General features: G+C 41.9%; 1 protein-coding gene across 15 annotated transcripts; it reads left to right on the top strand.

Annotated features, from left to right (window-relative positions):
- Positions 1 to 9,981: 9,981 nt before the first annotated feature.
- Positions 9,982 to 104,906, top strand: adgrb1a (adhesion G protein-coupled receptor B1a). 15 transcript variants are annotated; one of them, XM_084027911.1, is made up of 31 exons: positions 9,985 to 10,795; positions 37,318 to 37,476; positions 38,222 to 38,326; positions 40,630 to 40,797; positions 41,192 to 41,371; positions 41,819 to 41,983; positions 43,390 to 43,554; positions 43,677 to 43,778; positions 43,885 to 43,991; positions 44,160 to 44,354; positions 45,660 to 45,728; positions 48,071 to 48,179; positions 51,178 to 51,321; positions 57,998 to 58,073; positions 60,777 to 60,879; positions 61,000 to 61,043; positions 73,244 to 73,370; positions 81,773 to 81,876; positions 82,577 to 82,679; positions 82,775 to 82,925; positions 83,013 to 83,082; positions 83,377 to 83,443; positions 85,183 to 85,268; positions 86,880 to 86,939; positions 96,682 to 96,853; positions 97,501 to 97,596; positions 97,701 to 97,740; positions 99,208 to 99,869; positions 101,012 to 101,047; positions 101,272 to 101,430; positions 103,108 to 104,906. In XM_084027911.1, exons 1-31 carry the CDS (start codon positions 10,027 to 10,029, stop codon positions 103,300 to 103,302), a joined length of 4,788 nt encoding a protein of 1,595 aa, XP_083884037.1. In that variant the 5' UTR covers positions 9,985 to 10,026; the 3' UTR covers positions 103,303 to 104,906. The 15 variants fall into 15 exon arrangements, with proteins under 15 accessions (XP_083884028.1, XP_083884037.1, XP_083884032.1 ...); XM_084027898.1 differs by having other exon boundaries at positions 9,986 to 10,795; positions 41,207 to 41,371; XM_084027907.1 differs by lacking the exon at positions 86,880 to 86,939 and adding an exon at positions 92,437 to 92,535 and having other exon boundaries at positions 9,986 to 10,795.
- Positions 104,907 to 105,120: the final 214 nt, after the last annotated feature.

Genomic DNA, 105,120 nt, shown 5'->3' with positions numbered 1-105,120 from the left:
CACACACACGGAGGCACATGCATCATGGCTCTTTCTTCACCACAGTGACCGCAGCCATGAGTGTTGGACGTGAGACACTCGTGCTGTTTGCTCACACATAGCGTCATAAAGTCGCACATAATCATGAACGCTCATCTCGTCGTCGCTTCTCGTGCATGGAATAATTGTAGTGCTGCAACAACTAATCAATTGAATCGATTTAAGTCGATAGTAAAAATAGTCTGAATGATGAATTCAATCATCGATCAGCGCTAGGGGCTGTGGCAACATCTCCGTGGGGGCAGTAAAGCAGCCAATGAGGTGGCTTATATAGCTCACATGGAGAATCACAGGCTATGACGCCTTCCCGTTAGGTTCAGACAGCTACCTACCTATTTTCTCTCTGTTCTCTGATGAATCGTTGCAGCAGGGCCCCTGATAATAAAGCTAACGCATGATAAAGCTAACTCCTATATTGATTCATCACGGAACAAAGAGAAAACAGGGGGAAGGCATTTTTGTCTGTAATTGTACGTTTTCACATCAATCTGTGCGACACAGGGAACTAATAGAAAATGTCACAGTTCTAATCCCAAACGTTGCAAATGTTACCCAGTCACAATTTAGGTGAATGACATCAGCTGACGGGAAGTAAACATGCCAGCTCACCTGTTCTGCTGACACGGAAAATTACGTAACGATAGAATATTTATTTGGAATTATTCCTGTTATTTGTCAGTGACGATCTAAAGTCAATCCTGTATTTATTCAAGACAGAAACGTGAGTAATATCTGATCAAATATAATAATAATATTAAAACAACTGTATTCATCAAATAGCATAAAGCTCATTACAAGGCAATGCATTATACACAGAGTCTGTACAGTAAACCTAAAAATAGACGTGTTCAATTCCACCCATGGTGCTTTAGTGGCTCGAGTGTTCCGGTGTCGTAAACAAGGCTGATGTGTGTTTGCTGTCGACACCCCACACTGCAGGCTTTGACTGATACAGACTAGCAGTAGAGTGATGTTTCTGCTCCACTAGCTTGAGGATCACTGTGTCAGTCTGTCAGTCTCTCTGTCTGTCCAACACTTCAGTCCCGAGCGAGGCAAAAATGAAAACAGACAACTTACCAGACTGTGGTGAAATTGACAGATTCTTAATTTCATGAATAATGTCTTTGGGGACCTCTTTGGTATCTTCACCAAGCCAACACAAGAGTAATGTCAATCTAATGGGAAGATTGGCAAATTTTTTTGCTCCGAAGAGGATGGATACCTTCCATTTTGACTCCGTCTTCAGGACCACATGTCAACCTAATGGATTTTCAAGAAGTTTGCTGAGCATATTCTTAGTCCCAGACCCTCTGGCGCTTTCTCTAGCGCCATTAATTACAATTCCTGCTGGGGAAATGGGAGCTGATGTAGCCTCTTCCATCTAACATGGGGCCCCCTCAACATCTCATTGGAGTTTGTTTCAGCTTATCATGTTCTTGGTTGTGTCATTCAAATTAAAAAAAATAAGCGACTCTGTTCCTCTCTGTCTCCACTTTGAGGAAATACAATTAAGTCTAATGTCTTTCAGTTGGGATATAGTGAAATGATTGAAAATGTTCTAAAAATAATATTTTGTCCTGTCTTTTCTCCACTGTAAAATGTATCAAATTATTTTTTTTCTGAGGAAGGGTATGCATCAAAATGCATATAACATATGAAAGAGAAACATAAATGTATTTTTGTCTTAAATAACAGCAACACATAATACAATAGAAGCTGCTCTGAAGTGTGGTGGTTCATCAGCTGATACTTGTGTTTCTATTGGCAGACGGCAGCAGGTTGAACGGGCCTTTTCTGGGTGGTTATTGTTTTTTTAATAATTTCAGCTCATCGCAGGCACCTCTTGTCACCAATATCACTGGTGGTCTGGGTGGTTTTATTTCCCCGCTGTAGAGCCCTCTTGTCCAGGGCCGTGCACATCCCGTACTACTACTACTACTACTACTACTACTACTACTACTTTAGACAATCCCTAAAAAGTGTGTGTGTGTGCTTGTGCGAGATTTCTAATCTGTTTACAATCCCTCCAGCAGCAATTTGTTTTTCTTCTGTCATATTTTGATACATTTAAAGGAGTTCTAAAATTCCTCACTGTTAATATCCAGTGCACATTTTTCCTGTAGTTGGCTATTTGTCACTTAATGCCCCCCTTCACACACTTCTACCCATGTTTCAACCTGATACAGGACACCGTTTTGAATGTTTGTTCTTGATGTATGATGGTAAGCGGCCCCATTTCTTTTGATAGACATGACCAGTCTTTTGCTATTGATGTACTGTAATCGTACTCTGCATCTTGTTTCAAACCGTTGTCTTGTTTACATGAACTGTACCTTTGCTTTACCATCCTTTGCAGTCTACCGTGTCAACTGCATGATAGTTTGTTCACACTTTATATTTAGCCAAACAATTTTACACCATGGGCAATAATAAACTTGGCGTTTGCTGGATGGAGAAGCAGCAAAATGTACTTTAGACACATACAGAAATCAATAGCAGTTTAAGTGTACACTGTATTTAGAATATTTTTTGACAGAGAACTGAGCTGAAAGTGTTACAAATGAAGTCTGATGGCTTTCAAGAGAACAAGACAAGTTTAAGTGGAGTTCCCCATCAGACAGAGCTTTCTAACAAGGTGATACTATTCCAAATATACTGTACACTTAAACTGACATTGATTTTTCTTTGGTGAGCCTTTCTTTTAGGTGGCTAAAATACGTCTTGCTGGTTCTCTGGATAAAAGCCTCATACAATCCCAAACTATACAACATTAGCTAGCAAAAAACTGTATTCTTTTGTATTTCTATTCGGAAAGCCATTTGAGTGTTGTTTATGGGTTATTGTCTCTTTCATGCTAGGCAAGACAGCTTTGCTTGCAGTTTTTTTGGGCTGTAAAGTTAATTCCTCTCCTCACACACGTCTACGAAGCCTACGGGTTCTGTTTGACTGAGGAGAGGATGCATGGGAACAAACCCCTTCTTAGCCAAGGAACAGAATGTTTGAATTTGGAACTACACATACATTAATTTCTTGTACAGACCATTACTGTTCATCACTTTATCTTAAGTCAGTTATCATCAATTAAACATTCCCCACTTCCACTCTGAAGCTTCCCATTGGGCTCTGTGGGATGTGTAATGAAACCTTTATCCAAATAACGGTGAGCATCTTTGCGTGTGTGTGTGTGTGTGTGTATTTTGTCTTCCCTCTGCTTATTAGGAAGACTTTGACATTTACCACGGTAAACACATTCATCAGCAGAGACAGATGATTATCTGTTTCATTTTGGAGCCTTGTGAGACGTGGTGGGTTTTGTTGTTGCAGCCATCTCGGTGCAGCTGTAGCAGCAGTTTGTCGAGAAAAGGCTCCGCTGAGTTTCCTCCATTAACCCTCCGATCTCGGGTCAGTCCAGGACTGGGGAAGAGGAGGAGAACGGGTGGAGGACAGTTGTCACGCAAGAGGAATAACACTTCATGTTAACCATCATTTATGAACAGTAAACTGATAGTTAATTACAGTTGAGATGAGAGAGTTATTTTACAGTTGACGAATAATAAAACAATTTCAGTTGGTGTAATACGAAATAATTGGTTAGCAAATAATATCTTCTTTCATAACCGATATAAGACGATTCAATTCTGATGAACTATTTTACAGTTTAATATTACACACATTATATCATTATATATATACAACATTTAATATTTAATCAGAACAATTTACAGTAACAACAAATTAAGCATCACTAATAATAACTTAAACAAAAGTAATTACAATGTAATTGTTTGTTACTGGGAAAATAAATTAACTACATTTTAATAAGCTATCAATTTAGTATAAATTAATGATGGTTATAATCTACAGCTTCAAATGCTAAGGAGAGGTTCTTCAGAGCCTTCTTTCTTATTTCATTGAGCAAAGTGGACCATCCTTTACAAAAGGAAGGAGATAACGGCGTCCCACTATTCCCTGCAGGCAGGTAACACACCCATGGGTGGATAACTGAATTGGCCTTCTGAGCCTATAAATAAAGCTGCTTGAAAAAAATAACATCTGTCTGCCATCGAGTTAGAGCAGTGTGATCCTCCTTAAAGTCCTTCTAAACTCTGATCCATGACTTAGCTTCAAACACACAATACTAACTACTTCTAAGTCCTACGTTCTGTTGGCAAAGTGTCCCTCGTTTTGGACATACTCAACGCATTAATACATTTTCAATGTTTTGCTGTCATTACTCTTCAACCGTTCAAAGTCTCTAGACGGTGCATTTTCATTACTGTTATGCAGTAACAGTGCTGCTGGGCACGGAGCTCTCCACCTGCTGCCGGAGCTTCGTAGGATGTAAAGAGGCCAGATCTGGGTCCGTCTGTCACTGCTGGAGGCCCCGCTGGAGTGCCTGGTTAATATGCATGAATAGTCAGTCATTTTAAAATGAAACATTGTTGACTTCTGGGTGAAAGTGTGTTTGTTTGACCCATCCATCCACCCCAAACCACTTCGTACAACATTCGATCTAACTTGTGCTAACGACCTGTGGGGTTCACCCACAAGACGAGCTCAGTTGCCGCGTCTTCAGTGACAAGAAATAGTATGCAACCTTCAAATACCAGTGACGGTGATCTTCAACGCAATAAAAGGGAATGCTATCTAATTTGCAATCAAAATCACCAGCAGCAGCACCAGTAATACTTATAAATTAAATAATCCTTCTTGCTGCAAAATCCTTGTAGCAATCTCTCTCCTTCATTGGCTAATTAAAAAAAAAGTTATACTGTATGCACACTACATATATAATGAGAAATGACACAAATCTCACACTCAAAAACGTAGAAAGAGTCGATCACAGCAGTATTCAAGTGATGAAGGTTAAAGTTATTTCATGAGGTTACATATCTTTTGTCACCTTCCAAGGTCATTGTTAGTGCATCCTGAAGAGAATATCATTCCGGTGATCATGTGGAGAAGAGTGATGTGCTCCAACATATCTATTTTGAAACAAAAAGCTAATCTCTTCCATCATTCCCCCCCTTTTTCCCCCATTTCTCCCCCCGTGTTTTTGATTGCTCACTCCAGCATCATGTGGACGGACCGAATAGCCTCTGCGATCAATGTCCAACCTCGCCAACTGCTGTAACTGATGTCTCTGTCAAAGAATTTGATGACACAGAGGAGCAATTATACGCAATTTGTACTTCAGAGAGGGAGCGCGTGTGCGTCTCGCAGCCCTGTGGCTTTCTGCCTTGTAGTTTCTGAGGGCCGAGAATGGCAGCGGGTCCCTGTGTTACTCCGCTAATCAGCCTGTAATCCCCGTGCTGCCGATGTGAGAAGTGATGCTCCATGCGACTCTATCATTTTCTCATCAGTGTTTTCTTTGTCTCCGGCTCTATCGCTCTCTCCCTCTACATCTCCGTCTGAGGGGACTGTTGCTTCTCCGTGATTGGGCCATTGTTCCGACTCGCTCACAGAGCCAGCCTGTTGGCCATGTTTACATGGATCCATGCTTCTAGGCTGCTGGCTAATGCAACACCTTTGTTCTTTTAATTGCTTGCTGTTTGAGCCACGGGCTAAAAGGAATGAATAATTCCACAGCGACAAAATACTAAAAATGTCCACCCAGTGAGGAACTTCCTCACTCTGAATATGAATGTGCTCAGGCCGCCCCGGTGTGTGCTGCAGCTCCATTTATCAAACATATAACAAATGCTACCGCTATGCTCTCGATATCAATGAATTTATAAACGCAATCATTCGCTAAACGTCGCCAGGAAAACTGCATTGAATGATTTGTTAGCAGGGCAGATTTGGTGGGAGCTGAATGTCCCCCCAAGGCACGCTGCTGCTGAAGCGTTGAAATGGTTCATTGTGAAACACGGGCTGGCGATGAAGTCGGATGAAGTCGCCTCGTCACTGTTTGCCTTCAGCTCTGCTGTTAGCGGCTCTTCATCCCTCCGTTTTTCACGATGAGTCACGAGTTTTAGTCACAAGCACCTTTTAATACTTTTCATAGGTTAAATATTCTGAACATTTTAAGGCAACACTGAATTGCAACCTTTCTGAGCTCAGCTGCCTGTTACACGATAGAGACGACCTCTAGTGGCGCATGCTGGTCATTACAACACATCACATCATAGAAGCATCATAGAAACGCAGCATCGAAATCTAAAAATACCATGGTATCCCGAAATACCACCCAGGCCTGCTGACATCCATGATTTTAAATATACAACACAGATTTATGAATGCAATGCTGCCACTCTTGTCGAATTCTGTGCTCCATCTAGAAAAGCCGGTGCTCAGTGTTATTTTGTGAGCCGGGATCCTGCAGCATCCCTCTGAGCCCGATAGCCTTTCAACAACCGTAATACAGCATGTACAAGCAGAGATTCAAAGAGTTGCATTGATTAATTGACAGGGAACATCAAGTGTAATCTTCAGGTCAGATTTCATTCAGCAGACTGCCAGCTGTGTCTCAAACCTCTCCTCTCACTGCCATATCCAATTCTCCTCTGCTGCAGAGTATGAGAGTGTTAATAGCTGCTGTCCATCTCTTAGCATCGGAAAACACGATGGATCGATGGAGGACGGTGGGGGTCTCTGTGTGTGGGGGGGTTATGGGGTACGCATTAAGGCGTGGTGGGGGGGCAGTGCTCCGTGTTAGTAATAAGTGGAGGCGTGACATGAACGGGAACCTCCGATTGAGCGCTGCGTGCTGTGTGATCAGACTCCCTCTCGGCAGGTTAAGAGGAGGAGGAGGTCCGGAGATAAATGAGGCAGAGCTGTCAATATAGAGCGGCTCTTTATCCTCCGTTAAAGCTCTATTCATTTCATTACTGTCAGACTTGTCTGGTGAAAGAGGCCTAGGTAGTTTCCCCAGGGCACTTTTTGGTGCGAGGTGAAGTGCAGAGCGCTGCCAGGATGAGACAGATGCAACGCGAGGCAAACTGAGACACAAAGAGACGGACTGAATGTACCTAAACAAAAAGCCTGACGGTCCCAAGTGATATTATGACTTTGCCATAGCTTAGGATTCTACGAATTGACCCTGTTGAGTTAAACCAGGGGTTATTTCAGCTCCACACAGGGGGTGCGCCATTGTTGTAAGGCAACATGTTCACTACATGTATCTTAATCCAACGTAACCTCCTGGTTCTGAAAAGTGAAGTTAATGCAGAAGTGCCTTGAACTTGCATTCTTCCTCTGTGTCCAACTGTATGGAAAATGAAAATGACCCTACTTCACACTTTGATTTATTACCTCAGTAAACCTTTTTTGTGGTTGGTGTCAGTGTGGTGTCCAAAATATTTTTTTCTAGCTTTTTAAAGAAGGAAACTGCCATAACATATATGTTTTGGAATTCATTTTTGGAACAGGTGCAACCCACAGTACAAAGAAACAATAGAATAAAGACCAGAAATCACAATGATGATGATTTTAGCTATGTGAGCTTCTGGAGCTGACTGAAGTAGCGTCCTGGAGTAAAAGAAGAAGCTCTTGTTGAGAAGGCCAGATGCACAGTTTGATTAAAGTTTGCTTAATTAAGTTTGTTTGGAAAGAAACTTCATTGTGTGGAGACGATACAGTACTTTCCCCTAAAGGCTGGTGTGTTATTGGTTCTGACGAATTGTCTTTCACTCCATCTGATCTACACAGAAACGTGCTGCACACATGCTCGGTTTCTGTCAGGCCTGCAGATCTTTATGATTGATCAGTGGGAGGCTCCGCTGTGCTGTAGTTCTCTCCATCTGGAATCTATATCTGGCAGCTAGACAGGGATCAGTGGAGCCTGTTGTCAAATCTCTGCCACATTCGCCTTGTTGTTATTTGAATTTGTGGCCAGGTGGAACTAATCATAGGAGTTAGTTCAGCCTGGCTAAAAGACTTCATATTTTTTTTAACAAGGAGCCCAGACTCTTCAAGAAGTGGATAATAGACTCCAATTGGCTTGTAATTAGGCCATCTTACAACACATTACGTCTCATTTACATGCTCACTTTTCCTGGCTGTTATTTGATAGAATTCATGCCTTGCTTCCAGGAGGCAGTTTTTTCCAGCTTGTCTGCTGTTTGAAATAATATTTAAGGGGGATTGGTCTGCTCACTGTTGCATGCATTATAAATATTTGTTGGCTACCATATGTTTGGTTAGTCAGAAGGACCACCACCAGTATTTTTAGGCTCAACAGGATGTTAGCATTGACCATTTGATTATTGCAGAAAATAAGCCCTGGGGCTAAACAAATAAACTTGCCTTGAAAAAACACAATTTATTTTATAGCATCCCAAACAGGACTCACATCTGTCTTTAGCCAATATCCTCTTAATGATCTTAAATTAGGTAATCATAAATCATAATGTCCCCTTCCATGAACAACGGATTAATCCATTTTTAAAATAGCAATATTGTTTTTTCTTACAATGTAGTTCCTGTATTTTTAACTTCACTATCATGATAAAGAGCGATACATCTTTTTAAAGTAACCAATGATGGCGATCCAAAAAACAGTCATTAATGCAGCTTTAAATCAAATAAATACATGCTATTTTAATGTTGAAGTTCAGTGTATTGTCAAACTATCTCATTAGCATCACTTTGCCAAAAACGTAGTCGTGGTGAATAATTGAAGGTTGCGTTACAGCCTGCTTCTCATACTGTTCTGTTCACCGTCATTCACTAAACATCCCATTGGCAGACGTCCGTGTAAATAAACAAGCATCTTTTGTTTTTCATACAATCACTTTAACAGCCCACGTCAATGTCTCTAAAAAGTGTTAATTTCATGTCAGCCCACTCTGCAGAAAACTATACAATTATAATTACAAGGAAACAGATTGAGGATTTTATACTAGAAGGATGGAAAAAAAAGAAAACACCTTCAACATGAAGGTATATTATTTAGTCACATTGTCGGTTGCTGTTTGGAAACACAGCATTCAAACTTTGTTCACACACAAACAGGTAAAATGTACATTTTTAGGAGCAGTGGGCTGCTGTAAAGAACCCAGGGAGCTCAAGGACACTTGGACCAGTGGACCATAAGAGCCGGGGATTCAACCGGCAGCCTTGTGTCCTCCTTTCAACACCCCATCCACCGAGCCACAGCCGCACAATCCATACCAATCAATCTCATCCTGGAACTATTTTCCCCCGTCATGGCTTTTCAATAAAGACACATTGATTATACCAACTGAGAATAGCAAAGCAGCATATAATGTGAATGAGTGTCATAGAAAAAAAAAAGACAAAATACACCGCTATCACCTCATGAGTGTGAATTTCAAGGCAAAACATCAGCTAATCGTTTTGGCTTTGAAAAACAAAATCATAGAGGACTATTGATCACGGCATTGTCCGTATCTCATCCCTGACGGAGTGGAGTAATGAATGGCTGCAGGTGTTGGCTTTTGTAATTAATAGTCTTATCATTGGAGACATTAATGAGCTGGCAGATGAAATATGGGAGCGGATATGTGGGGAAAACTGTCGTCTCTAAAGAGAAGACCCAAACTGAACTTGGGCCATGGAGAAAAAGTTAACTAAAGCGTTTGATCTCCGGGGTCCCCGAGTCACTGCAGTTACTCTCAGTTTACACAGTGTTGGCACAAGGTTGAGGGCTGCTGAACATTAGGTTAAGGCTACAAAACTACTTGGCCTGGGGTAGGGGAAACAGACGTTTCATGGTTGAAAATCCTGTATTTGCTTGACCCTGTTGACTCCTGTTTTGACCCTGCAATGCTTTGTTTTAGCACACATATTTCTCTACGATGGCTGGATGATATGCAAAGTCTAAATTATATCTTGTCTCTTCCTTTTCACAGGTTCTTGTGAATCTGGGGGTCGACTGACACAGCCATGGACCGATTGCTGGATCTTTGAGAGCAACCTTCCTCCCCCTCCTTTTCCTCTTCCCCCTGCTCCTCCTTCTCCTCTTCTGTTCCCTCGCACAGCTGGAAGTTGAGTCCTCCAGAGCCAGAAGCCAGTCATCAACCTATGATACCTTCTCCTTCCCTTCATCTGCAAACCATGACGTGCGTCATTTCTCGGATTCCTGGCCGGTCTAGGTGGCCTCTCCCAGCGCTGCTCTTGTATTTTGCCCCTCTGCTGCTGATGGAGGGCTGTTGCCGAGCAGCTCCCTCAGGCCCAGAGTCTGACTCGTGCTCCACCTTAGTCCAGAGCCGCTTTTTTGGCTTCTTCCTGTCATCGTCAGTGTTCTCCGCCATGCCTTGCTCCTGGACCCTACAGAACCCTGATCCTCGGCGTTACACCATCTTCCTAAAGGTCACCAAACCCATCGAGGACTGTGTGCCATTGCAGCACCGGACCTTTCAATATGACTCCTTCCTGGAGACGACGCGCACCTACCTGGGCATGGAGAGCTTTGATGAGGTGGTGAGGCTGTGTGATGCGTCTGCTCCGGTGGCCTTCCTAGAGGCCGGGAAGCAGTTCCTCCAAATAAGGAAGGGACCTCCTCGGGCGGGAAAAGCCATCACGGATGGCGACGGGGATTTCAAAACAGAGTACCTGGTGGTGGGAAAGCGCAACCCCAGCATGGCGGCCTGTCAGATGCTTTGCCAGTGGCTGGAGGACTGTCTGGCCTCCAGTACGTCCAACAGGCCCTGTGGCATCATGCAGACCCCGTGTTTGTGCTGGGCGCCACCACCGCAGCTCAGCGAAGGGGATAGCTGTAATCACAATGGAGTTTACCTGGAAAACTGTTTACCCAGCGTGAAAGAGAGTGGCAGAAATGCCGAGATAAATGGTGAGTAGGAAAGCTTTTATAATCATTGAACTGCAAAAAAAGTTGACCTGTAAAACAACATATCTGCTCACGAGATTACATCATGGTTCATATATAAATTGCAAAGCCCATTTCCAAAGTGCTGAGATGAACAACCGTCTCTGTTTCGCTGTAAAACAAGACGAGCCTGGCTTTCAACAGACAGAAAATAGATTTATTCGTGTTTTGTGCAACCTCAGAAGGTCACCCTTGGAGTTTTAGCAGGCTCTCAGCAAAATGACAGAGGAATTGCGTCTTCAGTAGCAATCAAGCCAGTAAAAATGTGTATGATTTGTGAAAAGCGAGGATAATTGTGTGACATTGGCTCGAAAGCAAGTAGAGTGATTCGGCTGAAGTAGGCGAGAGAAGGAGGGATGGAAAGAGCCAAATGGAAGGTTTAAGGTTTCGTCTGATGGAAGCGAGCTCTGTGACCTTGCCAGGTCGGCCTCCACGGTCCGGGGAGGGACACTTGATCGGCCTCTGGGAAGCCTGTGGAAACGGAGGAGAAGCAAGTGCTGATATTGGATAGCTCTAGGGATGCTCCGAAAGGGAGGGAGGGGAGGGGTTGATGTAAAGAGACAAAAGAGGAAGATAGAAGGAGAGAGGCGGTGGAATAAGGGCCTGTGGCTTGAGGTCTAATTGTCTGCTGCTCGATCCCAGGCCCCCCTCCCTTTTCCTCGGTAGACAGGATGCGCCCTGACATCTCTATCCTGGCTTCATCAGGACCGTGGCCAGAGGGATGCAACATTTCTCGGCTCCCCTTTCTTCCCCTAACCTTCCCACCATCTAACTCTCCCTCCTTCCCTCCTGCCTCTCTCAGTTGCTTCCTCTGATCACCCTGTGGTCTTATTCTCTCAGTCGTCCTCCTCCTCCTCCTCCTCTTCTGAGCCACCGTCATTGCCTCCCCGTCTTTCCCTCCCCAGGCTGATAGTGGGCTGATACTGAGCCAGTCGTGGGAAGCCAACCAAGCAGAGAAGATGTTGCGGTGGGTATCTCCTGCCTGATCCACCTCCAGTCTCCTGAGTGGCTAATATCCCCTCGCCGTCCCAGCCTCCTCTCCGCTAGTTATGGCACTTATGTAATCCCGCTTATGGTGCTCGACAGCGGGGTGTGGGCTGTTTGTGCCTTAAGGTGTGAAAAAAATATACATATATATATATATATACACACACCATCCACTGTTGGCCTGTGTGGAGATAGAAAGAGAGGCACGCATTACGGCTTTTCTTCTCCCTCTTTGTGCTTCAACCCACACGATCTCTAAGATGATAATCCTGGGTTCTGAGCGACTATGGAACCTTATGATGAGCTCAAATGGAAGAGGCAAGCAGTCAGTGAATATTTGGCTGGATGGGTGACTGGGTGGATTGAATTGGTGGATGAAGATAAAAAAAAAAGAGGATGGGGAGACGTAATGGATTCAGTGTGGAAATAGGTCAGGGAGCCAGGCAGTTATGGCCCGCTGTGCAGCGATGAGGGGAATAGAGGGGTGATAGTTGTGAGCGATGGATAAAGGAAAGACAATACAGAGACTAAAGGGACAGTGTGTGTGTGTGTGTGTGTGTGTGTGTGTGTGTGTGTGTGTGTGTGTGGAGCGGAATGAAGGAGAGTTCACATGCTCAGAGGGGGAGTTGTCTCAGGGTGGACTGGTCTTGATGAGGATAGATGCCAGGGTCAGGCAGTACGCAGCTGGACCCGTTTGGTCTCGGCACCTTCAGTGGCCCAGGAGTTCATAGATTACGGTTTGTCTCCCAGATTCCTTCACAGAGGGACTAAGGGGTCCCGCCCGGAAGCAGATAGAGTGGGAAGACCTTCTGTCAGGACACTAGCTCTGCTCATGGACATGGATGTGGACTTTTTCTCCTTATGGCTAGTGCGCAAGCTTTGCCTATTACTGTCCAGTGTACCCGAAGCATAAAAGTTAATGGAAATGCAACTTAGAAAAGGCAATTTTCTTTGTCCATGCAGCTTATCACTGAAAGGGCTGAGAAAGGTTTGATTCAATGGAAGGTTTGTATTAAAACCGCCATTTGCAGAATTTGAAAGCTTTTCTCTGGTGCCCTTCAGAGGTGGCTCAATAATCAGAACGAATTGCCACTTTGTTTTATTCAGCCTGATGTCATTTTAGCCAATTTCTTGCCCCAGTATTCCTAGTTATAGTTCTATATTGGACGATCTGCACATCAAAGTATACCTTCGGTGTCAATGTTCATTGCCACTGCAGAAAGTATTTTTGCTCTTTATTTGGCGAGGTGCATGGTAGAGAATATTAAATCCGGGCTGCTTGGAGAACAGACCTGCACTTATAAATGTGTTTTTATCAAAAGTAGCAGCGGTCTTTCCCTAACCTCAACCAAGCGCCTTTGTACTTCCGATCAATCCCTGACCTGAACCACACAGTACTTGTTATGCAAGGATATTACACAAAGTACCTTTGGGTACTTGCTGATAGCAAGCACCAATATAAATACTTAATAATACCAATACAATTACTTTGAAATCATGTCTATATTCATCTGATGTTCTTAACTTTCTGACTAACAAATAAAATAATATATAGCTATGAAGAGCTCATGTTATGGTAATGGAAAAACAATGATTTATTGATTCAGATGAATACCCATTAATGAAACCATAGGAGTATTATAGTACATTTCTGCTTGTGTCCATGGCTATGCACGCAGTGGTACCAGGTGCAGTTGTATAGGAGTAGCTTACAAGGAGAAGCACATCTTCCCAGTATCAGATCGATAACTGATACTGGTATTGGCATCAGTACATCCTTAAAAAATCGTTGTTTTGGAACATTTGTTTTACAGATGTGTCCAAAACTGTCATTTATTTCTGGCAGTTGCTTTGGGTTCTCGGTTTGAGAAGGGGTTGGTTTTGTTCAATCAATAATCCCTGTCAAAAAGTGTATTGTTTGATGCGACGATGTACGAAGATGGAATGGCAGTATAGTACAGTATAGTTGTGTATCTCCTTTTTTTAATACATTTCAGCCCCGTCAGGATGGGATGAGGGCCCTGTGTGCCTACGGGTGAATGACTAGATTAAATTGACCCTCAGATTGATGTGACCGATGTTACCCTTCTTAAATGACTCCAAATGAAATGATCCAAAATCAGACAGTGCCCAGTGAGTGTGGTTGACCTCTGGTATGACACGTATGGTACAGCTTGATTATCTGTTTTCCCGTGTCAATCGGATGATCGATAGGATATGCTTAACCTGTACTGATTCCACGTGACCTTTCGATCAAGTTTAAATGATCAAAGGATGCGTCAAGGGATTTGTTGCTGTTTTTATCTGTGGTTTAAATTAAGAGTCTCATTGTCTGTAAAACCAAAGACTTTTGGGTGAAAAATATATAAAGTAAATGTTGTCACAAAAAACTTAAAATGAGAAATTAGCATTTTAAAGCAGCATCATAGAAATGCCAGAAATAAACCAGCCTTAATGTGATAATTGCATCAGAGCAGGAGAGGCGGGGTTTTATACATCCACGGCTCCCTATGTGAACACAGTGAGAAATCTTTAACCTTTAAGTTGAGAGGACTGGTGATTTCAGGGCTATTTTTGGAATGTTCTGACATTCAAATGGTCAAAGTTAAAGGTGTTGTGGAAAAAAAAAACATTGGCTCTCAGTAGCTTCAGTTATTGTCCATGGAAATCCATAGACCTCCAGTGTGTGCATCGGCACGGACGGGCGTGATTTATGTCACAAAAATGTGGCGTGGCACGGAGCAGGAAAGGACAGCCCTCTGTGGACAGCAGGGGAGGCAGTGAGTGATTAAAGGATGGACGAGAGAGATGCGAGGAGATGAGAAAACGCATGACTCAATCTGAACGGAAGAGACACGTTTGTGATCGCTGGGAGAAAGTGCCAGAGATGAACAACAAAGTGAACCGAAGGTGAACGATGCAGCTTACCCACAATGCCGTAGGACCACCTGTGCTGTGACCTTGGTGGCGCATCATGCAGTCTCACGTTTGGCTTTGCACTCATTTTCAAGTGTGAATTATTTGAGAGCTCGGAAAATAACCAAGCAAGGAAACAGAGTCCCAGACAGACTCGCTGCAAAAAAATAAAACAACAACTAATGAAAACATTTATATGTTGGTATGAGACAACTAAAGACCCTGAATTAGCCGACATCATTCAAAGTCGGCATTTCTAGACAAGCTTTGGCTGATTTTAAAAGCTCCTCCAAATGTGGTGTGGAAGGACTGAATTTGTGCACTGGTATGAGTGGTGGCTGGTGACTCAAGGACAGGAGGAAAAACAACCCACGGCATCATGTTATCTGTGTTGAGTTATCTCACTTATTTTGCACCTCCGTCTTATTTAAGGGCTCAGTGCTGCTTGATATATAGGATCTCATGTTCCTGATTTGTGTATGTCATATATGGGGGTCTTACCTTGGTTTATGATTTTTCATGATATTCATTTTTATAAATCTTTTAACATGGAAAGCACTTTGTGCTTCATCTTATTTTTACTACACTGCTAAAATAAGCAGTAAAACTATAGCTTACATGATTTATTAAAAACAATCAGTGGGGGCTCTGAATCCGCATGAACCTTGTGGGTGTCACGTGAGTAAAAGCCTGTCATTAAAGCAGTTTAGGTCATAGGGTGTACCATACATACGGTTTAATTCCAATGGAGAACTAGTTAAATTAACTATACCGAAAGCTGGTCTGCTGGTCAAGATGCAGAAGCAATTGATTGAGACCATAAACCCATGTTTACAATTACAATTTCTCATAGAATTCTATACAGCATTGCAACCAAACGAGTCACCCCCTGTTGGCCATTAGAAATAATGCAAGATTAAGGCACTTGGCTTCAACTTTCAGAAGCAAGGTTTGCTGCCTTGGTGACCGAGTGACTCTGGCACAGTGAATGTGAGTGAGTGTCGGTGAGTGGATATATAAAATGGAGGGTTAGAGGGAACTGTCTTTGCTTTCTGTCTGTTTGTTTTGCAGCTCCGTTGTTTGCTATAATTACTGGTGTTTGAACAAGCAGAGATGATCTTGTCTGGTCCGACAAAACTGTCTACTCACCACACGGTATAGATATTGATTTTTCTCTAGTTGTTTTGGACCCTCCGGGAACATTTTCTTCCATGAAGCCCTGAGGATTCCCTTCGTAATTTTTTGTTTCAGAGCTTTCCTTCCTTTGCTTTCATTTTTTTTTTTTTTAAACCAGATTCTAATTCCTGGTTGAAACTGCGCCACTCCTAGAAGTGACAGACTTCAAATAGAGGTGTTTGAATCAGTTCCTGAGCAGCATTTCTGTCAGGGAGAGTAACTCCCTTTGGACGTGGACTTTAGGTCTTTATTAGGGGTGTAACGGTACATGTATTTGTATTGAACCGTTTCGGTACGGGGTGCTCGGTTCGGAACGGAGGCGTACCGAACGAGTTTCCATACGGACATATTAAGTAGAGGACCGCATGTGTGGAGGATGCTGCAGCCGCACATGCAGCTACTTTATGCTAATCAGAGGCACCGGGCTCGACTCGCTGCCTCGGGAACGCTCGCGAACGCTCGCAAAAATCTGTTGTTTGAAGGAGAGCGCCTGTCAATCATCATCTAGTGGCAGCCCACCAAGCGTACAATACTGGGAAGCGGCGCGTCCACTCGCGTTTAAAATTGCCCCTGTGGACACGTACCTTAATGCCGCTAGCGTTGGCAACAAGCCAGAGTTGGAGGACCCTCCCGCGACATTAAGGTCTCCCGTTTGGGAACACTTCGGCTTCCCGGTGAGATACAAACAGGGACAAAGAGAGGTTGATAAAACCAAAGCGGTTTGCCGACATTGTTCATGTGAGGTCGGGTATATTTCTGGCAACACGTCAAACCTGTTGACGCATTTGAAACGGCACCACCCCCACGTGAACATCGCTACAACGAGGAGAAAGACGAGCGTAACTTTAGTGCAAACACAGCTCCCCACCGCGTTTAAACCGCCTCTCCCTGCCCTGTTCAATTTTGCACCATCAGATGGAGAAAATATTTGTTTTTAAAGAAACAGTCTGTTATTTTTATTTATTTTTAGTCTGAGCCTTATTCATGTTATTTAATCTGAGCAACAACTTGAAACTGTTTAGTGTTGCAACTGTTCAATTTTGCACATCAGATGGAGAAAATATATTTTTTAAAGAAACAGTCTGTTATTTTTATTTATTTTTATTTTTTAAATAAATATTTTAAATACTTGTATTTATATTTTTGAGCAGCATTCTAGCTCCAGTGCATGTTCCTACTGTTAAAAGCACAAAAGTAATAAACAACTAGCACATTTATATTTTGCATTTTGTTTTCTTACTGTACCGAAAATGAACCGAACCGTGACCTCAAAACCGAGGTACGTACCGAACCGAGATTTTTGTGTACCGTTACACCCCTAGTCTTTATACATGGACAACAAACTGTATAACACACTAAAGTAAAGGTTACACCCGCCAAGTGTGAAGTAGATCTGATGAGCGCTGAGATATGTGAAGAACACACAGACAGAGATTCCTTTCTTTAAAGTTTGATAAAAAAAGTTGTATAATGGTATCAAATTTTTGGACGTATTGACCTCTGACCTCATGCATAATTCTAATTCTGTAAGTTTAACGGCAGGGATTCATTGTCAGTCCACCAGAGAGCACTGGCAGGTTTATGTTTCCCCCAGTAAAATGTTTTAAGTACATTTTTTAAAGACTGTACACCCAGCCGGCCTCAGACCAGCTGGGCAACCATTTTGCTAATAGTCCTGACGGCTGTGGAACAAGAATAGCTGCGTATGTTTAATAAACTGACGGCGAGGGAAATAGGACTTGAAACTTTCCTTTTGAGCTTTAGCTGTGCTGCCTCCACTGGTCCAGTCACTTCTCTTTATGCCACAACAGCGTTGAGATACATCATTTCACAACTTAGATCATCATCTACTCAGTGCCGCCTGACATACTGGTTTTGGTGGAAGGGAGAAATAAAGGAATCCTAAAAAAAATCTCAAATAAAAAATAGACTGATACGCGGTCCAAAAAAGTGACAGCGGTTGGAAGAAAGAAGGGAGAAATACTCATAAACCCTCCTGACTTGCACTTTTTTTGCCCGGTTGCTGGCAGCAGGCTGCGGGTTGAGGAAGATGAATGCGAGCGCCGTGTCTCTCCCTGCAAGCCTCTGCCTGGCCTGACCGCATCGCTGCTCAACTAAGGGATTTTCAAGCCGCCTCCACACGGAGCGCTGAGGAATCCGAAAGCAAGTCTAATGCATTAGCTCCTCTCCACAGTCCTGCATGCACACACATACACACTGTATACACACACAGAAGACATGTCACAGCAGAAGATGACACACACACACACACACACACAGTGATGCAACCACGCACTGATCCCTCGTGACTGAGTGTGGGTGGCTGACCGAGGGAGAGAATAAAGCTGATTTTGTGTGTTAGCATGTGGAGAGAGAGCGAGGCGTGGTGCAAACCACAGGGGGCGCCGTGTGGGCAGGAGTCAACTGAAGAGAGATGGCGTTCTTTAGCTGGTGGTGAAGCGATTGCTCCGGGCGCAGGGATCTCCAACTGTCTGTTTGAGAAGTTTTTCCTCTGGAGCTTGTTGTTTTTTGGAACAGAGGCGGGCGAAAACAATCAGCTAATGTGTCCCGCGTGTGGTCAGGACACGTTCCTCTCACCAATAATCAGTGTAATTATTAGCAAACGCTGGCTGTGATTGCGAGTATCGCAGTTATTTCTCTCCAAGTCGAATCAATCTGATTCCGACACGTGCCAAGTTCCAGCAATGCACCGTGGGTACACTTTTAAAAAGAAGGAGTCGTCTTGTGGCATTTGGCACCATTACTGCTTTGCTGCTGTTTAAGGAGCTGCTTGATTAGAATAAGAACTGCATCTTCACCAAGCATGACTACGCCTGTGTCACATGTCGCGTGTGTTTTGGTGATAAAACGTGGTTTGGAGACCTCATCAAGGATTCCTCCAGGTGAAGACTCTGACTCAAAGGGTCCCGATTAAAACACAGCAGCAAGGTGTAAGAACAGGAGGACAGTGATATGATAATGTGAGTAGCCTGTAGAATTTGGAAGCTTATTCAATTTTCTGTGTGGTAATTACAATTTTTCATCTGCATAACACAGAATGTGTCTCCACACCGTGTCTCTGTGGCCTTGAGGCAACTTTTCTCTCCTGCTGATGGTTGGTTTATCCACCCAGCAGCTTCCTGGGTTAGAGTAGCCAGTTTCTGAGGCTGTTGTCAAGAAAAGTTGTTGCTACGACAACAAGTGAAAGCTCCTGCTAGCATTTACCCCAACTGTCCGATCAATAAACACCCATAAGATGACAATTCGGACCATATAAAATTAACCAACAATAACCATGTTGGTTGTTAGCACCGTAATAAAGTCGCAAATTAGCGACTATAAACTAGCAAATATGCGACTTTATAAAGTTGCAAATACGCTAGTTTTAAAGTAGCAAATTTGCGACTTTTTTTCTATATTGCCCACCTCCCTTGGCTCCGTTTTCCCCCCCCCTACAGTGGCTGTAATACGCCGTCATAGTTCCCCTCTTTATTAGTAGGATGAAACGTATTTGGATATAATGTCAGCTCTGTGGCTGCTGAGCTGATCTGCTGCCTTTCAACAGAATCATGACAAAGTGATCTTATGATCATAAAATGATTTAGCTACAGTTATAACTCTGTTTCAAGCACCACTTGAAAGTAGCATGATAGTTACAGGAACATAAAGTTTTTCACGAGGCTGCTTAGGGTGATGGGAAAACCAAATAAATTACTTCTTTAGTGGAACGTTGACACTGCAGAATAATGCATATTATGTCCTTGTTCCTTGCATGACCACTTAAGATCTCTTTAGAGTATTGCGGTGTGTTCTCATTGGGCTTCATATCTGCATCACTGATGCATTTTGCATCAGAAATTGCTGTTCTCAGACTGAATCGAACCACATCGACGTTGCAGCACTCATTTTAGTAATGAGCTGATGTCTGTTTGTGATACAAGTTTCAGATTTAAACGTCAGGGGGTAACTATTTAAAACAGAATTCAACATTACATAACTTTAACGTTGTTAAAATGTACTTTAACAACTTACTCAGTGTAAGCTTGGAAGACATCTTTCTGCGGTACCCTCCAGGCCGACTATTAAGACTCAAAATGTCCCAACAGCATGGTGTGTATATGCCTGCAGCACTTATCAATATCCTTTCATATCCAGACAGATCTGTAGTGTGTTTCAGACCTTTGGAGACACAACATGAAAAGCACCCACTTTCACTGTTACCCGCCAATTGAATGGCTGTTATCAGGAGTTATTGCTTTCATTCTATTGCTTCTGACGGGGGAAACCTGCATCCACCATGTTCTGAAAGTGAAACTTGACATTGGTAATTGTTTAGGTTTAGCCAACAAAATAACTTTGGGATGTTGAGCTTGTTGTTTGGGTTCAAGTACTAGAAGTGTTTTTGTTTGAATTCACATGTTTGTTGCAACCCGGCTGTTCGAAACTCACGCCAAGGCGTCGTTATGTGACGAGTTTAAAAGTGAATGTGTTGGATATCATTTTTATTATAGCGTTGTCCTTTTATATTCCTGTCAGTGTTAAACCATGTGAATAAATGATAACAGTCCTCTGAACCTACAAGGAGGCGTTGCAGGCTCCTTCTCAACCATATCTATGAAGCTGATGACCACTGACGACGCCCACTCAATTGGCTGATGTCATTTAGAGCAGATGGGAAGAGGCAACATTATATAAAAAAAAGATTGGAAATTAAGTTTAAACTGCCATATGAGCAGCATGGCTTCAGATTGGATTCTCTTTAATTCCGGCCCCTCGGGATGAACTGTAATAACTTCGGTGAACCCTTAACTTTGCAGCTAGTGCCATCCTCGGGTCAAAATTTCAACTTGTTCAGAAGTTGTTAGCATGCTTATGTTAGCATTCAGTTCAATCCACTGCTCTGTACACAAGTCCATCCTCAGACAGCTGCTAGCATGGCTGTAGTGCTTTTCATAATCGAGATTGGTGATTCAATACCTGGCCTTTGAATGTGAGTGAATGAGTTATTATGGGTAAATATTGACTGGATGTAGTGTAAAGGGCCTTGAGAGGTTGAAAAGACTAAAACAAGTATACAATACAGGATGGATGAATATTCCGGTGTGATTAATCAGTGAGTACGTTGATTGTTGTGTGCAGATTTTTGCCATTTTAAACGGTCTGCCTATAAAGTACGAGAGCCGAGAACGACGGTGGATTTGTAACCAATATGGTGTTGGTGAATTTAGCTTCCGTCAAGTTTGAATGAAGAGTGTTTTATGATGAACTCTAAAGGACATTAACGTCTTATTTTCATGAAGGCTGGAAACATGAATTTTACAAGTCGTACGACTGTATTTGTTCTGTTTAGTTAGGAGAAGAGGGGTGGGGATGTTTCCTCTCTGCATTTTCCGCTGCCTCAGGCACGCCTGCGCAAATAAATTGCCCAATTACCGGTTGACGGTCTGACAGTGGCCATTTGGGAAATGTCGTACGCATGTCACGTACTACAGCATCACCAGTTGGGCAGGTTGTAAAATGTTAACCAAGCAGAGTGCCTAGCGGAGACATTTAGTGCCTCAGCCTGTATACGAAAGCAGTGGAAAACTGAGAAAAACAGCCTGTGGTTAAGGTTAGAGAATTAGCTGACACTCCCAGCCACTGCACAAGCAAGCGACTTAGCATTTTAAAACAGTCGGCCACTGAGGTTTCTGGCCTTTACCGGCTACACCTGTTCCCCGTCACAGGACTCGCTTGAACTTAAAGTGAGTGTGCAGCGAGTCGAGGAATTGTCTGTCTCCTTCCTTGAGGCGGCCTGTCAATGGACGGCCTATCTCAGGTCCCTCTCCACGCAGCCCGAGGGTTTATTAAACATTCATGCTTTAATTAAGCAATTTTACCGCTGCTACTTACGGGCGATGATAAAAGCACTGCTCCAGGATGAGCACGGCGAGCAGACAAGTGTGTGTGTGTGTGTGTATGTGTGTGTGTGTGTGTGTGTGTCCTACACGAGAGGCCATTAATTTCCTGCCATAAAGAAAAGTGTGAGGATTAGAGAAAAGACGAGTTGAACTTTTTTTACCTCCCTCATCAGTCATGTGTGACTGCAGGAGAATGGTTGGCGGGTGATGCTACGGCGCGATAAGGATACCTGTGTATTGTGACAGGCGGCTCGTCGCCATTCGTCGCGCTCGCTGCTGCTCTTTCTCTCTTTTCCTCTCCTCTTCTTTGCACTTCATCACGCCCTTTTTTTTTTTCTTTGAGAAATCTGCAAGAGTCGAGGAGAACCGAATCCCTTTCCCCCCTCAGAGAGGTGCTCTATTACGAGAGACTGCGTTGTTTCTCTGAAGGGTGAACATGTGTGTGTGTGTGTGTGTGTGTGTGTTCACGTTGTCAGTCTCCTTGGGTGGGAGGACATTTAATGTTAGTCCTAGTGTCTCACTGTCGTTCTTCGATTTGATGAGTTGGACAATGAAGATGAATTACTTGGAACACACTGGAATCTACGAGGCTGTTGCCGCCGTGAACCAGAGCTGGATAGAAAAAATATTTATGTGTGTGTGTGTGTGTGTGTGTGTGTGTGTGTGTGTGTGTGTGTGTGTGTGTGTGTGTGTGTAGGTGTGTTGTTGCGTGAGCGTGCCTCCGTGTCCTTGTTAAGAGCAGGCTCTGTGGGACGGCTGTAAAAGGCTGCTCTCCTTGGTGCTATCACCTGGAATGACACCCAGAGGTGACACACTGTCAGAGCTCACACCCACTCAAGTGACAGGGACCCCCCCCCCCCCCAAAACTCACACATACACACACACACACACACACACACACACACACACACACACACACACACACACACACACACACACATACACATACACAAAAGCTGAGCAAATCTTGGCCAAAGCCTGTCAGGTCCAAGAAAAGAAGTCATTAGTGCAGACATGTTCCATGTGCTCTTCTAACAAAAAAAACACTGATCCTCATCAGAGTTTTTTTCTTTCCTGAACTATCGCTGTCTAAACCTGTGCACCTTATATCGCATCAACACGTTGGAAAGGAACCGTAAGGGATGCATCTTGTACTCGTGGGTATTGTTGCAGTTTGTTTTGGGGGGAGATTCTTTAGATAACTGATAAGCTGAGACCCAGCTAAAGCATTTCCTTCAACGCTCAGTCCCTGCAAACTGTAGCTTGTATTGGTTGACACCTGTTGATATGTGTTGAGGCTGAAGAAATGAGGCTTTAGCAAATGTGTATTTCATTTGTTGTGCAGATTTCCAGCATCGCCCCCAAACAACTATTAATTGTGTAACAGCTGATTATTTAGAAGTCAGCTGGATACTGGTCCACTTCACTTCTATCCTGCAATCTAAGGAGTTTATCAGCATTAAGTTTTTGTTTGCTTGATTTTTGATTCCAGTCCAGGGTTTTGGTTTATTTGATACCGTATTTATTGGACTTTATATATCACACAAGCTTGTTGATTTCCCTATGGAATCATCGGATTTCTATGTTGTTGTTCTGCCTAGGATGCCTACATGCTCTTTTTAGCTCCCCCTATACCTACCTGGGCAGGTGGTATGTTCCAGGTGATGCCATTCACGAGTAAGAGTAAGAGGGACAGAGGAGTTGGCAGGTTTTGCTGTGAGGCTGCAGTTTTTCCATTTGTTGTTTTTTCTCTTTAATTCAATTTAGTTGAATTCCCAGGTTAAAAGTTTGCCCTTTGTTCAGTAAACTCTTTTTTTCTCGTTAACATCACTTTTTCTTTTGCTCTACTCCTGCTTTTTCAACATTCATTTTTCAAGTTTTCCGGTGCCAAGCAACCTCATCTGCCCTTTATATTCGGGGGATGAAACTACAACCTGACACTACAGGTTTCGCCAATAAGCACCTGATGATACATGATGTATGAGTTAATGTGAGGCAGTAGCTGGAGCCCAGCAGGCACCTGGTTTTCTCTCGACAGCTGCGACCCAAGTTCAGTCATGACGGCAGCCAGAGTCAGAGCTAACGGAGCTAGCGGTCTGAGGAAAGATGCCTCACTGCTGTCCAAACCTTTTACCCGTCTACAGCTGGGATGTCAGGAAAAGTACTTTGATTCTAGAAATATCCCAACCGTTTCTCTTTCAATATTATGACTGGATTCTCAACATATCAGATTTTTGACAGTGGCACGAATCCCAAATTTGTGAATTTTTAAATCTTCATTTACACAGCCATATATTTTTTCAAACTGTTGTTTTCCTCATGAGTCCTTTCACACATAATGTGAATATTACGAAGCAATAAAATGAATATACTATTTTTCCGAACAAGGTCCATTTTTGTGAGCTTTCGTTCTGTTTATGAACAGGCATCAACAAATCATGTTGTGTGCAACAGGTTGAGTTGCATCTATATTTATGAAATTATAACACGGAGGCTCCATCCAAAAGGGCAAACTTCTTTATTCCTATCAACATTGACGAAGGCAGCACAGACCACACTCACACTCCCATTCTTACATACTTAAATTAAAAAGCTATAAACATATATTCGCAGGTGAGTATTTCACATTCAAACCGTGGCCAAACAAAAAGCCTTGAGCCACATTCCCGTAATTCTTCCTCTTACATCCAACCGAGCTGTGCCTCTGTCATACCATTCAGACTTAATCACAAATAGCAGCAGAACGTCATAAGAAATGTTATGCCTGCGTTTCAACTCTCGCCGTGCAATGCGGTGTGTTTATAATCAACTTCCAGGAGCCGCTTCTCTCTCCTTCTCCTTCTTTGTTTAGATTGATTTATTTGCTCTCATTTATTTCTCATCAAAGCATCACCATGATTGGGTGGTGCCCTTTCACAGTTTCTCATTCGTGCGCTTGATAGACTTCTTATCTTTGCATTGCATTCATATCCGCTAAAACCTATACTGTGCAATCTAATCTCAAATGAAAATTACAATTAATTATGTTTGGCTGTTCCAAAGAACACATTCTATTATTGCAGCACAGACAGCCAGAGGCTCGACGGATGCTAAATCTTTTCGGTCTGTTTCGGCTAAATCCAATTCTCTCTCTCTCTCCCCTCCAAATTTGAGCTCTCCTCTTCTCTCACCCCAGCGTGGCAGAGAGATCACTGATAAATTATCTTTATCTGAGGTGTTACCACTGCCGTGTTGTGCTAATGCTTCTGCTTTCAATTTAGGAGATGCATTTGCTTTTAATGCGGTGATAGTTTGATTGTCGAAGGTTACAAACCATCCTTGGACTCCGTGGTTGCCGACATCAGCCAAAATCCATCATCTGTGCTCAGTGCAATTCAGTGGAGGAGGTCAAGAAAAGGAGGGTGAGTTATGAGCTGAAGACATGACGCACCATAAGGCTCCACTCAATCCTCTCCAAGTAGAATACGCTTCGGGTTAAAGGAGAGCATAAATTCACACTCTCCGTGTGGGAAATGTCCACATTAAACAGTTGGATAAATATGGCTGCAGCTTATCATAATTACATTGTTTATATCAATATTATAACAATCACTTTGCATATGAAACAAATTGTCACCGTTGTAAATACCCTAGTATAATACAATGAAAAAATATGAAATATGGAGATACAAGGTTCCAACTAAGTCCCTAATCGTCGCATACTGACTTTACTGACTTTGAACTTATGAGTTAACGCATATTTTTGTTAAAACTCATTTTCAACATTGTCCATCAGATAAAGTGAAACATTGGTCTCAAGGATTCCCTCGATGGGTTTTGATTGGGACTTTGAACTTGTTGACACGAGTGTTCATCATTGCAGCTGTGGGCTCCGTTGACATCATGTGTGATGGCAAAATCGAGGATCTTGTTCTTGCTTTTCATTTTCTACTTCAGCCACCGATAATATTTATAGAAATATTTGCAGTAAAAACACTATTTGAATCGAAGCACTCAAAAGGCCATTTCAGACGTGTTCAGTCTTCTGAGCCATTACATTGAAATGTTGATTTTTAAATATATTTATTAATGTGTTCCCATTTTATTTTGTAACAGAGCACTGTTTGCCTCTAACAAACAAATAAAAACAAAACATGTAAGTTAAATGCAGAAGCGATATAGCTTCAGCCTGCTAAAAATATAAATTAACTTTTATCCACCGTGGTGGATCCCTATGAAGCACTGGAGCATCAAGTACCAGAAGGCGGCATAGCAGTTCATCTGTTTTAAATGCTCTTTAATAGCAGGCAGCGGCCTGTTTGGTCCTGCTGCTGTTAGCAGAATTACAGTTAATGACACACCGCAACACAGAGACAGGAAGCCACGTCCAGGTGCTTCTATATAAAAACCATAATGACTCCAGATACAAAAAAAGATCCATCAGCTTGTTTCTTCTTCCTCTTATAGAAACACATTTTGTCAATTTGAAAGAATTATGCTCAGTGCCATCGGATGTGCACTGTAAATCCCAGCTTTGAGGTGGTGTTCAGATTCTGATGTGTGAGGTCGAGAAAAACTCACATAAATGTAGTTGGAGTGTCCCTAACTTTCTGTTGCCATGTTGTGGTGTAGTAGGCTGTTTTGTTTTTGGTTGCTATTTTTATTGAACACTGGAGACCAGTTTAAAAACAGTTTGAAGCCCATTCTCACCGAATGAAGATGTAAATCTTTCAACGCAGGTTTTATGTCTTTAAAAGGTTTTCTGTGATTTCCTCAAACAGCGCTGTACTTAAAACAAAATGTTGCTGAAGCAGAAGGAAATTGTGCTAGTAATCACGATATGGCATCAGCATTATAGGTATTTATGATCGTTTAACATCTAATGCCATCAGCATTAACGCTCTGCTACACTGCAGGGATTTGCTCCCATTCAGCCACAATAGCATTAGTGAAGTCCAACACTGATGGATTCCCAGGCAGGGTTCCAGTTCATCCCAGGGGTGTTGGCTCTGCACGGACCAGTCATGCTGTTCCACACCAAACTGGAAAAAACATTTCTTTATGGAGATGCCTTTGTGTAAACAAACCCAAACCGTTGCCATAAAGCTGGAAGCACTCAGTGGTGTAAGTATCAATGGGCCCCATAAAGTACATGAACCCGTCGGGAACACGCGTGACATAAGTGAACTTTTCATATTCAACAATTTACACATTGGTGCAGAAGAGCATAAACTATGTAGAAGATGTAACCATTATTTCATGAATGTACTTGTGGACTATGGTTTTGAAGCCTCGACTTCCACAGTTTGGTCATCGCCATCTTGGTTTCTTGAAACCAGAAGTGAGATGAGAGGTTGGAGCTACAACTGAATGAAAGAACCCACTTGTTTGACATAATAATTATGATACCTTAGTTTGCCTACCGAAAAAAGAACCTGAACACCCCAAACAAATCTTGCTAAAGACATAAACTTGGAGGTCACACTAGTTATGGCAAGTATTACAGTACTTCCAATACTGATACTGCCATATCTGTTTCTGTCTTTGTGGAACTTGATTTCACAGTATCTAGTGTTCATCTTTACCATTTTGTAATAGAGCCTAGTATGTAGAAGTATGTGGAACCTGATGGAAAAAAGAGAGAGACACCCATGCGGAGGGGGGGCAATATATGTCTGTTTGGCCATATGTACACTGGAATGCTTACAGTACGTGGAGCTGCACACCTCGTCAAGAGGTGTAGAGTTCATAGATGTGCCCACCAAAGTGGAGGTGGGAGCCCACCAGGATGAACCCCCAGCAGCCCCCCCTTTACACCTCCTCATCCATCTCGCTCTCTCTCGCTCTGTTTCTCTCAGTCTGTGCCTCTGTCTGTGAGTCACAATGCAGTCACATCCCACACTGTGTGGGGAGACAAGGGCTTCTGATGTATGAGAGTGTTATAAAGCGTGGGAAGAGTAAACCGCATTGCTCAGAGATCTGTGCATGTGTGTGTGTGTGTGTGTGTGTGCATGTGCATCTGTTTGTGTGCGTGCCAGTGGATGCGAGGTTTACAGGTTAGCGATCCCTGGATGCCGCTGAATATATTCATATACCTTAGATTGCCGTATGGGTTTTAAATGGAGCAGTTAAATGCGCTCCCAAAGTAACTTGGAAGAAAAAACAATGATGCGTTCATCATCTGCAGGAGTGAATGAAAAAGCTGGAGAGAGTTAAGAACACATGGCAGAGCGCAGCGGGGGCGATTTTCAGTCCTAATAGCCATGTGGGGGACGGCTGAGGGGGTGGGGAATCCACTCAAGTCCATGGAGAAAATAGACACGGGGGCTGTGGCAGATCCCATAGGAACACTTTAGCCTGATGCCCAGTGCACTGGGGGTTGCTGGGAGCAAACGCCATCCAGTTGCAGACAAAGTACTTCTCAAAGCAGCTCTTAAACTGCTGTGGAAATGGACGGAGACTCAACAAACTTCGCAGGCTGGCTGGCTGGCATAGAATTCCACAAAATAATTGCAAGCAAAAAGCACGTGGATTTGAGCCCCAGCGCGCCCCAAATTGCAGTCTTAGCACGGAGGGTTTTTTTTTATCAGCAGTGGTCTCCACCCAAGATGGATGTGTGTTGAGGGGGACAAAAACCAGTAAAAAGCCTTATTTCTGCGAGCTGTCAGTCAGACTGGAGGAAAAGAAAGAAAACCATCTGATCCCTGTGGTGAAAGACCTTTTGAGTCTTTTCTTATCGTTCCGCTGAATTGGGGCATTCATCTTCGGAATTGAAATGTCTGGTTGGCTGACCTGCACCTGAAACCAAGGAGCGGCCCCATGATATGTATTTATAGACAATGGGTTTGGGGCGGAGCGTTACCGAGGCGGTGCTGCCGTGGAAGGTGAAGGGTGTAATGGTTTGTGTCTCCTCGGCTGATCGGGTTAAAGAGATGACACAGATTTACGCTGATTCAACAATCTGCTGGAGTGTGTGGGACTAATGGTCTGATTGGTTTGTGAGTGGATCACAATTGGGAGCATTTTTTTCCCTTTGCTGCTATTTTTACCAGGAGAGTTTGACTAATACACGGGTCTTAATAAAGCTCCCCAATGAAACTGCCAGCAGTTCGACACGTTGGTCTCATGTTTGAGTCACATTTCTATAAAAATAACATCAACAACAACATTTAAACACCACTCTTCAGTACCAGTGAATTTCCACGATCCTCGATATCCAATTTGATCGCACAGACAAACGAAAACAAAGCGATGCATTTTTGGGGGCAATAAATGATCCCTTATGATCTACCTCAACTTTCCCGACAAAATCTCCTAATTATAGGGGTGTGAATCTTTGGCTTCACTTCAATTCGATTAACGATTGGCGATTTGATTCAAGGAGTAATTTTTGTTTGAACGATTCGATTTGATTCTATAAACCACGATTCAATTTAGTAACTTTTAACCAAAATTCTATATCCATGAAATAAACATGCAATAATGTGAGTAAGACTATCTGTATTCTTCTGAAAGGTGAAAAAATAAACAGACAACATAATTACTTATCAAACATTTATTCTACAAAAAAGTAGTCCCGCATAATATGTTATGCTGAACACAAAAATGTAATTAACATTTTTGTGTTTACATTTTTCTATACGCTACATGCTGGTAGGGGAGAGAGTGTCTTAAAAGCCTTAAAACATTAATCACTTGATAAGATTTAGCGCATTTATGTCGATTATTGGTGAAGCCAAAGCCAATCGATCATGCAATGAATTAATTGTTTCACTACTAACACATAATAAAGTTATAATTTACCTTCCCCTGATACCTGTTTTTCACTGAATAGAGCCTGAATGCAATTGGATTTCAACCCAGACATCTTCAGGACGAGTCTCGAGTCCTGCCGATACCTTTTGGGGATCATCACTGTAACGGATGAGAGGCGTTAGTCCTACAGGTTGATGGAGCCAACCCTGTTGTCGATCCATATCTGAGAAGAGTTCATGTGTTAAGATTCAGTCGATGTGATGAATTCAGCTAGTCACTGCATTTGACATTATTTGAATATATCTGACCAGAGTAATATTTCCAGAGTGATGGCAGGACGTTGTGTAAAAACTGCAAAGAAAGCGGCCTCATCCTTCCTGGAAGGAATTGTGGAAGGATTTTCAGTGTACTACGATGCTCCGGATTCTGTTTCACAAGCTGTTTCTCACGCACAAGAACACAACCGTGGAGAGACTTTCCATATTTCTATGCGTCATCATCTTATAGGAACCAAGGTCAAAGCATTTTATAGGTCTCATATTCATAAATCTGGCCAGCTTTCCTACTCCTAATGACAACATTGTACTCAATATCTTTCACCAAGGAAAACAAGTCAAACAGGGCAAGGACATGGTGAAATTGATTCTATTTAAATCATTAATGCATTTTTACACACTATTCATAGATCCATTATTATTATTATTATTATTATTATTATTATTATTATTATTATTATTATTATTATTATTATATCATAGTATGCATATTTTACACATATTTTCTTTCTATTTTTCTATATATATTGTTGTTTTATTGTAGCATAATATGCATTCTTATACATATTTGCTATTTATATTTACTTACAAATTACAATTACATGTTTTTATATATTCCCCTCTAAATCTGTCGGTTAGAGTTAGTGAATGTCCTGCTTGGCTAAATAACGGAGCGAGCAGCTAACGTGGGGTGTAAGTTGCATTGATGGTTAATAATAATATTGTTCATAATGTTATGATAAATTCATAATAATCTTCCTTTAAAGATAAGTGTCATCATAGTAAGTATTCTGTGTGTTTATTTATCTTCTCCCTCTACCATTGTTCACTTGTCCACTCATATACATTGACCATTTATTTATTTATGTTTTACAAATTGATTTAGCTTCAAAATATGAAGCTTTTTTCTAAATTTTTCTTGAAAATAACAGTATGAAATGAACAGGGCTTTCATCCAGAAGCAGAATGGTGGTGTGATGTGTTGGTGACTGCTGCTGAATGTCACCAATGCCCCAGCAGGGGGGCTGATTGGGTGCTGGGGGCTCAGTGGCAGGTTCACCCACAGGTTAAGCTTTCGTCTCTACAGGAAGAGACTGATCAATGCCGTTGTGTTGATGCCCCCCCCCCCCCCCCCCCTTTTTTTTTTATGTATCTTTTTATTTATCCAGAATACAGAGACACTACAGGGAGCACACGTCTCAGAAACGCAGCTAAAATGTGGAAAAGATGATTTTTTAACACAATAAGATATAGTGTGTGTGATTTAATACATACATGTGTCATACATTTCTCACTACAGCGAGTCATAACGAAATATCAATCCGATGAAATGTCATGTATTATCTTTCACGACTGAAAATACAAATAAATAAGTAATATAACCGTATTCTCTCTTGTGAGGACATTGTGATTGATGTAGGCTTCATCACATTCTGTTCAGTTTGGAATAAGCCTACTGTTTTTTTTTCTTCTGCTGCTTTTCATTTCCCCCTCCTCTTATCTGTCCTAACATTTCTTCCCTCTTTCTGTTCCTGTCTCCCTTCATCTCCCTCTGTCCTCCCCCCCGCTCTCCCCTTTCACCGCCTGTTATCTCCACCATGCAGTTGACTGCTTCTGTCCTCTGGGTGTCAGCACTCGCCTTATCCTTCATTCAGCCGTACAGCTTTGTGTGGACTAATCACCCCATTTCTGCCTGCGTTTCATGATTTCATGATTATTTTCCTCAGTGCTCTTGTCTCCGTCTTTATTACATTTCCCTCGTCCCCTTCTCCTCCCTCCCCAGCTGCCTGCTTATTTCCACAATAGTTGTCAACTCCAACATCATATTTCACCTGTCCTTTCTTCCTGTCACAGCTCAGACAGATATATGTATGTATTATATATATATATAAATATACTGCAGCTTTATTGATTGAGAAGAAAATCACACATTTTATTTATGTATTACTGACGTTCTGGGGACATACATGCGTTAAGACAGTGTGGGGACTCTGGTTATTGAGGGGACAAAACCTGAGTCCCCATATATAAAAAAAGGTCTCGGATTTGGTTTAAAGCTATTGATGGTTATAGGCTATGTTTGGGGTAATGGTTAGGGATTAGGGAAGATGCACTATGGGTCAGTCGCAGGAAATTAATGTAAGTCAATGTTAAGTCCTCTAAAGTGATGGAAACGTGACTGTGTGTGTGTGTGTGTGTGTGTGTGTGTGTGTGAGAGAGGCGGGGTGGGGTTGTTAGTGGCAGCTATTGATGATTTCAAAGCTGCAGTAACTGGATCTGTAACAGGAGATGCCCATCCACCGATCCCAAAGCTCCAAATAGGAGATGAAGGTGACTTTCAGGAAGTTCATAATGCACAGCCACACACAAATAATTGCACGCTGCATATACATGCACTCAGTGAAGTACGACGCCATGCACACAGAATAAATGGAGAGGAAGGTGTGTGTGAGAGAAAGCTGAAGGTCAAAGTAAAGCAGCTATTTTGGCAGGTGAAACAGAAAGGATGAGTTTAAGGATTATTGAGGTACCTTGGACTCAGGGTGCTACCAGCGGTGTTCTGACAAAAGACCCTCTCTGAATTATTAAGAACATAATTTAATGCCCTTGCAGAGGGAGAAAGACAATGTTATCCTCCTCCCATACCCCACCCCCCTCGCTGAGTATGATTATTGGGCAAGAAATAATACAAAAAAAGGTTTATATTCTTGTCATTTTGTGAGTTTTTTTCCTGTAGAAGAATGTATCGTATCTGTAAATTGACCCAATCCCCCTTTTCTATTTGACAGAGGGAGCTTCTGTCCTTTGCTCCAAGAGGGTTAATCTTCCTTTTTATTCATAAATTATATTTGTCCACAATAAACCAGAATGTAGAGAAGCTGAAGGTTATTTTGCTGCATCAGTCTCACTTTAGTCCCAGAAACACTAGAATTGCAGGGGAAAAAAAGATCACAATGGAATGGCTGCTCTATGGTGCTTGAATGGAAAAGCAAACGGGAGGCTAATGAGGCTATTCTATTGGTAATAGCTGTGTACAACATTTTTGTACAACTGTACAACAGTACACACTACTGCACATAATGAAATTTGTCTTAGCAAATTTGGTATACACTGTCTTACATACATGACATAGTTTTAAATAATAATGATTGAAACAATCAAACTTCGGGGTAATCGTATAGTGGTCAAAAGGGTCAGAGTACAGTCAAGACCAAAAGACACAGAAAAAATCAACTGTGCTGAAGGAGGACTTGTTACAAAAGTAAAAATAGTATCTATTATTTTATTTATATTAATAGTTGACTAATAGTTAATTAAGTAAAAGTCCTGCATTTCAATTGTTACTTGAAGTGAAGAGAGCTTTCATTAGAACAGTGTATTTAAATGTACTTAATGTCTGCTCAGGGTGGAGCTTTTCATTCTAAGAGTATCGATAGTTAAATAATATCATCCGTCCGACAAATAATTTAATACTATATTTTCCTCTGAAGTCAATGATCATCGCAATTCTGCACAGTAAATGTATTCAAATTAAGAGGTAAGTCTGCCCCTGTTTTTTTTCCTTCTCATTTCCGTTCAGGGCTGGATTGAGTGATTCGGGGGGTTCTATGCAAACGGCACCTTGCTTTACTCGTCACCCTTTATCTAACTGCTAATGATGCAATCATCTCACTGGTAGAAGAAGACCTACTTGAAACCTCTTCTGAAGTACAACTATTAACCATTTACAGTCTGGCACTATTAAAATTGCACAGTAGTTTTCACATCTTTACTTCAAGTGACCCAAAGGAGGGACATTATCGACACCACGTACTTAAATGTACTCATCTGTTCAAGTTGGAGCTTTCAATTATAATCTGATACTGTATGGTTTAATGAATACTATTTTATCATTTTCAATTGTTGTATGCATCATCTGTAACCACTTATCTTATCTTAGTTCAATCAAAAAAGAAGGCTTATAATGTCCTCAAACTGCTAACCATTTTAATTGTCAGCTTAAAGACAAAAGGAACCCACAATGCAGGATACATGCTCAGCAGAACCTTTGGGCTTACCATTCTGATCAGTGGAGCTGGTTGGGGCTGTAACCATTCCGACAACAAGCTCTGCAAACAACACTCAGCACAGATGAAACCACTCTTCCACATCATATATTTTGTTCAGTTGGGTTTTAAAAGGCTCCGTGATTTCCTAAAACATCTGATCACTGTAGTTTTACCAAACATTACTTAAACAGGAGGGGATTGATCAGTTTATAGGGGGACTATATTCAGCAATGGATTAATCCACATGTTGAGCTCGATTGAGTATGTGGGGCTGCAGGTCGGTATGCGGGATTCACTTTTAAAACATCACTGAGGACCATATCATCTAGTACAACATTATGTCTTCTTAATAGTTTTTGAACAACAATGGATCTCTGTATATCTCGCTGTCCTCTTTCCGGTCTCTCTTCTCCAACTTTAAAAAGCCATCGTGTTTTCTGCATTAGCAATAACATTCAGATGTCACCGAATAACGGTGACAACTCGTTGACATTGTAGGGATGGCATTATGTTTCTGGTGACTGGACTGGCATGAATGCTCACAAAGGCAGCTCTCTCACTCTGCAATGTTTGTCACATACTTTACACATGAGTGCACTGGAAAATATATCCCTACATAATGTAATAAATCACACAATGATCGGCACTTCAGTCCAGATTTAAAGCCAGAATAAAGCACACTTCCATATGCCAAGACAGCCATATGGATGTGATCAACAGAACAGGCAATCAACAATCAAGCACCAATGCTATCCCTAGAGCCTCACCAGTAATAAAGTTAGTCCTGAAGGAAGTGTTGGAGGTCATTAAAATCAGAATGGCTCATCCCACTGGGGGCATTAGTGTGCTCAAGAAATGATATGGCAAGCTGTCTATTAGACTATGAGATATCAAGGTCAAGGTTATTTTGAATGTCTTCCATAAGATAAAATGTTCTCCGAGGAACTGCTGCAGGAAGTGACAAACATGTCGGGGCATGTCATGATGCATTGGCCGTTAACACGCATTGGCTGAAATGCAAACTCGGAATCAGACGGAAACCTACGTTTCTGAAAAGTGAAGCCAATCCAATGGCCAGCAGGGGGCGGCGCCTTGGGTTGCAAAATGTCAGTTTGAATAGAAGTCTATGAGAAATTGATCTTGTATAACCTTAGTAAACATTGGAGAAACATAATAACTACTGCGTTATTACAGTGTGATGTTGATTTAGTTAAAACAGAGCCTGTAGTGCTTGGCTATCTTGTGATTGCTACCATGGCATCGTCCATTCACCATGTGTTCATGAAAGTTGATTGTCACATGTTGGTCACTGATTTTGCTTTTTATTGGTTAAAAATGAACTGGTAACTTGCATCTCAAGTTGCTTATTCAACTTTTATTAAAAGAACAACACAACACAATTTGTAGCGTATTCGTTGGCTAATGCCAGAACGCTAGAAATACACCCCTTACCCTCAGGGTCGTATCCGACAAACCGATGGTACAGCGATTGGTTTCATGGCAGCCGGGTCATTTGATTTCACTTTTGATTATTTTTTGTTTTACATTATCTGGGGAGCAATTTCATAACCAAATCAAAATGCATTGGTCAAGTAGTTGTGGTGTCAGAAAGACTGACCAACAGACTAAGGTAATTTAAGATTTAAGACTATGTTTTTTAGAAATTTCAGCCCAAGACTGAAATATCCTCTTCTTGCTTATTTCGTCAATCTGCTTTAATGTGCTAAAGTGCAATTGCAGGTAGCAACATTTCAAAACATGTCACTGACCTTTCCGACTTAATTGGATCAGGGGTTAACACCTAAAGTGGAACTTATGTGCAAAGGGCAGTTATACAGCAGCACTCTTCCTCCACATCAGTTGAACTGGACAGAACCCAACCTGATCTCCATAACAACATACACAGACACATTGCACGATCGTCAATTGTGTTCATAAGAAGTAGGATTATTTATGTCTTGAGTTCTAAGTCTCAATAACTGGTAGCACCATCGTGTTTGCACTGATAGTTGGCATATCACTGGTCCACCGGGCTGCTTGTGTTGGTTTCAATGGATAAGGTGGTGAATGTTTGCCTGCCCTGGACTGGTCATGCGCTGACTGAGTGTGGTCACCGAAACATGAGGAAATCTAATTTCACAGCCATAAGTAAACACATCGGTCAGTCTGCTGCTATCAAAGAGATATTGACTGTGATCACTGGTGCCTGCTAATTTCATTTCAGAAGGGAAATTAAATCATTTACGGATTTGGAGTTTCCCTCCCCAAAAAAATCTCTTTCAATCCATACAGTTTGACTCATCAAACAGACGCGGTGAGCTTCGTGGACGCGTGTGCATATCTGACTCTTTTGACTGAATCAAGTGCCCTCCACAGTGCCCACCCTCATCCCAGCCCTCACTCTCAAATTAAAATGACTTGTGAGTAATTAAAAACGTGTGTGTCTGGATGTTGGCCAACTTCATGTTCTATTCATGCCGTTTAACACATAATTGCTGTTGCCTGTGGGGGCTGAAAGGCATCTGTCTTTTCCATTAAACATTCATGAGTGTACAGGACAAAGAGAAAGAGCCATTCAGATTGTCTCTTTACCTGCTCCTCCTCATATCAGCACCCATCTTAATGGAGCGCATTAAATCAGAATGGCCACACTGGGAATTTCACAATGACAATTGCATTCTTCACACCTATGTTATAAGGAAGGAGGAAAGATATCCTCTCATATATCTGTTACACACCATCGGTCGTGTTGCTCAATGGAGGAATTGTTTTGCAGGTTTATTCTCAAGTCTGCTTACATTTTTGCATTTGTTTTCTACCGCCATGTATACTCTACATATAAATATATTTAGGTTTAGCTACCAACATATACACAAAATAACATATTTTAGTCATGTTTCTATGATGTTCATTTGCAAATGACAACTCAGGGAAATATGGTACGTCATCATGTATTCTATTGTATGACATACATGTATGCTAAATCATAAGCACATTGTCCAGTTCATACTAAGTCTAAAACACACACAGCTATCTACATTAGACATCTTATTCAAAACGCCTGTGTTGTTGTGCTAAACACTGAATAATACGACATACTGCATTGTACTACAGTATATTGAGCAAACCTGAATCATATTCATAGTGTTCACATTCTGATTTCTAAATGATCCAATGTGATACAGGTGCATTCTATAGAGTTCTATAAGGTTTGCAAATGCATAGCTATACATATTTCTCCTAAATATACACCAATAGTTTTTGACTCACATGGGTTCCAACGATGATTACAGGAATAGTCTGTTCTGTTAAGACGGTACACACACTTCTTTCACCTGACTTTGATGATTCTGATAACTCTCTGACCTGTTGAGAACACTCGCTGAATCGAGATTTGACAACAACCCAATGCTTTATAAATAACCACCTCTGGTTCTATGTGTCTCTAGGTGGCTGGAGTGCGTGGGGTCAGTGGGCAATGTGCAGCAGCGAGTGCGGAGGCGGGATTCAAACCCGGACTCGGACCTGCCAGTCACCTCCGGAGGAGTCGTACCTGTGCGAGGGTGTGGTGGAGGAGGGCCGGCCGTGCAACTCGCAGCCCTGCACTGGTAAGCTCCTCGTTCTCCGTGTGTGTGTGTGTGTGCTTGTGTTAGTGTTGTTACACATCCACGTCTGTCAAGCAAGTTCCCTTTTAAGCTTTGTGGTTTAATATGAGCATCTGGTGTGTGCAATGTGTATGTTGACAGCATTTTATATTTACAGCTTTTTTGTTGTTGTTTTTCTTACATCTGTTCATCCGCTTGTGTATCCATCCTTTAAGTCAGACTTTTGACTTAAGGTGTGCATGTTGGAAAGGGGACTTTGATCGATGAGAAATAATAATGACATGGTCAATATTGTTCGAGACCATGCACGCACAGTAAGTCAAAATCATTACACTCGCAAATTGCTAAAAGTACACAGGAAATTAACATCCGAGAATTATGACGTTGAAGCTATTTACCAAGAAGCATTAGGGCTTTTGCAGAATTGTTCTCCCGCTGTCTGCTCAAACAGCGGATTTTCATTACTGCAGATGTGTTTGTGTTTTTCCCTCTAGTTAGACATGCAATCAGAGGCGTTTGAAGACTCAGATAACATCATCATACAACAGCTGAAAACATCAAATGACCACTGCACACACATTTACAGCACATTCACACCAGCACAACAAAAGTCCCAAGTTTGGCTGATGCTTTTTCTGGGTGACCAATCACGTCACGGTTGTGTCCCAAATATAAGCCATTAATGAAGGAGCTCTGGTTGCTAACCCCCGCCCCCTCCTCCCCCTGGCCTTGCCTCACCCCCCTTTAGGCAAAGGTCGCCATCTCTCTCGCAGCCAATCGCTTCGCTCGGTGGACAGCCGCAAGCGTGACGACGTAGACAAGCCCCGCATCGGACAGCAGAGCCCTCAGACAGGTAAGACAACGGGACGCAGAGGGATCCCATGCATCAGTCACTGTGGCAGCTTGGGTGACCACCACACTTGTTTACACATAACGACAACCACAAACCACTCACCTCAATAATGCACACATCTATCAAAATCTCCCATGATAGTGCCTCGTCCGCAATGGACTAATTCCAACATGGACCCTGACTGAACATAGTGAAATTGTATTTTATGTGAGGTCATAACCGGCCACCGTGCCCTGTCTGTAAAACACTATATCAAATGGAGTCCTCCCTCTCTGTTAAAGTGATACTCCACCCAAAATCAGGTGTAGAAAACACTCAGTCCTCTGTAGGCTGAAAGAGATAGATTCAACAAATTTAGACGTACGCTCATCTGCTTCTGTATCTTTCCAAGAGTTAGATACCAGTTTTACAAAATGAGTCAAAAGTTTGGGTCAAGGTTTCTTTCAGATAAATTGCTTGAAGAAAACACCCTTAACTCTTCTCCTGAGGGTTCCCTTATACAGCATTTGAGGTTTTCTCCTTAACTTGGTCTTCTACTTCTGGAATCCCTTAAAGTTCAGCCAAACTGCACACATGCAACATGGCTGAGCTTATGGAACTACATGAAGAATATGAATGCATCCCATAAAGAGTGTTCTGTGCCCAATGGATTTATTTAACGAGGAAAAATAGTCCCTCTAATAACCAACATCATGATTATGTCACAATGTTAGCTGGAGGCGAAGCAAAAGAAAGACTGGCAACATTACTCACCTCACAGTAGTGAGCTTAAGTTGCACATTGAAAATTTTATCTTGCTGTATTGCTGCATGCCAGAATCGATATTGCAATCATTTGTGATGGTAAACTGTGATTCTGGGTTCTAGCAAGATACAGTACTGATGAAGCGTTTCGGACGATCGGGGAAGATGCTGCTAATAGTTTGGCTTTTTCGTCACAGCTGTTGCACACAGGAGACTAAACTAAAGAGATACAGAGGTACTAAAGAGATACAGAGGTGGCCTGTTGTTGGACTCCTCCTCTGCAACCAGTGCAACACCAAACCATTGCAGAAGGGTTAGGGTTAGCTAGTAAGTAGCAAGTTGTTGGCTTGCTACTTACCAGTGTTAAGTAATTTTCAATGCAGAAATGCCCTTTAGTTTGTCCTGAGTTGTCCAGAATATCCTAATGAAAATATATACAAGCTGTTTCCCCTTTATGTTTAGCCAGCTAAGCTTAGCTCGGTACTTCATTCATAGGCAAGAGAGCAGTATCAATCTCTTCATCTAACTCTGGGAAAGAAAACAAATATGTGTAATCCCCAAAATGTGGAATTATTAATGTATGAGGTGGCAGTGAAACATTTATGGGTAGCTTCTTCATAGAGACAAGAGGCTTTGATCAGCTTGGATTCATATGAGTATTTAGCCATATATCAAGGAAAAGGGAAATGTTGCAGAAGTGGCATCTATGGATATTTTGACATGTGTTCACCAAACAAAACTTCAACAAAAAAATCTGAGCTGGCTGCACCCAATGCTCTGAAGAGGGAACAAACCTTTTAAGCCTACAGGGTGTGTAGGTTTGATACAAAGAGATAGATTTTGTGTGAAGTATCACTTTAATTTGCTAATCAATTCCCCACCTCCTGTTTAGTTCTCTTCTCCCTGCTTCCCTGGCTGTGACTGTCAAATTGCCCCTTATTGGTCAACTGACCAATCAAATCGGCAGTCACGGCTATCGAAAAGATTGACTGACATATCCTAAGCCAGTGGCATTGACTTCCACCGGAAGTTAATGCAAAGGATATGACATCAGAGCCCAACAGATGAAGAAGGACAAGCAGAACGGAAGCTGCGGTCCATATCAGGGGCCGCCTCTTTTTTGAAGGATGCAGTGTAAGAAGTTGGACAGAACATTAGATGGGCTGGACCTGCAGCTCCTTTCCAAAGATATAGTCTACAGATGATTAAGACTTTCTGTCAAGGTCGTGCAATGCAATGCACCAACGTGCAATGGTTTGGAATACTGATGGCTGACAAGAACCACCAGTTGTGTCTGCGAAATAAGGCCTCATTTAACAGCCACATTGGGAAGGAACCTGTGGAATGGGACAACCTCATCCACCTGTTTGGCAGCATAAGAGGAGACGGCCCCTGAAATGTGGCACAGCCAGAATCTACCCTTTTGTCACACCACAACCTTTCCTCTTGGCCACAGAGGCTGCATCCTGCATGATAACTAGTTATGGCCCTCTCCTTTCCTTTCCCTCTTTTTTCTCCCTCTATCCTCTTATCCTTTTTTTACCCACCCCACCTCCTCAGTAGACTCAGCTTCAGGTGAGGAGTGGTCAGCGTGGAGTGTGTGTTCTGCCACGTGTGGGGAGGGCTGGCAGAGTCGCACTCGTTTCTGTGTGTCCTCCTCCTACAGCACCCAGTGTAGTGGGCCACTGCGCGAGCAGAGACCTTGCAACAACTCTGCTGTTTGTCCAGGTAAGCACCCCCATCCCTGTCCCTCCCACCCCCACTGCCACCTTTCTGCGCTCGCCCAGCCCTCTCCTGGACCCTGCCTCACCCATACAAGACCCACCCGACACCCCCTCCTCAGGCATTTACCAAATCTGTGGCCCCTGGGTTGATTTCTACCCTCACCTTGCCTGCAGTTTAGAATGACTCCCACTATGATAAGAGAGATCCCACGGCCATACAGGCTCTCCTACATGCAGACAGGCAGGGAGACTCCTCTACTACGAAAGCCATTGATTATCCCAGATGATCCCAGATCAGAGTTATTTTGACTAGTCAGTAGTGTCTCAGCTGAATACTGTCGTGTTGTTTTGGAGTATTAAGGGGGCCTCTGTTTGTCTGTCTATAAATCATACCCTAGCTGCTCTGATTGCAGTGCATGGCGCCTGGGACGAGTGGTCACCGTGGAGTTTGTGTTCATCGACCTGTGGCCGAGGTTACAGGTCCCGAACACGAATCTGCGCACCCCCACAGTTTGGGGGAGATGCCTGTGACGGTCCAGAGAAACAGACCAAATTCTGCAACATAGCAGTCTGTCCAGGTAAGGGCCACGTTCATTATTCATTTAAACAACAAATACTAAAAGAAATATTCAAACAAAAAGGTACTTAACATAGTCACGTTTTAATCTTCCTACGAGGGTATGATTGTTCCTGTGCATTCCAAAAGGAACGACTGTAAGGACTGTACACACAGCTGACAAACATGTTTGAACACGTCCATACGTAGTAGAAGAAGTAGATATATTTTCTCATAGATTTCTATAAGATATGTGTTTTTCTCACTCTGAATTACAAATACAAAACGAATACAAGCCGTTTTTATACGAAATAATCACCAGTGAGCACCAGGTGGATATATATGGAAGTGCACTCAAGTAATGCAACTCTAGTTTATTCATCACGTCTTGAAATTAGTATTTGTAATCCATCATCCACCAAATAAGTGACATGTCCTTTCTGTTGTTGGCGACCCTGACTATTCTCAGTGGATGGAGTGTGGAATGAGTGGTCCAGCTGGAGCTCCTGCTCTGCCTCCTGCTCCAATGGGACCACGCAGAGAACCAGGGAGTGTAATGGCCCCTCGTACGGAGGCTCCGAGTGCAGAGGAGAATGGTTGGAGACTGTCGACTGCTTCCTTGGGGAGTGCCCGGGTATGAAAGAGGCCGAGCCACAGACGGATCCAGATATTAAGTCTGGTCCAAGAATGTATCTCTTGCTCTTTCAAAACAGATTTACTGAAAGCTATTTTATATAAACTGGGCATTCATTTATACATAACTTTAATTAAACATAACTTTCAGATTGTGTTTCACTGTAACTTACAGCGGGTTCTTTCTGTTTCTGTTGTATGATGTGGCTCTTTAGTTGAATACTGATAATCCGCCCTGGGAATACATATATCATCAAACTCCTTTGAACACACAATACGTGCAGGCTGTTGGTTTGATTAATAAAATGTTGTAGCCGTGCTACATGGTTTCACATGGTGCTTTACATGTTTTATCCAGCGATGTGGGGACATTTTAATTAGATGCCAGGTGCATAAAGAAATCCTGTTAGAGTAATACAACAAACCAGATTAATTGAATTATAGACAAGAACATCTAAATCTATTAAAATAGCAATACATTAATTCTGGAGCTGTATAACTCAAATGTTTCATTATATTCTTAACCTGAAAAGCTAGCTAGCTCAATATAATATTTTAAAGCTTATTACCTACTCAGTGTGAATGTGGTATGCCATGTTTGCTCACTTTTTCAATCTCTTTTGGTAAAACACAAAGAGCAAACAGTTCAGAAAGCTGTCACTGACTGTGTGTTTTGTTTGATTTGATTCACATATGATATGGCTCTGTTATCAGTTTTGTGCAGTATTTCACTAAACTCCATATTTCCTATTAATCACCGAGAATGAACATTTCTAGTATTTGTCTTACTAGCGTTTAATTTGGGTTTAACCTGATTAATGTGTGTTTGTTCCAGACTGCCAGACCAGTTTTCATTAATATCAGAATGATATGAATTATGGGTATTTTCATGGCCATTTTTTTTATGTTTCCCATTAGAAAGGCTGTACAGAAGTGGAAAAATTGGATACAACTTTACCATTTGCGCAAAAAAGTTTTATGCCGGCTAGAGAAGTTTTTTGCTCTTGTTAAAAACTAATTTATGCAGTTAAATATTGAAAAGTGTTTGCTGTATAAATTCTGATACAGCAAACTCACAAACTCACAAGACCAAATCAGAGTTTCTGTTGTCGGCATCTTCCCAAATACTTCCACAACCCCCTGATGCTTGTCTTCATCTCAAGACATCATGAAACATGGCCAATATTAGCTGACATTCCTGAAGACCTATTTTAATGTTTCTATCGTACATGGGTTGGATAGCCATAGTTTTTTTTTTTTTTTAATTAAGCAGGTTCCAAGTGTCTGGTAGTTCATTTTAATGTCGCAGGTACATACATGCTAAAAATGGACGAGAGCATGTACAAGTACTTCATTGTGCCGGAGGAATTCCTGTCTAAATCTATTTTGTTCTGTGCATCCTGTCAGTGGATGGCAAGTGGCAGCCGTGGTCTTTGTGGTCGGGCTGTTCCAAAACCTGTGGAGGGGGGAGCCAGCAGAGAAACAGGATTTGTTATGGGCCCTTTTTCGAAGGGCAGCCTTGTCCGGGAGAGCAAGGAGAAGTCCGGCAATGTAATGAAAAGAGATGCCCAGGTCAGTGGACGGTCAGACAGTCTGCTGTGCCAGCGGTATTTCATGAGGGATGGAGCATCTTAGACATGTTTGACCCCTGCTGTAACCCATTTTACATGACAATACTTCTCTTTTGCGAACAGAACCCCATGAAATATGTGGCGAGGACAACTTCTCCAATGTTGTATGGAAGATGACTCCAGCTGGGGACACAGCGGCAGTACGCTGTCCTCCCAATGCCATGGGTGAGCTCACACCTCACCATCCATAAGACGGGAATGTCCACTAGTAGTTTTTAGAGTTGGGTTTGAAACACACTTTGGTGATGTGGATCCATGTGTCCTCACACAGGACTTATCCTACGCCGCTGCAGCCTTGATGAAGAGGGCATGGCCTACTGGGAGAACCCCACCTATATGAAATGCATTTCCAATGACTATCGCAGTATACAAACTTTGGTGAGCATCAATGAGTTATTCCTTTACATTGCTGGTACAATTACATTATTATGGCTTTTTCAAATGTACCTGTCTGGGCTCACCTGGGTGATTTTAGGAGATTTTATTTTATAGAATTTTCTACAAGGTGTTGTGTCAAAAATAAAAACTGAATCTGCTCTCCGTCAGACCCGAGAACACCTGTCCAAAGCACAGCGTGGCCTTGTGGGAGATGGGGTTTCAGAGGTGATGACCAAGCTGAGGGTGACATCCAGCGATGGGACCAGCTACAGCGGTGATCTGCTGGCCATCGTGGACGTGCTGAAGAACATGACGGAGATCTTCAGGAGGGCGTACTACAGCCCCAGCAGTGCAGACATGAGGGTGAATAGATGTACAAGTTTACTAGTAGCACTGCTGTTTGTAAAGCAGATGAAGGGTGTTTCAAGTTTTTTTTTTGAGCCTAAAATGCTGGATCGGGTATCGGTGGGTCCAAAAGCCTAAATCAGTTGCACATCTGCCGTACTGATCAGGCAGGTGCTGAGATGGAGGTGGAGGGTGAAGAGTCGGCAAGCCGTCGAAATGTCAGCAACTTACACTAGGAAATCTGTCAAACCAAATTATAAAAGACAGCCATATGGAATGCATCCTCCATATGTATTGGTTCATGGTTCAGGGTTTATCCTGAGCCAGGCCATACAACCATGAGAGCATTGCTATCACATCAATACAGTTAGTGGTACACAGTTATATGCTTCTTTTTTAGCGCACTGGTGTCAGATTGGTACTCTTTGGTCAATGAGTTCTTAAATTCTGAGGATTATACCCTAACAACATTAGTTACATCAGTTACGGTGGAAATACTTTATAGGAAGGATTGGCCAACAAAATATTGAAAACTCTGGAATTGTACATTTCCCCACATTTTCTTGGTTACTCTTCACACTGTTCCAACAATCACACAAACAGCCATTATATGCACTTTTCAAAGCTACCAGACTCCATTGACGGAAACAGTAACTTTACCTTGCTTAGCATTGAAACATGCTTCAATCAAACTCAACAGAAATAGTTTGTAACTGATTAATAACATTTATGAAAAAGAAGTAACGATCGAACATTTTCACTGTTTACAAACACTGGTTGCCGGGGTGTTCATGACATTGAATGACACACTTTAGAAAGGAGTCTTCCATTTCCTGTGAAGTTTCCCTGTGTTTAAAAAAAGCCTGCATGTACTTTCGGTGGGGGGAAAGGGATTAGTCATTTCCTAGAAAACCTGGTCACTGTAGTTATTAGGAAATATTACTTATAACTGGAGGAAATAAACACACATTTGGCGCTCTGAGTATATTTCCGGCAGCAGGTCGGTGCATGTGGGCAGTTACAGTGTAGGTGTTCATGGTAATGAAGGAACACGTCACTCCCTGCAACAGTGTGGATTGTTTTTAACAGTAATGGAGCTGTATGCCACAGATGACCAAGATACATCAAAATAGATACAGATATAATCAATATATATATTCATTGATGGTTTGCACATGATTTGTTGATGAGAAGAAATTGACAGACGATACTAACCTCATCCTGTAAAAAAATTAAGGCCTGACTTTAGAATGGAACACTAACAATGTTACATAATAAAATACATTTTACATACGTAAATACATTTTGTCTTTCTTTTTTCAGAACTTTGTCCAGTCAGTCAGCAATCTGTTGATGGAGGAGAACAGGGAGAGATGGGAGGAAGCACAACTAGTAAGTATGTTGCTCTCTTCCTGAAACAGGATTGACATCATCACCCCACCTGTAATTATATCTTTTGTCAAACAGTAATAATAACAACCTTGGAGCCGTATAATTGATGAGCGAGACACTGTGACAAAGACGCAGGTGGACAGACAGCCCACTTGTACCTTTTCAGACTGACAGAGAACTGCTGAAGGACAGAAATATCTATGGTTAATGAGTAACAGAGTTGACGCAAACACCCACTCGTCCATCTGCTGCACTCACCCACTCCTGCGTCACTGTCTGTGCTTCAATCCAGCTGTCCGTGCCTTCCTCACCGTGCAGGTGCCGGAACAACGGCAAACAGGGCTTCCTGGTCTCCTCACAATGAGCACAGTTTTAAAAAGGGAAATGCAACTCTTTGCGAGCAAGAAGAATATGAAGGAGGCACAGTTATGATTATTAGTAGTAGTCAAGCGTGTTGTGCCAAAAGCTCTTTGTTTTTAGGAAGAGCTTTTCTTATTTATGGTAACATGACAATTCAAGATTTGTTTGTTACTTCTGTATGCACAACTTGTTATTTCTTCTTTAAGGGGAACAGTGCCTACCTCTCAAATCCAGAATGCAGAGAAATAATTCTCATACTTGTGATATCATATCGCTGTATAAAGTCTGGAAATGCTCCATCGGGGATCTTGTGTTGTTTTCTTTTTCATCCCGAAATGAGCGAACTTTATTGTAGTGTCTGAAGTCTGTCTGTAACAGAAAACACACCCATATAGAGGCTAAGTTACGCAACATATTTTTTTAGTCAAACATTTGACTTTAACACTCTAGGTTTTGGATTAGAGAGAGTTGTTCATGTTTGCTATTAAGTTTGGATCATTTTATATCCATAATAACGGATGGATTTTGAAATTGGACGTAGATCCCCTTAAAGACCCAACTTGAAGATGTGCTCTTTTGAATCTAGTTTAAATGCCATTGCTCTTTTTTCTTCATATTTTGTTTACTATTTTCCATTTCACTCGATAGAATTGTGTCGACACGTCCACAGTGTACAGAGAGTGGGAGAAAGTGAGTAATTGGGCCCTTTTCAGGGTAACATTTTGAGAAGATTGAATCTGAGAGGTTATAATCACATCAAATACAGCAAATAGAAAATGTTGCATTTTCATTCTGTGGTAATCATAATAATAATAAAATAGTATAAAATGAATAAGACACCTTGAAGCAGGCATAATGCGATGATTTGTTTATTTGTTTTGTTTATTTGTTTTATTTGCACATTTTAGTTCTTCCTTCATTTTTATATGCCGACCTGCACTTCTGTAGAAAAAACATTCACATTTTCAGAGTTAAGTGACTAGAACTACTTGATGGTATTACAAGTCACATTACTCATCAATTAGTGTCAACATACCCCTTAAAGCTGGACTGGCTAAAATCACTCTTTTACCATTTATGCCTTTGTTACAGCTTAATATTAGACATACACTTTTACAAGGTTTATTTTGTGTGTATGAGATTTACATCTCAGATTTACATTATACATCGCATCATTATCTTTTAAATGGAATCAGAGGCCATGAGGCGAAAATGAATATTTGGAATTTAACTTTACTTATTTTCAGATTCATGCATAACAGCATACTGTTTTAAGTGGGTGCTAAGGCCATGCAATGCATGAGAGTGTAAATGCACAGAATCCATTTAAATGAATTTAAATTTGATTTAAGAGCAGATACAGAAATACTTTTTTTCTTATATATATATATATATATATATATATATATATATATATATATATATATATATATATATATATATCGTCTGCTATTTGTGTGTATGGCCCACAATCCAAAAAGTTTGGTCATCCCTGCTTTTAAAGCAAGCAAATTGTTGCCTTAACTGAACCTAAACTTGGACTTATGTAACTTCCTCAACTTGCCTCTGAATGCAGCACATAAATGGCTATTGTTAAACAGTCCTGTCATGGAGGAGGACTACGGCCGTCACATTATTCAGGTCCACAGCCCTTGTTATGTGTTGCTCACTCTTGAGTTTCAGAGTGCATCCCCAGAGTTTTAAAACAAACTGAGTTAATTGCATATACTGTCATCATCAAAATGAAGAGTTGGTTGTGATGCACGAAATGAAATATTAATGTTGGTCATAGCTGAGTGGAATATGAGAAATTGTGGCGCTGAATACAGATTTCCTACAAAAGGCCTTTTGTGTGTCATATATATATATATATATATATATATATATATATATATATATATATATATATATATATATATATTCACCTGAAATCCATAATCCTTTTTCATTCAGTCTACTTTCATGTGTCTCTGTTTTCTCAGCTGGGGCCAAACATCAAAGAGCTGTTCCGACTGGTGGAGGACTTTGTGGATGTCATTGGCCTGAGGATGAAAGACTTTCAAGACATGTATGAAGTCACCGATAACCTAGGTCAGACTTATCTCCATCCAGAAGATCTCCAAAGCTTTCTCTGCCTATCAAAACAAATACTTTTATCCCAGCTTTGTATTTCTCTGAAGATTAATCTTCATGTCTCCGATGGCACATAAAAGAGCGGACAGGGTGAAGGAACCTGATGCTGAATCTCAAGTACAGCAACAGCAACCAGCAAGGGCTGTCTGTCCTGTCAGTAGAGTGTCCACACGTAGGGTCAGGGAGTTTATACTATCAGCGGATTTTAATAATAATAATAATAATAATAGAATATTGCCCACACCAGAGAACAATATAATATACAATAATAACCGGGTTGAACCATTCCCCATGATGCTGCTCAATACCAGTCAGGATGCAAACATGCACACACACAGCTTCTTTCATCTTTCAAAGTTTCAAGTTGTGTTCATTCTCCAAACCCCAGCTGAGACGAAGCTCCTGCAGAGGACACATCACCTGTTTCCTCAGGCTGTGTTATTTTAACTTAACGAGGCTATGTAAGAAGTTACGTAACAAAATGTTCTTTAAATGCCAACCATGTACTCGTTCCTAACCTTAACCCTAGCAGATACAGTAATCTAGTTTTGTCTATGTTAAATTGTTTAACCTAACAACGTAGTTTGGTTGCCTAAACCCAACATAAAATTGTTAAAAATTACAATTTAATTATGTTGCTTCAACCCAACGTGTTTAACCTAATAATGTAATTTTTTTCCTAAAGCGAATGTTAAATTGTTATCCTTACAATATTATTTAATTTCCTAAACCTAATGTTTAACCTTACAATGTAGTTTTGTTGCCTAAACCCATGTACAATTGTTCAAACTTTTACTCAAACTCTTACAATTTAATTATGTTGCCCAATTGATGTAATTTGTTGCCTAAAGTGAATGTTAAATTGTTTAACCTAACAATGTTATTTTATTTCCTAAACCTAATGTTTAATTGTTTACAATATAGTTGTGTTGCTTTAACCTAATGTTAAATAATTTAACCTTACCACTTGTTGCAACGTTGTTGCCTGACAACATTATGTGTTAAACCTTACAACCTTTAACTTTAAAACACTAAAGAAAAAAAATACTGGCAATGTGATTTTGTTGCCTAAACCTAACGTGTTTAAGCTACGAACAGCGTTTGCCCACTATCCCTTCTTATAAATTCAACATGGCACAATATTTTTAGCATCCTATTTAGGATCTTATGTATGTTCACCAAGAGAACAAGCCAATGGTAAATAGTAGCCCTCTCCATCGCAGCAGTTCCAGCAAATCCACACTCATGACCACCTGTCTCCTTCCATTGCTCAGTGACTGTAAACAAGTTTTTTTCTCAAATGGGGGGGAAAAATGTAGTGTAGTTATCACAGAGGCTCTGCTGCTCTCCGTGACCTCCAGATAAAAACGAGGCAGAGCTTGAATTTAGTCAAGGGAGAGTATGTGGGAATTGGGGCCAGATGAGAGGTCTTGTTTATAGCGGTGCCACCTCGCTGTCTGGAGCCAAACAGCCGCCCACACCAGCAGCATACCTCCCCAGGGCGGCTGACCTCCTCTTCCCTCCCACACCTTGAACATAAGCAAAGCCTCACGCATCATTTTCCAACATATAGTTAGATCAGACTTTCCAGCTCCAAACTTATACGTACTCATCGAACTTGAACTTCACGGTTATACATTTCCACAGGAAATAATCAATATGTTCTTTTGTCTCAGATAAAACTACACTGAAAAAACTGGAATATTGACTTTAATTAAATGTATTGTGTCAACAGGTTCCACATATGTTGTTATTCAGTTTGTTAAAAACAAAAATGTTAAGTTAAACTAACTAAACTACCTTGTTTTACAGTAACACATTATTTTTTAATTGAACAAACGTAAATAATACTTCTGAACTGCAAGAGCTATTCAAGCTGACACAAAATAATTCAGTTATGTTCATGAGCATGAAATACATAAGAAAATATAACGACCGGAAAACACGCAACAAACCCGCTGTTAGCCCACATGTATGTTATCTGCATATACAGAAAGACAAACAGAACAATCAATAAATACTAAATAAAATGTGGCATTTCCTGGACATTACATTTGACATTCAATTAAAGTCAAATCAAACCTGAAGAGAGCAAACTTTCAAAATAAAACAGGCTACAAGGACAAAGTCATGACCACTGGTGAGGTCAGGTTCATTTATTTATACAGACCTCACACTCTTTACAGAATATGGCACCCCTTTATATACCCCAGAGTTAAAATGCCAGTAAAAACAGATACTTAATTTTAAAATAATCTTAATAAATAATAACTTTATAAAAAAGTAAAACTCTGAGTCAAAGTGAGGTGAAATAATTGTCATGGATCTCTTAATAATGTAGCTCTCACAAGCTCCACTAATCACTGTCTGGAGTACCCTCAATACCCAAATAGTAAATGAATAGAGTCCTACAGGAATCATTCCTAAAATCTGGAACTGATTCAGCACTTTTGCATTTCCAGTTCCAGTTGCTGATTTCTGAGTCTGTGGTGAACACAAGCAAAAAGATATAAATGTTTTGTTCAACGACATAAAAGCTTTCAACATCTTTTTCTGCGACATAAAATATGTCAGTAATACCACTCATAAATGTTGAAGTTTTTATGTGTCTCGCCAAATGAGACAACTAAACGTCATCATGCGGACTAGTTTGCTTTTACAGCCTTGTCGTGTTTACTGCGGCGTCGTTCATTCATGACATTCGCTTTTTTACTGCCGAATGCATTCACAGTTCAAACATCATAAAAGTGGCGTTCATTTGTGAACTTTACATGTAAGAATCATAGATGTCTGTTTATCATAATAATCAGTGGTAATACAAAATCCTATTGGCTTCGCGTCGAGGGAACGCATGCGATGCTAACTTCCTGGTCCGACAAAAACAAAGAAAAGAGAATGTAAATATTGATAAAGGTGAAAAAAAGTTAGATTTTCTGTCCCCATTTCCATGTTTCAGTTCTGAGCGTCCACAAGCGTCCAGTGATGGGTCATGCAGACATCAGCTTCCCAATGAAGGGCTGGAGGGGCATGGTGGACTGGGCCCGCATCTCTGAGGACCGAGTCACCATCCCAAAGAACATCCTGTCTACTGGCAAGCCAGGTGAGAGCTGGGACACAAGTCAGACACACACCTTAGACACACACCTCAGAATGGCAACAGGTTATTCTGTGGACAGTCATGTAAGATTTGACAAGAATATATTATTCATGAATATGTATTTTGAGGCTTGGTTCTGGATTCAAGAATGTACGCTTGAATCTGCGTGTGTGTTGTTGGAAGGGAGCAGTGAAGACAACAAAAAGCAGAAATAGGGAACATGAGTTGATTCATAAAACAGTGTTTAGTAGCATTAATCTGCAAAGCAACGCGCCCCGGCACAGACACGTGCATGCAGAGAGGGTTATATTTAATGTTGAAATAATAACATCATTTTTCATCACCCACTGTTCAGCAGCTGTGTGACAAAAAGGCACATCTTCTGCCATGAGGCCAGAGTTTGTATCATAAAATGTTAATACAAAGCCCATCTGCCTTAATAATATGTTGTTTGTTGCTTCCAGACGAAGGGAATTTAACAACTGTGAGATCATACAGCAGGGAAAACTGAGAGGACAACAATGTGTCTGTAAATGTTAGTTAAAACATCAGGATTTACTGATTTCTTACATTTCATGTAATTTTAAATTTAATATATGTTGTTGTTTTTTTGTTTTTTATCACACTCTAACCAGTGTGCAGAACCTGATTGCCACTTGAGATCCCTGAAAGCCTCTGTCTGAAATATATGATTCATTACTTTAAACAGCCTTTAAACACTTACTATGTCCAGCAGTATTTCATATTACTGCACAACATTATTGTGAATATAAATACAGCAGCATGCTGGCGTGGTGTTTCCTTTTATAATACTAGTTCTGGCCGGGCCTTCTTTCATGGATGCCACTGTTGCAAATGGTCCACAAAGCTACTTTATAAAACCTAAACGTTACCCCGTACAACCTGAAAAGCAATGCATGTTTTTTGTGCTGTTTTTCCATTATATATATATATATATATATATATATATATATATAATGGAAAAAGAGCACAGAAAGTATATGCATTGTGTATATATATTTTTATTTATGATATAATTTTCTTTTCGTTCTCTGGCCTGTTTGTTGAGACTGAATTTTGATAAGCCTGCTGTGCATAAGTTGATACAGCACCACCCAAGTGTGTGTGTGTGTATGTGTGTGTTTGTGTGTGTGAGAGAGAGAGAGAGAGAGAGAGAGCTGCCTCCAGCAGTGAGGACACTACGTGTTGTTGCATCTGACACCAGTAACCAGTAAGGTTGAAACACTGCACTTCTCTAGTGACCTTGTGTTAACAATTACCCTTAGTGAGATGTGTGCATAGCCTTGGCTTGGATCCATGAACACCTTGTAGTCCTATATTGAGATAAGACCTAAATATTGCACCCCTTACCAGGTGTTGAAATAATAGCTGTAAATTGGAGGGGGGACCCTCATCACATGATAGTTGTAGTCGACGTCTATTTATTTATAGACTCAATCGTACTGAAAATAATAATTTCCTGCTGCTTTAACCTTACAAATTTACTTTCACAATTGACTTACTTTGAATTCTTTGTCACCAATATTGTATAGCTGTAATGTGTGTGTCGACTAAGGAACGACTTCACAAAAGGACTTTTGCAGCCTCTAAACCTGCACAAATAAAAGCGGTAATTCTCAAAGCGCCACAAAGAGTGAAACGCACCCATAACTGAGCCGGCAAGCAAATAGTGTCTAAGCGCTCCTTTGCTATTTGCACACATTTAAATGAGGTGATATGAAGACATTTGGTGCAAAATTGGCTCCTTTCTATGCAAATGAGCCTCGTTGCAAAGAACGGTCCAATTCACAGCCACGCGCAGTTACAGTGGGATTATCAGCGTCTTCAGGAAGCGCATTCGTACGAGATTTCTTTCTGTCACCTTTAAATTCCCCTTCGTCAGTCAGGACCTGAAGCTCCCGGCTCACACTTTGCCACATGGATAATTGCAATCAGACGCAAAAAAAGAGCAATTTGCACTCAGCTGCAAGATGTTATGGGTGTGTTTGCGTCGTGATATCATTAGCCCAATGTCTTTTGTGATTTCAACCTTAAGACGGGGCAGATAGTGTTTGCAGATGATGCATCGGGCAATAAGCGGCCGCAATCCATTCTTTGTAGTACAAAAGTACCTCTGACCTTAATAATTAACCTATGACTGGATTGACACATTTCATGATGTCGCCAGAAGCTGAGCATTAGAAACATTAACATTAGCAGGTGTACTTACTTGAAAATAGATACTGAAAGAAACAACAATGTTTTATAAGTGATTTTTTTGAAAATAACAGATGAAAAATAGTGCATTTAAATAAGTTAGCTTTACCTTCACAAAAATACATTTTCTTACTCATATTTACGAGCCATGTAGCTTTCTTTTAATACCCAGGTTTTGAGATTAAATTCCGTTCAATTGTAGTCATCTCAGGACACTTTTCACATAGAGCAGGACGAGAACACACTTGTGATTTTCAAAGTCAATGCATTTCAGAGTCCCAACATCCCTCACGAGCAAGAGTTCTCAGTCTCTTAGTGGTTTGCTCACTCTGATACAGTGTTTTGGCATACATAGCTCAAATAACTGACAGTTCAAAAACTTGACATGCCTGCTTTTATCAGACCACGTTTTACCAAAGAAAAAGTCCAGAAATCTGTGGCGTGTTGCAGTGTTTTCATGTACGAGCAGAGGCAGCAGGTTGACTAAGGTAGGCCAGAGGTTTTCTCCACCAGCTCCTCCTGGGGGATTCCGAGACGTTCGACAGGCCAGATGGAATATACAGTGCAATCTTCCTAGTGTTCTGGGTCTGCCCTGGGGTCTCCTCCCAGGTGGATGTGCCCAGAACGTCATCCAAGGGAGGGGTAAAAGAGGCATCCTTATCAGATGTCTGAGTGTGTCTGAAAGATGTTGTTTAGAGATGCTCGGATGCAATAAAAATGCTTTCATATTTTTTTATAAAGCACCTTTAAGGGCTTGAGTGTCTGTATTTTGGCTATGCAGTGTATTTTACTTATCATAAAAACTGAGTTGACCCTCCAAAATAAAAATAAAAAAATGTTGCTAAAATACTGTATATGCCATATACAATCAAACAGATAAAAAAAAGAGGCCAAAATGTCCCCAGTGAGGCACAAGGATTAAATAAAATATCATTACAAACTACGACCAGGTGAGCTAGTCTCCTGACTGCAAGCAGGTGCTAGGTATTCAATGGCAGTGGGGTTATTTGTCAGTCGGGATGTTTACGACTATTAAAGACAGCCCGGTACTGCTAGCATGCTAATGAGGCCGTCACTCCTAATCAGGAGTCAACAGGAGCCAATCAGGAGCAATTAGAGGCAATTTCCCTCCCAGCTGGGAGATGTGTCTCCATGGTGGCAATGTCACGCCAGCAGCCAGCCCTCTTTATGCATGCTACTTGGACTTGCTTACATGGATTAAAACGGCCTTGTTTACATCGCTTGATTGATGCCCTTCTCACGTCTCCAGAAATGGTATGAAATACGCATTAAAGAATAGATTTAACAAAACAAATGGCATGCTTAGTAGGCTACAGAACACAGTGAGAACTGTGTGTTGTTTAGGCCAAATACTTCTGAAAATGTAATGTGTTCCACGGGCCAAATTCTTATTTGCCTCTTCTTTGCAGTGTGCAAACCCACAACTTTTTTTTTTACCAATCACTTACATTTAAACTGGCTGAAGAAATCAATTCCTTGGTGTCTGAGTGGGGCAGCTGTGCCTACATGTACCAGGATGCATTGGGTCTATGTGGCGATTCCACTATGACTATCTCACAAAATGTCAAGGAGGGGAATATCCTACCACCTTCACTGCCGATGCTGTGCCATCCTAAGTGCTTTCCCCCTGCAATAACAAAGAATCAAATTCATTTAAAACATGTATTGATTCAAGACAAATGCATTTAGAGTGAAATTTGTATCCCTAACTTCACCTCTCATTCTGTTGTTGGTTACAGCCTCCGTTATGAAGTAAAACAGAGCAAAAGCTGATGATCCAAATGATATCTGACAGTAGTAGCAAGACTAAAAGAGTAACATGTGTATGATGTTTCCTCCGTTCTCGGCATGTGTGTTGCTGTCAGGAGGTAATGGAGTATATAAGGTCGGCACAAGTGCACGCTCGCCTTTAAAGGGTTTTTCTAGTCCACTTCCTCTCGCCGCTAACTAGTCGAGAAGAGCCGGCGGTCTCGCAAATCCTCCTTGCAAACTGAAGCGTGTCGAAAGCAGGAATTAGCCTGAGCCGTATCATGCGTTCTCCCGACTTCATGCTTGTGTCGCGAAACGTCGCCCCTCGCCTGCTCATTACATGTGTGAAGCCATGTGAGTGGAGAAGCTTACGCATGTGCGCATTCATGCAACATATGCAAACACGTATTCAGTACGTACACACAAACACACGGACGCGGACGGATAGTTGGCTTATGAACTGTTTCAGTTCTCTCCCACAGACGCATAACTTATTGAATCACTGGTTAAAGTCCCTCCAGGCTTGCTCTTGTTGGGCGCAGACAATCTGGCTCAGCATATTGGACGGGCCAGCCAAAGAGAGGATGAGCAGGACACATAATACTTCATCCTCCTCACACTCCCACACACACACACACACACACACACAAACACACATCTTACTCGGTTCCCCCCTGACGCCCATGGGAGCTCAGCTGTTGCCTGGGAGCTACAGCCTCTGCCTGCTGCCTGGCACACTGCTCCATGCTCTCAGGCTGCCATGTAGTGTGCTGGAGCAGAAGAGCTGGATGTCTTCAGATGGCCCGGCAGATGGAGTTTTTTTTTTTTTTCGTTGCCTTTGACACCGCTGCCGGAAAGAGAAGGCTTCTCCTCGAACCCCCCCTGGGGCTGCCTGTGCCTTTCTGCAAGTCCAGCAGTCAAGTTTTTGACAGATTTCCTCCGATGCTGGCGCTACTCTGATTGCAGCAGGGGGCGCTCACCCACAGAGAGCTGCAGCGACATGCAGAGATCAATAGCAGCCAAAAGATGTCCAACTGGAAGTACTGTAGGTGTTTCGTGACTTATCACCATTTCGAAGGACGGATTCCCAGTTGGGTCAGCGGTGCATTGGGCTTAGGGGACCCCCCGGTAGCCAGATCATTGGGGTGACCTGAGATCAAAAGCCACATGATTGACCCCTGACCTTTCTTCTAATCACACCAGTGAAAGTTTAAGGTTAAACTCTTTAGAGCACTTCTTACTTCCTTAACTATGTTGTGGCTGACATTTCATTGCATTTGCATTCGGTCATTGCCTCTCAATATGGGGCTTTCCGTTGTTAACGGATTTAAATTGGACACCCGTTCACAATGTATGCAAGACACGTGCACCTACTGGACGTGATACAGAAGACAACAGCTGTCTGTACTACTGTTGACTGCCATCTTTTGCATTGCATGATTGCATTGAAACAAAAGAAAACAAAAGAGCAGCACAACTACTTGGTTAGGTTAAGTGAAGAATCTTGTTGGCTTTAAATGTTTGTTAAATTAAAATAAGTCCGTGGGGACTCTGGGCTTCACACAGGACACAATCATCAGTCCCCTGGTGTAAATTCCTTTGATTGCTTTCTATGCAGACATACAAAAACATCACAGTCACAAAAGTGACACAGGGCAAAGTAAGGCAAAGATATAGAAAACCTTTCTTGGCCCCTATTCCCTTTGTCTTCTTCCCTCCAACCCAAACCACCCCGCCGTCTGACCCTTACAAGGTGAACCAAGGCGATAGTGCTGTAACAGTTGACGAACTGAAATGGAAGAAACCTGCTGCCTCTTTGACATTCATGATAAACAAATTAATCTTCTTCGGGTTTCAGACTGCCGGCTAACTGAAAACATCACAGTAGGCTCTGGGAGAGTGCAATAAAACATGTTTTTAACAATTTTAACACTTCAGAGACTGAACAGCTGATCGACCAACTGCCGAAAAAATTTGCACATCAATCAATAATAAAATAATATTTGATTTCAGCCCTACAAGGCAATGAGCAGCACACACACACAAATAACAAACAACAAATATAACAACAACCAAGCCAAATTTATTTACTTATCCACTCCTGAAGTCAAATTCTTTGTTTTTATGATTTATTAGTTTTCCATTTGGCTGCCCATCCAGTCAATTACTTCAAATTTGGGCACTAATGACCCCTTTGACTTAATGTTGAGCTGATTAGAAGGTCAGTGTGACCTCTCAAAATATCATAAAAATCATAGCTCAGGAACTCATATGCTAATTATGGCAATAATGAAGTGCTAACATTTTGGACAGACATGGATGTAAACTGGAACATGCCAGGCTGGGCTGCTATTATCGGTCACTATGGAGATTATGGAAAGTATTTGTCAGTTGTGCGTGCATGTATCTGTGTGTGTGTGTGTGTGTGTGTGTGTGTGTGTGTGTGTGTGTGTGTGTGTGGCTGTAAAGCAGTGAAAGGGAGACTGCGTTTATAGCTGACTAGTCATGTAGGCCAGCTCCAGTGTAAAGAGCTCTTGGGGGCTGGAGGAGCGGAGGCAGCATGGCTGACCTGCATTCTCTTCTGTAGTACTGTACTCACAGAGACCGAACCATCCAGTCTCTCCTCCTCTAAACACTCCTGACTTATTTGACTTTGACCTCCTTGCTCTGTGTGTGTCTGTTTCTTCTGCAGATCCAGACGAGTCGTCTCCGTTTGTAGCCGGCATCGTTTTGTACAGAAACCTGGGCAGCATTCTGACTCTGCAGAGGTAAGACCGCTGACTGTTCTACAACTGCAACTGAACGCTTGGAAGCCGTGTTAATTGTTCACCACGATCGCCCCTGGTCATGAAACTCCATTAATGTCAGGGGAATTTAGAGAGGTGTGTTTAGACACTGAAATCAAGGAATGTAACTTTAAAAGAGAGGATTTTACAGTTTCAGGACACCAGAGCACCAGAGGACTGGGCATGGTACGAAGAATACTGAAGAATACAGAACAAAACAAAGGAAAAAGTTAAAGGAAAATTGCAAAATGTATACTATAGCTTCGATTTAAAGCATACCCACTAACTTTTCCCAAAGTTTCTTTCATTGACCTGCAGTATGACCATCACAGAGATGGAAATATCACATGGCTTGCCATGTCATTTTGTGCAAACATTCATGGTCCCCACAGGATGAAGCCTACTCATGATCCCTTTACAGATCCAGGTTGAATTTTAATAGCTTCACTGATCCCCTGACTTGGTATTTACATATACAATGATTATCCAATATTGGTGTTCAACATCCTTTATTGAGCCAGCTCCACATTGAAATATAGTCCCTGATGCTGTGTCGATGTTGAACCATTAATTTTCACGGAGTCAGGGCATCTAACATCAGCGCTGCAATGAATGTTCCTCGTTATATGAAAACAAGGATTTGATGCAGATACAGCAGCACACAGTGGGTGGGCCTCATGTATGTCCTTTATCTCTGTGAGTAAAGGGGATTCTTGGGGGAAGTCGCTGCCTTGTATGATGATTAACATACATTTGAACACAGGGTGTACGCGTTGCTCTGAGTAATCATGTGTGTATGTGTGCATACTTGAATGCATGCAGGCTTCCCTGAGTAACAGCCTGTTATCTGTGACTGCCGTTCTGCTGGTTAAGGAGCTCCCCATTATGGTAATGTGGTAAAAGCACATAATGAACTGGTACCATACGTTAACAGAGGCACGGAGCAGACCCTCGCTCTCAGCAGTCCTCCCACATTTGTTCTGATTCTTCGGCTCGCTGCTGCTTTCCATATCTCTCTCTGCTCCACTTCACCCTTTTTCTTATGTTTTTTTTTCTTTTCTTTTCATCCTCCTCTCCTCTTCTGCATTTGATTTCTCCCCTTAAGGAAAAAAGGAGATGACTTTGAGGCAATAGAGTCGATGACACAAACATTTAAGTTGACTGATTGTGTTTTGGAATGGTGAGAGGGCGATTGTGCGTACAGGATACAGTGATGATGTGAGGAACTTGAAAAGGGAGCATGGGCTGTTGAACACGTTGGGCCAACTGGAAGCTTTCGGTGTCAGTACTTCCCGTAGCAATTCCTTTTTTCCCCCCAATTGTCTCATTCCACATGATTGATAGCACCTATGAAAAGCAAAAATTGCAATGCATACTAAACAAGTAGGGGGAATGTGAAACTAGAATGGCCCAAAAATGTTATAAGATAAGATATGAAAAGACAATGTGGACGGATTCAGATGCTAGAGAAATCCTGCTGCTGCTGGGATTATATTTGCTCTGGAGCAGAGATCAAAAAGTCTGGTTGTTTGCTTGTCATGTTGCAGACGGACCTAATAAACCATGACTTCAGACTTTTTACAAATCCTAATTATTATGTAGATATTTCTGCATCCTTTTTGTCTGTTTATTGCAAAAATCATCAGCAAAATAGTTGATGTAAGGTTCATATCGCTGTAGTAAAGCAGCAAACGTGTTGCTCGCTACACAACAGTCAGTACAACTTGGTGTGAACACACCTTGACTGTTTAAGGGGCTGTTCACATGCCTCCGAGAACATCGCAACATCCGGTTGAAAGGTCTGCTAAATTGACACGGACAAATTGAGCAGCTACTGTGAAGGATTTACTGTGATGGAAATCCATTTGTATTTGTTTTGACCTTGTTCAGTTTAGTGACGCCTATTGCTAAATTACCGCAACTTCATCATCGTAATCGCAGTGTGCAGGCTTTGGTTGCTTAGTAACGGCCAGACACAAATAGAGCGCAACCTTCCAAGCATCTTGGGTGAAAGGATGAGAGTGCCACATCTAGTGTCCTCCATGCTAACAGCATGTGAATGGCCCTCAAGTGGCTCTGATGACAGGTATCAGGATTTTTGTGGATATCTGTGACCTTTACTAACCTTAAGGCAATGACAGCAATCTTTGTCCTTTCAAATCTCACTTTTGCGTCACGCTTCCTTTTGTCAAATTGTGTATGGAAGCCATTTTTTGCATTCAGTCTTCCTCACACCTTTTATTCCGAATGTTTAAGCCCTTTTCTGACATTTCCTCTCGCATCATCACCTGCAGGACAAAACTTTTCTCCTATGATGTAAAATATCTACCAGACAGATAAGGACAAACATTTGTGTAGAGACATGGCTCCCAAACTATATATCCTAGTGATTTGGCAGGTCAACATTTTGTGGTGAAATATATTACCAATGATATTTTGCCATGACATTTGGAACTGTCTTGGTCCCCATGGGATGAATCCAAATAATTTTGGTGAGACTCAGCAGGTCAACGTTTTAACTAATCCAGTGAAATGTCGACTAGAATGACCAGCAATTTGGACCAGATATCAGTCCCAGCTGTGCTTTATGTTTGAGGTAATCAAGTCATGGTGAGCTAAGGTTAGCAATTAGCTCATAGCACCCCGGTGGCTTTGTATTGAGGTTATATTTCTTCCTTCCTCTAGAAACAGCACAGTCCTCAACTCCAAGGTTTTGTCAGTGACCATCAAACCCAGCCCTGCTTCCCTCTCTGCTCCGGTTGTAGTTGAGTTCTCCCACCTGTACAACGTGAGTGACTTTTTTTTCCTGAAAGCTATACCAGATACTACGTTATCATAATGTTGTATTACTGTAGAACTCTTTCATGGTTTTCAAATCATTCATTTGTGTTTGCTCCCCATCCAATAGGGCACCACCAACCAGAGCTGTATATCCTGGGACGAGAGCGACAGGTAAGATCCATTATATGGATGATCTGTCTGACCATGCTATCCTATTCTGCTAATGTGTGGGCCTGCATTGATATGGCTATTTATAATCTGTTTTATTTGTAATACTATTAATGATCCACGAAGCGTGAGGTTATTTTAGCCTATACTGCACATTTTTGTGTGAATCCTCTAACTTATGCACATTCACTATGTTGCAATACCCCTTTAATGCTGCCAGTACCTATTATTCATATTCCCCAGAGGATAAAACTCAATACATGTGGTGAATTAATTAATCCAGTTGTACACAACAAATATCTGTCATGATCTCCAGGAGATTTCAGTACTAACAACTCATGTTATTTCCACTTCTACTAATACTAACAATAATATAATATATAATATTTCACAACCGTCTTTTTGGCTTGATTTAAGTGGAAAGTTTGGTGGACAAACTTGCATCGCAATGTTCAGGGCCATTTTACATTATCACAATATTAAAATGTTTCCATCCATTTTGATTTCTAATTTATGACTACAACAACTTGAGCCACACTGAGCTGCATCTTAAATTAATCTTCAGGTTCCCAGCTTCCACATGATGTATACCACTTCAATTTAACTGCTTCCATTCAGCGTTATGTCATGGGCTGTAGTGAACATTAGACCTTTAAAGGCCACTAGCTGAGTTTCAGGCACACTTTGACCAAAATAAAAGTGTCAGGTGTTGAATTTTCTGTTTGTTATCTCAACATTAACAAACCATATCTGTCCAAACGATCTCATACGAGGTTAATTTCCCTCAAGTCAAACAGCATCATTCTAGCAAGCTGAGCTGTCCGGATCGTCTTTGTAATTATTTAACAGCATACCAGCAGAACATCATTCCTCCTACTGCAAAATGTTTCAGAGACACTATGTTCCCTCTGGAAGTTCCACGGCTGGCCACCGACTATTTTTTTTCTTATCCAGACACTCAGTGCACTGCTCCCCAGTGAAAGGCGCTGAGTGTGTTGGACAGCTCCGCAGCGCTCGTCTGAGAAAACGCTAACCCCACGCTATCATTGCCACGACACTGATGCAGCATGTGGAAAATTAAAAGTGTCGCTCACAGCTTTCCTCCCCCTCCCAGCCCACGCACGCACATCAACATGTACGATAGAGAGCAGTTCAAAGTCTACTGATATATATATATATATATATATATATATAGAGAGAGAGAGAGAGAGAGAGAGAGAGAGGTGAACATGATGCGATGAAAAAAGGAGCAAAAAAATAAATACGTTTTGCTGCTTCTGCAGCCAGATTCAAAGCATTTGCTCCTTTGCTCTTAAGTGCCCTACTTGTTGTAGACAAGAAAATAGTGTGAGAGCATGTTGGAGCGTGAGGGAGAAAGTGAAGGGGAAAGAAAGAGGCAAAATGGTTGGCAGCCTTATTGCAATGCAGGTTTGGACATTTGCATTTAGATGGGTGCGCACACTTGTGTTGCAGAGACAGAAAGCACAACATTCACCGCTTCAGTCAAAGGATGAAGAGAAGTTTGGCTTGGCATTTACAGACTCAGAGCAAGACAAAGAGTCAAACACAGAGACGAGGGGAGCAATAAATATTGAGAAATTGAATAGATGCTATTAACTTAAATGTATTTTCAAAGTGACGTTTGACTGCCAACAGTGTTTTTGTGAAATTGCGATCCGTCATGAACTCCAGAATGCATGAATCTTCATGTATCTCAGCTGTTACCAGAACCAGGCCTTTATTTTTAGGTATTAACTTTATGAATTGTATTTGTTCACTAAAGACCTGCAGTTATTTCTACAATGTTTTTTTTTTATTCAAGAAACTCAGCACTTCCTATTACATTCATGTACATTTTATATCAATATCAATTCAAATGACATCTTTATCAATCACGGTAAAAGCCAATGGGTACTGCAGATTTATAAATATTGAACCTATCCCCTTGTGAATAGAGAGAGAGAGAGAGAGAGAGCTGGGAATGTGTAATGCCACTGTGGATGCGATCAGACAATGATGGATGTTCGTGTTTCACAAAGAGCCAGAAGCTGTCTGTCAAGTTCACTCGTCTCCTGCTGTGGTGAGGGCTGAGATGTATCAGCATTTCTTTGAGCTCGAATCACCATGTTACAGTTCCCAGTTCCCATCGCTTGTTCCGGAAAAACGACCATGTCGGAAAGCGTGTTGTGTTTCTATGTGAAGCATGAATGTGTGTTTACTTTATTTGCCTCTTTTAGAGTAGCTTTTTTTTAGACAGTTTCTAATATCACATCAAAAACCCATAAACAAATGTATTGCCCATTTGAAGTGTAAGTTAGGATTTTTTAACTGCTCATGTTTTATTTTGCCATTGTTATTATATGTAACGCATCACTTCCTCAGAATATTCAGTATAATGTCCAAATTCACAGCACTTATTCTGCTGCTGTGAGTTTCTCTCTTTAATTCCATGAATGCAAATCATCATTTATTGCACAGGCAATAACATTACATGCTTTAAAGTACTATAACTAATACTCACTTATATCAATCAATGGTATTTGGATGGATAAAATATCTTGAAACGTGTGATTTTGATCATGTTTACCTCAGTCTCCTCTGAGATTTGATATGATTTGATTTGCACACACATACGACTTCATACAAATGACAGAATGAAAGAAGAGAATATAAAGGATGTATATACAGGGGAAAAAAATAGACATCATGAATGAAAAATTCTTAATGATGATCAACCTGTCCTCTATTAAATGAATTCATTTGAAAACATTGCTAAACAATGATGGTAGAGAAAAGGGCAAGAACGTATGATAAACTGATACCTCATTCCAGTTTGAAAATGTCACCTATCTTAAATCCATTTTAAAACATTTATACAGATTGGAGCGTGTATTTGCAAAAACAAAATCAAATTGTGATTATTCATAGAATAGAAAAGGTAATAAACAAGGGACATTTATAGGCTTGGTAGTTTGCTGATGCTCACCAGTAATTTCACAGTTTTATCACCAATAAAAGCATTTTATTTTTCTAATTTAGTATCTCATCAACTCAAATGCCTAAGAGAAATGTCTTTTTCATTTTCTGACACTATCATAATGCATACCACACCTCCCTCCGCAACACTATGTCACCGCCATCAAGCATAGGAGTCACCATAGTAGCAGAGACAATGACAGCAAGGACAAAGAATGTAATCTCTTGGTGTTCAGGTGTGGGGTTGGTGGGGGGCGAGACATGTTCTTTGCAAAATTAAAATCCATCTTGGACAGCAGCTATGATTAATGAGTTAATATTTGGGAGAGAAATTGGAATCTAAGTAGGCGTCCTTGTCATGTTGATAAGAGCTGTGCAGCAGCCTGGGCCTTCCCTCGTAGCGCACTTCAATCTCCTGAAATCAATAACAGGAACAACAGCGGTCTTTCTGTCTTTGTGACTCTCACTCACAGTGACATTATTCATTTGTTTAATGTGAACAGGATGTCTTACCCGATGCACTTTAAATACATGAATCCTGATGCTCGGTCAGGACCCCTCGGTGTCACTGGATAGCCCAACATGTCAAACTCTGGCGCTCCACTACGGTCAGGGAAAGTCAGACAAAAACCCATTGCTGAGGTTTTGGAAACAAAAGCACAATTTTGTAGGGAAAGGATTGTTGTGTGGGTTAAAAATGACTTTGTCTGTAAAGGTCGAAGCTCAATGTGTTTGTTTTGTGAGCACAAAGACAAACAGCATGTTATGGGTTTCACACAGGTCAGGAACAGTGGTCTCCTGGGTGAAAGTCCTGTGTTTTTTTGTGAGCATAGAGACAAACGGCGTCTTTCACACTGGTCAGGAACAGTGGTCTCCTGGGTGAAAGTCCTGTGTTTGTTTTGTGAACACAAAGACAAACAGCATGTTATGGGTTTCACACAGGTCAGGAACAGTGGTCTCCTAGGTGAAAGTCCTGTGTTTGCTTATCCCATCTGTCCAGTGTTTTTTTTTAGATCCTGACATTGTTTCAGTATTTGATGCCCTTAAATGCAACGCATGTAACCTAACCCGAAACTACGTTGTAGAACTGAAGCACTGCTAATCAGATTTAAACCAGTTGCATTTTGCAATGTCAGCAAACAGTCTTACCGCCATTAAACACCCACAGCCTGCTGCACATGCAAGTGTTGCAACTGATCAGATTAGCCAAGCCACATCTGCATTGTGGTCAGCTCTTAGGAAAGAAAAAAGCATGGAGCCCAAACAGCAGCATCGATTTGGGAGACTCTTCAGGGACCTTTAAGACGTCCACATGCCTGCTTTGGCTCTGATGACATTCAAAAGCTTTATGAACATAGTTAGCAAAGCGTCCCAAAAGGGGCCTATGGGTGTCTTTCAGCTGCCTCCATCTGTCATGTGAGCATCGCCACGTTCATTTTGTGCACCACACAACCATGGCTGCAGTTGAAAAGTCTCCCTTTCTTTGGAAGGTTCCTAACTGAGTGAAATGACCTGGAAGTATCTAAGTGGCAGCCATGATAACAGCTGGTTGATTCTCTAAATGTTAAGGAAAGGTGCTTCAGTGCTTCCTTTCTTATCTCCTGTAGCATCGGGACCACTGGACCAGCCTTTACAAACTCATAATGCCGTCCCACTTTTCCTTAAGGAAGCGTTTAAAGCGATGCAATATTAGGCTGACAATAACATTCACCGTCGCTGTTTAATTGTGCAGTGATTTAATGTCAGGAATCCTTACTTGCACTGTAAAGCATTGGGTTTGTCACTGTACTCGTTTTTGTGTTGTAACTAAATTTGTGAAAAAAGATACTCAACCTCATCACGTGTTCCAGGTCAAGGAGGAGTAATGAGGAAAATACTTATGGCGTCATAATTTTTGGTTGATGATTCAACTGCAGCCTGTGTTCACAAAGATTAGATTAGATTAGATTAGATTAGATTAGATTAGATTAGATAGCCTTAATTGTAACTGGCAGAAAATAGAACAAAATGTGTGCTTCCACTGAACAGCGTAAATTAGACTAAAAATATGAGAACTAAGAACTAAAACAATCAAAAACAACAGCAGGAGGAAGGCCCCAAGTTAAAAGAAGCAATGAGTGTCACGACTAATGAAGATTTTATTAAAAAATATGTATCATATATTACAAGAAATAATAATAAAGACAGAAATTCCGACATAAAGGCAAGGCAAGGAAAGGCAATTATATTTGTAGAGCACCTTTCAACAACAGGGCAATTCAAAGTGCTTTACATAAAACATTAAAAGCATTGGAGAAAAGGCATTAAAACAGGCCAATAAAATAACAATTTACATTAAAAAAAAATTAAAAATTAATGAATAAAAACAAGGATATCAAGGAAATTTCGATATTGTTGAAGTTTATTTAAAAAATCCCATATCTGTAAGATTGTCAAGTTCTACATTTACGACATAGCATACCGAAACAGAGATGGATGTGGACTAAAGGAACATTTTTCAGGGGCCACATAAGCAATTCCATGAATCCCTCTGTCTAATGGTTGGAGATGAGGTCAGAATTTGTTTTATGCCTACACGCCAGGGACAGCCGTGGCCAGAGGCAATATGTTTTCTTCATGTCCGTCTGTATTTACATTCCGTACACTTCTTCTGTCCGTTCACGAATGCAACATCTCAGGAATGCCTAGAGGGAATTTCTCCAAATTTGGCACAAATGTCCACTTGGATTCAAATATGAACTGATTAGATTTTGGTGTTCAAAGGTCAGTGAGAACTCAAAAACACATTTTTGGCCATAACTCATGAATTTCACAAACGTGTCTTATAGTACGGTATACAAAGTCACTGCAAAGATTAAAACAGACCGGAATTTGCTTCATGAATGAATGAAGCAATTTGAAATATTGAAACTCAAGCTAAAAAATTATAACAATATTAGTGTATTCTGTCAGTGATAGAAGAAGGCAAGTTATTTTTAAACCTTAAAATCCAGATAAAGGTGATTCTACGTATAAAAGAAATCAAAGAGAACTGACATTACAGCGCAGGTCAGCCGAAAGAGAGAGAAAGGTATTTCTGCATCGGCTAGACATTGTTTACCGGACTGGAGTCGCTAACCAGCCTCCAATCTGATCATGCAGATCAATCTCGCTGTCTCAGTTCATTTACAGAGGCAGTGTTGATGTTGAAGGAACTGCCTCAATTCATCAATGATGTTGCAGCTGATGAGTGTGGACTTGAATTGTCATCAATTGCTGTAATACAATTAGAGAAGTAGGGGTGAAGTTCACTGGGGACGGTGCATGTTTACTCCATTCCAGCTCGCGTATTAACCAACGCGTTGATGAATACCCTGAAATTGTTTCCCTACAGCTGAATGACTTTAGCTTTAATTTCTTCCCCCCAGTATCTAGTCACATCCAGCTGCATCCTCTCATTTTAAAAGGGTAAGGCTCACCTACACAACATTTATTACCAACGTGATGTGGAAGTATTAGCTTTCTTGATAATTCAACACATTCTCAAACACCAACAGTTGGTAAGTGGCCCTACTTCAAAGTACACCACATCCTCAGGTGTGGACATGTCAGGGATGGCAGCTCACTTTCCAATCATAACATGCATAGTGTATTTAAAATAAACTGCTGGATTCACAGAAAATGTAGTTTATGCTTGTCACATGTATACATTTCAAAATAAACTTCCAACTTAGGTTGACTTAGTTTTTCGGTTTATTCACGCAACAAAACTATGCAGTTATATTTGGAAACATTGTCTTGGTTAGAGTAAATATGTTTGTGAGGTAACTTGTGTTAGATATGTACATGAGTTAAACAACAAATCTAAAGCAAAACAAGTAAATATTGACTTGGTTTCACACGGTGAAACAAACAGTGGTCTCCTGGGTGACAGTCCTGTGTGTGTTTGACCTGTCCTTCACTCACACCAGCCCTATGTGGATTTTCTCATTCTATCTGCTACTTCAGTTGCCCTGAGTGACGTAAGGACATAGATGTGTTCACGTTGGAGTCGGTCATACGGAGTCTAAAGGGAGCCTCTGTGCGAGAATAATTAAATAATTTGGTTTTTAAAGACGAGATCTATTCATCAGATCTCAAATATTCTTTTTAACATATGATGTTAATACAGTTTTTCCAACAAATGACATTGTCTGCTCAGGATTATCTTCTGCGTCTGCTTTGGATTTGAAAGTTAAGTCCAGCAGGATGCTCTGGCGGCTTCCTCACAATGGCCAAATAGGCAAGACTCCGTGGTCGCTGTTGCGCCAATACAGTCCCAGTTTTCATCCCCCGCTCCAGTGCTGCTTATTGTGTTAGAGCTCAAAACAACAAGCTGCAAACACCACAGTCATTATCGCCTACATACAGTTGTTATGGCGAACATAATAACAGACAGTTGCCTGCAGACACAGAGCAACATTATTATTAAGTTGCGCCAATATTTACTCTCATTTTAACTTTGTTTTGGGCCTCAACCAACTGCTGGAAAACACAACAAAAACATCTTGCTCATCTCTTTAGCTGCTCAATGCTTCACTAGATTCACCACCTAATTAAATAAATGTCCTGCCAGATGTTTGGCGCAGGGCAGGTAATGTAAAGTGGGTGAGACCGAATAAAAACTGGAACTCCTGTAACTGTAGCTGCTGAAAGCCAGAACATCAATAGTGTGAGTGAACATAAAGATGCTATAGTCATAACTTTCTGTGGGTTTGTCACTATTTGTCACACATAGTCATTCAATCTTTATTGTATGTGCTGCCATAATAATACGTAAGCTGAACTTACCTACTAAATGAGCAATACAAATAGCTTGGACAGCAATACAAATAGCTTGGACAGTAACAGTGAGTCAAGATATTGATTGGTATGTTAACAGTAAAGATGATAAGCAGTGCAATAAACTTTACGTTGAAATGTAAAAATCTATATTTACATGGCTACTCCAACATTGTGGTATTGCACATCCATAAAGATGTGGAGCTTCCAAGAGGCAGATTTAAAAAAAGAAAGACCAGTTAAAATGGAAGCAGCAGGAGCTGAGATATACTGACCCGAGTATATGGGTCAAGTTAAAAAAAACCCTGGATCCTACTATTCCCATAATGCAATGTGACATGTCCCCAGTTGTTGTGCACGGTTTCTGTCATAAAAGTGTCGACTCACAAGCCCAAACCGAGATAACTGTGATGACTTCATCAGTCTCATTTCTGCTGCGTCGTGCTGTTCACCTGATATGTCAAATCGATGGAGTGATTATATAGAGTGCTGCAGGAAAGAACAAAGGTCTGTGGTTAACACAGTCTTAAGATATCTTAACTATTTGTTCTGCAAAATAAAATATGTATATTGTAAAAACCCCACTCTAAAGTTGTTGGGTCTAAAGTTTTTTTACACACTTCAAAAACATCATAAAAGTGGTGTTCATTTGTGAAGATTTTCCTACTGAACGAAACCTTTAAGTATCATAAGCTTTTGTTCGCCACAGAGCTTAGTGTTTGCAGCGGTTCAGCATCCACTGAAACACTCCTGTAGGATTTTTATCGAGGGAACCAGTTTAATTTCCTATCTTCCTGAAAACTTCATCACTTTAGGACTCTCTTAAATGTAACATTACATCCAATGTTGAGGCTCAAACCAGGGTGTATATTAATGCAGGAATAAATAAAGCTACTGTAATGTAAACACATTATCCGTCAATTAAACATGTCCAGAGTTCAGGTATTGGCTATACTATGCATGATCTTGTCACCCGACCACTGAACATCAGGTAGGAATCCTCCTCCTCATAGCCTCTCTGCATAAAAGCCCATGTTTATGTTTCTCCTCTGTGCTGGCAGACGGCTTCTCATCCGCGTGGCCTATTCTTGGCAGAAAGACATTCTTCCATGCAGGGCCGCTGGACCAGCACCTAAATGTTCCAATTAGCCGGTGGGGCAAGACCGCAGGCCACTGTTAGGCTCACAGAGAGGCCTAATCACATCAGCCACACACAGAAACTGCATTGTGTCCTAATATATTGGATTTCTGTTTGAGGTGATGTGCTAATGTCAGCACTGACTCACCTCCTGGGTCTAATGCTCCCTTTGTCTCTCCACACACACACACACACACACACATGAAACCAAATATAGTCTGTAGACTTTATCTAGGAAGTTACGAGACAAATGGATGCGTCAGTGTGTGAACTAGTCTTCGTCATCAGCCTTCTTTGTTGTTGAGGTGATAGCGCTGGTATACAGACAGGTGACACATCATGCATGTACGTCTGATGCTGTTCTGGAGATATGTGGAACTACGTCTCCAAATGTCTCAGGTTTGGTGTCCAGGTTACTCATCGTGTTCCAGTTATGCCATGGTTCCAGCACATGTTGCTTCCGTTGCCCATTGAATGCATTTCAGAAGCAAAATGCCAGCCAACAAGCTGGTGTTTTTTCCACCTTGTGAGTCATCGTGGTAAAATTGTGGTGAAATCTGGAGACGCCTGCTCAAGCGAAAGCACAAAAAGGGTTTATATGTCTGTGGACACATTTTTTCCAAGATGGTGTGTAGTTGAGATAACGGTGAAGGAAAAGTTCGAAGACAAATTTGACATCTCTGGACTTGATGTATAATCAGGCCCTAGTTCTGAAACGTGTAGCCAAAGCCAAAGTGCCTTGAATTGCATTCTCTCTACTGCCCATCAGGGGGCAGATTGAATGGAAGTTTATGAGAAAATGACCCTGCTTCTCACATGATTAATTATCTCAGTGAACATGAGTTTATGCTCTCAATCTCTTGAAGTCTTCTTCAATGAAGTATGATGTTCATTTATTTATTACGCAGGTATGCATGTGATGGCTACATTGTGATGACAGGTTGCTACCACGTGTTGCTACTGCAGGATTGCTATCAATGCCAACAGCTTCTGAGATGAATTGAACAAGTTTGCAAAAAGATTACATTGCATAAAGGAAGCTAGCTTTGCTAACAGCTTCACACCAGAAGTTAGATGAATCCACATCCAGTAAGGTTGCTGCAAAAATTCAAAGATATTAATGGCCAAAGAGCTTGAGGTTTCAAAATTGTGATGGGTGACGTCACCATGACTACGTCTACTACTTATATACAGCCTGATCTGTATAGTATGAGTTTCAGTAATATGCCTGCACTCCTAGGGCACTTATGGTAAGACTGAACAGGTGAAGGAGGGAGATTTTCTTTCAGGTCACTTTTTGACGATCAACATGTACCGACTGCTCACAAACCGTATCAATGCTGTGTCACACCTGGCAACACTTCAATCAGAATTCCATAAAACACAAATTTGATTGTCAGCAATCCGTTCAGGAATCCGACGAAATGGTGATTAGGTATCAGCAAGAGTGGTGTAAAGGATGTATCACCATCTCAGTGATGATTTATGATATTGTTATGTAATATGACATAATCAATGCTGGGTTTACCCAGAACGTATTCATTATAGGACACATTCCTGAGAATACATTTCAAATAGAATTCCTTGAGTCAGACTTATACAACAACAACTTTCCTTCCGGCACATTGCTCTATTCTTTATTTGATTCAACTTTATGAATGCCTGAATTTAGTATAGATTCCTCTGAGCGTCCCCCCAAAAACAGCATCATGAGTATTGACATTTCAATAGCTTGCTGTTTGTCAGCGCCAGACAAATTAATTTGGTTTCCATGGCCGGAGTAGAAGTTTGAGTGAAAACCTGAGGTGCTGCTCAAACAAGTCGATGTGAATTCAAGTGAACCGAGTGGATGTAAATTTGCGTGAGGAGAATTGAAATACGTTGCCTGTTTCTGCCTGTTGTTAAAATTAATAAACCCCGGCTGCTTTTTCATCAGTTTGACTTATTCTCTTAATTTCTCTGTGCACTGGAGCAGAGTAACGTAAGGCCAGCCGTTGTCAGGAGCCCAGTCAAAAGGAGTGTTTCTGCCTAATTGCGAGAGTTGTCAAATTACCAAACTCTGCAGCAACAGAATGTCGAACTGCTTCAATTCACCAACAAAAACATATTTAAAAAAAGCAAACTTTACACCACTGACTTTAAAGATTGTTACTTTTGCTTGTTTTGGAGTTGGGAACAAGAATCCAGAGTACCATTTCCTGTAAACACTCAGAGTCGCAAAAAAAAAATACGTTCCCATACAACAAAACTGCATTGCATGCATTTGCATTTGTGTCGAGGGAAACATATTTTTTCAGTGACATTTGCATTTGACGTTAGAAAAAATGTGTTCCTTACCAAATCTGCGAACTTCGGCGTGGGGAGGAGGTCAGGGTGGTTGGGTGAAACAAACACAGGACTTTCACCCAGCACACACTGAATTGTGAGCTTGTGAGGAAGGTGTGTGGAGGATTAGATTTCATCCTTAATACAATTTGTTTTTCACTGCATCAATTTTGGCTTGTCATAGCAGGAAAAACACAGGTGTAATTAACCTCATGGTTCAGATCCATTTCAGTGTCTCAGGAAGTCATGTAAGTAAGCCAGCAGGCACAAAAATAGTATGAAATTGGTAATTATTGATGTGATTAATTAGACCTGTGGGTTTTTTTCTTCTTCTATGACCTATTGTCAGTCGTCTGCCGGTGTGATTGGTTGTTACCATGGAAATACAGCTCTAAGTTTTAGGGCTCTGTCTTAGTTAACTGCTCCACCTGAGAAAATCATGTAGTTTCATCCACTCACAGCATGGTCCCCATCATACATTTAAGTGTGTTATTATTATTAAAAATCAGAGCTATTATTATGTAATAATGTATCCAGGAATTTAATGTAAGTAGCCCCATATTTCGCCAACTTAATAATGCTTTATTATTAATACTATGACATAATCATAATAATAATGGTAATAATAATGGTAATAATGATGATAATAATGCATGTGTTGGCAGCGTGTTGGTAATTAGCTATAATGTGTGCAGGCAGAGAGCTGCAGCACGCCGCCTCACAGCCTCCCCATCACCGCGTTCACTCCGCTCGCTGCGCCTTCTCCTCCTGCATCCGGCGGAGATGTAAAGTGGATTAAATAGCCGCGAATGCAAGACGGTGGGATTTTGAACCGCTTTCGTTTTCCTTTTTGCCGGGGCTGTCTCTATATTCACCGCATCGCTTCTCTCTTTTCTCCGTGTGCGTGTGTGTCTGTCTGCGTGTGTGTGCGCGCGCGTGTGTGTGTGCTTTTTCTCCCGTGCAGCTCCTCTCTGCTGGGATCCTGGTCTGCCAGGGGCTGCAAAGCCGTGCTAGTCGACTCATTCAGAACCAAATGCGTGTGTGACAGACTGTCCACCTTCGCCATTTTAGCACGGCTAAACCCCGAAATGGTAAGTCCGACAACCTCCCTTTGACTTCGTTGACGCTAAAAAGGTATCGCAGACGGTGTGTTTTTTTTTTTTTTCCATTCCTATATGAATGCATCAGCTGTTTTTTTTTTTTTTTTTGTTCAAAGGGCGTCATTGTCATTACATATCAACAGATCCTCCCTCTCTCCCCCTCCTTCCCTTTCTCTGTCTCGACATGCCAAAGCCATGCTGTAAAAGGTTATTATAGTCTAGCCAAAGGAAAGGGTTTTTCTTCATCTTTTTTGGGGGGGGAGGGGGGGTTGTCTTTATTCATGTTGCACCTTGCAGATGGACTATTTAATGTGTTCCAAGAGGATGTGCACACAGGGAGGTCCTGTGCATAGAGGTGGTGGTGATCACTGTCAGATGTACTGACATGGTGAGTGGGATTTAACATCATATTATAGCTGGTGATCATACCTGCATGCAAACCCCCTCCCCCCTCCCACACCTCCACTTCCCTTATCCGAACACCGACAATTCCTGTTCACACATTAGCATATTTTAACATATTACACTGTCAATGGTGTCTCCATGGTAACCAACCAGGCCCCATGGAGGAGGTGCTGCATGACAATCCAGTAGCCTAGCCCGAGCAACAAGACACGTTTTAATAAGACTACAGTAGGACGACAGAACGTTGTGACACAATGAGATGGCAACGTGTGTGTGTGTGTGTGGGTGTGTGTGTGTGTGTGAGAACAGACATGTCTGTTAAAACCAACAGCAGTATACTGGTGACTCAAACCTGCCCCACTTTCTTTAGAGAAAGGCCAGTGATTTTTGTGGGGAATTTTCATATGGTGCGATTAGTTATTATTAGACTACAAATTGCCTCAGAAGCAGTTTGTTCGCTAGTTGCCCTGGTAACAACATGGGCACAGAGGTTTTCTTAAAGGCGCAGGAGGCAGTGTGCTGTTTATCCTGCTCCCTGGTCAGGCCAGGATGCTTGGGTTCACCACCATGAGCCGAGCACATTTGGCTAGTTTTGTTGTGGTGCCGATTGGAGCGTATATGACCACGAGGAAGGGATGTGAGTGAATGTGCTGCACGCTTTGCTGGTGGAGGCTGCACTGCTGTGCTTCGTGCTCTCAGTGCTGGAATGATTAGGTCAATAATGAATTGGTCTGAGGAGTCAGCGGAAATTTAAAGGGATAGCGCAGCCTCAACATGGTTAGCCTAGCATAGCATGGAGAAGGGAAGCAGGGGGAGACAGTTGGATCCTCATTGATCACACAAACAGAAATGTGAACATGTCGATATGTTGTTTAAGGGTGAGGTTACATGGTGGAACTACTTCTTGACAAAACGCAGTGCTACATCTCCAGCTATAGCATGGGGGGCCATTATGGACTGTTGTTGGCCAAGAAATAGTTCCACAATGTAGAAGAAGAAATGAAACCACAAAGCTCTTTAGCCTGATTCTGTCTAAGCTAAAGAGGTGTCTTCACTTTGTATGCTACAGCCAGGCTGGCTGTTTCCCCCTGCCTCAAGTCTTTATGCTAAGCTAGACTAACCATGTATTATCTCCAGCTTCAGCTTCATACATAATGAGTAGACAGATTGGTATTGCTTCCTTTGACCTGGTTTGTTGCTTATTATTGTACATTCAATACACTGTTGGTGTTTTATTGTTGGGCATTTCTAGTGTATTTTCTAGTGTCTTTTTTCTTTTTCTTTTTTTACATTTTCTAGACTTTCATTTTGTGTTGATTTCACAGCCACTGTGGACAAAGGGTAGTGGTAGTGGATTTTGCATTTGAAATTGGATCCTAAGACTAGCAATAAGAATAATGGCATATAAATAGCAACTATTCTGGCTCTTTTTTACTTATGTGGGTCATATAGAGGCAAAATGTTAAATTTGAGACCACTTCCTCAAGAGACAATCAAGTTCCTCAGAGTAACTGATGATAAGACAGATACTTACATTTCACTCAAATGAAAAATGAAGACGGACTTAGTTATCTGGGCTTGGCCTCAGCTGAGGTTGATGGGAGTCGGGTCACACCTTGACAAGCTGCAAGCTGACACACTGGACAGAAGCAAGAGCATCAAACACTGTTAGTATGGAGCAAAGCATGATACCTTCCTTAATGCAAATACAATAGAACAACAAACAGCCCCTGATAATCAATTATTCTTGTTGATTGTATCATTTAGTTTAATATGGCCCTGAATCTAACTAAGTGAGTCATTTTAAACCAGGACGTACTCCAGACTTAAAGAGCATGTTTCACTGTAAGATTCATGTTAGTGTTATAGCTTTTATTAAGCTGATTTTGAGCCATGCTAGCAATGTTTGTCATTTTGTTGGTCTGTCTGATCACCACTTTGGTCCAGAATGTCATCTCATATTGGATTAATTGTCTTCATCTAGTAAATTATGGTCGCATTTAGAATACAGATGGTAAAGCAGGGTTTGCTATATCCATTGCTTCTATACAGTCTAGCTGATGAACATGATACCCATTAAACCATCATAACATCATCAGCGTTGTCATTGAGACCACGTTGCCATACTAGCGTTAGCTTCAAACACTGCTGTCCTGAGTAATTGCGGCTTCACGTAGCTTGTAGCATGGCTGTAGACTCTTGTTCTGGTACAGGTACTTGAATGAAAAATGAATGTGAGCTAATAGTTTTCAGTAGATAATGGTGTTGTCCCTGCAGCCTGCCTCCACCTGTATAGACAGCCTGTTCACAGCTCCGTTGCAGCCTGGAGGCTTCACACACCCTGAGGGAAGCGGCTTCTTTTACCGGGAATGGAGGAAAAAGGCAACTCCTTGCTGTTCCTTTCCCACATAGTAGCGACTAAATGGCCCAGCCGCTCTGTCTGCAGCTAGCCTCCTACAGCCCCAGCATGATAAACACCCTGGCCTCTCTGTTTCCCCCCCTAGCTCCTCTCCTCCTTCCATCCCACTCTTCTAATCTCTACCCCTCAGTCATTTCATCACACCATTTTTCATCCTCAGTTGCTGCATTATATTTTAGCTCTCCCTCTCTCCCCATTTACTCTCTTGTTGCCACCTCTCGTGTCCATTTTGTTCAAGTCCAACTTAGCTGCAGGCTTTTAGAGGGAAAAACTGAGGGGGGGAAATGCACTGCAGTCAAAGGCAAAAAAAAAAGCCCCCCAAAACCTGAGCCCAGTTTTCTGCCAATGCTGGGTCTTTGCATGGCGAGTGGGAAGGGGATGAATGAGCGTGCTTGTGCTCGTATCGTTTTGGATGTTGTAAGCCAGCTTTTCTTCAGTTTGAATGTGCTGTCAGGATAGATGCAGTGACAAGCCTCTTTGGCCAATTAGCCCACATTCTGAGAGTAGCAAGTAAGTGGACAAGACTGATTGTGGTTAGCGGGGCGGCAGGCCAATGGATTGTCATCATACTCATACTACGATTCCAGGATGTATCCATCCATGCTTCATCTACGGAGGGGCGCCACAGATATCGTCGGTCGATAGGCAACTGAAGCTGTCCTATGTGGCTGTGCTGGAATGTAAATATCCAATGGGAGGAAAAAGGCAAAAATGCAATATTGTTTTGTTTTGGCGGATGTTTTGTAGAAATTAAGTCATGGTGATATGATCTGAAGTGGAACTAGCTGAGCCTGATGCCTGTATGGGAAATATGAAGCTGGAATAAAGACTGGGACCAGGGGGAAGCAGCTAGCCTGGCTCTGTCTAAAACATCCACCTCTAAAGCTCATGGATTATTATGAAAAAGACAAGTTTTAGTTGTATAGGGGGGTTGGGTGCAGGGCTTTTTCCTGGCAACCTGAAGATGATAACAAGACTGGAACTACTGATGACAAACAAGATACAATTATTTTTCTTTCTGCCTGCAGTCTCTATTCCAAGCTAGGCTAACCATGCCCTGACTGCAGCTCCATGCTTAATGCACAGCCGTGAGATGTATCTGCTCTGCACTTGCAGAAAGTATAATTTCACTTTTAGTAGACCATGAATACAGATGTGTGAAATGTTTGTAAAAACTTCTCCAGACGTTTATCTCAATTCTGGACTTATTTGGACTAGCCCAGTGTCATTTGTTAGCCTATTGTAAAATAATACAATCATTTTAATTCTTGGAAACATACAAGGCCTATTGTTTAGACTTTGGGGGACAAGGTGATGTTTGCTAATGACTTGTCTCAAAAATCCAACAATATTCAGTTTACAATGACATTTGACAGCAAAAAGCAACGTTCATTCTGCATGTGAGAAAGTGGAAGAGGTGCATATTTATCATTTTTGCTTGGAAAATTTGAATTCATTAATGATCCATAGAGCTGTCAGTGACTGATGCGTTAAGCCACTAATCATTTCAGCTGAAATATCAGAGGGCCTTCGGTGAATGAGAGTTTATCAATTAGCTGTGTGTCGCCAATAATGTGATTTGTGTGTGTTCTATTTTATTAGCTTACGTCATTCTTATTTTAAGTGACGGATTAGATTTACACCCACTTACCAGGAGGCATGAATGGCTTTTATTTGATTTGTATTTGGATCAGTATCTCTATCACCCAACCCATCCATTTACATATCCATTGTGTGGAATGGATACAGCGCAACTTGTTTAAGGAATCCTTTTAATTTAGCGGTTTACTATATTGGCAGCAGCTTCATGTGATAGATTGCCAAAGGAAATTACATCCCGTGGTCCTCCTCAGTGGTGGTGGCTGGAGCATCCCTGTCTCTGCTCAATAATACAGTCTGGTCACTTTATCTTGGATAGTAGCGCTCTCGTTTGGAGGCTGTCTGAGACTTCTCTGTCATTGGCTGAAAAGTTTGTCCATCTCAGCAGACGCCTTTCCATTCCACTGCACTCGTAATCTTTTTTTTTTTTTACTCCTCCTTTTGCTTTTAGAGAAGGAACTCACTGCAGTGCAGATTAATCAGAGGGATTTAATTAACTTGGCCCCGGCACACACATCAAACCTGGAGACAAGACAGGCTATAAACTGAGCCAATTATCTCCTGCTAGAAGAGCAGTTGGGGGGGGGGGGGGGGGGGGGGGGCTGAAACTCCCTCACGTCCCGGTTATTTCATGAAACTGCCCCCTCACCTCACCTTAACTCGCCCGCCCACTACACCACACACCAGCGTAAGGGATGTTGGTGTCGAGCATGGGTGTGGATGGTTGTTTGGAGCCACACTGGCATTTGATGATTAATTACGAGCTTGAGAATTTGCCTCCCTTTTCTGTTTCTGGCTCCTTTGGCGCTTTGGGTGGCTGTCGGCCAGTCCATAACTTTTGCACAGGAATTGTTTAACAGACATTCATGGTCCCCAAAGGATACATCCAACTGACTTTGGTGAACCCTTGACACTTTCTCTAGCAGGTGATAGAGGGAAATATCTTGACCGCTATTGGCTGGGTTATCATGAAACATGCTACGGATATCCAGGGTTCCTAGAGGATGTATCCACATGACTTTGGCAATCCTCTGATTTCTCCTCTATTCCCGCCAGTTGGTGAAATCATTCACTTATTTTTTTAAATATCTCAACATGTACTGGATGGATCGGCACATCATTTGGTAGACATTCATGATGTCCACTGACCTGGGGAGCTTGTATCTTGTGATGAATTGCTGTTGTTGAGATCAAAGGGCTCTAAGGCGAGTGATGCCAGATCGTTTACAACCTGAGGTACTTTCATTTGTAAAACTGTTTTATTGATTGTGCATTAGTTAGTTTTGTCTGTATAGATTTTAAATATTGGAATTAAGACCGTGCAATTACAAAATAGAGAAAAACAATCTTAATTATTGGGCCTATATCTAGAGGTCAATGTTGACACACTGAAATATCACGAGCAGCACAGGCATGAGCACACACAGCCATGCACCCTGCTGCTGCAGCTGCCATGTTACCGTGTTACCATGGCAACTAAGACAATGTCGGCTGAAACATGCGGATGGTTTTTAGCTGTCAGCTTTTAGGATAGTAAAGAATGTCAGTCCTATATGATGTGTGTGTGTGTGTGTGTGTGTGCGTGTGTGTGTGTGCGTGCGTGTGTGTGTGTGTTCGTTTGAGGCATTGTGGTTTATTCATGAATCACCTTGAAGTCACCTTGCTCTGCAACTGAGGCTGCCAACTTAGCTCCAGCCGTAGATACCGCATACCTGCACTTACATTGTGTGTGTGTGTGTGTGTGTGTGTGTGTGTGTGTGTGTGTGTGTGTGTGTGTGCGTGGGCATGCTAAGTATTCCCCGCGTACTTTTGTTCACACCAGGGATGAAAAGCCTCTCACTGAAAGCTGTAGCAGTGAAAAGATTTTTTGTGGAGTTCACAGCTCCCTTCGGCGGTGCCGGGCTTCCTCTGGTGAGTGTCTGGGCGTGTGAAGTCATCCCGCTAACCTTTACAATTCCACTTAGCACTGTAAACACTCTTCTGCACAGCCAGCCAGCTGGGCCGGCCCACTTATACTCAGTGCCTCCAATCATCTAAATGTGAATCTCTAGTCAAATCATAAGTCTTGCAAGTTGAATTATCAACTGGCCTTTTTCTATAGCGGCCTTGTTATTTTCCACCCAACTGCACATGATCATAGCCTTTGGCCACATAATGAGCAACTAGTCCTGAGTCGGCCAGCTACAGAGTGTACTCCTGACACTGCTGTTGGCCTTTTTTTCCACTCCTAACCTTGCTGCAGTGATATAGAAGTGAACTTGTATCAGTGCACCATGACATCTCTGCTGGGTGTGACAGAGCACAGCTGTCAGTGATGCAGAGCAGCGAAAACTCAACGAGAGTTCAAGAGTTTCTAGCTTCCGTACTGTGACGTATATCCGTGTGAAACAGGATAGCGAGGTGGGACATAACGTTGGGAGGAAGCTCATATTGACTGATGGATAGAAGTCATGAGATTAGTGGTTGAAATCGATTCTAACTGATGTAAGCATGCATCATATTTTGCTTTCCAGGGAAGAAAAAGATATTGGAAACTAATGTAAAAATGTTATATATATTTTTTTTCAATATATTGTTAAATAGGTATTTAGAGCATCATAAAAAACAGCTATAACTAATGCATATGTGTGTGTTTGGTTATTTATTATCATCATTTTTAATCATTTCATGTCCAGAATGGAAAGTAAAAAAATGTATTCAAAAATAAAATACAAATAAAATAAAACAGTATTAATAACTAAAATAAAATAGTATAAGGCTACCAGCCCAGTGCTGAAGTGCTCTGCTTTAGATCTCGAGTAAGAGCCATAAGAAATTAGCGAGGCGTTACTCACTCTCCCCCAGCCCCGTCCAGGTAAGTAAGAAATGGGTCCAAGACAGTTTAGGAAAGAATTTATTGGTTCCCAACAACCTGAGTCTTTCCATCTGCATTACTGAAATAATGTCGCCATCAATCCGTGGAAGTAAGGAGAGTGATTTCCATTCTCTCTGAATGAGTCTTTTGGCAACAATCATCCCCAGCATCGAGGATTGTTGCACGGCCTCAGGAAGGCACAAAGTGGATTGCGAGCAGCCGGAGATGGCGAGTCCATCGTCTAATTGGATGGTTCTTTTATAGACCTTTGAGCACCAGTCAAATAGTTTGGGCCAGAATCCAGTAAGTGAAGGGCAGAACCAGAAGTGTGAGACAACGTGCCCTCTGTCACACAGCGGTGTGACGGAGGGAAAATCCTCCGCAGGCTCGATTTAGAATAGGGGAGACGGCGGCCGACCCTGACTGGATCTACTGTCTGTTAATAGAGCCGGACTGTCGTTTTATGTCACTGGGATTTCTGAACGAAGTCTAAAACACTGCAGGGAGCTCCGAACCCGTTAATGTGATCTAATTAAGATACTGTATTTAGATCCAGATTGCACGTTAACACCAAACTGAAAATGGTATTAACCTTGAATCCGTTTTGTCGATTTTTGGATGCAGCCCTGCAGTCAACAAAGTTACTTGTTGGCTGCTACACATTAAACACGGCTGCTACACATTAAAGTCTCTCAAAGATGTGTGAGATAAAGAAGTAAATGTGTTTGTCTTGAGCCACAATCTCTGAGAAGGCTGGTTGGCTGATAGGCATCAGAGCCGATGCCAAGGAAAAACACACTCCACTGCATTTGAACTCTGAGTGACCCAGTTGGGAGGACTCCTCTTAACAAGGGGTCGAGTCAGCAGGGACTTTTTTCTGTGCTTGTATTCATCTGTTGACAGCTCCTGTCAAAGTCTGTACACACCACGGATCTGCAGTTTGTCTCCTGATTTGTTTTTGCACCGATGCTTCCAAGCCTTTTAACTATTCACCCTGCTCTTCATATGATCATCTGATGAGTCACGATGTCGTCACGAGGCTCGGAGACGTGACGTCACTATTGGTTTTTTGCTTGTTTGTGTTTGTTTTCACATTCTTTGCTCTTACCTTTTCAGAACATGGACAAGACACAGCTCCCGTCCGTGACGCTGATCGTGGGCTGTGGAGTGTCTTCGCTCACGTTGTTGCTCCTCATCATCATCTACGTGTCGGTGTGGAGGTGAGATAAAGCATCTCGCTCTGAGACACAAAAGGGGGGGGGGTGCTACTGTTATTGAGAAACAGTGAGAGATGACCCTTCCAGCTTGTGGAGAAGCACCGATGTTATCAGCTTGTTTATCAGTTCACAGTACACGGGAACAGGGTGGGCGGCACAGACCCCCACACTCCCCAACATTAATGGAGTCAACGTTGTCATTATGATGCGTTCAAATGAGCTCCGTAGTGCTCGTTGACACTGGTGTCATCACACCCACTGTTTTCCATGTATGCTGCACACACCTTGACACTGTTCTACTGTCATCAATTTACACCAATGAGGTAGTGGGAGAGGAGGCAGGGCCTGCCCTTCATCCCCTCCATGCTGCTCGCCACAAGTTGAAAACTAACACGCCACGTGATAGGTTAAAAAAATGTTAGTAATTGAGGAGTTGGGGGTGAGGACTCGTTGAGAGGGACATCATGGGGCCCGTGACCAAAGGTCCACAGTTGGCGCTTCTCTTTTAGCAGAGTATGACTCATGTCCCATGTGACACTGACTTCAAACACAAATGATTTACCAAAGTCAAATTATCGATAATATCTGGCTTTAAACTGAAATCTGTGTGATCTGTGCAAAAGTAACTATTTAGTGAAAACCACAATCATTAATTCCTTTTTTTTTTTATCTCCCATCTCTTATCTCTGTCACCGCCCTGCAGGTACATCCGGTCGGAGCGTTCAGTCATCCTCATTAACTTCTGCCTCTCCATCATTTCCTCCAATGCTCTTATTCTCATTGGACAGACTCAGACACAGAATAAGGTGAGGATCAATGTGTTTGTCCGTATCGGTATTGAACTGATGATCATAGCGCTTGACTGATTCATTAAGATTCTGACCTGTTTTTGTTGTTTCAGGTCTTATGCACCCTGATCGCTGCGTTTCTCCATTTCTTCTTCCTGTCCTCGTTCTGCTGGGTTCTGACGGAGGCGTGGCAGTCCTACATGGCGGTGACGGGCCGTCTCAGGAATCGCATCATTCGCAAGCGTTTCCTCTGTCTCGGCTGGGGTGGGCCCTCTGTCTCATCGCGTCGTTCATCTTGTCTTTTCCCATTTCGGGCCGCGTTAATGTGCCTTTTTTTTATTTTCCTCCCAGGTCTCCCTGCACTCGTGGTGGCCATCTCAGTGGGATTCACCAAGGCAAAGGGATATGGAACACCAAGCTAGTAAGCACGCTTTTTCCACGGCTCCGCTATTGTATATACCTCCACCTCTTTAACTATTTATGGCGGGTATTACACATGGATGGGGGTTTACGTTTGCGGCATAATTAACCTCTCTTTCTCCGTCTCATATATCTTTAACCATCCTCATTCCTGTCATGTCCTCACCTCATTCTGCCCCTCCTCTTTACAACCCTTCATGTCCCCCTCCCCCCTACCCTGCCTCATTCCTCCATCATGTCCACTTCTTGGTATCATGTCTTTCTACATCTGTATTCTCCTGCTCCTCTCTTGTAGCTGCTGGCTGTCTCTGGAAGGAGGTCTTCTCTATGCATTTGTTGGACCTGCTGCAGCTGTTGTCTTGGTATTTCTTCTTTCCTCTACAGTTTGTCTTTGCTGGTTTGCTTTTACCACCTCTGCAAAAAATTCAGATTTAGACCTGCACCTGCAATAGCATCATGCAACGTTTTTCAGTCATCTTTTTTTTTTTAAGAATATTTACACCGCATATCTCTATTCAGGGATTTATAACAGTAGTAATGGTAACACAAACATACTATTAAAATGCAAAAAAATGAACACATCAAAGCTAGTCAGGAGTCATTGTAAATTGAATCCCCAAAACACCAGGAAATATACGTCTCACATTAAAGAGGTGCTACCTCATTATTTTAGATTGTATCCTTTGTTTAGTGTTATTTATATATAATATATGTATATATAGGAAGTTTAATAACTAAGAAAATTATTTCAGCCCAACAGTACACAAATAGGACCACATCAAAACCAATAGCCCACGTCTCCTCCTCCCCGTTCACTATATTTCTTCTGCTTCTTCCTTTCCTTCCCTGCCTCCCCTCTTCCTTGTTTACGTGCTTCATTCCACCCCTCCTTTCCTTGTAAACTTCCTCCCTAACCTCCCCGTCTCATCCTTTCCTTGCTTACTTCCTCATTTACTTCACTGTCTCCACCTTACTTTTTCAACCTCCTCTTTTATCTAACGGCCTCGTTCTTCCCTTAAAAACTCCCTGACTTTTCCTTGACAACATCATCCTTTACTTTACCTCCTCCTTATTCCTCCTTTATCTCCCCGCCCCTTCTTTTTTGTCAACTTCCTTAACCTCCCTGGTTCATCCGTACCCTTGATTATTTCCCCTTTTGCTACCCCGTCTCCTTCTTCCCTCGTCAACTTCCTTATTAAAGCATAATTCTATTGCATAACAAACCCTCCGTAACTCGAATATAATAGTGTTTTTAGTGCTTTTGCTAAATGTCCATGTTACATTTTATAATAATAATAATAATAATAATAATAATAATAATAATGAATTCAATATTAAACCAATATGGGAGGTAGTGGACTATGTAGCAGTTACATGAATGAATATAACAGTAACAGCTGTTGGTTGAATTAGAACAAGGGCCGTTTTGCACAACATAGAAAAAACAAACCCAAAAATGTATTTATACGTTCCCCTTACATCTAAATCACAGACATAAACCCTGGCAGTTCCCACTCTGCAGCGACACTGTGTCCTTGTTTCACTAATCAAATCCATTAGCTTCAGTTGCACTGACTCACTTCCAAGTGCTTCTTTTCCCACCTACGAGTGAACAGCTTGTTTGGGTCGTCCTTTTTACACAAGCTGCTTCCCTGATGAAGAGCCGCTGCTCCAATTGGCACTCACACTGAAGGTCCGGCCCACTCCGAGCAGCATGAGAGGGGCTCGTTATTAGATTATAGGCTGAACATGACAGGAATCACTCGATCTTTGATTTCATATAGCTTCGATTTTATGTACGATGCTTTTTTTCCCGGTGCAATGTCTATGTAAAATGTGTTATTATGTTAGCAATCCATCCATTCAACCATTGTTACTTTATTCATCGGGTGCCTGCTGGTTTTGGTAACATTTAAGATGGTACAATCTAGTATTTACAGTAAGTACAGCAAGTGTGTGTGAGATGACATGCATGCTGCCATCATCTTGTTGTGACGAACGTCTTCATCCCCATCCCTCCTCATCATGGTAGCTTAGATTGGCATGTTAAGTCTGAAGTATCTTTGATCTGCTTTAATCATGTGCCTCTTCTCTTCGGCAGGTTAACATGGTTATTGGGATTCTCGTTTTTAACAAACTGGTGTCCAAAGACGGCATTACTGATATGAAACTAAAGGAGAGGGCGGGGTATGCCTTATACCACACATCCATTTTACACAGTGACCTATAACCAGCCTGATAGCTCAGCTAGGGGGAGGGGCTAGCGCAGTAATTGGCTCTCTGCCTGAAACTATAATCTCAGACTTTGATTGACGATGGTGTTTGATTATTAACATGAGATGCAAAGGAGAAAAAAAAGATCCAAGAAATGTGAATTCATCAAAAATAAGATAAGAGACCAAAAGAAAATGTGTTTTTAATCAAATGGCTCAGACTACGATCAGTGCATGTGGAGGATAGAAATATGTTAGAAAGATATGGGGAAGGCTGTCTGGTTATTGGTCCTGCACTGACTGAGCAAGATGATGACTCATCTCATTGCTTTCTTTTAAGTTTCAAATGTGTCACATTTTCCTCCAGCTGCTCTTTGTTTGCAGGTGTTGCTATGGATGTAAAGTTCTGTAAATCCATCCGTGTCTTTTTTCTCCTGTTTGTTTTTTTCTAGTAGAGGGAAGCAGGGCTTTAAAATAGCAAGATCACACTAAAAAAAAGACACGTTTCATACAGTTCACCAGGACTTTGGTTTGATTTTCATAGCTCTGTTCATTCGTTTTGTTGGTTAGGATAACCACTCAACAAAGTAAACGTGGACCAAACAAAGATGGCATAATGCTGTCAGATGAATACACTGTTATTTAACCAATGTCATTACCAACAGAGCCAATAAGCAGGGCTACGGAATTAAAACAAAATCTGGTTACTAGGATACTGTTTTTTCAGTCATTGTTAGTCCATTGAATTGTTCAGTTCAGTTGAGATATATGATTATAAGAGTTAACAGCTCTGACAAAGCAGTTTTCTGCTTTATGGTATGAGGCGTTTATTAGCTTATTAGAAAAAGAACACTCCAACATTTTGGGAAAAAACACGAGATTACCAAACTATATAGAAAACAAGCATTTTAAAAGTTGTTTCCTTGTTGTTTTTGCAGACAGACTTGCGTATGAACGCATAAAAGTCAGACTTTTTACCAATCTGCCTCATGATGTAGTTATTTCAGAAAGTTATATTCCATTGGTAAAGGCTACTGTTAAATGTTAAATACCACCACCGTTACAAATTTCAACAAGGAATGATACATACAGTTAGCAGCAACCACTGAGCTCTATGGCAGGACACGACCTTGGAAATGAAGTCCTTTTTGTGCAGTTTAAGGTTTAAGAAGCATCCTACTGTATCTTTGCCTCATCCACCCGGCAGCAAGCATATTTTGCAAAATGTTGGAGTGCTCAGTGAACAAAACTTTCCTTTGCACATTGTTAAACTAGTTTTTTGTAAACATAAATAGGAAATGAACACATTTATTATCATGAGCTTCATCACTTACTAATTGGCGACTTCAGTAAGAATATCAAGGATTTTTCCAAAAGCTATTGGTCGAGCACACATGCGCCCTGCTCCACTTTACCCTGCAGGCTGTTCTGTCTCCATTGGCATTGTTGGTGCATTCAAATGTTATTTTCTCTCTCTCTCTGAAATGTTTGCTTTCTTCAATGATCTCTCTGTTCAACTGTACTTGTTTTTGCTGTCTGATATGTCATGTTTGAGTTTGCACAGAATCCCCTCTCTCTCACTCAGGGCTCTCCAATCAGGAACACATCAGTCTCAGAAGCCCCCTTCCATGTCATCAGTGATTGGGTAAAAAATTAACTGCCCACCCCCCCACCCCCCCTCTTCTTAGTGTAATGGCTACCAGCCCTGCCCATCACCAAATCTGCTGAATCCTCTAGCAAGCACCTCTGATTGGCTTACTATAACTTCCTGCCTATTTGCCTCACTATTCCACTAGTGCCCTTGCTATTTTTACGCTACCCCCTGTTAGCTGGATAGAACGTAACACATCACTGCCTCAGTTTCTGACCATTTCTGGCCTCTTTTTAGAGAAGCTGTGTCTGTTTCAACAATAACACGTGCTAGTTGCAGTTTAGTAATATTAATATTTTCTCTATTTACTTAAATGGTGTAGTAATGTGTGTGTGCTAGGTTAGTATGGCCATGTCATGATTGCATCTATTGAGTGTATGCTGTGTCTGATGGAGTAACTTGTAGAATGGTAGTTTGTTTGACGGTGAGGACTGATCAGATTGATTCTTCAGTTTGTATGTCACGTGACACTTGATGCTCAGAGATCTCTGCCTACGGTTCGTTTGGGGATTTCCAAATGCAGAGTTGCTGCCAGCCTACGTCTGATATTGCAATATTTATTTATTTCTGTGATACATATTGCAATATGAAGAAAAGAGAAATTTTCACCCAAAATCTTGTACATTTTAAAGTCAAATGCATTAATATTGTGCACTTTTAAAGAGGTTAGATCTATGAAGAATGCTGTGATCTCGTAAATCATTAAACACATTGGTTGAATGGATATGAATGGCGATGATAGCAACCAAAAAAATCACATCCACTTAAAATATGGCAGACAAGACGGGATCCGTGTTTCAAGAAGGGTCAGGGAGGTTGTCAACATTACCACGGATCACTTGCAATGAGGAGAGTTAAAAGTCTTTCCGGAAGCCCCGTTCCCATGGAGACAAGTTCACAACCCTGGGAAGCAGGGATCCAAGTGAGGGGTGTTCAAGGTCAAGGTCAGAACTGCGAGCCAACTCGTCTGACTGGTTGTGGTCTGTGTTGACAGATGACGATGTCTGTTTCTGGTATTCATTCGGTCTCTGTCCAGGATCCTTTCAGTTTTGCGGATGTAGGGTTCCCCTACAGCTGATGTCCCATGTGTCCCAGCAGATATCCTAAGATGTTGAATGGTTTGTAGTAAGTGCTGACTTGTTGTTAGATGTCCAGACTTTAATTAAAAGTTTACCTTGGTTGAGGATTTATATCACTTGCAACTAGGTCAAACATACGCCACATGTGACCCCCTCAAACGTCTGCGTGACTTGAATAAGTCTTGAAGGTTGACCTCTCTTGTCACCTGTGGAACTCTTGACTGCATCAGCCCATCTTTGGGTTTGTGCAGCCCAACCAAAATGATTTAGTCTCTCTCAAAGCAGAGGTTTTGGAAGATGTGCTCACTTACTTCCCCCTCATTCCTCACAGCTGCCATGTTGCCGTTAACACAGACGTTCTAGTTTAGAGGTCATTCATGGGCAGGTCGTGGAGACGCCTATAACCGATGAATTATTGAGAATTCTTCAAATCTGACATTTCTATTTATACCAGCATAGCTTTTCTTGTGCAAGAAGCTCATTAACCAATTGCTATAAATCATCTCATGTGATGCTCCTCAGCCAATCAAATCAGTACATGTCAATAAGTATTGCGACAGCGAGTGAGATGGGAGATTTTTTTTTTACTAGGAGGCGAAGGCTTGTTCTGCCCTACTCTGCCTCCGATTGGCTTACCCTGATATTGTTACTCTAACTTTGAATGCAAACCCAACCCTTGCCAGTGCCTCGGGGACCGGTTCTTTAATCCCGTTTTAAATTATCCATTTTTTTATTTAGTTTCTTATCTGACTTTCATAAACCCGTGGCCACTTTAATATATTTGATTAAAATGTTTTTTTTTAGATATCTTTTAATTGGGGATTTCAACATCTCTTTGAGTTATTTAATCAAGAACAACAATAAGGTTGTCTGACCACTTGCAGTCCCCGAGTGCATTTTCAAATCTAACCCTAACCAAGTTCATTCCTCACGCCTAAACCTAACCGAAGGAGGAAAGTCGAGGCGAGACAAGAAAAGTAATTTCACATGACATGCTCTAAAAAGAGAAAATTGCTTTTAATCAAGAATGGACGGACTTATATGTTCATTCTTCCCACGGGCGCTTCCAAACCAGCACGTCTCATATGTTCCGAGACCGTGGCAATTATTAAAAGCTGCAATCTGAAGCACCACTACGAGACAAAGTCCAAATCTTTTGAGCAAACCTACCCACTCGGATTCAAACCGAGGGCACAGAAAATAAACAATCTAATCCGCCACGTCACTATATATGGCACTGAATCGTAATTTTAGTTGAATTTTACTACAGTAGTACAGCTATTCTCCGACCTCTTGTCAGTTATCTGATCTCCTTATCTCTGATGGTGATCCCTCTTCATGATGAGACATTTGGGGCAATGCGTATAGGTACATTTACATTTAGGTAAGGTAATGCAAAGGCAATTCAAAAGCCTTTGCCAATTGACTTATATAGGAAAGAGGCTCCTGACCTGGAATAAGGATATCGGGGCCAGGTATGTGGGGCAATATGACAAGCACCTGGTGGCTTTGCTTGCTGCTATGGGGTCCAGTCATTGTGAGCCAGAAACCACATGTAGTTCACCCCATGTAGTCAAACCCTGCCCCCGGATAAGTTTCTAATGTTTTTTTTTTCTTCTCCCTTTTGGTCACATCCCACCACTCTTCATCCACTCTTCTCTCCTGCCGTTGGTGCTCAGGGTTCAAATGCAGGACATGTTTGGAGACTAATTAATTTATGCAGCTTCTAATTAAACGTGCAGCGGCATCTTCACCAGGCAGGTCTACTCACAGCTCAGGGACCGGCATCACTGCAGAGTCTCCTATCGGCCCAAAATTAGAGACTAATTCTCTTAGAAAATTAAAACAGACAGCAGAGGCCTGAATCCAACCTGAGTTCTCCTTAAGAAGTGCTGAAATGGATTTAATTACCAAGCCTGTGTAGTTTAATCAAATGTTAAACTTTAAGAAACTGTTTTTTGCAAAGCTTTGGAGCATCCTGTTAATCATAGAGAAGTATGTTTATGTTTGACTCGAGCACCAGATTGTACCAGATCATTTTCATGTTTGTCAGTATTGGATATTTCTTTATTAGCCTTAATGCATCTCACCCCAGCCTTCCAACCACCCACCTTTAGCCTCTAGATCCTTAAGTCCCGGAAAATGATGTTATATTTCAAAAAGTCTTGATTGCTTTTTAATATCACTGCCTACGGCGTACATTTAGCGGCTGTATTGCCCTTTTACTTGAAATTGAATTTCGTCCATCTTGTGATTTTTAATCCAGCCGTCCAGGGGCTAGAAAAATCGATTCCCTCAGCTCTTCAGCTTTAATTGTTGTTTAGCAGGAGGCCATATGGTAACAGATTAGTTTGTTATTACTTGTCGATATCTCCAGCGTTAAAGTCGGTCTTTTCGAGCAAATACACTTGGGAGATATACAGAGTTATAAATGGAATCGTGATTGTTTGGAGTTTTTTGGAGCTTTGGGTGTTGAAAGGAAAATTAAGTCATGTTCTCGGTGATCCTACCTGGAAGTGATCTGTTGTTTTCTTACCGGGTGTATACCGTTGGAAAAACATCTAAAAGTTTATAGCACATTTTTCAGGGAACTCGTTAAAAGCAGACATGTCATCGACATTGGATCCATTTTGCCATTTGTTTTTGTGAATAGCTGGCTAAGGGCAGACAACGTGGTATCACTGTACTACTGTCGCCATGACTGAATCTGGAAAAAGGAAATGCCTCAGCATTACAGAAAATGGCAGTCATATGTGCACACAGCAATAGTATGAGACAGTAGCATTCAGACATAGAGGATAAATGACATGAGACGTGAGCAAGATGTGTGGTGACAAAAGGCGTCTAGAAACACCAGTGTTTCCTGGAAAATCCACTAGTCCTACAGGCTGATGGCTTTAATTATCTCTGTGTAGTTATTCACTTATTCATGTTTTTCCATAAATTTGGTATTGCAAAAGGCTTGAAACATTATTTTGCCCTTGTATGTTTTATGCTAAAGAGAAGATTGTAGTCAAAGAAAAGTTTAAAAGTACTTTGTTGTCGCGAAAACCACAGTTGCCAAATTAGTCTGAAAGTAGTGCGTGTGATCAGGTTGCTTCAGATTGGGCAATAAACAGTCGAGTTCAGATGGTTAGGATGTCAACAACAACTACAACTAGATCAAACATTTGAGGTTAAAAACTAAAATATGACTAATCAGCCTGATTTCACAGAAATGCTTTAAAATGAGCACAACCTCTTAACAGAGCATTACGTACTGATGGCACTTATTGTGTTTAAATGATGTCACCACCACGGAAACAACGCTAACGCAGGGTCAATTCGTATCATTGGTCGAGGTGGACACAGATTAAACGCTCATAAAGACTGATTATTGGAGGTGGATGGGTCACACAAACACAGGACTTTCAACCAGGAGACCTGTGTTTAAGAGCAGTGTGTTTGTCACACAATTGAGTTATTGTTTTAGTTATTTTAAGCCCAACCGTGAGATTTTCCTAAACCTAACATTTTATTGTTTCCGTGGTGACGGCACATGATTTTATACATTACGTGCCACCACTTCGTAATTCTATATTAAGAGGTTGTCATTTTGCATATCTGTGAGGTCACATTGGTCTGAATCTCAAATTTCTCCAGAAATGAATACTGCTTGCAAACCATAGTATTTATGCTCGTTGGTCTTTCCTTCCAGGACGCTGCCCTCTGAGATAACATCACCAACACCTCGTATGTACTGAATACATTGATGTTACATAACTCTTTCACCACAAATGGGGCAGGATGTTTCCTGTGTGAACAGAAAGCCCGATGGATCCCGGCATGTGTGTACGTGGAGGTTTGAAATGTGTGTGTGTAAAACTTTGCATTAGCACTTTGGCACTGCTCGTAATAAGCAGTTAGCAGCGAATTGAGATGACCACGGGTGAGGCACATCATCACGATCAGAGCAGCAAGGGGTGGAAATCATCAACCGACACGCGGGGGGGGAAAAAAGCATGAAAATTAGGCGTTGGAGATGAAGCCTTGAGATAAAGCAGATAAACGGTTGAGTGGGTGGAACGCTGAGAACACAGCAGAGAGGAGTCTCAGCTCACCAGGTCATCAAACCAGTCATCTGTGAAGACAATCAGACATCATGTGTAACACGAAATATCCACCAGCGGCTATGTGTGGCCCCCACATGCCCCGCATCCCAGGTAAAACCCCCCCTCCCCACCCCCCTCCCCCAACAAACAACACACACAACACCGGTTGGACCGTAGCCCTGAGAGAGAGATTGTGCGAGAAACACTGTGCCTCACTGTGTGCGTGATTGTCTGTGCGTGCTCGCGTGCGAACCGAGTCTGTGTGTGGGTGCATTTGTATCTGTTTGTGTTATGTTACAGCGTGTTAATTTGACTTTGCAGTCAGATGACAGTGCCACTGTACAATATGACGCTCAAATGTGCCAAGTGCGGGGTTATCTCTTCGGCTGACGTTTCCACCACAGCTACCAGTAACGCCATGTTAGTCCCGCTAATTATTTTTCCTTAACTCTTCTTTGCCTCTGTTCTCTTCCTCTGCTGTACGCCTTCCCCCTTTTTCTTCTCCCTCACCTCTTCGTCTTTTCTCTCCCTCTATATCCCTCTGTCATTTACTCTCCTCCCTGACGCCCTCGCAGGCAGGGAATCACTCAATATGAAAAAAGGCTCCCCAAGCTTTCTGTGCCAGACAAACTGTGTGTTAACTGCATTGAAACAATTGTGCATCTGTGAGGGATGATTGGACGAGAGTGTGTGTGTGTGTTTGTGTTCGTCCCTCAAGAGATCGTCAGAGTCACAAAGCTGATTAGAACCAATGTTGAGGAGGCTATGGTTATGTATGCAGAGAGGCAAGCATACACTTTTATTGTCTAAAGTTTGTGTGTGCGTGGGTGCGTTGCTGTGATCTATGAGTACCTAGATGGATCATTGTTGTACTATTGTGCTATTAGAAACTGATCATAATTATAGAAGTTCATTGGAGAGTTATATACCTCTTTTTTTGCAGGGAGTGTTGCTCTCTGCCATAATCCACAATCACACCCGCTAAATAAGTTCTCTATTGTTTAAATAGCTGAGACTGAACTTCACAGTCCGTATAGTCTGCATATTTAATTTTCTGGCCAGTGGTTGTGACTATAACCTGGAGTAAAACAATGTTACATTACAGCAGGCATTCCCTCTAGATTTCATAGGAATGAACAGGGCCCCTCCTCCATCACTGTATCCAGTTATCTGTAAACATGCATGATGGAAACCTGTTTCTCTCGTCACCACCCAAAAAAACCACTTACTTTTTAATTTAGCAGAATGTTTCATAATGACAAATGCTGGTGTAACCTGTGTGTAAGCTTGTACACCAGACAGCTCTGGCAATACTGGAAATCAACCAATTTAATTAGTATTGTATTGATTTTATCTGGCCAGGCCAACATAAATAGATCTACATGTAATCACTCTTGTTTTATACTTGTGTTGTTCACTAGTTTGTCGAGTCAGCAAAACGACTGCTAAGAGGCTGACAGTTTGTAGTCACTGAAAGTACCACAAACTAAAAGTAGGTTCATCTTAGTTTTAATAATGCATGTAAAAACATATGTTAGCTTTATGTTTCTGGTCTGGTGGATTGTATTGGAGAACAGTATTCTGTGCAAACGGAGATTTTTGTAGGTCTACGATCCAACCGTTTAAGTCATAAAATGAAAATAAATTAGATTATCCTTTGGTTGGGATTCAACCATTTTTTTTTACACAGTTTTTTCTTTTTTCCCAGAGTGTTAGGGCGCACTCACACTAGACCATCCGTACCGTGCCCAAGCACATTTGAGCCCCAAAGTCCAGTTTGTTTGACTAGTGTAAGTGTTCTGTACTGCACTCCGTACACTTCCTCCGCCCTGACGCAGTTGGAATAGGTGTAGGTGAGCTTTGGCACGGTACAGTTCATGCACAAGCACGGTTACGCAACATGGACATAACGTGGCCGTTCCTCTCATTATCACCCAGTGTTCAGCCAGTGTTCAGCTCAGATGGCATCCAGCTATCGAGACGATTTTTGACTGAAAATACTGTTGATGACTGTACAAGAAACAGATGGATTCTGGGTCGGGCTTGGACATGCTTTAGACTCATGATGAAAGCAGTACCAGAGCGATATTGGACCGGGACATAGTCCGTCCTTTCATAATAAAAATGCTGCTCTGTCCAAAATCCGCTCGCTCGCTCGGCTCACACGTAATCTGTGTTGTGTGTTTGTGATGACGTATTAGGATGTGATGACGTATGTACAAGAGGTAACTGTGCTCAGACTCGGTTGGGCCTGGAGCAATGTGAGGGCAGGACAGGACAATCTGGCTTTGGCACGGTACGGATCAACTGGCCCGTGTGAGTGGGCCCTAACTGTGGACAGGCTGGAAGAGTTTCTTAAACAGTATTTACATGATGAAACACATTGAATTGGAGATGAAGATAATAGCCAACACCAGCATTGGTCTAGCCCAATTTAATACAAGACATTGCTAAGAGTTGTTAAGAGTTTTTATACTCAGGGTTTTTCATTTGTTTGTTCTTTTACTTTACAACATATTTAACTTGACATGACATTTATTTGTTTCACATTTTACTTTTCAGAATATGTTATTTATACCTTATGTTATTATATAAAGCAAACTGGAAGGTTTAGGAAATGTGATGCATAGATAACATCTGACAAATAGACAGTGGCTGTGTCCAAAATCATTCTTTCATTCACTACGCCCCTTTTTAAATTACAAGTAAAATAAGAAAACAACATTATTGGACACTAATGTATTCTCTGTGCCATTAGTTACGTCGCCACTGTTGCTCAGTTAATATGCCTGATCAATGTAAGCTGGTGGACCGTCCATATTAAATACCGACTTTTTGTGGTTAATACATAACTTGCCCCTAGTAAGCAGTGATGCTTCCTATTCTGTGCTTTTTTTATTGTGAAAGGTAAACCGTTACACGGCATGCGCTGGCATTGTGAATGTGGGGACAATAAGTGGATTTTCCCATATGAATTAATACAAAATACATGGTGGACGTTTGTGTTGTGATGAGCTGCTCTGCTCACGTTAAATATAATATTTTTATGGATTTGTCGCAATCGTGCTGCTCTCTCTCCCCTCGTCGTGCCATCTTTCCTTCAGAGCAATGCATGATGGTATATCTTGCTTGATTGGTGACCACCGTCCCCTATATTTCCCGATGGATTGTGGAATATTCCGAGTCCACTACATAATAACTCTTTCAGGCAGCACTACAACTGCAATATAGTCCACTATATAATAAGTAGTGAGTGATTTCGGACACAGCCAATATTTTTATTAGAATGGAAATACCTTTAAAACTATCAACGTCTGAATGGTTGGCTTCAAAATATTTTTATAGGTACATATTTTGTAAAGCAGCAAAATTACTTTGATTGACGGTAAATAATGAAAATTGTTATTCCCCCCTATTAAATGTCAATTAGTGCATGATTTGAAATATATTGCAGGGAACATGCCCTCATCTGCCTCATACGTTAGTCAGAGTCACTATTTGGATATCGACTTTAAGCACTTTAAGTCAGGATTGGTGTTTAGGGACATTTTAATGTGACATGAATGCAGAGCCATTTGTTGTTTCTGTTTATGTATCCCTTTTAAAGAGCAATTATGTTGTTAGACCAGCTACAACAATGTTATTGTATTATATATTATTTGTATTTTTTTGTTCAGTGCTTAGCTGCTTTCCTGCTTATATTGTAAATATTAAAATCCATTCTAGCAGCTGAAACCCTTCACTTCCTGGGCTTTTAATGTGAAACCGCTGCAGGTGTTATTGACGGCAGCTTAACAATGATTAGAAATGAGAGTGATAAGAGTATTTGTGTTCAAAACAGCAACTCAGAGCAGCAGATTGATTAGTATGTTGTGGCCCTTAATGTACAAGTAGTTATTGTTCGGGCCCTTTCCTGATGTGCACTGCAGAACAAACAGAACGAGTCAGAAAACAAAACAAGAACAGCAAAGCGGGAGCAAAAACTATGGACTCTTCCTCTCTCTGTCCTTTTCTCTGCTCTGCCTCTGTTTGTCTTTGCATTCTGTTTCAGCCTCATTACACCCGTTTTTCCCCACTGCTCACCATCCCTCCTCCTTCTCTCTCCTGTGGCACTAGATCCTCTATGGTTTGACTGAACCATCTTAAACATACATGCATGTAATATATGTGAATTACCAGCATATATATATCTGCAGATAATGGATGTATGTTTTTGTTTGTGATAGAAACACAATTATGTGCTGTGATGTTATGTATTTATGCATGGTTAGAGTTGAAGGTTGCTTAAGCTATGCTAACAATATGGGAAGTTATCAAGGCCAAGTAGTAGATTCTGTTAAGAATTACATTCTCTACTGTTTTCTTTTTTGTTTTTTTGTTTTGTTACAAAGCAATAGAAAATGTTCATATATCTAGGAATTGTTTTGTATGGCCGTCTTTAAAATGTTAAAATATCTTAGCTTATGTGAATTATGCATAATTCTCAGACAGCGTTGTAGGCTTGCCCTCTGCTGATGAAGGTTTACCGGTGCTGTCTTTGACTGCGGTTCCCCTCCCATCCTGCAGGGCGTCACTGTGGAGCTCCTGTGTGGTTTTGCCCCTTCTGGCTCTCACGTGGATGTCAGCCGTCCTCGCGATCACAGACCGCCGCTCGGCGCTCTTCCAGATCCTCTTTGCCGTCTTTGATTCGCTGGAAGGCTTCGTCATTGTCATGGTGCACTGCATCCTGCGCAGAGAGGTACCATGACCTCTCTTGACGTATGTAGAACAGGATGGGACGTAGTACTTTTTGGAGTTTTAAATACAAATAAATGTCCGTTACATTCAAGCCCTGGCCAAACAACTTCACAAATGTTGATTAGGCTTACTGTCGCCAGGAAAACCTCTATATTTCTGTTGCATTTGTTACCTTTGCCCATTGTCACTCCCCACTAGTGATACACGAGTGATTGAGACCATAGACTCATGTTTACCAAGTTTACTGTGGTATTAAATCAAGTGAGAGGTTTTTATCATAGACTTCTACACAATCAGAATTCTCTGCAACCAGAGGAGTCGCCCCCTGCTGGACACTAGAAATAATGCAAGTTTAAGGTCCTTCCGGATTGGCTTCAGACCCAGAGGTTGCCGCCTGATGAAAAACCCAACCAGTAAAGGGGAAGATTAAACCTCTTCACGGCTTTTAATGTGAAACACTTTAGATGAAAGAACGGCTACAAAGAACTGAGTGATGGGGATGATCATGTTTTTGTATGGTTTAATGAACACTGCAGCCTCTAGGAGGCGCTACGAGGGCTGTAGACATTTAGGCTTTTGTTATAAACAGTTGCATTTGTTGTCAACTGACGGCCCCCACCAGAACTAAGACAATGATGTCTGCTGCAGGTTCAGGAGGCAGTAAAGTGCCGCGTGGTGGACCGCCAGGAGGATGCTAATGGAGATTCGGGAGGATCTTTCCAGAACGGCCATGCTCAGCTCATGGTATGAATATGCATGTGTTTGCTATCGTCACCTCTCAGGATTTATTATCCAATATTGGCAGGGCGTGTGCACTCAATGCAATATGTATTGTTTTCTGCCCTCAGACTGACTTTGAGAAAGACGTGGATATGGCCTGCAGATCAGGTAAGCTCCGGGCTGAGTGTGTGATGTTGTGTTTGCGTCTCCCTCGACTTTGCTGTTGGAAAAGCTACAGATGTCCTCTTTGTGTCTCCTCTTTGTATTTTCACCGCTTTCAAATTCCTCCGCGTTGTCGGAACAGATGTGATGCATGTTCCCCCCCCCTTCAGTTCTGCACTTGCGTCTTACAATCAACATCACAGCAGCTTCCCTCCGCCACGGAGTGGTTCTGACATGAAATACAGCACATTACTGCAGCACAGAGCGCTTTAGCCCAGGCTGATGGGACCGAGGGCGAACGTGTGCTGAGCACTTATATGCAGATAAATAGGCCTGTTTGAGTCTCTCCAACGCTGCCACTGTATAATTAAGTCCCTCCCGACAGTGCCGCATCAGATACTGGCTCGGCTCTGATATCCGCTGGGAGTGAAAATCTGATTATCTCTTGAGACAGGATATCAAGCAAAGCATCTGGAGCAGAAAAGCTATTGAGACGCAGACATGCCTGATCGAGGAAAGAACAGAGAGAGATGATTGTTTTTGTTTCTTTAAGATTTCGAGTAGAAAGGGGGGGAGCTCAGAGAGCATTTGTCAGATATCTAATGGTGCAGATGGAGCTAATATGCATGCTGTCACAAGCCAGCAGTTGTTAAAGTGAAATGAGGCTGGGTCGCAGGGTCAAGGGTCAAGGCAAGCCCAGTGTCAGCTATTTACTCCCAGAAGAGATGGGGGTGTTTAGGGGTGATAGCTCAAGTAAATAGAGTCAACATTTTTGGATTACAATTTCTCTGAAAATTTACGTTAGATACAAATGTGGCAGTATCAAATGTGTGCTAATTTGCATACATTTCCATAACAGATGACTGGATACATTTTCTGTTTGGTTTTAGGAATAAAATGTTGTATCTTATTCTAACTTTTGGTGAATTTAGGAGAAATCTACCGATGCAAATGGACAAGATAGTAAAATTAACTGTAATGTATATTTTGGCTCTTTCCTTTCCACTAGACCAACATCTCATAATTGACCAGACCATGAAATAAAGTTTAGATTACTTTGGTCACAGCTACAGTCACAGAATTGACTTACTTATATTGCAAGGACCACACCAGCACACAGACGCCTTTTAAAGATTTATTAAAGAAAAAAAACATGATTATATGCACGGCTCGTAGCTTGTAGCGCTTCTTATTTGCCAAAAGCATTGTGAGGAAGCTTTGATGGGGAATCCGCTGTAGCAGCCGGGCATGACAAACCCCCTCAGGACCCGACGTAGAGGAGAGGAAGGGACTCGTAAATAACAGTATCAGCTAAGACCATCGCTACATCCGTCATTGTCTTGAGACCACAAGTTGTTTTACACAGCGCATATTACTAAAAGCATTTGTATTTATTTGCTTTACTTGACGACAACAGAATGCATGTGATATGAATGAATAGTATGCACAACTGTGTGTTTCTGTTGCCTCCAGGCACCATGAAGCGCTCGTCTCTCCAGGGGGAGGAGAAGGCCTCCTCAGGGACCCTCACCCTTCAGAAGGGTTCTAACTTCAACACCATGCCAGCCAGCATGGCCAAGGTTCACCTCCAGAACGTGGCGGACTACACCAGCCACACTCTGACCCTGCGCAGGGAGAAGGGTCCCGCCAAGGGGATCAGCACGGAGCTGCCCGGCGCCAAATCCATCTACATCTGCGACGGCGAGCTCTTCAAGCAGCTGGACGGGGAGCTGCCCCGAGGGAACGGCGAGGGCAGCAGCTCCGAGGGCACCGGCAAAGGCCCCGGCTACGTCATCCTACCCACCAACAACACTGGCACCCTGAAGGCGGCCAAGGGCAAAGAGGATCAGGCGGCCAAGTACAACATCGGCATTGAGCAGCTGCCTCAGACCAGGCTCATTCACCTGGCCAACCCCGCCAACGGAGAGCCCGTGCCCGGCTTCGGGCTGAAGAGCCTGCCCGCTGACCAGATCAGCGTGTCGTGCTCCGACAGAGACTCACCTGCACACAATCTGCAGAACATGCCCAGAGACTCCCAGGTAGCCAACAGCATGTGTGACGGGGGAGAGTCTGGGAACTGTGGCGTGATTTCCAAGAGCGAGACCGTCTCCACGCTGTCCATGAGCTCGCTGGAGGTAAGACCGCTGAGCCAATCGGCATCCTCTTGTCATTGTAATGCATTGTCATTATTCATAAGTGCATGTTAACATTGTGATAGCATTACTTGCTGTAAATTCTCAAGAGCGAGGCCTTTATTTTAACAGGTTTACATGAGAGATGAGTGCTTAATTTAGCATTTCCTGTACTGTAGTTCTGCTAATTCCGCCCCCATCAATGTTGACAACTTAAATGCCATGAATGATATATTTGAATACTGGCCTTTGTTTGAGAAATTATGGAAGTATCAATGCGGTGTCCTCTTTATAACCACACTCTCAGTACAGGGACACAACGGCTGTGTTTCTTCATGTCCATATATCAATGTGAATGGTGTCATATATCATGCCAGCATACTGTTTTTTCATCATCTGTTGTTTTTGCATGAATTGCAGCCATTCATATAGAAAAGCTATAGTAACATGTGACATATATTTTTTTTTCTAGAGCCATCTATTCGCCATGTATTTTGCCACAGGCTATTTTTGACCAACACAGCATTAGCACACTCTCTGTGGAAGGGGAAAACGATTAACACAGATGATCAACTAGGGAGCCACACGTTCATAAACTGGATATTAATTCATTTAAAAATGAATAAAAGGAGCATTAATTAGGTCTCCACAGGGCAGGAGTGTCGTGCATGCTTACGTCACCTCATCTCTGATGCTAAATAAAAGGCAACAAGCATCTTTTAAAAGAAAAAAAAAAGAAGAAGAAGAAGGTTAGTTTCACTGAGCTACTCGTGCAGGATAAGACGACACAGTGACATCTGCCTGCTGGTGTCTTTTCACTTCGGGGCCAAAACACACTCCAACCAGGCAGCCTGAAGGTCAGCTTTTCCTTCGCCCGCTCCGTGATGGAGGACTTAAAGGTCATTCGGTCACAATCTGTTAACCGCACGCTTGCGCCAACGGGGTCAGAATGACCAGCAGCAAAACCTCGTTTCCTCCCTCGTGACTCACCGCTCTCCTCCGGGGCCCAGAAAACACCCTTTCTTGACCGGCCGATAACGGAGACACACGATGAACCAGTTCAGAAAAAAAAACACACTCGAGCGTATGCCTGCTCAATATCAAGGCACACCTTTTAATCTCTCTCTGTCTCATCTCCCCCCCAGAGACGAAAATCACGCTATGCAGAGCTTGACTTTGAGGTAATTTTAGTCTCTTTGATTCCTACAGAGCTGCTTTTTTTTTTAGATGCATACCAAAAAGCTGATGTCTCTTAGCTATTAAGACCTCTAGATGATTGCATACATTCCGCAGATTGATTCAAAGATTGGCTGTGATTTAGAGATTGGAGACATCAAATGTGAAAGGGGGTAAAGTAGGATGTGCTGTTTACCTTGTACGTTGACGTGCAAATGTCCCTGTGTAGAAGATAATGCACACCCGGAAACGCCACCAGGACATGTTTCAGGACCTGAACAGGAAGATTCACAGTGCAGACAAGGATAGAGAGTCTCCACCTGTTGACGCCAAAGCTGCCAAAAGATGGAGTGTGTCCTCTGCCAGCAGTGACAAGACCAACATGAGCGTAAAGAGTTTAACTTTATTCTGTCCTGCCCCCCACCCCACCCCACCCCCCCCTCTCCTAATATATCTAATGTTGTTCTCCTTTTTCTCTTATCGTGAGCACTAATCGCCACACTTGACTGGAGTTTCCTGTTTAATCATTAGTGCAGCCATTTTGCAAGATTGCATTTTTCTCATCTGCTTACAATATCAGTGCCAGAAGGAATTAGCTGTGGGGAGCATACACACTACAATTACAGAGTTCACCATCTCACACATTGTCGCTCCAAACAGAATCTCCACAAACAGATATCTGCTTAATTAATGTTAGGATTTTGGTATCGGAAACGTTCTGGTTTGTGTTTTAGCGCGAGTACTATTCACGTAGTTTTATTACCTGTGAGCGGGCTCTCGCTAAGTACAAGTTAAGTTCTGCTCGCTTATTTTTCAAAACAGATTTATGAAGAAATATTGCTCAGTGGCCCTATGCTTCAACCCGCCATGCTGCATGTACCCCTCTAGTGACGCTTTTAGACGTGTCACGTGCTTGTTACACGCATTTGGGCGTTTCAAAATAATCTTCCATTTTCAAAATAATCTTCAAAATAAAAGTCTATTTCAAATAAAAATTCAGACATAGGTCATGGTTTAGTTTAAATTATATATCATTGTTACATAAAATAACTTTTTTTTTACGTTACTGCTTTTAGTAATATCCAGAATTTACATAAAAAAAAAAAATTCAATGAAGTGGACGAGGTGGTCAGTGGGACACAAACGTTTGCTTGACCCGTCCAACCTTCTCGCCCACACGTCTATGATGATTTTTCTACCTTTATACTAAGTCAGTATCTCCGACCGTCTTATAATGACACTGATGGGTTTACACTGGAGTTAGCTGAAAGCCTGATGCGTCTCATACAGATACTAAAGTGTGCCCGGTATAACAATATCCAATAACTTCAATGACCATCAATGAAGCCATCCAAGCCAATCAGAGAATTAGAGGATATGATTAGTTAACTTTGCCATGGTAGGAATAAACAGGACCCTCTCACTTTATTTCACTCTATTAGACAGCTAAGTATTTAGTTACCCCCACTAAATAACGGGAACGATGCTGGGACTGGATTGGCTGGGAATTAGTACCTCAACAAAGTCACCACCAGCAGGTACAAGAGGGGATGCATGTTGGCTTTGGAGCTGCAGTCATTCCATGGCAGCTCATGATTTCCATTTCCTTCTGCCGCAAAAGCCCCTGAACTCCATTTGTTTCTCAGCTTTAGAGCCAAGTCCAACTTCACAGATCAGCGGTGCAGCTGTTTGACACTGGTAGTTTCAGAACCAATCAGACGTTTGTGATACTCCTAGCGAATCACAAGGCATTAGCTTCTTTCCAGAGAGGAAAAAAAAAAAACATTTTGATTTGGAAGTGGAAAAGTCAGAGAGATCAACGACTCCGCTGTTGGTACAAGATTGTGTTTTTTGAGCATGCGCTTCAGCCACAAACATCTTTGCATCCCAGTCCTCATTTAACTTTAAACAAGAAACAGAATGTTTTTTTTATTTTTGTAATCACTAAAGCAGCCATTTAAAAAAAAAAATCAGCGTGACGATAAAGTAGATCCACCAAAATAACTCACAATTTGACATGTGAAATACATCACAGATTTTATCATCTCTGTCCTCCTCCCATCAGGACAAGCAGCAGACCCCGAGTAAGAGGGCGTGGGAGGGCATCAGGAAGACCCACTCCCCCCCCTCCTGGGTGAGGAAGGACCTGGAGACGGTGGCGGCCTCCCCTCTGGAGCTGCAGACGGTGGAGTGGGAGAAGACCAGCGCCACCATCCCTCTGGTGGGCCAGGAGATCATGGACCTTCAGACGGAGGTGTGACCAAGATCACATCCGCAACATCCTTTTTCCCCCTCCAGTGCTCTCAGACAAACAAGCAGACACACCACACACACACACACACACACTGCCCTGCTCTGGATACCTACTCAAAGGCTGGATCGAGCCCAACGGCGAGAACGTCAGGGGGGAAGGAGGGTGAGGGGAGAGAGAGAGAGAGAAGTGTCACAATATCAGCAAATTATTTCGGCCGTTTAAAGAGAGAACTGGACAATAGCGTCTCTTTCTATGTTGTTTCATTTGATGTTTGGATGGTGTTTTTGTCTGACAAATACTGGTCATCTTCTTGTACATGGTCTCGGACACCACGGCGGCTCACATAGGTGGCACACACGGCTGCTGTGTGTGCATCATATAGCCCCGCATAGCAAAGGTAACCATGCGATGTTCACCCCTGTATTAAATGAATACGATGTAATAATCATGATTATGTCTCTTTTTTTCCCCCCACCGTTGAGAGTATCATTGCATCACCGCTCTGCTCTCTTTCTCACGACGAATGCTGTCGTAAACGGCTCGAAACAGATGCCTCTGGACTTCTTTTTTTTCCTCCAACATCGTTGAAAAGAATGAAAAATGAACAGGGCAGACCGCCAAAACATAGACCCATGTGGCTCTCAATGCAGTATCCACCCCTCCTCCTCCCCCACAACCTTTCCCAATCCTTTTGGCTCCTCCATATTATCCCCCTGTGATCCTGGCGGGGGCAAGGTCGGCCCTGCAGTGACAAGCGGAAGGAAGAGAGGGGGTTAAATAAAAAAACTGAATTCAATCAAGCACGTTTCCCTGAGCCGGCGGTGCTTTACGCTCTCATCGGCCCTCAACCTCAGTGCTGCCCACGAGAGGGACAACGTGGACGCCGTCATTGCAACCGGAAGGAGCCGTGTTCAGCAAACACACGCCGTCTGAGTCCGTCTCTCCATGTACAAGCAGGCTTGGTACGGAAAGCTCTTAATAGGATGGCGAGACAAAAAAACGTACTTGTGTGTATGCGTGTGTGTTGAGTAGCAGAAGATGAGTAAATGACCAGATCTATAAATATATATATATATGGTCTGATGGTTGAAGGTGGCGATAGAGTTGATCAGATGGACGGTGGTTGCACACAGAGAAAGCACAAGGCTCATTTGGAGTCCTTAATGTACAGCATTGTAATTATTTCAACAGAGTTCTACAGAATGGATTTTAGCCTATAAATATCTTTCTTACTGTGCTTGGGGATAGTTGTTATCATTATTATAAATATGAACATGATTATTCTGATACTGATCCTCCCATCCCCCTCCTCGTCCTTTCAGGGTACTGGACTATACGAGTGTTCTGTATCGCAATGTAACAGTGTGTGTTTTGATATTACCGCCAATCACTCCCTCCGATCTGTATTTGTTGAAACCCTGACCTCCCGACCTCTGACCCACTGATCCACGCCCCACCCTGCCACACACACACACAAACACACACACACACACACCCCTCCCAGCTCCCGTCACTCCCCATTTTAATTTACTGGGGTCGCCTCTTTGTTAATGTACAGTTTTCAGAGCACAAAATGAATGTGTCTTATTTCTAATAAAAGCATATCTATATAATAAAAAAATAACAGGAGTCCTCTTGTTTCCTCACATTTAATGACAGAGAGCAATGTATGGTACTTGTATGGACTCTGGATATATATATGATAAAGAAGTGACCAATGACTCACATCACTAGCAACTCACGTTTGCAACTATTTACCAAGCATGTCTTGTTTGTGTTGCATTGTGGGCATTCACCTGAGGTTATTCTTAGACATTTGGACTT

This window comes from Eutrigla gurnardus, assembly GCF_963514095.1.
Source record: "Eutrigla gurnardus genome assembly, chromosome: 14".
Classification (NCBI taxonomy): Eukaryota; Metazoa; Chordata; class Actinopteri; order Perciformes; family Triglidae; genus Eutrigla; species Eutrigla gurnardus.
This window is presented reverse-complemented; position numbering and strand designations above follow the sequence as displayed.

Coding starts and splice junctions, on each gene's coding strand:
- adgrb1a (XM_084027897.1), top strand. CDS start 10,027: ATGATACCTTCTCCTTCCCTTCATCTGCAAACCATGACGTGCGTCATT. Junction 38,327..40,629: donor ACAGCAGAGCCCTCAGACAG/GTAAGACAACGG, acceptor CCACCTCCTCAG/TAGACTCAGCTTCAGGTGAG. Junction 41,984..43,389: donor CTTCCTTGGGGAGTGCCCGG/GTATGAAAGAGG, acceptor GCATCCTGTCAG/TGGATGGCAAGTGGCAGCCG.